General features: G+C 40.3%; 4 protein-coding genes and 1 long non-coding RNA gene across 6 annotated transcripts; 4 read left to right on the top strand and 1 right to left on the bottom strand.

The window, feature by feature from the left end:
- The first annotated feature begins 2,701 nt into the window (after positions 1–2,701).
- LOC147327402 (uncharacterized) lies at positions 2,702–6,178 on the top strand. Its single transcript, XM_086297535.1, has 4 exons — positions 2,702–3,098; positions 3,222–3,322; positions 5,351–5,534; positions 5,799–6,178. Exons 1-4 carry the CDS (start codon positions 2,721–2,723, stop codon positions 6,111–6,113), a joined length of 978 nt encoding a protein of 325 aa, XP_086153661.1. The 5' UTR covers positions 2,702–2,720; the 3' UTR covers positions 6,114–6,178.
- An 11,438-nt stretch (positions 6,179–17,616) lies between these two features.
- On the top strand, positions 17,617–31,170 carry pdgfaa (platelet-derived growth factor alpha polypeptide a). Its single transcript, XM_086294995.1, has 6 exons — positions 17,617–18,356; positions 18,692–18,788; positions 22,494–22,601; positions 22,779–22,972; positions 29,863–29,989; positions 30,568–31,170. The coding sequence occupies exons 1-6, from the start codon at positions 18,294–18,296 to the stop codon at positions 30,576–30,578; spliced, it is 600 nt and encodes a 199-aa protein (XP_086151121.1). The 5' UTR covers positions 17,617–18,293; the 3' UTR covers positions 30,579–31,170.
- Positions 31,171–56,999: 25,829 nt separating this feature from the next.
- LOC147327404 (lymphocyte antigen 75-like) lies at positions 57,000–59,011 on the top strand. The gene is made up of 5 exons (XM_086297536.1): positions 57,000–57,048; positions 57,130–57,489; positions 57,592–57,960; positions 58,056–58,135; positions 58,770–59,011. Exons 1-5 carry the CDS (start codon positions 57,009–57,011, stop codon positions 58,896–58,898), a joined length of 978 nt encoding a protein of 325 aa, XP_086153662.1. The 5' UTR covers positions 57,000–57,008; the 3' UTR covers positions 58,899–59,011.
- Positions 59,012–62,078: 3,067 nt separating this feature from the next.
- Positions 62,079–67,880, top strand: LOC147327405 (dnaJ homolog subfamily A member 3, mitochondrial-like). 2 transcript variants are annotated; one of them, XM_086294996.1, is made up of 12 exons: positions 62,079–62,304; positions 63,512–63,648; positions 63,761–63,844; positions 63,967–64,176; positions 64,316–64,468; positions 64,552–64,699; positions 64,851–64,915; positions 65,007–65,135; positions 65,820–65,935; positions 66,232–66,326; positions 66,451–66,589; positions 66,708–67,880. In XM_086294996.1, the coding sequence occupies exons 1-11, from the start codon at positions 62,100–62,102 to the stop codon at positions 66,579–66,581; spliced, it is 1,473 nt and encodes a 490-aa protein (XP_086151122.1). In that variant the 5' UTR covers positions 62,079–62,099; the 3' UTR covers positions 66,582–66,589; positions 66,708–67,880. The 2 variants fall into 2 exon arrangements, with proteins under 2 accessions (XP_086151122.1, XP_086151123.1); XM_086294997.1 differs by lacking the exon at positions 66,708–67,880 and having other exon boundaries at positions 66,451–66,591.
- Positions 67,881–98,765: 30,885 nt separating this feature from the next.
- On the bottom strand, positions 98,766–101,546 carry LOC147327406 (uncharacterized). The gene is made up of 4 exons (XR_015129843.1): positions 101,377–101,546; positions 101,159–101,271; positions 99,414–99,508; positions 98,766–99,305 (listed from the first exon to the last, which is right to left on the bottom strand). It is a non-coding gene; the product is annotated as an uncharacterized LOC147327406 (long non-coding RNA).
- Between the last annotated feature and the right edge of the window lie 42,633 nt (positions 101,547–144,179).

The raw sequence follows: 144,179 nt of genomic DNA on the forward strand, positions 1-144,179 counted from the left end.
TAGCTTCACATGTCTTTCATCTCCATAAGAATGATGTTTTAATGGATGATAAAAACTCTGATAAAGTCTTAAACTAAAATAATGTTAAATATTTGATGATAACTGTAAATTTGCTTTAGTTATTAAGAGTCCATATAATGTGGTACAAAAAAGTCAGAATTAATAAAACAAATTGCTCACCCTTTCTGTCCATGCAGATTTTTATTTTATTTTAATATACATGGGATTTGTTGGTATCATTGGGATCATTGTCCTATTTCGTGGTCGTAGGTCAAACGTTTAATGAGATGGTCTCACATAAATATTTTGGTACACAAAGTTCATGGTTGACTCAATAACTACAAGGTGCCGCAGTTCTGCGGTTACAGGGCAAACCCAAATCATGATCTTTCCTTCACTGTGCATGACACTTGGTATGAGGTGTATGTGCTGAGATCCTGTGTATGGTTTCGGCCATGGTGCATCAGAAGAACATCTGAAGTTAAAACAGCATTAAATAGTATTATTTTACTATTGTTTTAACATTTGTCTCTTCCTTCATCTAGGGTGTGATGAAGCGTCGTGAATGTGTTGAATCTTTCCGGTCAATGGTTTCGCCAAAAGAAAGATCACATGAAGCACCCTGACATCTGCTGGTCAATCGATGTACACCAGGAGTGCTGTGATATTACATGTGGGCTACACGCCAGTGGATATGTATGGTTTATGTACCATATGATGTTCTGTAGAATATATATATATATATTAGGGGTGCAACGATACACAAAATTCACGGTTCGGTTCGATACTTTGGTGTCACGGTTCGATATTTTTTCGATACAAAAAAAATGTTCAAGCATTTTTAATTTGTCATTTATTAAAATTATAAATATATATTTTAACTCAAAAGTACAGTTTTTAAATTTAACCCTAACCCTTGTGCGTGTTTTTTATTTTGACAGCGAATGCACACCTGCGGACCACTTATGTGCAGCCCTGGTTATTTAGCTCGTCATATTGCAGCCACAGAAATTATTTTGTCCATGAAACCATAAAGCTGCACTTTCTTTTTGCCTTATAGTCTGATTTGTCATAACTTCTCCGTTTTGTGATAAGCTTTTCTTTGGCTGTCACTTCTTCACCCTGACCTGTCTTATTTGGCTCAGCAGAACTGAAATGCTTTTACACACGCACTCACATAAGCTCAGCGATTCTCTGCGCGATCAACCTCTCACATGTTTAAGCTGCGGGAGATTTCACTTGTCATGTTTCCATAGTAAGCTAACGATTAATAAGACGATGTCAGAGGAATTGGTGCACAAATTATCATCACTCACAGATCAGTGCTGTCGCTCTCTATACACAGTTCGCACGATTGCAAAGTGAAAGCAAAAAAACAAGCGCAAATTCAAACGCGACTTCAATATGTCACATATTGACAGTGGCTCACCGATGCCAATGACATAATTACCCAGCTACATTTCTGAAAGAATGCAAAAGCATTGACATATATTTTTCCTACAATAGCCCGACGGGCAGGGAAGAGATAGAATTTTGGTAGCCCGTCTGAAAAAAATCGCTAGCTCCGGGACGTCGGGCTAGCGATTTTGCGAGCCCTGTATCTGATTGAGGAATCACTCATCTTTGGAAAAGAGAGTTTATACAGAGAAATGGCTCTTTCCAAAATAAAAGCTATACTATCCGCTTCTTCTGGGCTATATTCTCAGCAGCATAAGGAGAATCATGTGCTAACAGCTGTCTAAATGACTCGGCTAAAGTTAGTAGCATGCTTGCTTTTTTTTGTCTGCTTCCACTTGTCTTTGCACTAGGATGATGTCGGAGTAAATGTGCAGTCATATTCGTTGTGTTACCACTAGTGCTTTCAGGTTAATCTCGTTGAAATGACCTTAACGCCACAACACGGCAAATCTCCGTTAACGAGCTACCGCCGATCGCCCCGTGCATGGGGCTAGACGGCCAACACGTTAACGAGCTAACTGCGCTAACACACTAGTTCACACCAATGTAATTGAGCATTGCATGGCACATCCAACATACTGTTTTACTTTAGTCCATGACTCGCTTACCTTCAGGGTCATACGTCACATGAAAACCAAAATAATTCCAAACGCCAGATCTGAATGAGAGTGGGGGAGGTCCATGTTAAAAGGAGAGCTTAACTTCTGTCTCGCTAGCTTGCCCTGCGCTCTTCCTTCTGACGATGCTGTCTGTGTTGAGCGCTCAGTGGATCTGCGCTGGACAGTGCAGCCTAGGCGGAGTAGTCGAACACAGATTCACTGAGCGCTCAACACAGACAGCATCGTCAGAAGGAAAATTGATAAAATAAATTACAAATGTTGTATTGTTCGATACATATGCGTACCGAACCGAAGCACTGTATCGAACGGTTCAATATCGATACGAATATCGTTGCACCCCTAATATATATATATATATATATATATATATATATATATATATATATATATATATATATATATATATATATAAAATGCTCCCTAACTGCTGATAATTTTTGATGGCACCATCATGTGCTTACAATCTCCTTGCAAGCTCATGATGATTCTCAGAATCAGCTCAGATCCAGTTCTGTCATGGTCCGGGTGTGTGCCAGTGTGTCTCCCTCCGAGCCGGCGTCTCCACCCCTGGGAGGGGCCTCAGTGTTTTTGCTGATCGCTTACATCTGTGGGTAATAGTTGGGTTGCGGTCACGTGGTTCTGATGACGTGCGGAGGCAGCGCGATTTTTGAGTGGAGGGCGGAAGTAAACATGGAGGACACTGTGGAGAGTCAGGAGAGCAGCTATTGTGCAACTTTAGACCCCGTTTCTCGGGAGAGATATAAACAGATAGTTAAAAAATATATCGGACGTGATCCGTATTCTTTGAAAATGTCCGAATACACCACAGAAGTAAAGGATTTGCCTACTATCGAGGCTGTGGATATCACCAACTACTTGGTCCTCCAGACTTCTTACTACACTAGGCAGCAAATGAAAGCTTTCAAGAGTCTGGAGGCGTACAATTTTTTTGTCAGCGGGTGGGTCCACAACCTTGGAACAAAACGTCTCCGTGATGGATACAGTTTGGTGTTTGCAAGGGTGAGTGTTTGTTCTTATATTGCTTTATCTTAAACACGCTAACAGTTAGCGGTAGCGGCTTTAACGTCAACAAACATGCCACATCCTTAGGACTTCGTTAGAGTGACAGTTGTTTGTTTCAAGGTAAACCATTCTCAGCGGTCTAACGAGACACCTCTGAAGACTTGGGTAATTGCAAAGGAGGATGGAGAAGTGATTGCAGCTCATTGCAATTGTATGGCAGGGTTAGTAGCCTAATTAAGTAGGATGTTATTGCAATGAGAACACACACATACACACACACACACACACACACATATACGCATAGGGCACTGCTAGCATTTTGCAGGTGTACTTCAGTAGTAGTGGGGAGAGAGTGTTTTCTTTTAGCTAAGAATTCATCAGCTAAGAATTTGTGTGATTGCCTTAGATCCCTCATGACACTCAGATGCATTTTTCAGATAGAGGGTAGAACTATTCAGTCATGTCATCACCTAGATAATGATTTCTCTATAGGCTGTTGAGAAAGAGTTAATGAATAAACATGTTACTTCAAATAAAGTGCCATTGCACATTAGTATTAGTAAGCTATGCATCATCAAAATGTACTGTAAATATTGCATTTCATGTTAAAAAGATTATGTGCTCTATTTCCAGACTATCAGAATCATGCTCGCACGTTGGAGCTGTTCTTTTTGCAGTTGAAGCTGGGGTGAAAATGAGAGCGACATGCACATCAGAGCAGTGCAAGTGGCTGATGCCATCTCATGTTAAAAAGGTAAGCCAAAAAGCAAAATGTAGGATAAAGAATGTTATATTGGGACTTCATGTGACAGTAGGATAAAATATCTTCCCCTATACTGCTACCTTGTCGTGGTGGGGAAGCTTGAGTGCCTCAATGACCCTGTAGGCTATACCGGCGGGGGCTTCAAGCTCCTGGTAGATCTAATCAAGCCGGGCAGGTTGCAGGTGAGGGGTCAGACAAAAGGCAGTACTTTAATAAATGAAGAGTTCTATTCCAAAACGCTATAACAGCATTTAAAAGCCATTTCCTTTTTCATGACTAACATAACCATGACTGCAGAACCGTATACTGTATATCACACCCTTCTCATGCATGCCTCAACACCCTAGCACTTGTTTTCTGCGCACACACACACCTGACTGCAGCACTTAATATATTCACATTTCTCATGCATTCCTCAATACTCACAACTCCTCACACCACATTTTCATCAACATGGAACTGCTTACTTTCCACTCCTTTTATACCCAGCACATGGCACCTCCATCCCCACCCAACATACACACACACACACTTCACTGCCAACCAACCACTATACCCAGCCTAAAACACACATACTCACTCCACTGCCATCACTGTTCAATTTCGAATATTTTTGGAAACGAATATATAGCGTTTTGGAAAAGAGCTTTTTAAATTTTAATGATCTTCTTTGGCTTAATTTTTCCAGATTCCTGCTTGCCCAGTAACTCTGATTGACTTCTCTTCAGCAAAGTCAAAAAAACGAAAGCTTGAGTGTTCCATTGATGGCTGCACAAGTACACAAAAGGTTGGGAAATCACTTCCATGCCCAAGAGTGCAGAGAGATTCAGAGACATACTGTAGGTTTTTTGAGAGTTTAAGCAAAAACTGTCCAAGGAGTGCAGCACTGATGTCTAGGGAACCTTACCACAAAGAATTTGTCCCCCAGTCTAGCATGCTTCCTAAAACTGTGCCTGAGTACAGAACACCAGAGACACTGCAGCTCCCCCCCCAAAGACCTTGAAGAGCTATGCCTGGACTTCCAGCTTGAAGAGCTCACCCTGTCCCAAGTCCAGGCTGTAGAGAGGGCGACTCGAAGTCAGAGTGCAAGCAGTATTTGGTTTAGGCAAAGAGCTGGACGCGTAACTGCCTCTAAGCTGAAACAAGTTCTTAAGACCAACCCCCAGCAACCATCAAAGAGCTTGATCAAGGCCATATGCTATCCAGAGGCATATAGGTTCACCACAGCTGCTACAAGGTATTTAGGGTTTGATGTAGGGTAAGGCAGAGTTAAGATTTGGGGTATGAAACTGTCCATAACTGTAACTAAAAAAGTGTTATGAAGATGGAGGTTAGTTATAGGCTTATACGGCTAGGGTTATACAGGGTAAGAACTAAGTATAGTTTAGGGTAATGGCATATTGTATAATACATCACTTTACTGTTTTACACATCCAATACTAAGTAATAATTTCCTTTTCATGTTTGGCATGTGTACTGTTTATAGTTATGGATGCAAACATGAAGCACAAGCCAGAGGAGCATATGAGAAGCTTATGAGCCAGGAGCATGCAGGCTTCTCATGTATGGACAGCGGTCTCTGGCTGAACCCCAAGTGGCCATACATGGGGTCCTCCCCTGATGGGATAGTCACTTGTGACTGTCATGGAACTGGCATCTGCGAGATTAAGGTATTGACTCTGTTGTAGTCAAGGCCATAGGTGTGACATCTTTCCATAAGAATCAGTGAACTGAGTAAAAATGCAGGAAATACCTTTTCTAATTTCTAATCTATTGTTCAATTAAGATAAGATGAGGCTTTATTGTCTGTGTCAAATAGACATTTGTTTTGGGCAATGAGAGATTATGATAACACAGACCACACCCATCATCTTTGCTTCTTCACTGTTTCATCAGATAAATCTTGATTGTTGTTCTCATCACTGTGATTTTAGTGCCCACACTCTCAGAAAGATGCGGTCAACCTGCGCATGCGTGCTGGGGAGAAGGGCTTCTGCCTCATCAGTGACGGGGATAATGTCACACTGGACCCAACTCATGACTACTATTACCAAATTCAGGCACAGCTTCACATTGCAAATGCAGAGTACTGTGACTTTGTTGTGTGGAACCGCAATGACATATTTGTTGAAAGGATTTTGCCTGACCTTGAGTTTTGGGATGATGCGATTCCTAAAGTTGAGTGTTTTTTTAGAAACAGTATACTCCCAGAAATACTGGGACAGCAAGTTACAAACATACATGTGTAATGTGATAAAAGGACGACAACATAATGACATTTTGAATATTGTTATGACCTGATGGTAGTCATTATGAGTTCTGGCTATTGTATTTGCTCTGACGTAGCATTAGAGCACAAATTGTCATTTAATTTTATTGTACATTTAATTGCTATTTTTGGTACCCTAAAATACCGTTTATCAGTTTCTCTGGTCGACCTACTGGAGCATCCGTAAACACAACAGGACATAGGCATTTTGCGTACTGTCTGTCTGTGATTTTGCGCTTATCTTTTTCACTTCCGACCGCCAGTCAAATTTCGCGCTTTACGTCGACGTCACGTCTACGTCAAATGAAACCTAGCTATTAGCCGGGGACTCATAAGGCCAGCGTTCTCAATCTCTCTTCGCCAGATTCTCTGCTAACATCAGTCAGTGCAGGCCACCACCATAATTCCCTACGTGTTTTTGTGAATCACCTTGCCTCACTATATGTTTGTTTTTTGTGCGCCTCTTCTTAGCTACACCTAACTGTCAACCCCTGTCGAAGAGCTTCTACTTGGATGCTGGACCTTCTGGCAGTCCCTCAGGCTATTACCAAAATTACCTACCTGCCTCTCTGCCTCCACGCCAGGAGTTTTTTGGATTTACACACCCGGACTACTCACCCCTCTATGTCATCTCCGACCTCCGTTGGCAAGTACGCAGTACGAAGGAGGATTCTGAGCCAACAATATATTCATATGCCTCCTTATCTGTGTTTTGAACATTTGCATTCTGTTACAGTGACCCCGACCTTTTCCTGGACCCTATGTGACTTGCTTTCCAGTCCAATCCCTGGAATAGCTGTCCTCTCTGACCCGGACCAGATCGTTACTTAGTTTAACGTCTACTCTCACCTTTTGTTTATGAATATTTTGTGTAAACATTAAACATTATTCTTAAAATATACTTACGAGCTGTTCGGCGTTTTGCGTTTGAGTCCTGTCACTCGTCTGAAACGGTCTCGGCCGTAACAAGTTCACACAAATAAATAATTCCCGTGTGTTTTTGAAAGCTTGAATCATGAATCATAACGAGGCAGTCACATCATTTCAGAGGAGCCTCTTTTGTCTTTCGTCATGTGATATTCTGAAGAACTATATGGACCTCAACATGGGCTTCATTTGGACACGCCCCCTTAAGTGTAACTAACCGGTACAATGATAACAGCAGGAGGAGAATGCAAACTTGATTTGTTTTTTGCAGATAAAATCAAAAAGTCAGTCTATTGATCCGCTATTCTGTAGTCGATCAGGAGGTACTTTATAGGTACAGAAATGTCCAATAATATCCATAACAAAATTATCATACAGTCCGAAATTCTGCTCTCCAGTCAGCTATGAAGTGCTTGTTAAGCAATGCATTGTAACCATTGCAGTGTTTGTGTAGGGGCATGCATGTAGATCTACAAATAATGCAATTACAATCATAATAATTAAAGATAGTCAGCCTACTTTTATTTAAATTTTATTGTCATGTTAGATGAGAAAATGTTGAAAATCTGAATAGATTGTAAACTCTGCAGTCCTGGCAATGAAATTCTTTACATAATTTCAGCGTGCAGGAAATTTTTGGATGGGCCAGTAATCAAATCATGATGATGCACTGCAGCCAAACTGCTTTCTGCACTAACACAATAACATTATAAAAGTCAGAGCAGTCAAAACAAGAAACCTACTGCCCATGCTGAAAATCCTCCCCACAACATGCACAGAGTCAGAAGGCTACAGAAGGGTATCCTGTATGTGTCTTTTTTTAAGAACCTAAAGAAACCTGATGTGTCACTCTGACACCTCAGCAGCTTTGATAAAAAAAAAAAAAGTTATTTGACACCACAGGGAAGGAAATGTTACAGCTGCTTTGAGAAGCTTATTTTTTCATAATTTTGACCAACTTTTTACTCCTTAAATCATTTTCCCTTTATTTGTTTTCCAACAACACTCACACAGGAAAACCCTTCTGTTCCCAGTCTGTTCCCAGTCTGTTCCCACTATGTCTATTCTTGCTGCTTATTGCAAAGCGTCTGTGTCCACGTCCTGATTCGGAGTTAATTCGATGTTTCCTCCTTCATCTGGAACCTAGTTTGACCTTCGGAGTGATGCCATGATGTCACCTTAATTTGAGTGTGTGTATCACATGTGAGCACAAAAGCACACACACACCGCAAAAAACACCAGCTCTGCTACTTCCCTCCAAAACCCCTTCTTTACACAGCGTAGCATTGTTTCCGAGCCAAAATTACCACATCAGCAGCACTCCAAATACACCCCACATCCTTCGCTCCCAACCTGGCGACAATGAGAGAGAAATCCTTCTTTTGGAAGAGGAGAGACGGGGATTTCTTCTCTCCCCAGTTCCCAGCGTGGTAATAGCTGCTGTGAGAGCTTTACTAATTGGTTTCTTAATCTTTTGAAATGGGTAAAATAAAGTATCAGAGAGGGTGAGAGAGGCTGAAAATGAGAATGATAAAAAAGAGAGAGGCTCATGTGCTCGTGTCTTTTTTAAATGTGTGTTGTTTGCAGTTTGTCTTACTCTGGAACGGTGTATGTGAACACACAAAGTGCAAGTGTACAGTATGTGTGTGGTCTGTGTGTGTGCATGAATGCCGGCCTGACCGTGTATGTTTGTGTGTGTGTGTGTGTGTGTGTGTGTGTGTGTGCGCGCACGGGGGGGAGGGGGGGGCAATACTTCCTGATGATTCATCAGTGGAAAACACAATTAACTCCCTCACTGCCTCCCAATTATTTCCGTAGAGGAGATTAAAGCCTCCCAACTGAGACGATGAACAATCGAGGACACACAATCATCTGAATCAAATGTTCCACTGGTCAGACCGTCCAGCGGAGTCTGTTTTCACATTGTGGACTCATAGCTTCCCTACCAGCTGTCAGCTGGGATAAGCCTGTCAATCCAAATGAACCGCTTCTTGTTTTCTTTTTCTTTCTTTTTTTGGTCACTCTAAACCAGCTGTGCCAATTACAGTTATGTTGATCATCACCTTACATACATAAATCAATTGGCCGACATTATTATGGGAGGTGATAGAATTGGAGGAAGAGGAAAAGGGAAGAGGTGTGAACCCTCTGCAGCTGGCTGGATGTGGCAGATAGTCTGTATCAGGACACATTAGGGAAAAAAGTTCTAAATGGGTTGAATTATAACATATGTTAAAAGTAATCATTAGTTTTGTCCCTTATTTCTCTTTCAGATTGTTTGTCCTCTTTATCCTTAAAGGGTACACATGTCACGATTGTTGTAATTGTTATTATTCTGAGTGATTTGCCATCTTTATTGTTTGATTTAAAATCAACAGTAGTGATGTACAGAGGCAAGAATTTATATGTAATGCTAACAGAATAAATACTGTGTACAGTGTGTTCTGAAAAGATGACACATGCTCTATGTTATCACGTTATCACTAATATATGAGGTGTGATTAAAATCCGAGACTCAAAAGAGCCTTTTAATTTAACTTTACCTGATCTTTAACTGGACCAGTTCATGTCTAAGGTAATCTTCTTCAATTCAATTTCAATTCAATTTTATTTATATAGCGCCAAATCACAACAAAAGTCACCTCAAGGCGCTTCATACGCCCATGCAATCTTTAGCATCTGAGTTATTTTTTTGGTCTCTCAGTGAAAGTCCCACTCACTACTTTGCGCTTGTGCCTCTGCAGTATACAATAGATCTTATTTTCTTATTAATAGATCCTAATTTAAATTTTGTGGGGTGGCCAGTGGACCCTAGGCCCCCCATTTGTGGTTCCCCTGCCCTCACCTTGTCAAAATCCCAACTTGATATTCATTTTTAGGTAGCAGAAGAACTCACAGTGGCTGAGCAGATGAGCTGTGGCAGCAAAACAGTTCAAGAGGACGTCATACCACCACAAAGTGGTACTGACAATCTGAGCTGATGTGGCCTTGGACAAATTGAAAAGTGTTGAAAACGGCAGGATCATCGATAGGAGCCCAGCTCTTCTTACAATGAGGGCGACGATTCCTTACCTGGACTCTCCTTTGAAATTCATTTTGGAAATCATAACTTCCACAGCCCCCGTCCTCCTACAGACTAAAGATCAGAGTCATCAGATAACAGTTACATTGTTATCATCGCACATCTCAAAAGCCAGCACCTGTGACGCTACAGAAGTGCACTGGCACACGTGGCATGACGCACAGTGTAATTCCCTCTAAAAAAAAAAAATAATGAAAACAGTTTATGAATTTGATATGTTCACTTTGGACTATTTTTTAAAATTTACATGATTTTCAAATCACTGCATTATGTTTATATTCAAAATCTCCTATGGCTACAGTACTTATGAAATCCTGAGCTCATCTCAAGGAGTTTATCCTGTTATGCATTTTTCCCTTTGTACCCTTTAAACTGTCATCATGATGCTTTCTGATAGTTTTGTAACATTTCATCTCACTATCTCTAAACATTTAGCCAGCACAAAAACTGATTTGATGCAACACATAAATATTGGCCACCATCGATCACATTTTGCATTAACCAGGTCAGTCAACAAGGCCGACACACTAATAGCAACAATTGGTCAATACATCAGTGAACCAGTATATTTTGCACAGGATCTTTTTTGGAACATTTTGCAGGAATGGCAATGTAATAATCGAAGAGAAATTGATAAAGTGATGCAAAGATAATTGTGAAATTATGTGAAATTAAAATTTGCCTTGAGTCTAATATCCACCACAGGAGGGTGAGGGTCAGAAGGCTCAGACAGAGCATCATAAAATCTTCGCTGATCCTCTGAGTCATGCAGAATTTGCATGCTCACACAATAATCACTGAAGAAACAGCTGAACTGTTTTTTTTTTTTCAGTTTTCTTTAAGCAAAACACAAGAAGTGTAGCAATAAGATCATAAATAGACTATTTTGATTGTACATGTAACTCAGAATTCAATACATGCTAATCCTAGAGTGCAATATAATACTTGCGTGTGAAATCCCACCTGCACATACGAGGTATTCTTTGGTATCAGTGCCTCGCTGTACGAGCTCCTACAATATTTTCAGCAAACATGCATCCTGTTGGGACTGCATTTTTTCCCCCCTTTTTCCCTTCACTGATTTTTCTTGTTTTGGAAGCCAAATTTGGTTTGGAGGAGAATGAGTTCCTTCACAACAGCTGCATGTTGGAAAATAATAAATTGGGATTACCAGACGCCCTCTCACTAATGTGAATGAGCAGCATCATAGCTTTGACAAAAACCTTACATAACAGTACATACATACAAACTTTACATACCATTTAAGTAACCCACAGCACTGACTACACACTGAGAGACATAAATGGGGTTTATCACTACTACATGTCTTTCCATGTGTTTGCTGCTGATTGTGCTAAAAGCTTCTGTGGTTGCAGTTCTTCTTTGGCTGGTTGTTTCTCCAACCAAACTCCCTGCATGCACCATTTTCATAAAAAGTGCCACTCGTGTTTAGACCATTAATTAGCTTTTGTGAGCTGATTGTAGAGTGAATTACCATTTGGCAGTGAAGCCAAATGCAATTACGGTCATAAGCTCCAAACCTCAAGATGTGCCCCACCTTTGTGAGCAGTGCCAGATCTTTTGTTTCTTACTTTTCCTTACCTTTGTCTGAGTCGTGGAAAACATTTCCATTACTTCTATGTGTGAGTGCCTGAAGTTAAGAGAAAGGCACTTTTTAACAAAGTAACAAAGTAAATCCTGTACATGCTGGGGATCATCGCTATAGCATCTCCTAGCTGTGTTTTTGCCTCATTGCTTTGATTTCCTTATCTGAACAAGCAGCTTTTTTTTGTCTTTATCATCTGAACATGCAGACAGAGAATACAGATTGTAACAACAGTACAAGAGGTACTCGCTCAGAATCAGCGGTGTTTTGTCCCAGGGCTCTGATAAGAAAGTTGCAACATGTCTGTCCTGTAGTAGAAATGTTCCTCAGTTATATCAAAGGAAGACATATCCAGTTACATTGTCCAGTTACAAAACGTCCCATATATTTTAAGGAACAACAATGTTTGCAGCATTTTTCGTGGTGTGCACTCTGAGTGCTTTCAGCTTCAGTCAGTACGTCTGTTTCTGATGGGTGGGAGGTCCAGCACTTACTGTATACCCCTTCCAGTTAAGCTGGCTTTCTGTCTTCATGACTCTGACTTCACACAGCACAAGGGCCCTGTGTTTTCAGTTTCCCAAATAGGCCTAAATAAAGCATTCTGTCAGAGCCTTGTGGCCTGAGATCAACAGGCGAGTGGAAAGGGTGGTGGTGGTAATGAGGTGACGTTACATATAGGTGAATGCCTGCATGTATGAGATTGTAATCCTGGATAAGTCTCTCTAGCTGGCTTGGGACCAAATATTCCTGCATAACACAATAGGTTTTGGCACATATCCAAAAGTGGACTTGCTCTGGGTTTAACAGCGCAATCCATTCTGACCTTTTTTATTTTTCTTTTCTTTTGAAAGAGCTCATAATAACTAATGTCGCCTGGCCTGAAGAGAGATTGGAAGGGAAAATGTGCGTAAAGGGTTTTTTTTTCCACCATGTGTTTGGTTTTGTGAATAAAGTTGGGGATAACCCTTAAACCCGCCCTGCTCATAAAACTTTTTATCCCCTGCTGGATTAACTGTAACGGTCTCTGTGTCTCTTAAACACTTTTTTTTTGGCTTGCTGCTCATTATCTCCAACATTTAATTCTTCTGTTTTCATTTTACTCTGGTCCCACTGGTGGCATTCCCATATTCTAGAAAACAACAGTTTGGGCGGTGGAGCTGAGTAAAGCAAACCTTGCTGAAGTGCCATTGAACGCAGACACTAAACATGGTGACATGTCTGGGAACTGTAAAAAATGAAAAGGAAAAGGAAAATGAAAAGAAGAAAAAAAAACATGATACAACTAACTTTTCCCCTGGGTTCGTATAAATAAACTTTATATCTTGGAAAGTTATGTGGGAGAAAGACAGAACAGATTTATGTGGGAGAAAAAGAAGGAGAGGAGGAAAGAAGAAGGAGAAGAGACTGTAAAGAAAAAAATCTCCTAGTTAGAATACAATATATAACAATTAACAAAAATAGATATAATCAAAAAAGAGTCAAGATTATAAAGCAACACACTGGAGTTCATAAAGGAGACATTTTCACACCAGCCAATGACATTTAATTTGTGATTTCACCAAGATTCACTTTTTTTCTCATCTCACAATGCTGATTCTCATATGCCATATATAGTTGTGGAAATTGTTGCTGCCCTCAGAAATTCCCAAAATTGAACAAACATGATAAGTGGCATGTTATTTGTCCTGTGTTTAACTCTTTGCCCATTCAAAGCCTTTCCTGGACTGAGATGTTGTCATGTTTTAGGCCTGCTCATTGAACAAAATGACTGGGTGTGCATCAGCTGCCTATTTAGCTACCCTTGGAAAACCCGACGAACTACTCTGATAGTCTTTATTGATATACTGAGATGTCATGATTGATCATTAAGGGTTCAGGGGAGGTTGTCAAATGTTGTCTTTATGGAGGAAAGACTTTAAGATGCAGAAATTAAGGATCATCACACACAGACCTTGAGACCAGTTAGCCAATCCAGTATCACGGCTTCCCCTGCTGGTACTGCAACTTCTGCATACGTGTCCATGTCATGCTTTGAAAAGGCAAAGTGTGAACTGGACACAGTGGACTGGTATGTCTATTACATGCTTTGCCATGAAATTGGGTTACAATCAGTCAGCAATTCCTTGGTGCTAGGGAAAATCTGTATTACCCTACTGGCTGGTGAATAGGTCTTAGAGGTTGTTGGCAGTTGTTGGGTGTAAGTGGTTTCAAAAATGGTGCTTCACCAAAAACCTCTTTGTGTGCAAACACAAACGCTAACTCTCTACAGAGTAGTACTGACCCTTATTACTAAAGTGCAATATTAGAACAGAAACAGGGAAGGTTCTCATCTGAAATAAAATCTGTGCCTTACTGTTGAAATCAACAAACTAAGAAACAACTTTTAGGCGAGCAGCTACTGTTTCCCCTTTGCATTGTACTCTTCGCAGTATCACTACTGCTTTGCGAGTAATTGGTGAGTGTTTTCAAATGAGTCATCGTCTTCCTTACAATTAATGGCAAGTAAATTTCTCTAAATTCACCTAGCAACAGCAAGCAATCCCTTGCCAACCAGTCATATTTTTGATGTCCACCCAGCTTTTCACCTTCTTTTACCGTTGTCTGACAGCCCTGAACATTACTGTATGTTATGTGTCTGTACAACAACTTGGAGACCAGTGTATATAATGTACACCGAATAATGATGACAGTGGACTTGTACATGACAAAAATTTACTGATGTACTGGTCAATGAAATAAATGCTGTTTGATACTATACATAGATCCGTCTCATCATATTAGCCGGAGATGTTGTATTTTAAGAATGATATGATTTTACCAAGGAAAATATTAAAAAGCAAGATATGTTCATCCAGCTGCACATAGTTTGAAGACAGTTAGCTCTGCTGATAAAGAAATTTTAACATTGCCAGCTAACCAGATCAACCCTGGAACAAAACAAGATAGACTTGAATTTGAATGCGTGAACATTGTCTAACATTAGCCAAAAGAAGGGCAGCTCAGTTTTTTGGTTTTTGCAAACAAGCCTCTATGAACTTAATGCACTGCTGATGTTGACTGCCTTGAAATAGAAGTCATCTGCTTTGGACTACTTTGCATAGTTTAACTTTGAGCTTCTCTGCAGAAAAATTCCACTTACTGCTGACTATAAAGTGATTTAATATGAGTCAGTGGATCCAATTGAAGGGATGAGCTAAATCCCCACAATTATATGTTAAGTAATAGCAAGCTGTCTTAAGTGTTCTAATCTTGCTCTCTGGATCAGTGCTTTTGAAGTGCAGAAATTTGTCAGCTTTGTGCACCAGTTCATTTAACCCTAATCTGTTGGAGTATTGACTGCTCCACACAAAAGGAATGTTTTGTAGGCAGTAAAATGGCAGGAGTCTGCTTTATATTGTCCCGACTAAGCAATCAAGCTTGCTTAGCAAACCAGTTCCCCCTTCAGCAGTTCTTTTTATTGGATTAAATGATGTGCAATAAAGGCAAAACACCAGGGGGAGTACAGAGAAAAACTAACCCTCTGAGAGTTGTTGTGAATGATACAGACTAACCTATTTGATGCCGTCTCTTTGTCATCAAATGTGTAAAATCAGACATGCAGATTAATATCATTGGGCATTTTGTTTTTCTTTTTAATGTTCTGGGCCTTCAAGAAAGCTCTCATGTTCCAAGAAAATGTGACCAGTACGTTTTCAAAGAGTCTTTGATGGCACAGAGTGCTGCTGGCACAAAGACAGACAACATTGGATAAGATGGAGGGAAGAAAAAAAGAGCAAGTGGGATGCATCAGGGAGTTCAGAGAAGAAGCTGTATGCCAGGAGGAAGTGACAGTGTCATGGTACCAGTGAGGCCATTCAAGATCAGAATCGGTTCTGACCCATTTCCCCTCCATCATTCCGGTTCTTTGTCTTCATTTGTCTGCCTGTTGGTTACACTAAACCCTTTCACAGAAGATGCAAGGAACGAGGTGGATTTTTTTGTGTTAGGGTATTAGCCTCTGTCAGCCTAAATAGGCTTTAATTGGGGGGAAGTTTGGTCCAACACAGGCTGGATTTTCTAGACATACACACACACACACACAGGTGCCAACTGACCCTGCTTTGACTTCTTTCATCCAAATAAGCTTCATCTTGATATCACCACCATATCTGTGCTTTCTTCCCTTTTCTTTTGAAGACTTTTAATCTCTTCTCCTTGTTTCTTCCCTTGTCCTGTCCTGTCTTTCCTCTGTTTTGCTCTCTGTTCTTTGCCTCACAGGAACATAGTTACTTTCTTTCAGCCTTCTAACTTTAAATGTTATGTGTAAGGATCATAAATGTGTATGTGCATGTTGGAATGCTTAAGGCTGGATTTCCAGATTCCAGCACTGCTTCATGAAGCTTTAGCTCTAGGGGGAAAATGTATTTTTTTTACATTCCCTCAAAAACTTCTGTCACTGACCCACAAAAATGCTTGCTGTGTTTTTACTGCCTCCCTTTTCACTGAATGTCATTTAGTGTTCATTTGCTAAATCACAGAAAACGTGTTAACATTACAACCAACTAAACCAACCACAGGATAGTGTACATTTTGGAGACTGACCTTTAAGGCAGCCTTTGACAGATGGCTTTAAAGTTTGCTTTATATTGTTAATCACATTGAACTTTTTGTAGGTTCCATTTTATTTGTAGATCAGACTTTCTGTTGTGTCAACTATTCTTTAAAAATGTAGAAGGGCAGTAGAGCCTTTAGCTTTCAGGTTCCTCTCTTGTGGAACCAGATTCTGGTTATGATTCGAGAGGTAAGAACCCTCTCTTGTCCTTTTTTACATGTATCGCACAGCAGGAAGTAGTCCACTTCCGAAACCTTCTGACCACTGGAAATACAGTAAAGGTGCTGCCTGGAGAAAGCATGCAGCAGACAGCACACACAACATGCTCTTGCTAAAAGTTCAGTTCTGTGCTCTTTGAACATCAGTGCTGTCTGAAATGACATTCACCTTGTGTTAGGGATCTGGTAGGTTAACGGGGTGTCAGACATTTGCATTACGTAGCTAACATAAAAATTAATTTGTGCATTTGTAAAAACTTGGATCAGGTCACCCTCTGCCAGCATTATGCTGCTACAGGCTCAGGCTGCTGGGGTGAGAACCTCTCTCACCCAACCTACTGCATGTTATTAACTTTAATGTTTTCTGTCTCCTGTGATTTGTGCTTTTTTCCTGTTTCTCCGCTCTCCCTACTTCCTGCCCACTGTTGCTGAGTGTTTGCTCATAGAGGGAAAGATTGGATCATCTGGTTTGTATCTATAAAGTTTCTTTGAGGTCACTATTGCTGTGAACTTTTGTTACATGAACAAAGCACTAATAAAAATCTTACAGTTTTAGGGCACAATGTCACCGTCACCTGGGGGGGGGGGGGGGGGGGGGGGGGGGGGGGGGGTCCACTTGGTATTCCTTTAGGCAGTCTAGGAATTAATCTCCATGAAAACAGGTATTGACCAATGGGCTGCTCGGTTCTTGGTGATGTGGATGACTTTAACATATATCAGTTTCTCATTTTCTGTCCTTATTATTCTGGCATGTCAGTGTAAAATAGTCCAAACAGGACCTTTAACTTTATCTTGAGGGAACCTCTAATGCATTGGTCTGAATATGTGATGATCATAAATCATCAAATTCAAACTAAAGGTCAGGTATTGTAACAATAGTTCCCGAGTTCTTTTTAGCAAAGTGTCCAATACAAGCGTAATCAACTTAAGCAGCTCAGACTGAGGCTGTTCCGTGATGTCGTTTATTGCTGCTGCTGCTGCAGTGCTCGGTAGCCTTTTATGCAAAGCGCGGTCGCAGTCGCGCGGGCGCGCACAGCTATATCCTGTGACTGAAAGCATCCCAGCTTCATTCACCCCAGAGATCACAGGACCGCTGGGAGCTGCCATCAAACTCCTCAGAGCGGAGATAAAGGCTTTTGGTTCTTTTGCGTTTTCCAGACAGACCTGCCCTCGGTTTGTGAGTTTTGACAATTTACCAACCTGAAGTGCCAACACGCTCAAACGCTGCAGAGGGCACAAATGGGTGATTTTTGAAAGGCTCATACTGAGGACAAAATGATGGATATTCCTGGATATGTGAATGCAAAAAATGCCTAATGCTTCCATCGGCACCTGTTCTGTCTAGACCAAAATGAAAAGCAACTGGACATACACTTGATGTCAAGTCTGATTGTGTGATTTCCTTTAAACTTCGGACCTGTGGACGAATATCGGTGGGATCCTAAGATTTGTACTTTTTTATTTTGTTTTATCTTTTTAAAACTTGGACTCTCATTTTTCGCGGTCACTTAAAAAATAATCCCTTAAATCTCTTTGGCAGTGACTTACACCGCGTGCAGAACAAGCAGAAGTTTGCTTCAATCCTTTTTATTTCATTCGGGATTTCGCAGCTTTTTCATTAAAACTGAGGAGGTATTCTGTCCTCCCGAGGGATGATGAGAGCAGGGAGCGACAGCCCGGCTCCTTCGGTGGATTTTCGACCTATTCTGGTGCCTATGCAGTGGATCTGAGAGGAGATGAGAGCCGCAGTCTACCACATCCTTGCCGGCTACCTCTGCGTGTTACGCACCGTTGCTCAGGTGAGCTGAATCAAAACACTCTGTGTTTAATCTTTTCTGCTGCGTGTTGTGATATTTTTACTCGCAGCTATTTAGCTTGTAAACAAGTAATAGAACTCACAGAGACTCAGTCCTGAAGGTTAACGTACTGAATACAACAGATGAAATCTAGTTTATTTGCGTAATTACACACGAGCATTAATCTTACGCACAGTTACCTGTTTGATACATTTTGAAAACCCGCCACCGAGTCAGCTTGAAAGCCAGCTGCAGATAAGTAACGTTTGCGTGATCGTGATTTACGCACCAACTATGTGTTCCCACCCCCAATAAACCCACCCCCTTCATTCCCACAGGAGTCTCCTCTCCCTCAGGAGCTTCTGGAGCGGCTCTCTCGCAGCGAGATCCGCAGCATCAGCGACCTCCAGCGGCTGCTAGAGATAGACTCCGTAGGTAAAGCACTTCATTATAATACAAGTCTCCCACAGCCACAAGCTGGATTAATGATCCTTACAGAAAAATGGGGTTATTCATAGAAAAATCTGTTCATGTGATGCCTGTGACAGATTTTTAATAAAATATATGAAGAAATAAATAAACATGGTGCAGATAAGATCAGACGTGTTTTTTAAAGTGATGTGAAACATAATGCCAAGTATGCAATTTTAATCTCTTCAGGGAAGTAATTTTTAACTCTAAGAGCACTGCACAAGGCTACATCACGTTTGTGCTTGTGATCAGTGTCAGGGTTTCATGCACCAAGTGGCAGCAGACATAACTTGGGGCCAAACCTCTGTAGCATTTAAAGCTAAATAGTAGGCTACAATTTTTTTAATGAAATTTGAAAAGTCACAGGAAGTTACTGTAGAAACTCATATTTCTTTGCACCAGATCAACACTTGTGATTTTTTTAATCTATCTTTAATCTACTTCTGAAATTAGGAGCAATGCACATGTTTGTCTTATTTTAGCATGTCATTGAAAAATGATGTACCTTTAGTCATACAAAGATCCAAGCAGGCCTTAACTTGACTGAGTAACAGATAAACATCAGGCACAGGGAGCTTAAATGTGATAGTCACGGCTGCTTCCCTCCCTGTCAGTGCCTTGAAAGACTCTGACTTGAGGAATTAGTTGCATCTGGTTCAAGATTCTTTGTCTTCTCATCTCACCACTGGATGTTTCTCAGAAAGACCAGAAGCAACTTTTGTTTTTCTTAAAAAAATCATCTGTATCTTTTCTGCTCTGCTAGCAGCTGACTGTGTAGCTGAGATCACAAAAAAGAAGGCTTTGTGTGCAGTTCCATCATAAACAGTCTCCAACTTTTGAAGAAAAAAAAAAAGCACCGGCGTTTGCCTTCAATAAACACTGATGTCTGTGTTTATTATGCAGGTAATAAATCTGAGCAGATTGAATCAGTGAGGTGAGACAGGAGGAAATAACTGTGGCATAAAACACACTTTATTGCATCCACTCATCCACATTTCAGCCAAATAAACTTTTTTTTTTTTTGCTGCGTGAACTTTTTTTTAATTTTTTTCTGTCTGCAGTGCTGAGTGGTGCCACCATTAATCCTGGCATCATTGAGATGCAAATGTCGAGGGTGACGGCTCCCCGGCTCGGTGGGGGTCAAGTGGCTCACTTCATTATACTGTTGTCATGCTGCCCATTATTGGTTTGAGAGGAGGGCTCGCTGGAAGGCTGCTGTGTTGCTATGTATAATTCATGCTCAAATTCCTGCATGTCAGGGCGAGAGAGGGAGACACACAGGCTCAGAAAGAGAGAGAATGAGAAAGATAGAGAGAGAGAGAGAGAGAGAGAGAGGGAAATGTCGAAGGTGGACTTTGTTGTGTTTTAGAAGCACATTGTGTATGTAGGCAGGCGTGTGTGTGTGTGTGTGTGTGACTGTTTGCATGCACATATGGCCTCAAGAATGAGGAGCGCACGCAGACATCTACACGGTGACCAAAAGAAGCATCAGGCTTGGTATTCAGGATCAAATTAAAAGAGTCCTGCCTAGACATCATTTACTCTGATTTCCTGGAACCTTGCTCCCTTTTTCCACCCACACAGACACACAAATCTACACAAATCCACACTGCACACACAATCTTTGCTCAGAATTTATTGGCTTTAAACATGTCTGTGGGTATCCTGTGGTTTGGAAGTACTGAATGGCTTGAAGAATCTGCGAAAACTGTGGATACATCTCTAGAAGGCACACACACACAAAGCTAAGATTTAAAACTAAGCCTTGAGGGCAAGATTGGCTAATATAAATCTTTATGCCATAAATCATCAGTTATTAACTAAAGAATATTATCCACTTTAGGAAAGTTTCCGTAAACTGGATGTTTGTCTAATCTCAGGTGTAGTATTGTCACAACCTGCCAAAACCTTGCACAGAAAAATAAATAAATAAAAGATTAAACTAAGCTCACTACCACACATTACTACCACCAAACCAAACTGAACTGACAAATACAATTTATGGCCAAGTGTCAATGAGTGGCAGAGTTTCCAAGATTAATTGTAGATAGAAGATGTTTCTGTGTTTGTAGGAATAACTCTGGGTCCCTCCTCTTCATGAAACCATTCGTGACTGGTGCTTGGTAACTCAAGGTTTCAGCTTCCTCCACAGATTTCCTATTGATCTGAGGTCTGGAGACTGGCTAGGGCCCAGGGGTGTTGAACTCCAGGCCTCGAGAGCCGGTGTCCTGCAGGTTTTAGATATCACCCTGGGTCAACACACCTGAATCAAATGATTAGCTCTTTGCCAGGCCTCTGGAGAACTTCAAGACATGTTGAGGAGGTCATTTAGCCTTTTAAATCAGCTGTGTTGGATCGAGGATACATCTAAAACCTGCAGGACACCGGCCCTTGAGACCTGGAGTTCGACACCTGTGGGCTAGGCCATTCCACACATTAATGTGTTTCTTCTTTATCCACTCCTTTCTTGCCTCTGTGGTATATTTTGGGTCATTGTCATGCCAGAAGACCCATCGATGACCCATCTTCAGTGTTCTGGCTGATGGAAGAAGGTTGTAGTCCAAGATTTTTCCTGTCTTTTGGCCTCTCAATGCGTTGCCCAAAACATAACATTTCCACCTTTGTGCTTGATGTGGGGATGGTGTTCTTTGGCTCATACAAAGCATTTCTGTTCATCCAATCAGATTCTGGTTACATCTTTCATCAACGCCTCAGTTTATAAGTTTAATGTAATTATTTTTCTGGATTTTTAGTTGATATTCTGTCTACTATCAAATTTCTTTGTAAGTGAGCAAACATAAAAATTCAGCAGGGAATCAAATAATTGCTTTCTCCACTGTACATCTAACCAGTAATAGAAGCAAAAAAAGTGCATTAAAGTCACATAACAGCAAATAAATCTCAAAATTCACAAAGAAGCTACTTAGAAAGTTCAAGTTTGCTTGCAATGTGATGTCATTTCCAACTTAACAAAATCTTTGCTGTGTGTCTGTGTGTGTGGATTACATTCAAATGTACCTGGAATAGGCACTGAAACAGTTTCATTTGGGGCTCGTGTACATGCAGAGAACTCAGTAGCTCACTGACATCATAACTCAGAATAACCTGGTTAAACTGCTTCTCTGATCAGGAGACACTTGATAAAGATATCTGTAATGAGCAGCTTGCTGTAGCATGTAAACATGCCACCACTTTTCCTTCTTTTGTATTTTGGTCAGTCAGCTGTCAAGTTATCTTGATAAGGAGATTCATGGTCCCATGAGGATAAATTACAAATATTTTCTATTTTGGCTCGGCCAACAATGTGGTGCGTAAGATTTCATGAAACTTAAGGGACAACTTCTGATGTCCAAAGAGCCAGGATCAACTGAAGTGATGCATCATGGCCCAAGATTACAATAAATAGGTATTATTTTTAATTCTGAATCATGCAACGTTAGTCCAGTAGTGTCCAAGGATGGAAATGTGGAGCTGGAAATGAGCAAAATAAAAAATATCCAATATCACCCAAGAGAACATTTGTGCTTCTCAGAAAATGAACTTTATGCATGCATGTTATCCACAATAGTGCGTTAGTATGTGTCTGTGTTTTTGACACAAGGATCTTTGTTGTTAACATTTAGAGTGTGTATTGTCTCAGTATGCTTGTGTTATTTTGTCTCTGTTCAGAGAACGAGGTGATCGAGGAGACCAAACACAGCTACCACAAGGACTTCTCTCACAGCTTCCCCGACCTAAAGAGAGCACACACACATACCAGACACAGGAGGAGCACTGGTGAGAAACACACACACACATGTAGTCAGCTTGAGCCTCAGGTCCACTGGTTATCTAACTATTCTTTTGTAGTTTCCAAAAATTCTATATTGTATAACGTTAATAGGAAATACTAGTATTTGTATAAAAAGTGAACCATTGATGCAGGTTTGATCAGCCATGTTTGTTCACCTGCAGTGGTAGAAGAGGCCTTGCCAGCAGTGTGCAAAGTTCGGACAGCAATTTATGAAATTCCCAGGAGCCAGGTGGATCCCACATCGGCCAACTTCATCATCTGGCCTCCCTGTGTCGAGGTGAAACGCTGCACCGGCTGCTGCAACACCAGCAACATGAGGTGCCAGGCGGCTCGCAAACACTACCGCACTGTTAAGGTAGCTTTCTGTTGCTTCTCTCTATACATGTGACCACATGTGTGTCTGTTTCAGACTCTTTTGTGTTCAAAAGAAGCTTTGTTTTCACATCACATTTGGAAGAGGTAAAGATTTGCATATAGGGAGTCTTGGGGGTTACCAGGTAGCACAGGTCGACACTACACTGCACTGATGAGCACAGCTAGACCCCGGCATGCAGGGTTAGCTTTGTAATTGTTTCTTTCTGCTTCAAACATTCCTTCCAACAGAAACCTGTTAGGTAATGAAAACACATGCATACATTCACATATAAAACAAATATAACTAATAACTTTGTGCTGTCAAAGACATAATTCGGTCAAAGGAAAGAATAAGACTTTATATCAACACTGTACGTGCACACTTGCACTGCTTCAATTTTTGATATCCATCATTAATTCATTAATAAATTAATTTCATTTTAATCTTTACTCATTGCCATCACTTTAAACTTTTTCTTAAGAATCAAAGAAAATGAATATAATTGCCATAAACCAAAACTGTGTGTAACCATAGTGTTATTTAACATTTTCTGAACTGTAGATATGTTTATGGAGCTGGAGCCAGGCCAGGCTGGAGCCGGGTACACCCCGGAGTGGAAGAGCCATTACCAAATACCACAAATTTTGTATTTCCAAGTTTGTCATAAACCATTTCCTATTGAAGCCAGGCAACTGAGAGACTTCCCATAAGATGTGAAACTGACGAGTTAAAGTTAGGAAGAAGCATCCGGAAAAGGCTTTGTTGTATTTAGTAGAAACAGTCTTTTTATCATGTCTAAGTAATCTGCCATTTATCTGTTGTTTTTCTTTGTTTAAATTAGAGTCCCTTAATAGAGACTAACTGCATATGAAGTGCAAAATTGTGGCCAAGAGCTTTGGCACTCGCACAAAGTTTGTTTTTCATGCACTTTGGCACAATTTTTATTTCATTTCTTTCACAAGGATGTCATGAATTTCAAAAACCTATTATTACATTTCTCTAGTGCACTTGTCTGTCTCAGTGCATGCTGTATCTTCTTATATGTCACCTTCAACTTTCATTATGAGGAAGAGGACAAAGTCACAGAGGACTAAGACTGTTCTTTGGGGCGATTGTGGCTCAAGAGTTGGGTGTTTGTCTTGTAATCGGAAGGTTGCCGGTTTGAGCCCCGGCTCGGACAGGCTCAGACAGTCTCGGCCGTTGTGTCCTTGGGCAAGACACTTCACCTACTGCCTACTGGTATTGGCCAGAGGGGCTGATGGCGCAATATGGCAGCCTCGCCTCTGTCAGTCTGCCCCAGGGCAGCTGTGGCTACAACTGTAGCTTGACTTAACCAGTGTGTGAGAGTGAATGAATAGTGGTATTGTAAAGCGCTTTGAGGGTCCCGAAAAGCGCTATATAAATGCAATCCATTATTGTTTGGTGTCTGACACATACAGTAGCCAGAGACAAGAGTTTTCTTCCACAGGGATATCCTGTGACAATAGAAGTGGTTCAAATTAGTTTAAGGGATATATTCTGTGTAAACATTTAGCAAAAGGCTTCTGTTCCTTGTCTTTTACTGGCACTGACCCGGAAAGTGTAGAAAACGAATAATGGCACAGAATGTGTAAATACGCAGCCACTTACTGGAGGTATACACTCTACACCTGCCAAAAACAATTACTCTCCCCAGCTTAACCATTGTGTGTGTGTGTGTGTGTGTGTGCGTGTGTGTGCGTTCGTGTGTGTGCCAGTGACTGAAAATCTGGCAGTGAGGTAGCACATGAACATAATAGCTTCCCTTTGATCTCATCCAGAGCTGGAAATAAGACTCAGTAAACCCCAAATGGTTCACAGTCACAAGAGTCCAAGTGGGAGCTGACCCAAGGAGTGTGTGTCTGTGTGTGTGTTTGGCACACAGGAAGTGCATTTATTGTACTTTTAAACTGTGCTGATGATGTTGATGTTAATAGTTACTTTAATAATATGAACATGAAATATTAATTTCACAGGTTGATTGGTTGATGTTTGACTGATAATCTGGGGTGAGAGGGAAAGACGTGTAAGAGTGTGCTGCCAGAGGTCAAGAGGGAAAACGTGAATAAAACAGGAGGGGAGGGCGGTTTGATACTCTGTGCTTTGGCCTGCTGAAACCCAATCTGAGATGAAAGGGCTCATCCTTTGTCTGCTCACAGAGGAAATCAAAAATAAAGTCACTCGCATGTGCTGAGATTCAGTGCTTAGAGGGTAAACGGTCACGACTACAACTGCACTCACTTAAAGCTAAAGGGAAGATGGCAGGGTGAAGGTTTAGGGGGTGTGTCCATATGTGAGAAAACAAAGAAAGAGCCTCAGTACTGATATATATATATATGAAGACTACAGCAGGCTGGAAGTCAATCTGTAATGCCCTTTTAAAAGCTGCTGTCTTGAAATGATGTTTACTTGTTTTTTGAGAATAGACTGTATATAAAAGATGGATATCATCATTGTGAGATCACTCACTGCCATGTAAAGTTTCCACTTGAAGCCTCTGCTTTGTCACCTAGCTAACGTTCACAGGTTTGGAAGAACTACATCAGTAGACTGACTGAATGCATAACAACTGCCAAGTTGCCTACAAAAAACATCGATTTTTCTTACTAGAACTACAGCAGCAACTGTAGTGTAAGTCTGCAGGAAAGAACTATTAATTTAATAGTTGATCTAATCTAATCTAACTACTCATATATATAACAATTATAGCAGACCTCGACTATTTGAAGTGATGGCTCACCCCTTCTAGCATATTGTCAAGGTCTAGTCAATGTCATATGTGCTGTTTAGCTGCACAGCTGCTCACCTCAGCTGAACCTTCTTGTGGGTTTTTGTTTTTTCAAAGTCTTAGCTCTGCTATTTCAGAGTCTGTTAAGACTTGAAGCAAAGATGGTTGTGCAATTGGACCTGCCAAAGTGCAGACTTGGCTTGCTAACAAGGATGTTAGCATTACGCATTTACTGTGCTTCTGTGGTTCTTTTATTGTTTATGTAAGATAAAAGTATGTTGGGTGTGTATTTGTTCATGAACTAGAAAGACCCATTGCTACATGAGTAGCTAGGCTCGGGGCGCTAGTGTTGATGTCAAATGTGACACAAAACAGCATATGCCTCACTTAGTGTAAGTGAAATCAAACCTCCTATCAGTGTTCCATTCATTCTTCCAAACGAGATTACACACACCTGTGTGCTTGCACAAGTACAAGAAAGCATTTTATCTGTAGCACCTGTATCATACATAACCTGTCTCATTCTAACTTAAATAGCACTATCGTTAGGTAGTTTTTGGGATCAACAAACCTATATTGTTGCAAACATAAATTTAATCATGATTCGATTTTGCAGAAGTTTAGTACATGATGAAATTTACAATAGCTTCAAATAATAGAGTCTACATCAATTTAATGAACAAAATTATGTTAGATTGTTGAGGTAAAGAGGACAGAAAGTGGAGGAAACAGGAGATAAGTTTACAATAAAAAGTGAAATTTTAATGATGGTGGTCTAGTCAAACATTTACCAAAAAGGAGATACAAACATAACATCCACACTTGTCCAAAATAGTGATGCGCGAATCATGTTCACGTTCAATACTCGAGAATCACTTTACTGACTCATGAATCATGATTCACAAGCCCAATTGACTCACTAACTCATCCCTATTGCTGTTAGCAAACTAATTTCCTTAGTAGAAATATATGTAGCTTATAATTAAAATCGTGGGGGAAAAAAACAACAGCCAGTTTCTTAACAAAAACATTTCTGCTCTGAACTGGAAGAAAAAACCCTGAGTAGAAGCTCACATCAAGACAATAGCTCCTTGGTTCACAGTAGCATCGCTCTGCTAACATGCTAACAGCACATTTTAGCTACTCACCCCCTCCCTTCCTGCGCTGAATTGTAGCGTAAGCGAATCACTCAGGACTCACTCACCCCCTCCCTTCCTGTAATGAATCATAGAACGAACGAATCACTCACTAGTCATGTCCAAATTCATGGGCTGGTCATGTCCAAATTCATGGGCCGGCCTTCGCGGTCTACGCGGGCCAGGGGCCTGTTCTTCGTACCGCGCTAAGTGAGTTAGCTGGATGAGATTGTTGACGATTTCGCGTGATCCTGGATCGTTCGGTTCCCCGAAGCCCATCCGGGACTTGCTGTCATAGCAACAGAGCCGTAAGCGTAAACCTGCTGGGGAGCAGGTTTACTTTATGTAAACAGGATTAGATCGCGGCCACGCAGGTATGTCCGCGTCATTCATACGAAAGCAACAGCGATATTCCACCACTGTTTCACCATAAATAAATAACATCAATGTAACTAAAGATAATGCAGCACTTGATCCTTTTATTGATTTCACACAGATACATACAGGTCATTCCCTAAAAAAGGGAAATGTACTATTAACATTCTATTACATGTATGTGATTATTACAGATGTAATTCATATTTCAGAGTAGTAATTGTAAATTACTTCGTGTAATCAAGATGAGAGACCACGGCTATAAAAGCGAAGGTGGATTTGGGAAGTCTGTCGCAGTCATATCCTGTCCGTTTACGCGAGCCACCCATTGCGGAAGGTCCAAGATTGATAAGGAGAGTCCTCAGAATTCAGCGTATATTGCGGGACAGACAGGATCCTTTAGCTCAGCGCGACAGTGTGCTCATAGAGAGATATCGATTTTCCCGTGAGGGTATTATTTACTTAACCAACTTGTTGACGAGGGGGTGCAGGACCACCACCTGTCTTTTTTTCCTCTGCCCTTTTCTTGGTTGCTGTTATGAACAAACAAACAGAGTATTCCAGGGTCTCTTTCCAAGAGACGACAAGCAATATAAGTGATAAATATTACCATTCTGTAGAATATTCTTATATTTCACTTTTACTTGTTCCCATGTTCTAGTGGGTCCTGTTGTGGCTCTAATGTGAAAGGGGATATAATATAACATATTATAATATAATATAATGTAATATAATATTGGATAATATGGTGTGATATGATAAATCTACCCTACCGCCTACTGGTGTTGGCCAGAGGGGCCGATGGCGCAATATGGCAGCCTCACCTCTGTCAGTCTGCCCCAGGGCAGCTGTGGCTACAACCGTAGCTGCCTCCACCAGTGTGTGAATGTGAGAGTGAATGAATAGTGGCATTGTAAAGCGCTTTGGGTGCCTTGAAAAGCGCTATATAAATCCACTCCATTATTATTGTTATTATTGAATTACTTACGAGTTTGATTTGTCAGCAACTTTCTGCCAGCCCTCTCTCCTTGCTTTTGCAGCCTTTGCAGTGTTCCCTTGCGTTTTAATTAAACTCTGAAACTCCTGAAATCCCTCACTCAAGAGTTCTTGCTCTGCTGCCGAAAAATACCGAGCGCGCTCCTTCGACATTTTCGCCGACCAATCAAAGGGTTGCCGATCAATGTTGCTACTATCGATGCGTAGCCCCTGTTGGGCCACCCAGTGATCTCACATTACTTCATCCAGCTATACTAATCGTCAACAACAGGTGTGTTCGGGGAACCGGAATAGCGAGCTCAGAGTTAGCGCGATGATTTGGTCTTGGATGTTTCATTTGATCTTGGATGTAGTAAGCGACGTACGAAGCACAGGGCCCAGGTCCTCAGAAGTGCGTGTAGGCCGGAAGTAAACGGCTGGGGAAATTGGACGGTCTAGCCTTCTGATTAGCGTCACCGCTGTCTCGTTGGAGTTTAATAAACTCAGCCGTCTTCTCCTTGCTATCTAAAATATAACAGGACACTGGCGTAAATTCTCGACCGTGTCATACTCCTGTTTAATCAGTTTTCTGTTTGACGTTTAGTCAAAACCAAGGAGGAACCCACCAGGGGGATTAAAAAAGTTTTATTTTATCTAATCTAATAACTTTAATCTCAGCCAAACCGATTTACTCACAAACAAACAAAACACTGAAAAAAGCCCAACAATAACATTTTTAGGTTGTCTAAGTGACTTATATATTACGTTTAACCTGAGTAGCAAAAATCCGCGGTGATCTGAAAATGATGTGCCGGGAGTTGTGCCGTTCTCGGCGGCTTCAGTGAACCTCGAGCTCCCAGCTAGCTATCGAGCTGGTGACTAGCAGACGTCTCCGAAAACGTCGAAGCACTTTTGCAAATATGCGATATCTTTATAAACCGAGCAGATATTTGATGTTTACACAGCTACATTAAAAAAAAACCAACTTGAGGCCCATACACTGGGAGATTCTCAGCTGTAGCTAATGACCACCTCCATTAGCTGTTTGAGAAACTCTTTGTCATGTTTTCTATTGAATATTTCTGGCAGACTAGTTTTAAACAAAAACCTTATAAATGTGATCTTAAAAATCCACTGGATGGCAATAGCTATGCTAATTTACAAAAGAACTGAGACTAAACTTTGATGTCAGATATGTTCTCCAGTAGTCAGTTCATTGTGTTTCCTATTCTTTAAAAACTTAATCTACTCAGCTTATAAATTTGATTAAGTTAGTACCTAGCACTAGTACTAGACAGCTAGTTTGGCTAGCAAGGTGCATCTGGTGCAAGGTGCAAGTTAGCATTTCTGATGCTAACTTTGACTAGAAAAACTCGTTCTAACCCAACACACTCAACAGAAAAGCAGAACATGCCTTAGAATGTGTTTTAGTGCAAGGGAACTTTGGGTAAAGGCACACAACTACCACTCAAGATAGCTACACAGAACTTATGTAATTTCTGTATTCCTTTTATTTTTCAAAGCTGGCAGTTTGACTGTACGAATTCATGCAGTGAGCTAGTTAGCGGGGGCTTGCCTATGCTAAAGAGTATTAACAAACATGCTTTAATTCACTTCTCAATAAAGTTTTCTCTCTGTCTCACTTTCTCTCCCCTCAGGTGGCGAAGGTGGAGTACGTGCGAAGGCGGCCAAGGCTGAGGGAGGTGCAGGTGAGGGTGGAGGATCACTTAGAGTGCACGTGCACCAATAAACGCCATATCAGCCCAAACTCAGACACAGACAATGGTGAGCATATAGCTGCGTATCTTTGTGTGCGTGCATGTGTTTGTGCATGGGCGTGGGCATGGGGGTTTAGGCTGGCTCACTTCACATGTTACGGCTCCTCTCAGAACTGATAACATCTGAGGCATTTACAGTGTTTTTCCTGCCTGAGTTAATTCTCCCTCAGGGCAGCATTTCCCTTCACACACACTAACCCATCCACTCACACACACACACATACATGTGTGCACACACACAAACATATGTTTCAAAGACCCCCATTCTATATTATTAAAATCTTTCCTACTCGACGTAAACAGGGGTTAAAAAAAAACATTGTTGTAGTGCACATAGGTTCTTGGAGTTTAACCATCCTGTCATCATGTGTGACTTCTGTTGAACTTGCTGACTTCCTGCAGGTCGTGCTTACATCAGCTGAACTTAAAGCAAAAAAATTGCAATTTAGATGTCCAGCGGTGGTGCAGAAAACAGTCCTTTGTGTGTGTGCGTGTGTGTGTGTGTGTGTTGTTATTCAGTCGAAGATAAAGCTAATGCTTTATGCTAATAAAAGAAGCTATCTTCATGTTCCTTTCTTGCAACAGGCATCAGGTGAAGAGCAGCAGACAGATGTAGGAGTGGAGGACACCTTGAGGATAATGATGTAATGGAAAGCAAGGACAAGCACCTTCTGCCTGTGACTCCTTTAACACCTGCCATCAAAGTAACAGTGAAAAGGTCTAACGGAGCATATTTTGTCCACGACCTTTTGGAGTTTTGATGGAGGATTACTGACTCACCATTTTCCAAAAAAAAGCAAAGCATCAAACTTCCACAAGTGAACTCCAATTTTTTTTTGATGGAGACGAGAAATGATGAGACGATGACAAAGCGAACTGACATTCTGGTTCTAGGATGTTGAAGGGCATATTGCCTGTATCCTGCTCCTTCTCCAGAGTATAAAACGCTCAGTGACTCGGATTATAAACTGGGGCAAAATCCTTTCTAGAAACAGTGACTGGGATTAGTTTTTGTACTCCAAGATTTACTCTTCCTCAGAAAAGCACTCACACACATGCACGTATATCCTCTTATTTTTATAACGTCTCGTTTTCTATTTCTATTGCTTATCAGTTCTTTTTCTGATATGTTACCCAAATAAAGAATGGATGGGAAATAATCCTTCCGACATGTTACTGATACTAATAAAATATTTATATGAAAACAAATTGGGTGTGGTGGTCAGAAAACAGCTTGCAGCAAACAGGTTTGTCAGAGAGTGACTGAAGGGACAGTAACACACACACACACACACACACACACACACACGCACACACACACACACACACACACACTGAACCTTGGCAAAAGTGAGACTAGAAAACAGAAAAGCATGAAAATGCTGATTATGGAGCGGAATAGCCAACAGCTAACAAGTGATCTTTTTGTGCTGTTTAAAGAGTTGTGTTATTTCAAACATGTCAAAGAAATGACAGTAATAGTGGCGTAGGGGAAGGCAAATGTTTTCATTGGTGACCTCATCTCCTGACTCACTAAACCAGAAGGAGGAGAAGGTGACTTCATATCAAACCACTTTCTTCATATTCGCTTTCATTACTGCTGACAAGGAGCTCTGTTTCATTTAGATATGCACCTAAAGGAAATGCAATACATGGGGAAACCTTATATAATTTTAACAGAATGGGTGCCATGTTTTAACCAAGGACTGTCCTCAAGTCACTCAAATTGTGCATATTTCACATCTACTGTAATTTAAAATGTATCTTGTGGGACAATGAAGGTAGACTATAAACATATTCAGGCCACAAATGTATAAATTTTGTTATCCTCAAAGGAAGAAAGAAAGAGCCAAACTCGATTTCAGTGGGATTAATTACAAATATTATATATAATTATGATTATAAAATTATATTTAGTACTTTATTAGTATGTAGAGTACTAGCATTTGGTATTTACAAGGTATATCAAAAGGAATCAACTGATTTTAAATTGCTTTCAGTGGCTGCAGTGACTCCAGACATGCTCACAAAACTATATGGGCATATGCTGTGTTTCTGGAAGATGTCACATTGAGTGCAGTAAATTTGCACATTGTGGATTTCTTAGCTACCTTGCTTCATGATAATATGACCTTTGTCTGCAGATGATCATTAGGGGGTTAATGCTGTACAGTAAATGTTTAATCAGCAGTCAAAACTAGCTTGAGTGTCTTTAACTTGGACACATATGTGTGATATCGTTGAGAATAAAGGTTCACATGTAATCTTTTTTCTCTGGAGCTTGTAGCTGCAGCTCACAGTCTTCTGCAGCACATGAAACGTCTACAGTCTCCATCATCGCTTTGGCTAAAGCTATCACATATTAACAGGAACCACAGCTGCCTTATGTCACAACTAAACAGCAAAAAATAGAGACTGGAGTGTGTTATGCCGTGTGGTGAAGACTTGGTGTTTTTCCTTTCTTGAACCTGCAGCACAGAGCCGAACTGTGTGCTCGCGGGGCCGTTCCAGCTCCTGCTGGCACCCCGCAAACCACACAGCCTGCATCCACCTCAAACAGCTCTTTGTGTTTCAGACATGAAACACTTATTATGACATGCTTCATCAGCTACATTTACATTTCAAACATGCAAAACAAATGTTTGCCGGCTGAGGTGGGGAAAAGGCAGAAGAAGCAGACAGACGAGTGACTTCATGCAAGCTTGGGGTCACTTTGTGTAACTCACTTTGCTGGTATATTGCTCTTGGAGAAGCTGGCGTAAACCATGTGTAGACATTGGCCAATAGTGTAACCAGAGTGGGCCGCTGTTATAAATACGTAAATTTCATAATTGAGTGGTTCTGTGCGAGCTGCACAAAGACGACGCTGTTTGAAAACGTAAAAAAGGAAGAAAAAAAAGGTTGGTTTTTAGCTTCAATCTTTCAAATCTGCAGCAGGAGAATCACACGCATGCTGCAGTTTCATCTGCTGTGTTCTCAGGACCCGAACTCCATATCCAAGACGTTAATGCATAAAACAGAAAGTATCGTGTGCACATGAAGCACAGTTGTTTGTGTGAGAGAGAACAAAGAAAGAGAGAGGAAACAGATGGGTTAAGACTGTGTAACAAGGTTTGAAAGGTGAGAGGGCGGAAATGAAAACAGGATGGAATACAGGGATCGTGTGTGTGTGTGTGTGTGTGTGTGTGTGTGTGTGTGTGTGTGTGTGTGTGTGTGTGTGTGTGTGTGTGTGTGAGAAAGAGAGAGTAAAACAGAGTAAGTGCACCTTTGCGTGTGAGATGGGATAAAACTGGGTTTGTGTGTGTGAAACAGAGAGAGAAACTCCATCTCTCTAAAGCTCAGTTAAGCAGATTAACAACAGGCTAGCTAAAATGCTGAACTCTCTGTAGTTCAAGTACAACCTGATATAAGCTCGTGGAAGTCCAGCTCCCCCTGTCCTACTACAGATCCCAGATCAGATTACCAAACCTCCGTATTCCTATACGTTGGCATTAAGATGCTAGAAGTATACCTGATTAAGGTCAGCAGGTTTAGGTAAAACACCTCCAGGGCCTTTACTTTTGCTGTCCTCTGGTCTCTTTTATTTAAAAACAAGTTAAATAATTAGTTTAACATTTTGGGGAATACACATTCTCTAATCCTACTAATATCGGGGCAATATCTATGCTCTCGGACTGATCTAGAGTAGCTTTGCTTGATTCACAGTTTGAAATAATCCCTTTTTATCTCATCGTGGTCTTTGGTACAGTCTTTCGCTTCCTCTTCTGTCTAAAACAAGTTGTTTTAGCTAATCTTCCTTTCAGTCTCCCCTCCCTTTAACTCAACTTTCTTTGGATTCAGTGGCCACAGAAGCCCACAGCTAGAAATATGAAAGATCTAGGAACAAAAAAAACAAAAAACAAACTGTGAAACTGAGTGTTTGCCCTGCAGGGATTACTCAGACACTTGCAGACCTCACTATTTGAAATTTGTGTCCCTTTTAATATGAGCATTCACCATTACAACATTGTGCATACAGTACTGTGCAAGTCTTGAAAAATTCCTTTGTTTTGTTAGAGAAATAAATGCAGTGATTTAATTAAAATGTGCACACTTACAGCATTTTAAAATAGAGTTTGTTCAATACTAAATTGCTTGGGAGTCTGGCTACTTTCAATCTCCAACCCAGCTTGAACTCTCATGTCTTTAAAAAGTCTTCAGGAATACTTCAGACTTCTTAAAGGATGATCGTCATCTTTTGTTCTGTTCTGTTCTGTTAAGATGATCCGTATCCAGGTTTTACTGTGTTTGGGATCATTGCCATAGTGAACAATGATTGCCTGTCAGGTGCTTTCCAGAGGAGATTGTGTGGTGGATCAGCAGCTGAAGGTACTCGTCTGTTTTCATAATACCATCAGTTTTGACAAGATCCCCAACACCACTGACTGAAATGCAGCTCCAAACTGTGACAGAGCCTCCAGCCTCAACTTTTTTAAGGACACACTGAACACCATGGTAGGATATACAAAGATTTTAGCTAAATGTTCACTGGGAATCCCCTTGTTGGTACAAAAATACTGTTGAATGCCTGTTGATATGTTTCCTCTGTAGCATAGATAATAAAAATAGCAACAGACTGAACTAAAATAATACAATATATTACATATTGTATAAACTTATATTAATAGAAGAAATTAGCTCTCTAAACGTAAAGAGCTCAACTGTAAATATGGAGAATATTACAGAGATTAAATATATATGATTGACATTTTACAATAAACTGTAGAACCTGGTAACAAATTATGTGTTTTTGCAACATGCTGCTTGTAAAAAATGTCTAAAGATACAATTTCGAATTGGTTCTTTGCTACATTGTCTGTGATGTGTAGACACAATGCTTGAGTTAAGTGCCTTTTTTATGCTTGAATGATTCTCTGAAAATGGTCAGGTAGAAGCATTGGAATTAAAATAATTGAGAAAGCAGACAGTGTTTAAAGAAACCTTGGAAAACTTTTTAGTAAGCCTGAAGAACTACTGTTCAAAGGATGGCTGCTTGAAATCAAAATAGGCAGACGTGTGGTGGCTCGAGACTTTTGCACAGTACTATGTACAGTATGTCACAAAAAACAACATAAAAACATAAGTTTCCCTTTCTTTAAAAATGTGCATTTTTTTAATCTCTTCTCTTCCTTCATCTCCTCCTTTCCTTTCCGTGTGTCACAAAGAGCTGCTTTACCAGATAAATACGTCCACCTCCCACCATCAGGCTTGTTCCCACCGCAGGATCCAGCAGGGATGGGAGAACTGGAGCTGAGGTTTGGCATCATACAGTTGGATTAAGATTTACTGCTGGTGTGGTCAAGGCTGATGTTTTGGTGCTGGATCCTGTAGAGAGGTTTTATTTCCACTGAATATGTGCGAATGATATCTGTCCAAAATATTAAAAACAAAAACCTCGAGACTCAAAGAAAGAGGCAGAAAAAAGAAGGTAACAGACGCGGCAAATTTTTACATTCTTGGTTTTCTATTACCTGCTTCTTGATTGTGTACATTTTTATCCATCTGTGTTCCACATGTTAAAAATTGAAGAGGAGTTCTCCCAGATTTACTTTGCTTTGAAAGAATATTGTCACCCCCAAGGTTTAAGCTGTGTTGGCATAATGTATACAGCAGGATCGGATAGTTCAGTCATCTTTTTCTTGTTTCAACAGGGCATAACAAATCCATTTCTACATGTAGGTCTTCCTATTTCCTTTGTTTGCATTTTTCCTCCTTCCCGTTTTTCTCATTTAGGCCCTACAGGTAAACCAGCTGCCATCAGTGCCAGGCTCTTCCCAGAATACAGGCACACATATGAAACCCTGCAGAAGGCAGGCATACACAAAGGTCCCTACACTGACCTTTATTATTACTGTATTTTCTGTGCTGCAAAAGCTGTATCCAGACAAAGCAGTTAGATATAATTTGACAGGTAAATTGCATTAATGAAGACTAGCTTAGTATGATCATGTGATGCTTTCCAGACACTTGTAATGTATACCATGCAGTTTTTTTCTTTGAAGAAGAGTGAACTGTACTTGAACTAGGTTCATGCTAACCCCCTATCAAAAGCTCCACCCACATTTTCTGACAAGATCCTAACCTCTGTGTAGACATGCCCACTGCAGAAACTTTGGAGTACACGCGTCAGCGGTCATGTGTTGCTCTCAGCTCACACAACAACAATGTCATCTTAATTAAATCATACTGGTTTTTAAGAATTTGGATATTCTGGTTCCATTCTCAATATTGCTTATGGATTGATTGTTATCAATTTTCATTGGGTGCTCTTTGGCTTTGGAAGTTATCACCATCGCTAAGCAGGATATTAAAGACATTACTGCAAATTAACTGGATGCTTTTTTTCATCTAATGTTTGAGCATGTTGGAACTATTTCCCCTTTTTGTTGTGATCAGTGTTGGGGTGGTAATATGTATTATAAGTATTACACCAACCACTTCTTTTAAAAGCAATGCAGTACATTACTTAATTATTCCCAGGAGGAAGTAATTCTTTAAACTACTCCTTACATTACTGTCAAGTTTCTCCCTAAAATGACTTGAAACACATCGTCTCATCACAATTTGACAATATAAACCTGAAAACGTGTAAGCTACAGTGCCACACACCGACACAAATTCCTATCCTAATGAACCCAGACATACAATTAACAAATTGATTTTGCATTGATGAATATGTTAACCTATCAGGGTGCTTCAAATTTTTGCTGTAGTTTAACCTTGAGCGTGACTCTCAAATGCTGTCAGATGTTAAAACACTTCACACAGAAGCGTGTGAATGTGTGTGTGTGAATGGGTGGATGACTGAATGTAGTGTAAAGCGCATTGGGGTACATAGTGACTGAGTAAAGCTCTTTACAAATACAGGCCGTTTACCATTTATGCAGAAGCATTTGAGTGAGATTAATATTTTCTAACATTTTAAGTTACTGAATGATCTCCATCAGAATGTCTCTGCTGCTCATTCCTGTACCACATCTCTCTAATATTTTGCTCTTTACTATTTTTCTAGTTATTTTTTAAATTATTTTATCTTATTATATTTTATTATATTTTATTATATTTTCTTCTACTGTACCATGCTGCTGAGTGACTGCTGCTCGGATAGGACAACCTTAAACTAAAACACATTTGCTTCAGCTGGAATTCCATGATTTTGACCTTGGGTTTGTTCCCACATGAAGTATGAACCCGGTGCTGGCTGCTGCAGGTCTTTGTGTCGCCTCAGGGGGAAAAACTGCAGCCTGATCACTATCGAGATAGTCCCTCAAATTCACCTCTTGGCCACAGACCTCCTGCTCTGCTATTCACTGTTTGACTTCAGCTCAGCTTTCTCAACAACATAAGCCTCTTTCACATGCACAAACACATCAAAAACGCCGTCCTGCTGTCAACCACTCCAAGTCACTCAGCAAAATAAACCCCCTCCTCTTCTCATCCCCCCCCCATTCATCATCGTCTCCATTCCCTGTAGCTATGCCATTGTTTTTGGTCGGGCCAAGCAAAAGGCCTGCTGCTGCCGCTGAGCAACACAAAGAGGAAAGCAGCCGTGTGGCTGAAAGGGAAAATTTAAATAGAGAAGGGGAATGAGCATCCCAGGGGTTAAGTGCTTTCTGATGGAGTTGCTGGAGGGTAGGAGTTGGATTGTTAAGAGATAAAGGTGAGCGTGCAGGCACCCCAACCCTGTGTCCAGCTCAGCTGATATCATGTCACACAGTACTATTACACAACATTAAACCGCATGGCATTAAATATCGACCCCCTGTGCAGATCCAGCGAGCCATCCAGAACTCTGACATTCCTCTAAGCTATTTTGCGGGAGTGCACCAGAGTGCAGAGATTAAGCCTGATGTCACATGCGGCTGTAAGCAAAGTCGCTCTGGGTTTTTATGTCACTCTAGCATGTTCTCTCTCTCTCTTTAATCCCTCTGTGGTTGTGTTCTCATTTACCACAAAGCCATTAAGAGCCATTGTGATAGCAGAAGAGAGCAAGAGCATCTGTAAATAGATAACATTTAGGTCCTATGGAATACTTACTTTGCATATGTTAGGTTGTGAGTATTTTTGCTATTTTTAATGCTTTAGATATGTAATAAATTGATGAGTATATGTATGCATATCTATTATATACCGTGACAGCCTTACAAAAGCCAGAATTAGCAATTTAATCTACATGTTGAATCTCTTTGTTTCTTCCGCTCCGGTCTGTTGTGGTGTGCCTCAAGGATCAGTTTTAGGCCCTATTCTCTTCTCATTGTATTTGCTCCCTCTAGGTGCAATCTTTGAAAAATACAATATCGCCTTCCACTGTTATGCCGATGACATACAGATCTATTTTGAACTTACTGACGACCTTGCTGTGTCCCTGCACTACTTTCAAGAATGCATGCGGGAGGTCAAAGAATGGTTCCTGAGTAATTCCCTCGTTTTAAATGATAAGAAGACTGAGATTGTGGTGTTCAACAGTAAAATCCCTCGTGCCCAACTCTGTGCTGCCCTGGGTTCCTTTGCTAGTTTTTCTTGTGACTATGTCAGTAACTTGGGTGTACTGCTGGATAGCTCGCTCAAACTCGATAAGCAAGTGTCTGCTGTAGTGAGATCTAGCTTCCACCAACTGCGCCTTATCTCTAAGGCTAGGCATTATATTCCGCATGAGGACCTGGAGAAGCTTATTCACGCTTTTGTGACCTCCAGGTTGGATTATTGTAACTCCTTGTACTATGGTCTTCCCTCTTCTCTTCTTCTTAAACTGCAAACAGTCCAAAATGCAGCAGCCCGCCTTTTGACTGGTACCAGGAAATTTTGCCATATTACCCCTGTCCTAGCTAGCCTGCATTGGCTGCCCATAAAGTACCGTATTCAATTTAAAATATTACTCCTTACCTTCAAAACTATTAATAAATTAGCGCCAAGTTATCTTAGTGAACTTCTCAAACCACATACTCCTGCTAGAACACTCAGATCTGCCACTCAACTACTTCTGACCCAACCCAGATCTCGACTGAAGTCCCGGGGTGACCGTGCGTTTGCTCTGGCTGCCCCGGTACTGTGGAATACCCTTCCTCTCGACCTCCGCGCATCTGATTCCATTGCACTGTTCAAATCACGATTAAAAACCCACTTATTCAATCTTGCCTTTCCCTCTAGTTAATATTTCTTTTATGATTTTATATCATGCACTTTTATGCTCATTTAAATTCTTGTTTGCTCTGTACCTGTTGCTTTCCTATGTATTAGTGACAGTTATCTGCTTGCATATTTAGTACTTGCTTTGGTCCTATTTCTATTATCCTCCTCCTATACTCTATTTTACTTGTTAAGCACCTTGGCATACCCTTGGTTTTTAAGTGTGCTTTATAAATAAAGTTTATTATTATATTATTATTATACTGAAAAAATGTGTCAATTTGGTAACCAGGGAATCTCCTACTTAAAAACATTTACTATACACGCTTAAACAAAAGCTGGATCTATTTTCATTATAGGCGGAGCTATGAAATGCTACTGTTACAAGAGGATCAGCTAGAGTTTGCATGCAAGAACAGGGTCAGTAAAGGTCAGCAGATGATAATCTTGGAGATGATGGTGAGTGGGAGAGACAGATTTGACAGGAAGTTTAAAAAATGGAAGTTCAAAACGATAAAATGTCCTCAAGTTGCACTCAAGAAATATTACATGTCCCTCTCAAAGGAGCAAACACTGAACCCTTTTTAGCACAACTTACATTGCATTGCATTGTATAAAGTTGGGTACAGGTGGCATTGTTGATTGGCGAAACAGTTCCATTAGTCATTAAAGCAGATTCTTATTATGAAGATTATTTCAAGTCCAATTTTAACATTATTTAAATCCAGGTTTATTAATATTACACCAGATTTTTTTCTAAGTAAGTGAGAACAAGAGTGATCAGAAGTGCTGACAACTGTGATATCACTTTTGATGCACTACCTTTGGTGTCATTCACCTCTCAGTTTCTGAGGCCAGCTAGCATGGCCTAGTCGAAGATCAAGTTTTTACTGCCATTTTAATGATATGAGTCAACGGTTCCCAACCTTTCATGCGCCACAGATTGGTTTAATGACAATATTTTCACGGACCTACCTTTAAGATGCAGTGGATAAATACATCAAATTATAGAAACTGTAGAAATTATCCCCATATCTCACTTATCTTAACTGCACTACTGTATAGTTCTATGTAAATAATCATTCTGTCCATACGATCAATTTTAATCCTACAACTGTTTATAACTTGCATAGTTCACATTTCTGTATAACTGTATATCTCAGATTTCTGTATAGCTTTTTTATTTCATATTTATATCCTGTTCATAGCCTGTACATAGCTTGTACTCACTACAGCCTGTACATACTTATAGTTATTGAATATTCATAACATACTTCATACCGTGTACATTATAACATACCATAATAGACCCATTTCTGTAATATACTTACATATCTATATTATATATTGTAATATATCTATATCATGGCTAAAGCACTTCTGGATGGATGCAAACTGCATTTCATTGCCCTGTACCTGTGACATGTGCTATGGCAATAAAGTTGAATTCTATTCTATTCTAAAATAAAATGATATGACCAAGATTGAGAGTAACATCCTCCTCTCTGCCTCTTAATGCTCTCTGGTCGCTATGGTAATGCGTAAATATTTCTTTCAAAATAAGACACACAAGTACAACACAGGAAAAGACCCGGGGAAACCAACTTAATGATAAAAACCCTGAAAACCATAAATTTCACACCTGAGCCTCAACTCTCACAGCCCAGTACCAAACGACTCATGGAGTGGTACCGGTCCATGACCCGGGGGTTGGGAACCGCTGGTATAAGTGATACCAGTACAGGAGCTGAGAGATTGTCAGATTATGCAAAGGGAGATGTTGCAAGTGGTTGAAAAGCTGAAACTTTCTAAAGAAAAAACAATGACAGGTTGACTTTTAAAGAACAGGGAGCCCATGTATCCCTGTTACTTTCATTGTGGCCATAAAAACAATGGCTCAAACATTCCAGTTCCCCTTGTCCTCCAAAATACATGTTATGGTTAAAATAACTTACACAAAATAAATAAATAATTTTACTAACTTCTGTCAGCTTGATCTTGTATAAAATGTTTTAATATCAAATAATTCCTATAATAGAGGGAAGAAAAGAAAGACTAATATATGGAAAAGCCAAATTTATCACAGTTGGCTAATATTTTATAACATCACCACCATTTTTAATGTGTGTTTCAGTGTCAGTGTTGTAAGGCCATCCGGTAAAGGTTTTTCACTCTTCTTAACTGAGCTCAGTTGAATTATGGAGCTCTCTGAGCAGATACTAAAACTCCTGTCAACACAGAGAAAAGAGAGAAAGACATCAATGGGCTGAAAGAGGAAAAGAGAGAAAAAATGGTCTCACTGAGAGGTGGACATAGACAAAGCTGGATGGGGCCACCGGGCTGATAGTAAATCTGGTTTTATTATTGAATGAACAGGCACATGCTCAAGTGAATGGACCAGCAGATTTTCACAAGCAAGGACTTAGGACCATTCTGCAGTCTGACAGTTCGATGATTTTCCAAACCACTGACATGCAACTTAATCAAAATTTGTTCTTTGTTTAACCTGGTTACCTCTGCTAAGAACAAGAATATCCTCTTCAAAGGAAATTAAGGCATCAGTGTTTCAGCACTGTAAAGAAGTATTTAAAGCACCACAACAGGAAGAGCAGCATGTCCTGACATCACAGCCACTTGGGTTTTGTTGACTCTGGAAGACACAAAAGAAGGAAAAACTAAATAAATGACCATCACATGACAAAAGCTGGTAAATGTGTGTCATTCAAGCCTGTTGGAGAGGGAGAAAGCCACGCAGTGACCCATCGAAGACTGCAGTGACTTCCCTCTTTATGACCCATAAAACGCTCTTTTCAGTTCTCTGAATGTGAAGCAGAGGCGTTTCCAGGATCTTTTTCTTTTTTAATGGGGTGGCAAAGGGGTAACAGAACCAGTCAGAGGGAATCATGGGAACTCTGATCTAAAAATATATATGACAACAAATGAAATTTATTTTAAAAAAAATTTGGTCTGATTTTCATGCTTTTGTTATTTCACTTATTGCATTTTACACAGTGCCTTGTACAAGTTACTACTGCACAAAATTTGATTTGATTTTTTTTTTGCTGTTTGACATTAGTTTGACCTGCAGTTACATCATCTCCAACAGCTCCAGCCTCCAAATGCAGACTGTTTTGGTCTTTAAAGCTGGACACAGATCTGTAAGATGTGAGATGTGCACTGATGAAAAAATGTTTTCATGTTAACAAAGGAACAGGTTTAGGAACATGAATTAACAGAGTGAATACTGTAACACTGGCAATATTGTGGAAACAGACATTTGCAGATGCCAGACGACGCCTTATCAAAGAAAATTGTGCCCTGGGAGTGAAAACACTGCAGTGACACCTGATATGTGCATCGTTCACTAATAATCTGTAGATGTTTATTGGGAAAAAATGGGCTGTGAGATAACTATTATCTCACAGGTAAAAACTGTGCTGTATGCAGTTCAGTGAAGTTTTTTTGTGTGAATATTTAAAACCTGTGTGTTTATATGCCCATCTGCATTTAAACATCAGTTATTATTCATCTCTGGCTCTCTCCCACAGTATCTTTTGTCCTGTCTTCTTCACCTCACCACCCTCGACCAATTGAGGCAGATAGCTGCCCCTCTCTGAGCCTCCCTGAGCAGGAAGAGATTTATTCCTATTAAAAGGGAAATTTTCCTTTCCACTGTCACCAAGGGCTTGCTCAGTGGGGACTGATTGAATTGAATTGAGCTGAAAAAACTGTTCAGCTTTCAAGTAAATTAAGTGAAGCAGCTTACTCTAAGAAATAGGTTAGCACAAAATTCCCAAAGTACAGAGCATAAACTTTATATAAGAGATGAATACATACTCCAAGTCTGTAATTTGAAAAAAGAAATATGAAATTGTGCTAAATCTTGATTGTTTAAAATGAGCAGGAGGTTGTGAGAAATGTGGTTGCAAAAAACATGTCTGGTTGTATGAAAGTCTAAGAGGAAAGTGGTGACTTTATGGTTTTTGATCAACATGACACTGACTATAAAATTATGGTACCCATTGTGATCCAGAAGAAAAATAAAACAATGTACATGACATAGTTTTCTTGTGACCGTAGGAGCGCCCTGTACTTTCATAGTCAGATCCATGAAACCAAAGTGGCTAAAATTCTCCAAAGCCTGTTAAAAACGTAACTTGCAAAGGAGACCTGTGAAGAGCGAAATATGCAAACAAGCAATTTCTATGAAGTCATAGGCTGCTGCATAAATCTTTCACAGCTTTCCCCAAAAAGACAGAAGCAGCTGCTTGCCTCTCTCCCAAGCCAGTAGACAGTTAATAAGAAGTAGACAAAAATGATCTGAGGTAATTCACAAGTCACTTTCTTGCTTGCACATCAGGCCTTACTCCTGACCTTTGACTAAAAATCTCTTGACCTCGGCTTTGTCCATCCGTCAGGTGCCAGCTTGCCTTCTGCTGGGATCAGAATTCCTTCAACACGCTCTCTTTTGAGGGGGTATAGTATTTTCTCTCCTGGACAAAAAGAAAAATCACCCATCACTTTACATGCATGGTTTTCATCTTTTGTCTGTGCTTTTCCTTCTCCCATTAAATTTCACATTTCTCCCATGGCACAATGGGGCAATTTCTAGGAAATTTATGACATGCTTCTGACAAACATATCAAAACATTTGGAAGGAAATATGAAATCCTTCACCTCCCTTTTTCCCTTCTCATTGATTTGTTACATCTTCTGGGCGTCTTGTCAACAGCTCATAACTGAGATCAAAGCACCACCTCTCTCATGCAGAGATATCATGAATATTTTGCAGGGTTCATCGCAAGTCGTAGTTGCCCACTGGCTTTGATATGGCTGTCTACCTGAACAGGAATTCATATCAAAGTCTCCTCCCTCCCTCTGTTCTCCAGCTTTCTCTCAGCGCAATACATAATAACGGCATCAATGCTTCAGTCCAGGGATTGAAGCAAATCTTCCCTGACTTCAAAACCAAAAGATATCTATCTTGGCAATGGTGAGTTTATGTCTTGTTTTCATATTGGCAAAGCCACAGTGCACTTTGTTTCTCTTCTGCTTTGTTCTTTGTCCCCTCTGCCCTGCATCTATTTCTTTTCTCTGCCTTACACTCTCACTCGGCCGTACCCTTTTCTTCCCTGCCGACCAGAAGAACACAATATGTGGGATCAAACAGCGGGGAAGTAAAGAGCAAAGTGTCTCTCTGTCTCCGAAGCTTTGTGAGGATTAAGGCCAGAAGACTTCTGAGGAACAGTCATAAACTGTGTTCATGCCCACAGGGTGCAGAGAACGAGAGAGACAAAGATGCGGGAGAAAGGGACAATGAGGACACTGGTAAAGCAAAAGAGAAGGAATGTATCTGAAAGCAAGTCAGAAAAACTGCAGTTTCGATTCTGAGGTCTTATATTAGGATATTAAGGGTCTAATTTTTAAGTTGCATCAATCTCTGCTAAAACCAAATGTTCAAGATTGCTAAAAGCGTCATAGCCTTTTTAAATGTTAATATAATTTGCAATAACAGCAGTCCTTGTTCTATGCTATAATTTTTGTTATACTTTTATCTAAGTAAGTCCTAAAGTAGTACATATTTTGGAGGGTGTTATTGTTCAGCCTATTGTATATTTTTGGTATAATAAAAATTCTCACCTGTTTAATAAAATAGTATCAATCCTCATATTAATTGGACAATAGGTGTAAACCTCCACACAGAAAGGTCCCAGCCTGGATTCAAAACCAGGATCTTCGCGGATGGATGGATAGACAGATGGATGGACGGATGGACGGATGGATGGACGGATGGAGCCTTTAATAAAACAAACTAGTTTCTTATGTATGGCGATCTGCCTGCGTTCTCCCATTACTCAAAGAAAATCACTTAGATGTTAGGGCTATATTTCTAGCTGTAGATTGTTTTAGCTTTTCAGTAAACAGTTAAAACAATTTCTAACTATATAAGTCAGGTTTTACAATCAATAAAGTGCAATAACTTGTTTACCATGGTAAACAAGACCATTAAGTTACTAGAATGAGAACTTTTGTGTTAATATTTGTGATGATTTATCTAAGGCTTATAAGTTGAGCAGGTCACATGGGTGAAAAAAACTGCACAACACTGAATCATCCTGACTCTGTATAAACTGGAGGTACTTGCCAGATAGAAGCTAAGCAGTCTACTTGACTACTTATTCCTTTTTCTTCCAGATATCAAAAGGATTATCTCAGGGCTATAACCACAGTAGAGCCATAAGCAGAAGTAAATATATAAGTAAATAATCTTTATGATAATCTACCAAATGCTTTGTTCTGTTTTATGCAGATGACACAATCATCTAATGCTAATCCTCTTCAGTAGTAAAAACCCTTGAGTTCTTAGCTTTTTAACTCAAGCAAAGTTGATGTTAAATTCTGACAGCTCAAGTTGTAAATGATTTTAAAATACAATAGGTTTTTGACTAATCACGTGAAGATCTTTGCAAAGGGTGTTGAAGCTGAAAACTAACCACCTGCCTAATTGTATTACTGACCACAACTGTACATGAAAATCACACAATGAAAATCTGAACTGAATGTTTTGTTTTTAATAGGGATGCTTTATACTGCTCCATAATATATTGTTTGGCTGTAAATCCACTAGGCATGATGTTATCAGTTATATAAAGTGAAAAATAAACACACAGTCCTCCCCACCAAGAAGATGATGGTTGTGATATGAGTCGTTAATTATTACAGACTACTTGGGATAAATTTGGCAGTTGTTGGCAGTTATGTATATCTAACTGGATAATATATTGTTAAATTTTAGCTAATGTTCAAGCTGAAAAGCAGCCAGAGGTGATTTTATTCCCACAGCCTTTCAGTTCTCCAAATATTAATGTGTGAAATGACAATAGTTGACATCCAATTTATGGCCTCTTTTAAAAATAGATTTTTTTGTTGGAAGCTGTTCTCCTGAGTGGAAACACGTGTATTTTAGCTGAAGGAAATCTGAAGCACTACAGATAAATGAACAATGAGGGAGTTTAGCTAAGAAAAACAAAGACAGCAGAAGATAATTCTGCGAAGATGACAGGTTATTATATGAAGGGCTTTGCTGGGATTTCCAGCAGATTATGTGAGTGAAGTATGATTATGCTGGGTTATGACTTGCTGTGCATTCAGACGCTACCGTTTCTGGCAGAGTAAGTCCTGCACAGATGTGAACCTGGGATCAGAGCCATATGAGAGACTCCTTTCTGTGCTCTCCTCTCTGTTCCTTCTCTGCACATGAAGGTGGCAGGTTGGCCTGCAGGTGTAGAAATAAACCAATAAAAGGAGGGTAACACACAGGAAATTTTACTACAGCTATGAGCTGGAGAAGGGCTGTTCCAAGTGTCCTAAAGCATTTAACTGCAGGAGCCTGTGAAATTCACTGTTCTGATCACTGTAAAAGACAACACATGTTGGTAAGGCTTATTAAAAGTTTTCCTCTGGATAAGAACGAACACTTTTTATTTTGCCATTTACCAATTTAGCTCACGAAATCATCCTTTTTATAGTTTGTTTGACCAGTATAGGTTTGGCTTTGGTCAAAGTGGCAAAATCAGTATGTGCTCTTCTTTAGTTAAAGAAGAAAATCCTATTCTCATACACGTACAACTCAACAGTTTCCGAGACAGTGGTTACTGTCCTAGTCTCTATAGCTCAGTTATATTGTTATTGTCAGTTATCTACACCCTTCACATTCCTTCCTTCCTTCCTTCCAAAAGCGTTTTATCTCAACCATATATACCTGGTTGCTTTTAATCGCCATACATTAGTTTGTGTAAACAAACTAGACAAAGAAAATTGTGTGGTCTCAGCAACGAGTTGAGCGGGCTAGCTGCACTGAAAAGGAAGCTAACCATAATTTTGTAACTGCAAATATTTTATAAAAAACAGCAGTGCAGAGGAAAAGGTGTTTGATTCAGGTACACTGGTGGTTCGCAAGACTGACAAATGCAAGTCTCATGCTCCCCTCTCTGAATTTGTGTTTTCCTGCTCTATGGTTGGGTGTACAGACTTTGTCATCCAGTCTAATAGCAAAGACATAGCTGTGTGACGTAAGAAGAAGACTGATCAGCACAATCAGCTGCCAAAGCATGGAGAGGTACGACTAAAATGTCAAGAAATCCACACGACCTTATTAGCATTATTTTATGCAATATTAAGGTGCAATTTAACTCCAGGTATCCTGGGGATTGAGATTGCCCACTCTAGTATCTTTAATAGCATCCAGTTGCTACGTGGCTCTGTTTTAAAAGAAGTGGGTGTTGGGCAAATGAAAAGAGTCTCACTTACTCTTTTTCACAGTTGGTCAAACATTAGGAATTGTACAAGTTTGTTTGAAACCTGTCACAGAAACAATTCAAATTGACAGGGGAAAATGTTTTCACATCAACACACAATCGCGGGCCTCCTGACAGCCTCCTTTTCTTTTCTCTCTAAAGTTTCCGCTCCACACAGCGGCCGTGGAGCCGGGAGAGGGCTGTGACAAGAACAATACAGGTCAAGTGTGCAATTACATCTTCACCTGTTGACAAAACAGCTCAGAGAAAGTAACATCCTGCCAAGTCCTGTGTTTTCAACCATGTTTGCCCTCCAACCTTCCTCCCCTCTGCAAACATCTTTCATCCCTCTCCAGCTCCCACGTTTAATGGAGCCTCGCTTGACTCGGTATGAGGCTCAAGTGAACTTGTCAAAGTCAGACGTCGCTCCCAAAGATGAAAGGAGCTTTGGTGGTCCCTGCTGTGAGGTGTGGTGGGGGAGAAGAAAAGAGAGAAACGGAGACGACACTAATACCCAGATACAGTTGCATACCTCAGCTCTGCATACCTCATTGTTGCAATTTGTCTCTCTGTTTATTACTTTTTTCAAGGATCTTGTTCAGGGAAGATCATACATTTGGCATGACCTAAGGGAGGCCTTCCCCTGTCAGCAATGTTGTGGTCAGAGACATATAGCCAAAAGGCTCAGGTGGGTTTCTGCACTGCATGGTTCAATTGTCACCTGATGTGAAGGGAAGTGAGGAGCGAATGGCTTGACCACACCTCAGTCTTAAGAGCTTCAGGCAAACCTTTGGTGTGAACGACCAGCTCTTTGTTGGAAAGCTGACAGGGCAGATAGCAATTTCCTGCGAAATGGGTACAAGTTAGAAGCACAAGAGTGATCTCTCTGTGCGGCAATGACACACACACACACACACACACACACACACACACACACACACACACACTTACAAATCAGAGAGGGTGGTAGTAGGTGATCCTCACATAACACTAATGGCTCCAATGACTCAGAAGGAAATAGGTTAAGCTGACACTTGGGTTCTCATGCAGAAAAGTAGGTAAAACACTAATGCTTCTGTGTCAGTGCTATATCCCATATTAATGAGACCTTGGTATACAATGTAAAAAGCCATATAAACATCAAATTACAAATACTCTTCAAAAGAAAAATCAGGTAATGAAACTCTTCAAAAGGGGGTTTAAACTGGATTAGTTTGGAAATTGTTTAATTGTTTCTGTCTGATGCCATCAGAGTTGCAGAAACATGCCCAAGGTGTCATTTGCCACTGATATTTTGTTGTAATGTTCATGACAAACATTAGCAACATGTAGGCCTGTTTTTGAGGAAGGCCCAAGATCGCCATGCTCAGTTAGAGAGCAAAACCTTTTTGCACGTTTCCTTTCACTTGCGGCTTGATTAGATTTAGGCTAGAAACATCAGCACTAGCTTTAAGAACGGATTATTGTTTGAGTTAAAATATCCTGCTTCACATGAACCTGCACAGTGAGAAATTATGCTTGTATGGTGCATTTAAATACAACACCAACAGCTTCGATGGGATGGGTATCCTGTGATGGAAGTCAGCACTTTGTAGTACAGAGACAGAGAGACAGCAAAGCCTGGTTAGAAAGTCTTGCCGTGACTTGTCTAAAAGAGATGCATTCTCTAAGTTGCACTCCAATCAATCATAGCTTGCTATGGTTCATAAATTGCACGCAGTACAGGTATCTATACTGCCCTTAACTGTCATATGAGTTTAAATTCTTACTTTTAGCTTTAACAACTTTAACTCTTGTTTAAAGTTTTCAGTGGGAGGGGAATTTAATCTAAATTTCTTAGGCATCCCCAAATTGAATTTCTCCTACCCATACACCAATCATAATCATACAAGTATGATCGCCTGAAGGTGGGCTGTGGTATCTGCTTGAAGATGTTAGCAACAGATCCTTAAAGTCATTCAGTTGTGAGAAGGGGCCTTCATGGATTGGATTTGTTTGCCCAGCACATCTCACAGAACTGTGATTGGATTAAGATCTGGGAAATGGGAGTCAAGTCAACACCTGAAACGTCTTGTTGTGCTCCACAAACCTTTTGCTTTGTGGTACAGAGCATTATCTTGCTAAAAGAGGCCAAAGCCATAAGGGAATGCCATTTCAGTGAAAGGGTGTACAGCAGCGGTCCCCAACCTTTTTTGCGCCACGGACCGGTTTATGCCCGACAATATTTTCACGGACCGGCCTTTAAGGTGTCGCGGATAAAGACAACAAAATAAAACTAGTACCGGTACCGAAAAAAAAAGAAGATTTATTCATAACACACGTGAAAAGACCCAGGAAAACTGAGTTAACGATAAAAACAATAACAAAATAACGCTGAAAACCGATAAAAATCCTGAAAACCATACATTTCATACCTGAGCCTCAACTCTCGCGGCCCGGTACCAAACGACTCACGGACCGGTACTGGTCCGAGGCCCGGGGGTTGGGGACCGCTGGTGTACAGAGTCCGCAACAATGCATGGAGCAGCTGCTACGTGTCAAAGTAACATCCACATTATCATCACCTCCACCTGCAGGGCCCCTGCAGAGATGCTCTGTGTTTTCTGACCCAAGGTTTCCATTGCTCAAAGCATTACACAGCTTCTGCCAGCTTGCATGCTTCACATAGTGCATTCTGGTGCCAGGTGTTTCCCAGGTAAGAATGCACACGCACACATGATGTAAAAAAAAAACAAAACTGATTCATCAGACCAGCCACCTTCTTTTGTTGATCCATGGTCCAGTTCTAATGGTCACATGCCCATTTTTGACACTTTTGGCCCCATACACAGCAAACTGCAGACAGTGTTTTTGACACCTTATATTCAGAACCAGCATAAAATGACCACAGCGTTAACACCGGCCAACCTTCACTCCCCACACGCATCACTAAGCCTTGGCCTCCCATAAACCTGTTGGTGGTTCCTTCCTTGGACCACATTTGATAGATCGTTCTGACCCAGTTGTCTAGCAATCACAATTTGGCCCTTGTCAAACTCACTCAAATCATAATTCTTGCTCATTTTTCCTGCTTCTGGAACATCAACTTTGAGGACAGCATGTATATACTGTATTGTCAAAATGTCAAATGCTAATGAGTAGCCTTTGATTCTGCCTATGCCTATCTTTCACTTTCATGGAGTCCTGCTTCTTAGAGGCTGCTTTGTGTCCCATTCACACAAGGCTTACATTACATACTTAATGCAGTTTAAAGGACATGTATTGTGCAGTAAAGAGGGGGAAAGAACAGCAACTCTAGCAGAGCAGCTGCAGCTGCAGCTCCATGTTGAAAAATGCATGACTACAAAGCAATATGGGGCTAAAAATAAACAAGGTGCCAATGTGAGTTTTCTGTACTTAGTAAATTAAGTATTTAACGAAGTCAATAAGCCAGTGTTAGAACTTAAGAAAAACAACTTAAGAAAACATTTTAGTGCAGGTACACAGTGTTCCCAGGTCATGATGGAGCTGTCCAAATTGGCCCAGATACGTTTGGCCTGCTGTGTAAGAGTCCTGGGAACAACCCAGTCTACAGTTTGTGAGTGGGTGGCCTGATCCAGATCTGCATATAGTTTCATATACCATGCATCTCCTTTGTGCATTGATGTACTCTCTCACACACACAGAAGCTATACAAGAAAATCAAAATACAGTGTGTTCCACTTATTGAGAATTTCTATCAGTTAATATGAAAATGTTTTCCCTGTGGAAACCACCAGTTGGTCAACCGCAAAAATTCTCCTCTGAAAGAAAACCCAACTGGCAAACTCTTTGAACAATCAACCACAAGACGTCACAGTGGCGTTTAAAATGGTTTTAGGGTTTAGATTTAGAGAGGGATAAGGTTTAGTGGAGCGATATAGGGGTAAAAACGGAAACAAGGAAGAATGGAGCTGGGCTGGATATTTAACACACGTAAAAAATGAGTTTCCATAAAAACAGCACAAAGGGCTCATTCATTGTAGAGACAGTTATTGTAGTTTTGTTCTCTTTTTTAAATTAAGGAGAAATATATATGTGTGTGTGTTTAAAAAGCTGTTTAACTGTCAACAAAGCCCTTTATAGGAACTGGTCGTTACAAATATTTTAAAGCAGCAAAAATACAAACATTACCAAGATACCTTTGTATATGAAAAATGTACCAATACCACTCCCACCCCAACAATAGCAACAGCAAGAAAGCTCTAGAAACGACTGTATACTACTGACCCAGCTCTGAAAAGGCAGATAAAGTAAAATATGAACAAATGCAGTGGAGCATTTAGCAGCTAGAGTCGGGTACTTCCCACAGGTGTAACTGGAGAACCACACAGAAGAAAGTATGTATTGTTGGATACTCATGGACAGAAACATCACTCCAAATGTACGGACGTCACTACTATGACAAGTTACATCATGTCATAGATATCTCAAAGTTAAGGCAGTAAACTTAATTTCTCTGTGTATTTTGACCTTTGGTCATCATGTCTGCAGCATGCAGGTCACTGAAAACTTAACCATTTAAAAAACGTCAATGTCCAGAAACTTGTTTTTCTGCCTTTATGTGTGGATATAACACAGCAGAAAACTGAACCTATCATTCAAAAATAGATACAAATGCCAAAATTTATGTTTATTTATCTGGAGCCATTACTTTGAAAAAACTCCATTAGAAACCTGAATTTTTAAACATTTTCAAAAATGTGCCTTTATCTTCTTTTGTGACATCAGACTGTGTGTTGTAATGTTGCTTGTAGGCTTTTGATTGGCAAACACTTATGTACATTTAGAGCTATATTGCAGCCTTTTTTGCTTTTGTATACTCATGAAATCACTTCTTTTTTTTCTAAATGAAAGTGTAAAAAAATACCCCTATATGTGTGGATTTCTCCTAACTGTCTAATGTTAGCCTCTTCCTATTCTGAACCCAGTTGGTGTAGGCTGTAGCTCAGGGGATATAGCAGTTCATCTGCTACTCGAAGGTAAGATGCTGAACCCTGAGTTGCTCCTGATCTGTTTGTTGAAGTGTGAACGTGTGTGAATGTTAGAAGGAAGCACTTAAACGTTTTTTAAAAAAGTGAAGACGTTTGTTGAATAAAGTTCTTTGAGTGCTCAAAGAGTAGAAAAGCACGTTACAGGAAACAAATTACTCACTATTTATTATTAGTTTTTCACCTGACTAAGTCTTAATGCTCAAACTACCCTTTGAAGTTTTATCAGAAGGACTAAAACTCAAACTGGTCCTCACATAGATAGTTGTAGAAGTAAAAACAGACACACATGCACATGCACACCCGCTGGCTTGAGACTGGGAAGCAGAGAATTACAGGCAACCACAAAGACATTCATGAGCAGTCCCATGGCAGCCATCACCCAGAACAGGACTGCTGCCACAGAACTGCAGGGGCAGAGAAACCCTCCGTTTGTTGACTCCACAGATTAGTGGCTTAATATAACAACACAAAGACTGCCTTTCTCTTCAATCCACCCAGGGAATAAGCAGAAGACTAACCACAGCAGTTGCATAATTTATTTTCTTTCATTATCTGTCACCACAGCATGTTTTTTAAAACTTTAATCATGTTCATAAGTGAAACGTGTACCCTAAAAATGCAAACATTACCACTGATAGGATCTGAAAAAGCTTCTTCTCTTACATATTTCCCTCATGTTTGTAAGGTCCTGCTGGCTGGTCAGCTGACTTGTGAAATCTCGTAGACATTTTCCCAACCAAGGGTAATTAAGATTCCTCCAGCACAAGGCATAACACCATTGTTTACTGCTGATTCAAGCACGACTGCATAACTACTATCTTTCATAATGACAGATGACAAGGCATGAATCCCAAGGCATCTACATAAGTCTTGTTTTTTGTTTCAGAGCATGTTTGCTTCACTCACACACTTGTGTTGCTCTTGTCCTGTAATTTCATGTTATGATTCAGCACATGAAGTCATCAGTGGTTGATTAGCATTATATGCTGGGCTTAGGAAGCCAGATGCATATGACGTGATTAAGGAAAAGATAAAGGATTGGAACAGGAATGTGTAATCCAAGTACTCCCTGAAGGAAAAGGATTTATATCAGTGAACAACATATCTAATGAAGAAGCAGACCACATGCAGATGGGAAGATGGAATAGTTGTAATTGGATAACTATTCTACCCTAAAAAAATCTAACATTTAGGACAGCTGTCAGTTTTCAGAAAATGACTGATATTGGGACACTGAAGGAAGTGAAAAGGACAGATATGAAGTAATGAAAAAATGTGATAAGGCACCAAAAACACAATCATCTCTGGCACGACTGGACATAATCTGACCAACAAGACAGGGAAACAACACTGAGACGAGACTGACAACACAGCGAGGGGGAGAGCGAGAGAGACACACAGATGAGACCAAGACAACCAGGACACGAAGCACTGACAAATAAAACAAGTAACTAAGAATTAGAAATAAAGCAACAACATAAATCTTAAAGACAAAACAATCACACATCAACCTTCAAATCTCCAAAAATCAGAAAACAGAGAACAGACCCGGGGGTCCTCACACAGTCATGATATGTACGCTAAAGCAGCGGTCCCCAACCCCCGGGCCTCGGACTGGTACCGGTCCGTGAGTTGTTTGGTACCGGGCCACGAGAGTTGAGGCTCAGGTATGAAATGTGTGGTTTTCAGGGTTTTTATCGGTTTTCAGCGTTATTTTGTTATTGTTTTTATCGTTAACTCAGTTTTCCTGGGTTTTTTCACGTGTGTTATGAATAAATCTTTTTTCGGTACTGGTACTAGTTTTATTTTGTTGTCTTTATCCGCTACACCTTAAAGGCCGGTCCGTAAAAATATTGTCAGGCATAAATTGGTCCGTGGTGCAAAAAAGGTTGGAGACCGCTGTTCTAAAGTATCATGATTAATTCAAAAGTTTAAAGCAGCTGTTACGGTCTGTTGTATTATGGCATAGAATAAACATGTGGTCAGCAAGGCCAGAACTGGTCCACACAAAGTGTGCAGCAAGGCCAGCTGTGATTGTGAAAACTCCTCTGTTGCACCAACCATTTGCATGTCATCATTTACTTTATCCTTATATATGCTCCTACCAGCAGTCTAACCTTACCTTTCTAACTTCGTCTCCAAACTGCTCGATCACACCTTATTATAAGCAATAAGTGCAATATAATAATCAGTATATTCTTTAATATAGTGATGAGCCTATGATATTGTGTAGCTGCAACAGATGGACATTAGTTCCACATTACTATCAACTATCAATCTTCAGCAGCTGCTAAAGATCTGGGTCAGTCCGTTTGTTTTCCTGCATGAGTCTGTGTTTTGGCCCGAGGTGCCTGACAGCGCTGCTGATATATGGAACTCTATTGTCATCATTCATAACTCCAACACACTAATTACAACCACAGACTTGTAACGGGTGCTGCCGCCTTTAACCTTGCACTTTATGACAACAAAGATGGGTTTTGTGTGTGTAGGAGTGGAGGAGGAGCATACGCAGCTGAGTAAAGACTGACACCGCTGCCACACCTCTAACTGATTGGCTGCCTTGACCTTAGACCTGCCGCCTCCACAGAGATTAAAAAGCAAAAAATTATTAGATAATAAGCCACAGTGCCTAAAGCTATTCAAGTATTCAAACACCCTTAAAATGTGAACATAAACATAACTTTAATATTTTTATACTGCAAGATATTGAACACTTAGTTCATAATTAACTCTCCTAAGTTTCACCCATGGGATAAATGTGAAAAGAGCCAATTTTAATGAATCATGAATAAATCATACTACTAGATAAGTTACTTTCATTACGTATTTAGTAGAAGTACTTGATTTTCCAAAGGAGTATAAGATCAATGTCCTGTCACAGTTTTGAGAATGCTGAAGTCTACCTGCTGGGCTGTCAGAGCACTATGCAACCTGTCACTGGTTTATTTAATCTTTCATAATCGCCAATCCAAAAAAAAAAGAAAAAAGAAAAAAGAAAAAAAATCAATCTCTTAACTGGATGCAAATATTACAGAAAACTTCACAAAATGCATTTAGGACATTTTTAGCTCAGTGACGCCATCTACTGTGTCTAACTTGCAAATGTGAGACATCAGGGTAGTTGAATAACTGTATTTACATCAGAATCAGAATGATTAATTATAAATTTTAATTAAAACATCATAACCTCTATACTACTATACTAAAGGACCTCTGACCTTTGTTTAGGCGTCATTGCACTCTCAACATCTAAATATGCTACATTTTGTGTTTTTGTTACTAAATATCATGATGTTAGTTTTACACCTGTTGAGAGTCAGTATTATTGGAAAAAAATTACAGTGTAGCCATAATTCAGTGAACTCCCCCCAATGTATACTTTATAGTATACATTGGGAGTTTAAGTGTTAAAGTGTGCCAAGTGATGTACTATAGTATTATTAACTTTTAGCTGTTTAAGATGAATATTTTGCCACCTTCAAAATTTGCTGGCCCCCAGCGGCCCCCCTTGGCAGGACTGTCCTGTGTTGGTAATGATGCCATAAGATTGCTGGTGCCAATCCCAGGACAGATCCCTGATGCATCTCACACTCTTATATGATGTATTTGTGTTTCCTGAACAAGTTTGCACTTGAAGTTAACTCCATCCTGGGAGAGTCAGTCTTAAGATACTTCTACTCAGCTCTGCTGCAACCATTATAGCAATGGTTAGGACAGTTTCAAATAGATTTGAACAGTCGTGTATGTCCCAGACCCCCAGAGCCAGAATCCTGCCAAACGCTACTATTCATATCAGTAAATGTGACATTAACAACACTGGACAGTTTTCACTCTCCCCTGTCTCCAGTAGAGGAGCTGCCAAAATATAACATTAGAAGACCACATCAGAAAATAATATTAAAATACATGCTTACTACTATTATTATATTTATTTTAAGGGTCCTGTGCAGCTCCAAAAAAGGTAAAATTGCATATGGTTTAGAGAACAGTAAAGCTGGATGAATCTCCCAGGAACTGTGCTTTCCTGGGTTCATGCTGCTTCTGTCCTCATTTAGCATTGGTGGTCACCACAAAGAGACATTCAGTATCAGTGACCTTTTTTTTTATATTCATTTGTACTGGCACTTGAGTTGCACTGGTTTCATTGCAGGAAATAATAGATGCTGCAACTCATAAGAAAAAAAAGAAGAGAAGTCAACAGTCAGAGTTTTCTGTGCATGTCTCATACATGTGATATATGTACTATATAACTACAGCACGGTATGATATTACTCAAATTTACAGTTTAAAAAAACACCCAACCTGGAAACAATTTATTTTGTTTATTTTGATTAAACATAACTAGTCACAAATAATGCTATAACTTGTTGTCATGAATCCATGAATCATTTTTTCCTGAACAAGGTGTTATACACATATATTTCCATAAAATCAGTCACTGTAACATTTTTGCATGAAGAGGCCAACAGACCAATGGTATTTCTCAGGAACAAAAACTAAACCCCTTTTAGTCCCCTTCAGCTACTTTTGCAGTCCACGGAGCAGGATCATGATGGAGAAGATCCTGCTTGGTGTCTTGTATGTCTCAGGTCAGTAAATTTTATTTTCAACCTCTAGCAGTGCTTATTGTTATGATGTGTCCACCTCACATGGTCATAATTTTGTCACAGGCTGGCTCATCCTCTGTAAGTGCCGTCAGTACCACTTTGTCAGTCAACCTTTGACTTGGCATGAAGCTGCTCGTTACTGCAGAACTCAATACACAGAACTGGCTGTTACCGAAGACATGAATGAAATGACCCAACTTAAAAAGAAAGTTTCATCTGCTGGTTACAAGTCTGCAGTCTGGATTAATCTGTACACCCATATCCACTATAAAAATGACTACAGAGAGGACAACTTCATCAAGGAAGACCAGAAAATAGAAATGGCACCTTTCTTTGTTCGTTTTTTCTGTCGAAGCATTTCATTGAATGGAGTAAGGTGGAATAACAATTGCTCAGTGGAATATCCATTCATCTGTTATAATGGTGAGCACGCACAAAAAGAGTCATGTTATTGTCATAAAGTTATTTTGGTTTTAAATTCCATGTAACTAATCTTGAACCATTTGTCCACAATTCTCTCTGCAGGTACAAACCCTCTGGGTCCTGAATATGTTTTTGTGAATGAAAGCATGGACTTTTTCAGAGCTTTGAAGTATTGCAGAGAGAATTTCACCGAACTAACTCGGACATGGAACAAAGACGTGCAGTCATTGTTGCCCAATGGAACTCAAGCATGGGTTGACACGATTGGACTTGTGCACAATCACTGGAGTACTAGTTTTGGATACTGGGATGATTTTCTGCAGACATTTGATTCAGAATACAAGTTGTGTGGTGTTGCAGATTTGCAGAGATTAGGAAAATGGAGGTTACTTCCCTGTGAAACAAAGCTACCATTTGCTTGCTACAGTAACCTGCAAAGCAATGATGTAGAAAAGGAAGTTAAACAAAAAGGTACTTGTTTATATTTTCATGATCCTAAATCAATACATCTGCAGACCTTTAGGTCTTTAGATACTTTCTTTTTCATTAGCTCTTTTCTTTCTCAGTAATAAACCTGAAGTTGAAAATAGACGGTGCCTCCCTGAATGTGAATGACTCAGCTGTGAAAGCAGACCTTTTGAAAAAGGCAAGTCTCAAAAATCTAACCTTAGATTTCCATTTTATGACCTTTGGGGTTTTTTTAGGCTTAGTAGCAATGACTTTCCATTGTATACAATTTAAAGAAGTGTTACATTATTAGGCGGTTCAGTGTAAACCTGAACATTTCCCAAAACAGAATAGTTCTCAGCAATGTGTTCAATTTTTTTTTACAATTTTTACATTTACATTTTACAATTTCAGAATTAACTAATTTAACTATATTTTGGTCTTTTGGATCAGACATATTGACTATTTGTTCTCATGCAACATTTTAGTGGATCAGTTTTTATATTTTAAATGTGCCATTCGCTGCCCAGGCAGTGTTAGAAAACAGTTCTCAAGTAAAAGTCCTGCTGTGTACATCTGTGTATATGTGAATACTAGCGTGGACTGTGGACCGTGTCTATTAGGTCAAACACAAAACAGTAAGAACACGTTACAGTATGTTCTGAGGTGTATGTATGTCATTCCCATTAGTTTCATTTAAAGAACTGACTAAGTATGTACTACTCAGCTTGAATAGTCAGACGGCAAGAAAAACGTCTGAGTGTGATGCGAAAATTTGCTTCTTAAATAAAAAGAAATGCAGTTTTAAAGTATCTACTGTTTATATCTTCCAGCTGCAGGACAAACTGAATGAGACTGGAGTGAGTGGAGTCACTCTGAAGTGGAGAGAGCAGCCTGATGGAGAAGTCTTCCACAAAGAAGGGAGAAATTCACAGAAGGAAAAAAAAAAAACTGAACTGTGAAATTGAAAACCGATCTTTACATCTGCTTATCTTCAACACATAGTGGTTGTTTAGTGTTTCTGAAATGTATTTCTAAATTGTCATTTAGTACAGCTTTAGTGTTTGCAGTTATTAATGATACTCCCAGACATCTAAAACGTGTCATCTCTCAGTGACTTAAGTGACTTCATTTGCATGATTTCCACTTTGATATTTAATATTGTTATACAGAAATGAGTTTTAAGCTTTAAACTTCTTTGATTATTTTTTGTTTCATATGTTAAGCAACCTTTCACATATTGCTGTTTTCTGTCTTTTCTGGTAAAGACATGTTCTATCTATCTGAATTGTAAAAGAATCAAAAGGAAGAATTTGTGTATGTTTGTGTGCGGGTAGTTTGATGTTTAGTTTGAATGTGATGGTAAATCCCCTGCTTATTATGTTTAGTTCCTACTTCCTTTTGCAGTTAACCACCAAGAATAAATATAAAACCTGTACTGTATGTGTGATCTAGATCTCCTTTCAATAGCAAGGCAGCTATTTCCATAAATGAAAATTAAGTTACTTGAATGCTGTGATGCACATAAATGTCAGGAATCTCTTGAAAATGTTTCAAACTGAACAGACACAAAACAGAAACATTTGTTGTTGGTCTAAAAAGTCAAAACGTGTTTAGATTCATCATTGCTGGCCAGGATCCACTGATTTATCAGTTTGCAAATAAAAGGCTAGTTATAAACACATTATTTAAACTAGTAAATGACATTCACTTGCTCACCAAAGACATCGACTTCTTTAAACAGTCCCTGAGTACACTGATGGAATGCTCTAATTAGACTGTGTGTATTAGGGCTTGGAAAGTTTGGCAGGTCAGGCTCTGGTGTGGTCGCCATGAGATTTGTCACTCATCATCAGAAACCTCAGTATGGATGGATAACATTTGATTTTGTTTAATAAAGATTCTTATGCTGGTCTGAAACTATTTAAATATATTAACAGGCTTTGACTTTGGATTACAGACTGTGGTGGTAGGTTGAATAATAAGTTTAATGTGAGAGTGTTGGCCAACAGCCTGTAGGTCTGATAGCAATACTCTATGCAGCTTCTTCATGACAGCCATGGTAGGAAAAGAGGTGGGTGAAAACAGATCCAACAACATGGAGCTGAGTGAGCAGAAAATGTATGAGAGGAGTAATAGGGAGGGAAATTAATGGCAGCAGGCTGGCGAGTGGAGATTGGAAGGTTTGTGAAAAGAAGAGCAACAAGCAGAAGAAGGCAGGAAGTCTCAGAGAGTGAGGTCGGTAAGGTGCGGTGAGGTGAAGAAGTCTAAGTCTATTTCCTTCATGTGGTGGTGAAGTTTGAAGGTGAAGGTGAAGTAAAGAAAAAGGGATCTGCTAAAACTCACAAAGATAATAAGAGTAAGACATAAAGTATTCTGGGGTGTTAGGGGATGGCGACTTGAGGACTGGGTGTATCATGAGCTACCTCTGTTGATTTCCCTCCTCTACACTGACAGTATACTGCTTATACTAACTTCATACTAGACAGTGTAACGTTGTTATAGAGGTTGGATTTAGTGAATGAATCTAAGCACCATAAGTTTAAATGCAAATTCATCTACTAGACATCATAGGTTTCATCACAGACAACGATTAGACGGCCTACGGAGAGGAGGTAATGGTACTGTACAAGCAGTGCCTGGAAAATAACCTGTCTCTCAACGTCAGCAAGACAAGAGAAGATATAGAAATGATAGTCAACGGTCACATTTCTATTTATGATTTCTTTATCTATTTATAATAGTGTGTAAATATATATATTTTATATATACTTAGTCTCTTAACATTTTTTACAAAATGTTTAATTTCATAAATATTTTATTTTTTACTATATTTTTTACTGTACTATACTGCTGAGTGATTTGTCTTCAGCTCGTCAAGTACATTTCATTGCAATGTTGACCCTGTGCTAACTTACATATGACAAATAAAACTGAAACTGAAGCTGAACTGAACTTGATGGAACCCACCACTGACCATGAGCACCACAACCAACACAGTGCTTTACTATCAATCCATCACAGTACAACAACCGTACCTTTATCTGCTGCACAAAACTTCCCAGTATTTTCATGAAACATTTGAATAAAACAAAGTAGGTATACCTTAGTTTGTTTTGCAGCATGTTTCACAATATGAAAATACATAATGACGACCTTCCATGCAATCTTTAAATCTGCAGTTTATCAAGCATCACTGATAAGTCCGTACCTTTAAATGTTATCTCTCTTCTTCCTCTCTGCTTCTGTCTTTCTTATATCTTTCTCCATCTCTGAGTGCAGTTGTCACACTCTTTTCTCTCTCTGGGAAATACCTGCAAGGACTAGCAGACACAGTCAGCAACAGACTGAACACAAACAGATTGTGTGTTTGCTGGTGTTAGGTAGAAACATTGTATTTGAAGTTGCCTGCCTTAAAAAATCTTAGGAGTAAAAAAGTGTTACTCTCGTTATGCTTCCTCATCTTCAGTAGTGCTAGATAGAAGAGGAAGTACCACAACTTACAGATACCTGTATTCAGTGTGGATTATTTTAACCCCAGGTAAAAATGCTATAAATGATATAATTGAATAAGGAACATTTGAAACTTCAGTACAAGAGAGAGACGAATGATATTTAGCTTCTTTCAGTGACTGTCTGGCTAAAAATGATGGAAATTTCGTTCACAAATGACAGCAAGTCATCTGAGCCACAGACAACATCCCTGTCCTTTATTTATCCAGCTAAAAAGTCTCATTGACAATAAAAAAGTATTTTTTAAGGGATATGGCCAAGACACCATCAAAAACATCACCGTTCTATAAAGATATTTTAAGTGGCCGAAAAAATGATTCATTATCATGTAGGTACAAAAATGCAGACTTACAAAAACAGGTATATTCTTTATTTAATATATATCTAACCTATAAATCATCTTCACTGCACTCTATTCACCAATATAAGCAAAGTCATTACACAATAAAAATACGCAGAAACATAGGAGATTGATTTTTTTGGCAGACGATCGCTTTTTTGCACAGGACTTTTCTCCACAATGTGACTTCTTGGAAATTCTGCCAGGACTGGCCGCATGAAGGACGTGAAGGAGGCAGTAATACAACACAGATGGATGTGAGCTGCCGTTAAACACTAGAGAAGAAGAAGAAGCCGGTAGTGACGCGAAAATGGCGTCCTCCGCTGCCCGGCTGACTACACGCTGGTTAACAGCATCAGTTTCTTCTGGATATCGTAGCGGCCGTTTTCTCACTATTTCATCCGGGAATGGAGGAGTTTGTCCAGCGACCAAATCACAGACACACCGGGCAGGGACAGCGGTTAGCCTGAGCTCTTGGACACGCGGACATGCTGTGACATTGAGAGAACTGACAGGTGGGATAAGTTAGCTAAGTGTCGCAAAACCTGTTTTATATCAGCACGTATTCTAAATGCGATATCCAGCAGCCTGTCTGAAGGTCTAGTTAACAGAGCTTTGTGATGCTGAGAGAGTGAGCGACATTGAAATGCTGCCGTAGTTCTCCACAGTTCTTTAGCCTCCTGTGAGAACCAGTAGCAGTCAGTGCAGTGTGAATGCACCAGTGACACTCTGCACCCATACACACCTTCCTACGGATCAGACCGCCTGTATGGCAGCATCACTTAGTTCTCCATCCCCCTGTTTAGAATAAATGGTGACTGTTCATTTTTAAATGTGCTTCACCAGGACTAGATACTCCCAGGACAACGTTACTAATACCAGGTAGCAACTTCACTTTATCATTGGATGAACTCGACAAAAGTTTGAACTTCTCTCTTAGGGATTCCTCTGTGTTGACATAATGGCAGGATATTGTCTGTGTATTTATCAGCAGCACCTTCAGGCTGCAGATCCTGTGTTTAATGACATCTCTGAGCTGGTTCCAGATCTGCTGACCACTGATCTCACCGTGTTGTTAGACAAAGGCTTTGCTTTGTCACGTGGTATGCTGTCATGCTGGTTGCTCCTGTTAGAAGATGGTCGGATGCGCATGCTTAGCAGCAACACTTGCAGATATTCTTCTCATTTAACTTAACATCTTGTCTACGTTCTTTAATCTGGACATTAACTGATGACCTGTATTTGAACAGTTTTACACTTCACACATTTCATGAATAAACAGATGTTCCTACAAAGTGGTCAGTAAGTCAAGAAGGCTGTATCTAATTTGACAAACAAATATATAATGATAGCTGCAGTGACTACCAGATATACTCAGTCAAAGGAAACTAATGGTCAAAAGTTTCAGTAATTAAATTATTACTTAGCAACTTAACAACTTAGGACTACATGTACAAAAAAATAGTCAATTAGAAGTATTAATTTTAGCTTTAGCAAAATAAACTATACAGTTATACACTGTATTAGTTCTCCTCTTGGATGTAATCCTAAAATAAAAAAAAAAACAAATTACTGCGTTTATGTTCAGTTTTAAAGTCTGATTATACACACACACACATACCCACACACAGTGGTTCACACACATTTAGAAAACTCCTCAGAGATATTTGTAAAAAAAAATCTGCACCTCTAATGTCACCATGATATCCTCTTCCTCTGCAGGGGTGAGATGTCCCCATGGGATTAGCTGCTGCTCTTTCCACTCCAGCAGCAGACTAGCAAACAAGCAGGACTTGTATGAAGTCCTGGGCGTCTCCCGCACTGCCTCACAGAAGGAGATCAAGAAGGCTTACTACCAGGTCTCTTAACATGCTCTTGTTAGACTTCTTATATGTGTCATTCCAGTAAAATGAGTAAAACATGCAGTTTTCTTTTGCCTTAAATGCAAGCTTTTCCTTTTCATTTGTCCAGCTGGCAAAGAAGTACCACCCAGACACCAACCCAAATGACCCAGAGGCCAAAGAGAAGTTTGCAAAGCTAGCTGAAGCATATGAGGTAAAAAAAAAAAAAAAAAAACTCAAAGCAAAACAGTTATATAAATACAAACATCCAACGTAAGTTCATCCCAGAAGCACATTTAGCCTGATATTTATCTGCTTTCTTGCTTCTGTGTGCAGGTGCTGAGTGATGAGCTGAAAAGGAAGCAGTATGACACGTACGGTGCGTCGGGCTTTGACCCGAACCGTGCCGGTGCTGGTCAGCAGCAGTACTACAGGGCTGGGGGCGCCACTATAGATCCCGAGGAGCTCTTCAGGAAGATCTTTGGAGAGTTTACAGGAGGCATGGGCTTCGGAAACATCAACAGCATGTTTGAAGAAAGGCCAGAAGTAAGAGGACGCTGACAACACCATAGCATCGACCTTTTTAGATATGTGATGTTAATTTGATGTGTTTAGTTAAGATTCAGTTTAACATACAGATGTGAGAATTGAACACTGGTTTTTAAATGTTCCCGTCTTTTCCTAGTTTGTGATGGAGCTTACGTTTTCGGAGGCGGCAAAGGGCGTGAATAAGGAGCTGAATGTGAACATTGACGACACGTGCCAGAGGTGTGACGGGAGGGGCAACGAGCCGGGGACAAAGATGTCTCACTGTCACTACTGCAATGGCACAGGGATGGTGAGTTTCCGACCGACGCTCGGCAGCAGGCTCCTCTCAGCACCTGGCTGCACTCGTCAGCTTGTCTGTGTCGCCCCTTGCAGGAGTCGATCAGCACAGGACCCTTCATGATGCGCTCAACATGCCGGCGCTGTGGTGGGAAAGGATCCATCATAAACACGCCCTGCGCCCTGTGCAGAGGTTCAGGCCAGACTAAGAAGAGGCAGACGGTCACTGTGCCCGTACCTGCCGGTAGGTTTCCATCCTGGGTTCTCAAATCCATCAATGTTTTTAATGCGAGAGTTTACCTCTAGTGTTTGTAGCTACTGCTGCTTAAAACGAATAACCTCAAAAGTTTGCGTTTAATAGTCGGTTTTAAAATAGACGACTGCATATATTTCAGGAGTGGACAATGGTCAGACGGTACGAATGTCAGTAGGAACTAAAGAAATCCTCATTACATTCAGAGTAAGTTTTGGTCTCTCAAATTCACTTACTCCTTATTTTACTTGTGAGAGAGCAGTGCAGAGGTTTGATGCGTCGTGTTTGATCTGTGCAGGTTCAGAGGAGCCCGGTGTTCAGACGTAATGGAGTAGACATCCACTCTGATGCCTTCATCTCAATAGCGCAGGCCATCCTGGGAGGCACAGCCACCACACAGGGCCTCTATGAAACTATCAGTATTGTGGTGAGTGTGTGTCGACAGTAATATTCAGAAGGCCAGTCATTTTCAATTATCCTAGTGGGTCACCATGATACTGCAGTTGGGCCACAGGAATAACAGAAATTCAGTTTGAAATTCTTTACATACATGTACGGTTACATATGTGTAGAATTTTACTTGTTTGTAAACAAAGTGAGTAATAGGAGGTGTGTGATAATACTCTAAATTTACTGCTCTTGTATTGAGGTTTGTGTCCCACTTGTTACACGTTGGCCTAAACACTTAGCATATGATTGTGTAGCTTTAGCAGGTTACAGTCAACAGCCTGCAAATTTTAATGTTTTTGAATAAAGATTTCATGGAAAAGCTCAAGAAAATTTCTCTTCTGTTTGATTAGAGTGAAGATTTCAGATTGGGTGAGCCCCATGGGGCTTTCTGGTCTTTAAGGGGGGCACAGCACTCTTGACTTTGAGAATCTCTGCTTAAGCTAATAAAATGTGTTTTTAGGTAACCTCAATGCGCAAGTGTTTGATATTTATAGTTTGTCTATTGTGTTTTTTTTCTTTTTATTTCTGCAAATTATTAAAGAGTGTAAAGTTTTAATAAAGAGCGGTGCCTGCAGTATTTCTAACTGCCTCTCTCAGATGCCTCACAGGGAGTTTCACTGGAGGAAACCTCTATTTCAAAATGTGTTGGTCGTGTTTTCAGATTCCTGCCGGCTGCCAGGCTGATCAGATCATCAGGCTGCAGGGGAAAGGCATTCGGAGGATAAACAGCTACAGCTACGGAGATCATTATGTTCACATTAAGATCAAAGTGCCCAAGTAAGTTAGTCTGATTGTCCTACAACCAGACATTTTTTGGCAGAATTTTTATTTATTATTTAATTGTTATTACAGAAACATGATAATGTGAATTTTTTAAAAAGTGTAACTTTATTTAGACCCACAAAACTTTTAAATGATGCAGTATCAACAAATTTGTATAAAGGGGTTATAAGAGATTTATGTATATTTTTATTTATGCATGTTTTGTTGTTACATCTTATAAGATGCATTTTTTTGTTAATTTTCTGATATAAATTGGTACTAATCACATGATTCTCTTCACTTTCCTGCAGGAAGTTGACTCGGAGGCAGCGCTCTCTTCTGCTGAGTTATGCAGAGGAAGAGACGGCGGTTCAGGGGACTGTCAGCGGCGTCAGTCCTTCAGGAGGTCAGAACTAAAGCTCAGCTCCATCATAGAGTCAAAGCATGATTTCATAATAATGCGCACATCCATAGAGATAGGTAGTCCAGCCCTTCTGCACTCACCTGATGAAGTGCATGTTATTGTCCAGGAGGGGGCAGCAGCACTTCAGCCACCAGCACAAAGTCAACCGCCTCAGAGGAGGGACAGGACAAGCAGAAGGAGAAAGAGGAGGAGGGAGGCTTCTTCTCCAAACTAAAGAAAATGTTTAGCGGACACTGAGACTGCAGGTTGGAGCTTTAAGTATCTCCTACCATCCCTGATAGAGAGCTAAATGTTGAACACAACAGATATTTATTAACCAGTCTTAATCTGCAGTGTGGTAACCACTTTTTTTTAAATTTTCAGGTAAAAAAAAGAAGCAAGCAAAACAATAGTGTAAAGGAAGATGAAAGAATCTACACACCGGTCCTCCACGCCGTCTCCTCTTGCTTTAAAAATCCGGCCAGGAGTAGAAGGAAGAGAGAAGCACAGTGGCATTTGTGTTGACACAGTCACACATTGTTGAACTTGGAGTTGGAGAACGAGTCAGGGCCACCCACATGACGAAATGTAACCACAAGCACAGACAGGTGCTCGGCGGAAAATTTCTTGATGCGCTCACAAATAAACCAGAAAGTGATTTTTGCTTATTTTTCTGTTACCTCTCATCCCTCCTTATTGTCTTTGAAGCTACTCGATGAGGCAGCGCTCCACAGACAGTAGTTCTGTCAAATTGTGTAAGACAGCCAGACAACCTTTGAATGTAAATGTGTTACAAGTAAAAACATGTTAAAAGGATTGCAACTGGATAAAGATTGACATGGATTTTTCACATTGGAATTATGTCATGACCTACGTGATGCTATATCACAGCTAAAAGGTTCCCATCAACTTCCAATGTCCTTAAAAATGAAGCATGGCTGTAAATTCTTGGTAAAGCAAAGTCTGAAGTTTGACTCTAGTTACATTGAAATTTTAGGCAGTGTAATAAAAGGAAATGCAGCTATTGCAACTGCAGTAAGCCAGTGATCAGCAGATGATTGCAAGATTGGCTAAGGTAAAAACATTCACTTCAATCAGTGTTACACCCAGACTCCACTACATTTCCATATAATTTCCATACACTGATATAATCTGAGAACAGGTTTAAATTGATATACATTGACCTGTTAAAGAGATCTTCCTGCAACTTAACTTTTCATTTCTGATTTGTTCTATTAAATAAAAATAGGTTAACTTTTACAATTTGGTGATACTTAAAAAATATAATGTGTTTTATTTGTATTGTCTCAGAATTTAATCCCTATTTTTGTCTCATTTAATGTAAAAGTTTTTTGGGGGGGGTTGTTCATTTTGTATTTTCATGCTGTCACATTGACAAGATATTAAATATTCTTGAATCAAAATTCTAAGAATATTTTTCAGATGTTTAGCAAGAAACAAATGTGAACCAGGCCTAACCAAAGGCCTAATTAAGTTATGCTCTCTTCCTGGTCAATTGTGCCTGTGCGTGGCAACAACACTAATTTAAATAAAGATTCAATGTTGGAAAATGTTTTTCTTTCTTTTTGAAATTTAAATGTTGAGATTGTAATACCCTGAAACAGCAGCAGATGGCAGCGGCAATGGGTAAGTAAATGAAGAAATGCTCTCACAACAACGCTGAAAGGTCTGCTTTGACACAGGCGCGCTCAGCTTTGTTTGATGTGTTCAGCCACCCACTTCATAACCACGGGCAGTGTCTGAACAGAAGCTTTTGTGAGGGTCATCAGGGACGTTGGCTTCAGACAGGGGCTTTCCAGCTGTTTTCAGTCTCAGTGGTCAGTCCTCACAAACAGGACTGGTGGTGGTGGTGCCAGTTAAATGTATGATATAATATGAAGTCACAGATACATGCAGGACAAGCTGGTGAGTGTGTTCTGCATGCATCCATGTGATAGCATACTTTTGTGCGGGTAAATATCCAGCTTATGCATGGATTTAAATGCTTACCAAAGCAGGTTGCTATAATGATAAATGAACGTTTAAAAGATGGTACAAAGGACAAGGGTGAAAATAATTTTCAAAAATTATTCAGTTGCAAGACTTTTTTTTTCTTCTCAGTTTGTTCCAAAGTTAAAGGGCACTGATGTCAAAAGCAGATTTTCTTTTTAATCAAGAAGGGCTTCAATTGAGGTTCAAAGGCTGCGCGCTGACTTATGTGGTCAGACCCAGACGTGCTTTAAAAGAATCTTCAAATCTAATTTAAAACCAAAAGGCAGCTATAGGATTGCAGTGATGTTCTGTGTGCTAAAACCAATCAGGTGCTGCATCCTGAGCTTGTTGGAGTCAGTAGATCATATCATAAAGGGCAATTTGTTCTACAGAACATGTTACACAACTTCTCTTTTCACATACATTGATTGATTCAGTTTAACTATCAAACCTCATGTACTGAAGCAAGACTGTTGGATCCTACTGTTGCAACTGGTTGACAAAACTCTGAGATCTTTATTGATTCCCCAAAATCTGATTCCTTGTGTCTTAATGCCTTTTGGGAAATGCTTTTGGGGCTCTTTTCATAATATCTAGATACCTGCAAACCTACACACACCATCCCAAAAGGTTGATTCTGTTCATCTGAACAAAGCATTTTCAGTGGGAGAAACGTTTAATCGCTCATCCAAGTGACTTCTTCAGTCCAGATGAACAGAATCAGCCTTTTGGCATTTACTTACCCAGATGATTGAGCATGCATCAAGACATACAGTGTATACATCATGTATTCAGGGGCCTGGCTAGATTTTGTTGAAATAAAACTTGAGTTAATTGAGTTAATCTACCCAGTGCGTGTATGTATTGTGCATTGATAAGCCACAACATCAAAATCAAGTTTATAAATTTTTGAAAGTTGATTGTGGCCAGAGTGTCAAAAGCGTTAATATTTATGAAAAATCTTGAAGCCTTGAAACCATTTATAGTTTGATTTGAGGACAAGCCTTTAAAGAAAGCCATGAGCCTGGTAAAGAAAAAGGTAAGTGCATGCAACATTTGTGTAAGCATTGAGCTTCCTCCTTCCCTTTAAAGGGATTTTTAAGAGCTTGTAATTTACCACCGTTCCCAGTAATTATGATGTCATTACAACTGTAAATAAACTTTGGCTCACTCATTTGCAGCATGTTGCAATAAATCGGTTGCTCTATTCCGTCTTACTCATCTTACTTGAGGGAGAAAAAATCTCTTCCTCCTTTACCCTCTGCTGATTTTTCTTTCTTTTCTTCTGTCTACAGATTAGACATGAATATGAAATAAATACAAGCTAACCTATGTTTGTATAACCTAAAACTAACCTAAGATACAGAACACAATAAGCACTCAAACTATACAGAAAATGTTCATAAGTTTAAAAAATAGTTTGAAATTATGCCTATATTTCAAATATGTGTCATAGTGAGTTAAAGGAGGACTGTAGTGTTTTTACGTTCAGGTTTTGTTCTGCAACATAACTATTAATTATTTTTATTTTCACTGGCATCAGAAAACATTTTAAAAATGAAAGAAAACACTGACAGACAAATATAATATTACTTTGTACTAATATGTACTTAATATCTATAAAATAAATATGACATTAAGCTCTTTTAAACCGTTATACACATTTAATTGCTTATTTAATTGAATGGATGTTTTTTTCTTAAGAAATAAATAGCCTCTGACATTTTTCAGGCTTTCAAAACAAAGATTTGCACCAAGCTCCAAACAAGTTCCCAAAAGGCTGACAGTTAGTGGACACAAAGCTTTCACTCAGTCGCTTGGTATTCAGATCCACAGCTATATATTATGTTGAATGTTGAATAGCAACATGCAGACAAAAAAGCCCTTTACAACACAGTTAAGTGACAGATTTTGTCCCATACAGCCAGACCTCACAAAAGTCAGTAAAAGGTAATTAAATGTTGGACAGAGTTACCAAATTACAGACATTATTTGACCTTGTCTAGAGTCCATCGAAAAAAGCCAAAAGCTTTACAACCTTTCAGCTATACAAACAGATAAAAGCTCCAGTCTGCCAATCATGTATGACTGACATGTGGCTGCTGGGAGTAAATGAGAAAAGTAAAAATGCATCACAGGGAGTCTTAATTGACTTCTTCCCTCTAGCATTGCAGTAAAAAACACCTTCACATCTTCTCACGAGGCAATACAAAAAGGTCAAAAGCAGAGTGCGGTGGGTAATTGGAGTTTTAGGGTCCTCTTGTGCTGCTATTTGCAGGCTGATGGGTAATTATATTTACAACACAACAATGCTGACTGTGTGTGGGCATGAAGATGGTGACTGCGTGCACATTAATGCTGCCTATTTATAATAAGAAAACCCTGTCTGGATTAGACGGCATAAATGTATACGAGAGTTTACCTCCCAGCTGGTGACATTTTGTGAGATTTAGTGCGCGCCTTGCCTGGAAGCGACCCATCCTAACCCTGGTTTACCAGGATTATGGTGCTGCTGGTCTGTCCACTGGGAAGTGGGTTTTGTTTTATGTGGAGCGGATTAAGATGGGGATTTGTGTATTTTGTTGCTAGCTGGTTCACTCAAGCTTGAAGATGACCCTCCAGGTTATAGATGCATGGAGCCAGCTCCTTGTCGCTGGAAGAAAGTAAGGTATAGTGTATAACAGGTGGATGGTGCTTGCTGAATAGATAAACAGCATTACATCTTTTCTAACATGGGAGTAAGTTGGATTTTCCACATGTGTTTAGCATTTTTAACTAGCTTGTGACCCACTGAGTCTGGGTTTGTGTCTTCTCCTAGTTTTCAAAGCCTGTCACAAACCCCTAAATAGTGTTTGGACTGGTTCTTACTTACTGCTTTTCTACTTGATCACTCAAAGTCCTTTATACAACACGTCACAATAACTTTTTTGGGGTGTAGAGCTTTCTATTTAACATTCGCACTCCAATAAAAACAACTCTGGGTTCATTGCTTTGCCCAACAATACTTTGGATCGAACCATCAACCTTCCAAAGTGGAGATGGCCTGCGCTACCTCCTGAGCAAATAGCCATCCCTATAAACCATTTGACAACCACCAGTCACTTGGAAAAGTGTGAATTTCACAAATAGTTGCAAGTCATTCCTGGAGGTTGCTGTTTGTCACTAGTGTCCACAAAGAGACATGTAGTGCTGTATCAACAACCTCCTAGTGACAGCAGCTTTCTGTAGTGATAAAATATGCAAAGCAGTTCAGATGCAGTGGTGACCAAAGTTATGAGTTACTCACAAATGTCTGACTTATGAGGGATTTTAAGGCTTCAGAATGCCATGTGCTGTATTTTGTACATATCTTATGCTTTTTCACTATCTCGGCGCACAGGCCAACTGCAGAGCAACATGAGCAGCGCTGTAAGGCATCTCTGTAATGCACAAGGACGCTTCATTGCGATGGATGATTGTGTATTAAGGAACTTGAACCTGGTTATGCTCAGCACCAAAAGACCTCACTGCCATTCTTCTGCCATATTAAGGCCTGACCTCTCCCTCCTTGTTTGTTGTAATTCTCTGTATAAAAGTGGCAGCTCCTAAATTCTGCCAAAGTCCAGGATCTAGCTTATGACACGAGTCATCAGCATGCTTTTGGATTGCAAAAGCAGCAGTGAGAGTGAGTAATCCAAATCAGATTAGTCACTGATTCATAATAACCACCTCCAAACTCCAATTTTGTTGTTTTCAGACTGGGAGATATTGGCATTAAGGGACTGGAGTCCATAATCACCAGGGATGGGTCTACACCAAGTAGTGGGCCAACTCAAAGATATTTCATCACTGTTTCAGTAACAATCATTCTCTGGGAGTGCATATGTGTGTAAATATGCGCATGTGTGCAAGCGTGTGGAAGCTAAAGGGTAACTTTGGTTCCAGCCTGTTTCCCATTTCCCCCTCAATCAGAGGAACCTCTCATCCAATTTCACCCTCCCTTTCCTTCCACCCCCATACTCAGCTAATTAGGGTTCCAGATCACTACCACATGTGTGTGTGTCTACGCCTGCGCACGCATGTATATTTATGTCCATCTCAAGGGGTCAAGGAGATGTTCCTTATCTCTCCAACTACTAAAAGGGTGACTCCAGATTTAGTATCAGATTACCAGATTGCCAAATGTTTTCCATATGGTCTTTCCATATCAGTCCAAACCTGGCCCCTGTCCTCCCGCTCTCACCCAACTCCAGCAGCACGGTGACATATAGCACACAAATGGATGACCTCATGACTGGTAATGTTTTTCAGAGATTTGTCTCAGATTTGTAATGATGACTGAGCAGCCTGTTTGCTTTCAACCCAACTACCAATTTGCCTGAATGAAAAACAACACACTTTTTGAGGTTTTTGGTTGATTTACATTCTTGCTGTCAAAAGAGGGATATCGTGGAGAAATCCCAGGTTTCCCGTGGTTGGATGATTATTACAGAAAAACCATTGGCCCCTTTAAGTCAGACAGCCTCTGGGAGACGATGCGTTTAGCCAAAAACACAATGTGCTGAAATGATTTGGAACTGGATCGGAGCAGCTGTGTGTGTGTGTGTGTGTGTGTGTGTGTGTGGGTGTGTGTGTGTGTGTGTGTGTGTGCTCAGTCTACCCTATCACCACTACATACACACTTCTATACCTACAATTAACTCTACATACAAGAGTGATGCAACTGCTTTTTGTTACATAAATTGAAATATGAGTTTAGCTTTCAGCTCTACAAATTACAGTCCTCTCATATTTGATGGCTACTTTCAATATTAGACCCTACAGATTTACATGGGTTCATTTTAGTGTTAGGTATGGAGGATTTCCACAGAATTTGTAAATTGAAGAGAATTGAATGCAGTAGATTTCCTCCATGAATGTGTTGAGCACACATTAGAAAGGAAGAAACATCAAAGCATTTGAAGTGTGTTTAACTGCAGTGGTTTAAATGAAACTGCTTCTGCTTTGAAGTACAGAAGTTTCAAAAGTTTGCCTATTTTTTTCTATTTCATCCACTAAAATTCAAATTCATCTAATCAGTCTGAGCTAATAAACCTTACTTTTGTTTGTGTATCTTAGTGGCCACGATGTACCTGTCCTTACGTATGTACCACATCCCTGCATTTTATATGTACATGTCTATTATTTTACTAAATACACGCCAGCTAATTTTTGCAATCTTTAAATATACATATGAATTACTTGCAATACACAAAGAATGGCAGAAAACTAATGATCTTTTGTGCAAATTATAGCTGTCAAGGACTACAGATGAATGTCAGGAGTAAGGTGAATTTTTTAAGTGCATGCTTTTTTAAAATGCTTTCACATGTGCATAAATGGTTCTGCATGTATCTCTACATCTGCCAGGACCTAAATATCATCAGGCTTACAGTGCCTGAGAGAAGCTGACCAGATTTCGTTGCATCACACACACCAATCATTCTGTTAAGGAAAGTCTCCCCTGCCGTCTCTCCCACACACTTGCTCCTCCAGTCAGGCTCCTCTGGCGGGTTGTGTCTGCCTCATGGCAAACAACCCCAGCTATAAATCACACTGTTTTAGCAGTGTGGTCAGCAACCAGCACAGCATGAAGTACAATTACTAACTGCAGCCACTTATGTTAAATGTAGGAAGTGTGTCATTCGGGTGATTGTGTTTGGAAGTTTCCATGTGTGTTTGAAGAAACAGGGACAGAACAGAGGACAGGTTCATGTCACAAATACTCTCATATGCAGTCTTATCAAATATTTAAATGTTCTCAAAACGTTCATTTGGAAAGTAATGAGTTCTGCTCGAGAAATAAAAAGTGTCCAATAGAGACATATAATATTTATCCTTGTTAACAATCAGTCCATGACTTTTGAGTTTTAATTTAATGAAGTTTATACATATCCAATTTCCATTATTTTTTTTGCAGTACAATCTTAATGCTTTTTATTTACTCCATCATACTCACCTGCTCAATTTCAAATTTAGTTATGTCATATTTTTACCTTTTTTTTCTACTTTTCCCCATTCTTCATGGTAAGTAAAACTGGTGTGGGATTCCACTGAGAGCACCTGCGTGTTTGAATAAAATACAGACACAGGTGCCAGTACTTGGTTAACATATTACAAGAAGTAGTAGTTGTTATGGAACAGGAAGACTCACTTTGTTGTAAAAAGGAGATGCAGAAAGTCATTCACAGCCATTAGGCTTTTCAATTCTCACACAGAAAGCAGATGAGCCGTATCAGACTATATGAATTTAAATTTCCTTTGATTTTTACTCTACTTGGGGCTGACCCCACCAATGGTGCCACTGCCAAAACGTTTAACTACCTGTGAACTATTACACCATTGTACATCTGCTTACAGTGCTCTAAAAGTTTTTTGGGTTTTTTGGGCCCTCCAACAACATTTGCTCACTCTTCTTCTCCAGGTTGGCTCCTTATCCCCACCTAAAATTCAAGTTGAAAGGCCACCATTTTTAATTATCTCGGGGACTTCAGAATGGTAAACATTACTTCCACTGAGTCATCAAAAAGTAGCAGTGGAAAAAAAATTTGAACGAGATAACAGACAAATTACATTAGGTCAGGTTTTTGCTTTCTTTGGAGAACTATTTGGTTAAGGTTCATATTCCAGGATCTCAAGCCTAGTCATTTGAGGTGAAATTGCAACACATCCATTTTAAGTCAGCATACTGTGTGCATTACAAATGGATAAAAGACTCAGCAGAAGAGTGTGGAGGGCCACAAATGCCAAACTGACTTAACTAAATCCATCGTTACATACTTAAATAACTCCGTCATTAATGAATAAATAATTATAATAGAATAATAATTAATTAATTAAATATATAAATAATTTAACATCAATTGATTTCATGTAAAACATTTTCAAAAAGTATTTATTTCCGATTTTTAGTCATTAAAATCTTCTTTTGTTATTAGTAATTTGTTTTGGCATTTGTGGCCCTCCATAGCAACCAGCTGTCAGCAGAATATTTATTTGCGACTAATGCACACATCCTATCCAAGCAGATCTAGAAATTCCCCACGTCCACAGTTCAATGCTTACATGAAGTTCTGTTTATGCTCTGTGAAACTCTATAAGCGCTCAGAATGTTTTTTATGAGCATAAGTTTACTTTGTTTATTGCTCTGGCTACATACAATTCAAGCAGATAGACAAGCTCTAAATGTCTTTTGGCAGCTGCCTATGCCAGATACAAAAAAATAACAGACACCAATAAATGCTGTGACTTGGCAGGTGGGGTCTGTATGAGTTAGCCTCTCTGCAACGAGCCAGAACTGCTCTGTTGGGGTAGAAACACAGCCCCACCCAGTATAACTATCCCCATGCTGCAGGTGTGGTTCCATTAAAGTGTCAATGAACAGTGCGAGTAAATTGCCTTTATTAAACCAGGAAAGTTCATTAAAAAGACATTTTTTATAATAATAGTCTGGCAGGAAGCAACATATTTCCTGGAGTAGTGAGGACAAGGGAGAAAAAAAAAAAAAAAAAAGATAACAACAGTAACACCATTCAAACAAAAACACAACACAGGACTAAAAGTAATTTTTTCTTCTTTCTTTTTTTCAGATACAGATGCTTGTTTTTATTTATTTGCCAAAATGGAATGGACATTTTTTAAAAGGGTGGAAAAATAATGTAGTCTGCTTTGAGTTTATGTTTGCTGAAATGAGCAAATTTGATATCAGATTGTTGTGACAACTATGTCTCCAGCAGCAGTATTGTTGATGGTTTATGGGAAAATATTTCATTCAGAATTGTGACTGATTCCAGTTTCCACTTCTCATCTTTATAGCGGGAGAAGCAATCTAAGCAAAAATGCCCAGCTCTTCCAGGGGGACACTGGGGCATTCCCAAGTCAACTGATAAACATAATCTCTTCTGCATTATGTCATTATGCTATCTCTTCTCCTCACAGAAGGGCATGCCCAAAACACCTAGCCTTGGACGCATCCTGGCCAGAAGATCAAACCACCTCAACTCAGTGAACTCCATCATCTGTAAAAAGCAGAGATCCTCTGTCCACCATCCCTTGGCTACCCCTAGGAACTAATGTCCATACAATTTCTCCACAAAATCAGTGACAAAGCATAGCCCAGTTTAGTCAAACACCAACAGGAAACAAGACTGACTTCCTTACTTTGCAATGCAAATCAAGCTCTTATTATCGTTGTACAGAATAGACAGAATAGACCTCAACAAGGGGCCTGATACCCCATACTTTGTAAGCACTCCCCACTGGACACCTAAAGGGATATGGATGAATGCCTTCTCCAAATCTGTAAAACACATGTAGACTTATTGGGCAACCCAAATTCCCTCTCAAATATCCTAGAGTGGTTAGATACTGTAGCTGGTGTGTTTCACAAGCTGGACAAACACCACCGTGTTGTTCCTAACTTTGACTACATTTTCAGATTAAAAGTTAAATGTTACCTCATGAAAATTAAGCATTACTTCATTTTTTTTAAAATATTCGTCATCAGTGGTGAAGTGGAACACTCAACTCCAGCAGTGCAACATGAGACCAGGTAAACACAAGATTTTCATCTAATATTTACCTCCATGTAGATTTGTAACACTTGCTCTGGAATAGCCATCTAACCAAACACTATGCATTAGAGTAGCTGATTTTTTTTAATGTTATTTTATGTTTAGACTTTGATTAGTGAAGATATTGTAGTCTCCAGTGTTTATATGCCTGAGAATATGGCAAGCTATAGCTATAGAAAATGATTAGCATAAACAGATGCCATCTGTTACAGTTTTGAGTAAGACTCCAGCACGGATTTGGATATTACCTTAATATAGAGCCTGGGAGTTCTTAGAAACTGTGCAGAGCTCGAAAGAAAACACTCAAAAGCCATGTTTTTCAAAAAAAGAAAGCCATCTCTGTCTATTTCAGTAAAAACATCGCTCTGTTTTGGGTTTACTCCATTTCCTTGTGATAATTATTGGATTTAGAGTGAAGTAGTGTGCCAGTTTAACCAACACTTTGCTGCCTTGGTTTCAGAACGGGTGGGAATCTTTCTCAATTTGCCCTCACTTTGTTTTAATTACAGGAACACGCAAGCACAAAGAGACAAGTGGCCTATAATTACTTGGGACAGAAATAGAGTTACGCTGTGTTATTGTGAATCGATTACTTAAGACAAAGGTGTCAGAATGCCTAGTCAAAATACACTTCTCCTACTTTCTCATTTTGGTGTCTAAACTCTGTCATTTGGTGGTCAGGCATGTATGAATGTTTAAGTTGCTGACAGAGACGCAGACTCAGATTCAATTTGTCAGTTTGTCACAGTTTAGGGAAGGGTGCAGCTTTTAGCTCATACAGTAACCGTGATTTTGGCTAAATCTCTGTGTCTCAGTTCTTAAATTATCTCTCTTCTAAAGTGCAAAAATGACCACCGTTTTTCTATTTTATTGACTCTCAAATACGTTTCTTTCTTAATAAACATTTTATACCTTCAACACTTACAGCACTGCTTCTTTATATAAGAAAGTTGTGCCCACGTCTCCAATTTATTTGTACTCAACGTTCTCACATTTTGGATTAGATTTGGATAAAGTGCAGCGTTCATGGCCGTGGGAATTATACATGATGTAACAGGACAGTGTGGCCTGGGACAACCTTGGGACCCTTAAAATGACCTCTTACCTCTGACTTGTGGTGTCTTTAATAGTCATACATCATGGACTATAGTTAGTGGAAAAAAATCTAGGCTCACCAGCCCACATCAGTCACTTCCAGCGGCGACTGCAGTTTTATCATTGATGAATATGTACATGAACTCTAAGCAATATTTTAACTAAACACACACCCTTAAAATCACACACACAGGAGTGACATTAAAATCTGTGAAGCTGCTTTGTGTATTTAAGACTGCATAACAACCACTTGGTCTGTTAAGTGACAGTTGACACCAAAAGTACACCATTGATGTTCCAAGGTGCTTTATCTTGTAGGGTAAAGACCCTACAATAATACAAAGAAAACAGAAACCCCCGCGATCATATAACCCCCCCTATGAGCAAGTGCTTTGGTGACAGTGGGAAGGAAAAACTCCCTTTAAAACAGGAATAAACGTCCAGCAGAATCTGTCACGATTCGCTGTGCGGCAGGCAGGAGGAGTAGGACCCAAAATGCAGGACTCACAGGCACGAGGGAATGAACTCAAAACTCAGCTTTATTCGCTGGCAGAACAAACATATAAACTTGAACTAAACTAGGAAACCACAAACTAAGAACTCACAGAGAGACACACAGGGAGATCCACACAGCAAGAGGGGCGACGTCACCCTGAACAGAGGGAGACGCAGACAGAAATACACAGAGGGTTAACGAGGGGAGTGGGAACACACGGGGAACACAGGTGACACTGATAACCATAACGAGACAGGGCGGGGTGAACTGAACACTGACGGGAGAGGTGAAACAAGGAGCACAGAGGTTCAGACAGGAGGAGAGAGAGCACGAGTAGAACACCAACGTAACAGGCAGGGGAGACACGGAATAAACACGAAAGGGGACGAGGGCTCATAAATACATAGAGGGCACACAGGGGGAAGAGAGAGCACGGGGAGAACTTAGACATGATGGGCAGGGGAAGCATGGAATAAAACATAAGGAGAGACGAGGGCTCACAGATACACAGAGGGGCACACAGGGAGACATGAAGGGCAAGGGATCAAAACTAGAAGCCATGGAATAAATCACACACAAGTACAATAATACGAAAATCACAAAGAACTAAAAACGCTGGGTCAGGAGACCCAGGACCGTGACAGTACCCCCCCCTCAAGGGCTGGCTCCAGACAGCCCAAACACAGAAAAACAAAACCAAACAGAAAACAACCCAGGGCGGGCGGCGGGGGCCCAGGACGGAGGGCTCGGAACAGAAAACAAAGAGCACAGCAAACACCGGAGCCCAAGAAAATAACTCAAACACAGAGCAGTTCAGGAGGCCGGCCGTGCGCAAGGCAACGGCGGCGACGCGGAAACAGTTCAGGAGGCCGGCCGTGCGCAAGGCAACGGCGGCGACGCGGAAACAGTTCAGGAGGCCGGCCGTGCGCAAGGCAACGGCGGCGACGAAGGAGACGACGGAGCAGTTCAGGAGGCCGACCGCGCGGGAGGCGGCGGCGACGATGACAGCGCTGGTCCGGGGGCCGACCGTGCGGAAGGCGACGGCGGCCACCCAGGCGAAGGCGGTCCGGGGGCCGGCCGCGCGGAAGGCAGCGGCGGCGGCTCCCCAGTGTCAGGCGTACCGGCCGAGGCCCGGTGGGCACAGGACCAGTCGAGACGGGACCAGGCGAAGCACAGGCTGAGGCTGCAGCAGACGAAGACTCTGAGGAGGCTGCAGCAGACGAAGACTCTGAGGAGGCTGCAGCAGGGCCAGGCGAGGTTGCAGAGGCTGAGGCCGGGCCAGGCGAGGTTGCAGAGGCTGAGGCCGGGCCAGGCGAGGTTGCAGAGGCTGAGGCCGGGCCAGGCGAGGTTGCAGAGGCTGAGGCCGGGCCAGGCGAGGTTGCAGAGGCTGAGGCCGGGCCAGGCAATGACGAGGCGGTCGCAGATGGCGGCTGGACAGGCTCCTCGGGCCCTCCAGCTGATGCGGCGTGAGGCTGAACGGGCCCCTCGGGCCCTCCAGCTGATGCGGCGTGAGGCTGAACGGGCCCCTCGGGCCCTCCAGCTGATGCGGCGTGAGGCTGAACGGGCCCCTCGGACCCTCCAGCGGAGACAGGAGGCTGAACGGGCCCCTCGGACCCTCCAGCGGAGACAGGAGGCTGAACGGGCCCCTCGGACCCTCCAGCGGAGACGGGAGGCTGAACGGGCCCCTCGGACCCTCCAGCGGAGACCAAAACAACGCCAACAGGCATGAAGTCCTTCGGCCGACATGAGGACAACTGGCGCTGCACTGAGCACTGACTCTGCCCAGGCGATGCGAACATGGTGCAGTTCTTAGGGGGCTGCTTAAACTTCAGGGGTCCAGAATCAGCTGGTGACTGAGACCTAGCCTCTGGGGAAGCCCTGGAGTGGCAAACTGTGCCAACGGCGGCTAAACCATGGAAAGTACCCTGAGTAGAAATCCAGTTACCTCTCTGCATGGAGTGAATGAGCAAAACTGGCGACACAGGAGACTGAGCGGAGAGTGGCTGCTGGGCAGCTGACTGAGTTACTGGAGACACGGGTGAGAGCGGGACCTGAGCTGCTGGACACACGGGGACCTGAGCTGCTGGACACGGGGACCTGAGCTGCTGGACACACGGGGACCTGAGCTGCTGGACACACGGGGACCTGAGCTGCTGGACACACGGGGACCTGAGCTGCTGGACACACGGGGACCTGAGCTGCTGGACACACGGGGACCTGAGCTGCTAACGGTGGAGAAGTAAATGACTGCACAGGGGACTGAACTGATGTCTGTAGTAACGGTGGTGGTGAGAGTGGAGTAAGTGGTGAAGTAAATGACTGCACAGGGGACTGAACTGATGTCTGTAGTAACGGTGGTGGTGAGAGTGGAGTAAGTGGTGGAGTTAATGACTTCACAGGGGAATGAACTAGAGGTAGTGACGGTTGTGGTGCTGGTGCTAAAGGAGGCTGCACTGGGGACAGCAGGGCTGCACTGGGGACACTGGAGACTGCACTGGGGACACTGGAGACTGCACTGGGGACACTGGAGACTGCACTGGGGACACTGGAGACTGCACTGGGGAAAGCAGAGCTGCAGGTGACTGCGCTAGAGACCGCAGTGATGGTTGTAGTGGAGGTGTGACGGGTGGAGGAGTGGCTGAAGTGGCTGCGAGTCGGGCGGCTAGTGGCTCAGCTACAGAGCATATTAACGGCAGGGCTATGGGTTGAATGACTGACTGAGTAGCAGCCTGAGTGGCTGGGTGAAGCGACGGTTGTGGTGGAAGAGAAACAGGTGGTAGTGTGGATGATGGAGCTAAGGGCGACTGAGTGGCAGACCGAACTGATGACTGAAGCGATGGTAGAGGTGAAAATGGAGCTTGTGGTGGAGTTAATGGCTGAGCTAGCGGGGACACAGGAGACTGAACTGAGGGTGGCGGCGAGGGAGCTAACGGAGCTGCGGGTGGCGGCGAGGGAGCTAACGGAGCTGCGGGTGGCGGCGAGGGAGCTAACGGAGCTGCGGGTGGCGGCGAGGGAGCTAACGGAGCTGCGGGTGGCGGCGAGGGAGCTAACGGAGCTGCGGGTGGCGGCGAGGGAGCTAACGGAGCTGCGAAGGGCTGCGAGGGAGCTAACGGAGCTGCGAAGGGCTGCGAGGGAGCTAACTGAGCTGGAAGTAGCAGCGAGGGAGCCGACGGAGCTTCCGGCAGCACAGAAGGTGAATTAGAAGGCCGAATGTCCGGCTGTGGGGTGGCGCGTCGGCGGCGTGAATGCCGTTTCTTTTTTGATGATGGCTCTGACGGGCCGAGCGGCTCCACATCCGGCCCTTCAGGCAGGTGGGTAGTAGCAGCTGGGGGATGAAGGTGGAGCTCGTTGCGGATTAAATCCTGTTCGAGTGGGTGGAGCGCACTGAGTAGCCAGGGAAGACCAGAGAACAAGCGCTGTAGTCTGGTTTCCACAGCACGGCGAAATTCCTTCCCCTCATGTTCGAGCCACAGATGCAGGAGTCTTTCCACGGAGTAGATTATGTCCAGACGCAGTTCTTCTGGTGGGTTGAGTGCTGCTGGGTCCATATCTGGTGACGTCGCACTGTCACGATTCGCTGTGCGGCAGGCAGGAGTAGGACCCAAAATGCAGGACTCACAGGCACGAGGGAATGAACTCAAAACTCAGCTTTATTCGCTGGCAGAACAAACATATAAACTTGAACTAAACTAGGAAACCACAAACTAAGAACTCACAGAGAGACACACAGGGAGATCCACACAGCAAGAGGGGCGACGTCACCCTGAACAGAGGGAGACGCAGACAGAAATACACAGAGGGTTAACGAGGGGAGTGGGAACACACGGGGAACACAGGTGACACTGATAACCATAACGAGACAGGGCGGGGTGAACTGAACACTGACGGGAGAGGTGAAACAAGGAGCACAGAGGTTCAGACAGGAGGAGAGAGAGCACGAGTAGAACACCAACGTAACAGGCAGGGGAGACACGGAATAAACACGAAAGGGGACGAGGGCTCATAAATACATAGAGGGCACACAGGGGGAAGAGAGAGCACGGGGAGAACTTAGACATGATGGGCAGGGGAAGCATGGAATAAAACATAAGGAGAGACGAGGGCTCACAGATACACAGAGGGGCACACAGGGAGACATGAAGGGCAAGGGATCAAAACTAGAAGCCATGGAATAAATCACACACAAGTACAATAATACGAAAATCACAAAGAACTAAAAACGCTGGGTCAGGAGACCCAGGACCGTGACAGAATCATTATACATGTTTTTTATAATCATCAGCGTAACTTTGTGCTGAACATTGGGGATCTCTGTCTAAATAAATAAATAAATTGGGTAAATTCGCAGATGATTAAACATGCAACTTTTTTGCTGGTAATACCTGAAATGAGTAAAGAAAATCAACTGCCTATTTATGCAAGATAATTCATAATTTTATTGGTTATATTGGTTGGGTCTGATTATTGGGGGGTCATAACCCCCCTAACCCCCTTGGAAATTACGCCCCTGAGAACAAGGCTCAGGGCATCTGCCAAAACTGGTTTTGGTTAGAGGAGGAAGACAGGCTAAAAGACATGCTGTGGAAGACAGCCAGAGATGAATAATAACTAATAATTAAATGCAGAGAGGTGTATACACATATTGTGAGTGAAAAAGGTGACTGAAGAAGAGACGCTCAATGATTCATGGGAATCCCCAGCAGCCTTGACCTATTGCAGGATTGAACCCTAAATGAGCCTGTAGTATGAATGGGAAGTGCTCTAATAGGGCAATATGATAATATAAGGTCATTAAGATTAAGATGGGGACTGATTACTAACAACCTTGTATGTGAGGAATAGGATTTTAAATTAAATTCTCAATTTAACAGGGAGCCAATGATGAGAAGTCAATATAGGAGAAATATGCTCTCTCTTTGTAGACCCTGTCAGTACTCTTACTGCAGCATTTTGGATCAACTGAACACTTTTCAGGGAGTCTTTAGGACATCCTGATAATTACAAATTACAGTAAGCAAGCCTGGCTCAAGCAGGGAAAATGTATGCTATGCCCTGGGAAAGCATGTATAATGTAAATGGAATTGGTCCTAGCAGAACCCTGTGGAATGGTTTCATCACCCACCTACCACCCAACTGTGAAATGATCTCAGGAGTTATGATAAATATAAAAGTGTACTTTCATTTGGAGTGATGATTTCTTTTTTATTTCATTTTTATTTGTTGTGTTAAATACACCAAAGGCCTAAAAAACAGTTTCATGTGTTAGTTGTATGAGCAAATCTGTAGGCCCAAACTTTTCCATGGCCTGTTTTTTATACAGCTGTGAATTATTAATGTCAAATCACCAGCAACACTTGTAGTATAAAGAACAGCTTTATTACTTCAGCACATTTCAACATATGATCTTCATCGGGGACAGAGTAGGAAAAAAATTTGTTTATTGTCATGATACAATTAATTTCCTATTTTCTTCAATTCAATTTCATTTTATTTATGCAGCCCCAAATCACAGCTGCCTCAAGGTGCATAATATATTCATTTCTTAATATGTATAGTTCTAGTCTTATATATACACTGCATATGACATTAGTCACTGCCCAACTGGCCTTGCATGGTCAGTACATTTATCCACCAATGGAGAACCAGTGAGTCAGGGTTGGGCAACTCCAGGCCTCGAGGGCCAGTGTCCTGCAGGTTTTAGATATCACCCTGGGTCAACACACCTGAATCACGTGATTAGTTCGTTACCTGGAGAACTTCAGGATATGTTGAGGAGGTCATTTAGCCATTTGAATCAGCTGTGTTGGCTCAAACACATCTAAAACCTGCAGGACGCCGGCCCTCGAGGCCTGGAGTTGCCCAACCATGCCGTAAGTGCTTCATTGTGGATAAATCTACTGGATGCATATGATTGGTTGTTTATACTCTTATTGTATTTAAAGTACTGTCTGCAACATTTTGTTAAATCTGATGAAGCAACACTCCAAAATGTGTCGGTCAGGTAATAAAGGTGTTCTTTACATTACAAGGGTTGGTGGAGCTTTAGACTCATGCGCTTCTCCATGCACCTAGGAATTGGGTTAAGTTTTACCAGAAATCTCCACTTTGTTTTCCTGTACCAATTACTCAAGAAGAGTTCCTGTTTTATGTTATCTCACATACCACAAAACAGGGATGTTAATTATTTACTGGATCCTTCCATCTATTGACAATCAAAACTTAAAATCATTTCAATCTACTCACAAGTCTGTCTGTTCAAGGCTACAGGTTCAGCTTTTATAAACAATTTATTTATGCTTTATTCTCAGGACTGACCCGAAGCTCAATTTAAGTGTAACGGCAATTGTCTGTTGTGTGTTATCCATTCACAGGAAGGATATCATCAAGAAATAAAATCATAAAAAAACGTGTGACTCAAACCTTACTGTATCTCTACATTCCACTTTGGGATAAATAAATCAAACAGTAAATGCTAAAATGCCATGAGGCTAGTTTTTGGCATCTGCCTTCCATGACCGTACTGTTTAGACTGGTGTAACTGCTGGTGCATCATCGCCTCTTCAGTGACTGTGCCACAGAAAACACAAGCACTCGTGGCTTTGTTGTTTAAAATAGAGTGTGTGTGTATGTTTGTGTAGGCATGTGTGTGAGATTCTTACTTAAGTCCACTTAACATGTCAGTGGCTTAAATGGAGGGTGTGAGTGTTTCCAGGTTGTAGGCTTCCCACTGTTGACTTCAACAAAATGCGTTTCTGTCTGTGCAGTATGAGTTGAGGTCAAGAGGGTCCTGCTCTCCTTCTCCTCTCCTGTCAGCTTTACAGAGCTCTGCAGAGCGCTTGCACAGATTTTGTTTGGGTGATCCATACACAGATGTTGACACTGTGGTGTAAACACAGCTAAAACCGAGGATCAAGATCAGGTCCTGTGATGGAGACGAGCTGGTGAGCTGTGAGAGACTTTGTGTGCTTCAGTTAAAACTGAGTGTACAGACATGCTTCACATTTGTAGCTAAACCAATTCACACCTGGGAGCTACTATACTGTGGCCAAATGAGCCACTCCACTCCACAGTTTTTGAACTTTAAGTGCCTTGGTCAAGGGGAAATGGACCTTAGCTATTAAAAAAGTCAGAGGGCAACATACTGAGTCAGCAGATCCCCACCACGGGTTCTACAAGCTTCTATAAACTCATAGTTTGGTGTTGTAATAACAATTTTAGATAGTTGTTTTAGTGCTTGTGGTATTTTTGAGTTGTAGCTCCAAACTTAATTTTGTTGTCTTGTTGGTAGAGACACTGGGTTTTAGTTCTTCTGATGTTACTGAGTTTGGTGAGTCTAGTGGTGAGTTTTTATTCCATTTGTTGGGTTTTAGTTCCAGGTTTGAGTTTACCTTGAGCACGTCTCACTCTTGTCCTGCTTTGCCTTATTTTTGCATTAGTGCCTTAGGGTAAGTAATTGGTATTTGTAATATTTTAAAAAAAGATTCTTGCTGAAGCATAAACTGTCTGATAGAATACAGAGAGATCTATCAGAAAATTACACAACTGCTTACTTGTGCTATAACTGTAATAAAGACTTGCCTAATAATTGTATTCTGCAAATTGCAAGTATTACTGTCTTACTTACTAGGTCTTATGTTACTAGGTCTTATTTAATATACATGACATTGCTACTCTAAATATTGGCTCTATTTGGAGTAAAAGAGATGACTAGATATGCTTAAGAGTGAACCTACCTTGAAATTAAGTTTATAAGTTAGAGCCAGTCTTTGCTTGTGATGCAAGAAAAAAAATAAAATAAAAACACTAAATGCTTAGGCTTCATTCTCACAGGCCAAAAGACAGCAACCCTGTAACAACCTTCGTTCATCATAGAAAAAAGGATATTTCACAGTGGTTGCTGGAGGTTTTTCTGCAAACACTTGCTAAATAACCACCCAGCATTAGTGAAACTGTGAGAAGTTACTTCAAAGTAAAGGTTGTGCCTTACCCTGAAGCCAACAAAAGGCAAATTCAAAGAAGTTTTGATACACTACTGTTTACTTCTTTGTACTTGGTTTCACCTACAGCAGTTCCTACTGCCCCCAAAAATCAACCACTCACCAACCAAACAGGAATATATATTTTTCCATGACAGGGGATGGTTACCAGTCGGTCACTGACCTGTGTAACTGAGGCTTTAGCATTTTCACAGCAACGATCAGTAACCACTCATAAATATATACTCATTTTTCCTTGCTGTGCCTTCCAGTGGTTCCCAACTGTTTAGGCCTGTCTTGCTTAGGGTCTTCAAATTAGGTTTCAAAGGCTGTGTCATTTTAGCTTCTATTTTCAAACTTTCCCTTTGATATTTATAGTGGTTGTATGTACAAAACTTTCCTATGGATTAAGCCATTAAGGCTTGTGTGTGTTTCATGTTACTTCTAAACGCATTCTTTTATTTATATTATTTGAACATCTGATTGCTTTTGGTAGAAACCTAAGATCAGTCAATGACTCTTGAATCACAGTGGATAAAACCCCCAAATTGAGTAAGTACAATAAACTGGAATTTGAAAAAAAAAAGTCATTTGCTTCGAACTGTCTCAAAAAGATGTACTATTTGATTAGTGTATATATATCGTGACTAGCATGTACTAGCATGTTTGCAATGTTGTAGCTGTGATGTTCTAAAGACTTTAAAACTGAATTGTTGCACATTAACCTATAACAATAAAACTACAAACCCTATAAACCTAAATTTAATCAACAATTTCCTTCACAGTTTCTCATTAATGTCTCTGATGGATGGACGGGTAGTCGGGTTATTATGTAGGAGATTCTTAATTTTGAGTTATTCCCACAGGGCTCTGACTAACTGAAATTAATGTCTGAACAAATCTTTTTGAATCAGAGGTGTTTACCATTATTTGACTCATCATCATATTGCTTAGAACTAGGTCTTCGTATTTTTGTTTGCCTTGCCCTCTTGGTGATTTTGCACTGCCAACTGTCTGTCTCTCCTGAGACTGTAGTCAGTTCTGTGAAGTTCAAAGTTTGATCTTGTCTTTGTCAACATAGGTCAGGTGTGGGTTGTTTTCATCCATGATTTACAGAGTGCTGTATGGGTTTCAGCAGTTAGTCCATTTACACGTTTACATGGTTGGGTCTCTGCCTCTCAGTCCCTAGTTTGTGCTCACTCAACCCAAGGTGTGGCCACCTCATGGGCCCTTTCTGTAATTTGTGCAGATGTGACATGGTCATTTGTGTCCCCCTTTTCCAGACTCCACTCACTTAATACTGCAGTCAGCCTGTCTTTTGGAGAGCAGGTGCTGGTGCGTCTTGATGGAATCCAACTGGGCAATATCTTCAGTCTTTTCAGAGCAGTCATCCCATTCAGATTTTGTCCTGGCATCATGTAGGATCTTCACTGGCTCCAGCCTTGCATTTTTTAGGCTGACAACCCTTCAGCCCTACTGGGCTGCACCTAAGGTGTGCAACGCATACATATGGAATATTCGCGCCTATCCGAATACCGTATTCGGGTTCGCCTCCACCCCTAGTGCATATGTGCTTTATAAGTGATGGGGTGTGGCAGTCAAACTGCAGTGTCTTAAAGAAGTATCCACAGGCCATGGATATGTGACAGAGAGACAGTTTCTCATTCAGAGAAGCACTTTCACCTCTTTTTTCAAACAAGACTCATGAAGACAAGATAAAGATTGGAACCTTACAGGAATGACCACAGCCTGAGGAGAAAGAACAAAGACAATGAGAATAAGCAGCAGTGGTACATAAATGGTCCTCAACAATATGACACTGGGCCTCAAGAGGCGATAGGTTTTCACCAGAACTCTGCAGCTGACTTTCTGTTTCTAATTTCACCATCTCACTGTTTCATTTACAAGTGCTGCTATTGCGAAATGAGAATAGCAGACATTACCACACTTTCCTCAAACAAAAGAGACTGGTGAGCACTGACACTGCTTTATGGCATAAAAGTTATGATAGCGATCTCAGTCCAACAGTGCTTCCTCAAGAAGAGAAAAAAAGGGTTATTTTTGTCCTGTTTATGCTGTACATAAACTTTTATGTGTTTTTATTTGTATTGTTAACACATAAAATTATCACAGATGACCCTACACATGCATGCATGAAAGATCTGCTTAGCTGCAGTGTGAGAGTGTGCGTGTGTTCAAGCTATGCAGAGTCTGCTTGAAACACTCCTCATAGCTTTGATGCTTTGCTGGCAGGAGGGATAGAGCCTGTTCTTGGACAACAGAGGACGAGGGGAGGCAGGCGGCCAGAGAAAAAGTTCTGGAAATAGCCTGATGTTTCAAAATTTCCCCACCGCCTCTGCTGCTCTGCTTTAGGGATTGTTAAGTGAAAGAGGAGAACGTGGAGTAGGTGGGTAAGATAAGAAAAATGTGACAGCTCCTGAGTGACTGGCTGAGTAGGAGTGTGAGATTTGTGAAGAAAGAAAGAAAGAAAGAAAGAAAGAAAGAAAGAAAGAAAGAAAGAAAGAAAGAAAGAAAGAAAGAAAGAAAGAAAGAAAGAAAGAAAGAAAGAAAGAAAGGATAGTACTGTGTGGACAAAGGAAAGTGTGTTTCAACAGTCTTCATCGCCTTTATAGAACTTAAGAGTTCATACATGTTTACAGATTCTAGTATACCTGTTCTTTAGGCAAACTCGTGTAATTTGCAAAACCACTCAACTTACTTATAAATAATCAGACACGTAGGTTTGCGCTTGATTCTGAGATTGCACTAGGTTCCCAGATCACAGTCCACAAACAGAATCAATATGCTGTAATTTTAAACCATGATACAATGATACAACAATGATAATTTCAAATGTAAACATAATTGGACATTACCCAATAAGCAGCACCCAATAAACTCTTGCATCTGATTTTTGTACAGTCCGTTTCCTTTTCTCTTTCTCTGTGGATTTGTGCTTGTTGTTACCAGAGTGTTCACTTCAAGTATCTGAGTATCAACCTAATTTAATTCCGCTTACTCCTCTTCTCTAAGGGCACAGGGGTAGTATGTTCTTTACATCTCTTCTGCTTTTCCATGCTGTCAAACATAATTCTGTTATCATCACTCTTCCACAGTAATTTTCTTTCCTGAGCAAATCATCCTGTACTTCTGTACTTCTGTACTTCATACTGTATTCCATGCGCTTTCAATCTTAGGGTTACTCTATCATTCTGCTTTTCATCCCACCTCCATCCTATCTCCACCTTATCCTTATCAGTTAGAGGGGGAGTCCCCTCCTACTTTATGAAACTCTGCTTTGTTATGCACTTTCATAAATAATTAATTTTTTATTGTCTGCATTTATTGTCTGTATGGATTTATACTGTACTGACTTAGAAGTCACTTAGCTTAATTAGCACAAATAAAGAAATGGAGAAGAAAAAACAAACTAGCTTTGTACAAAGGTAGCAACGCCTTTTTGGATAAGTTTGTAGAGCTCAGTAATTGTTACATTGTGTTCCATTTAGTCAATCAATTCAAAATCAGAACCATGAAAGATACACATTGTGCAGAATTATGTGCCAAACTATTTCTTGGCTGACTAAGCTAAACAAATTAGTTATACAGACCCAGAATGTTCTCTGTGCACTTTAATTGCTCAGTTCATAATTAAAATTGAATTACTTGCATTTTAGATTTGACAGCAGTGGTAGGAGAATCATGGACAAGAAAAGTAATGATGATTGCGAATGTTGGAAAATGCATCATCCTCTGTACAAGCTTTTATCTGTGCAAATTTGAAAATATACAATATATATATATATATACACCTCACACACATATACATATATGTGTGTGAGGTACACAAAAAGAAAACAGCTATTCTAAATGTGCATAGAGATGTGGAAAAGACAGACAAATAGCAAATGAGAGAGGAGAAAAAATGTGCGGCATAGTAGAAACAGAGGGAGGTTTATTTCCCTTGTGTTGTTACAGCTGTGGTCAAGCAGAAAGCGAGTCATCACCACATATTAACATCTTGCTGCACCGGGCCTCTATATGCTAGAGGTTCTGATGAGCATGACAGCTCATGAGGAAAGAAACACACTGTTTACAGTTTGTTTATGCAGTGCACATTCCACTGTCCCTGCAGTGGAAGGCTTTGGCTTTGTAAATTGAGTGTGCAGAGGATACATGTTAATTACTCACTGTGATGACAGAAAGCAAGACGGAAAGCAAGCGATAATAACAGTAATAAGGGAAAGACAGAAGGAAGGAAAGTTTTAAGTCGGTATGAACCCCACCACCCCCACGACCTGTAAACCTGATGAAAAGCTGTTCTGTCCATTTACACTCAAATCAGTCTCAGCTCACACTGCAAGGACTGTTGCCAAATGCTGCTTTGGACTTGGATAAAGGTTTTGTGGTAATCAAGAGATGTGAATGTGAGATTTGTTTGGACGTTTGTCTCAGGTCAACTCTTTGGACATGTAGTACCTTTCCACTTTTGGAAAGCAACTGGAGATTTGGCACATGTTGCTATTTTTCTCAGATTTTTTTCCTTAGCATGCACAATGCTGACTCTTGTGTATTTTGTTTCTCGAAAAGGCCTGCTGCTTCACGCATCATTATACTTACAAGACTCAGTTGATCTTGTTTAAGAAACAGTTGTGCGTGATAAAGATTTCCAGATGAAATAGTAATCTTTTTTTTTCTTAAAGTGGAACTGCTAGACAGATTTCCACCGTATTTTCATTCTTGACTCTACATGAGTCCTTTTTTGAGGCTCAACATATTAGTATACTGAGCCTTGATGAAACCCCTCGGTTTATTCACTACCTAATAAAGACTATTTTAGTACTGTTTCTTTAAGGCCCCTTCTCTTAACTTTCATTCTGATTGGCCCTTGGCTTTGCAAACGTAACAATGGTTATGCTGGTGGCAACAATGGTTCAAATTCATTCATATATGTTTAAGTCCGCAGCATAGTGGCATGGTGGTTGGCGCTGTTGCCTCAAAGCAGGAAAGACCTGAGTTCAGTTCCACCATCAGGCTGGGGACTTTCCGTGTGGAGTTTGCATGTTCTCCCCGTGTTTGCGTGGGCTCGCTTTGGGTACTCTGACTTTCTCCCACAGTCCAAAGACATGCAGTTAATTAGGTTAGTTAATTGGAAACTCTAAATTGCCCATAGGTGTGATTGGTTGTCTCTGCCTGTGTATTAGTCCTGCGACAGACTGATGACCTGTCCAGTGTGTGCCCTTCCTCTCACCCTAAGACAGCTGGGATAGGCTCAAGCCCCTCTGCAACCCTCAAAGAGGATAAGTGGAAGCGAATGAATGATGACAGTAAGTAAAGGAAAAGCTTAAGGGATTCATTTTAACTATAGAAGATCATATAGAAAGATAGATAGGGTGAAACCTGTTTTTTCACAATTAATGAATATACAGTCTTCACAGAGATAGCTTAGCACACTGCCTGTTTCTGTAGTGACCAAACCAAACAGATTTACTGCCCACCTTTTTCTCCTGTTTGTGGGATAAATATTCCTCCTTCCTCTTTCCAGTAATCTGTAAACAGTGAGTGAAAACAGTTCTCACAGCTTTAAACCAGAGCCCAGTACGCTGAAGAGTTTATGACACCTCTCTTCTGTTTACCAAGCTATCCTCCTGTTTGCTGAAACCACTTAATCCAGGTTTCATTTGATGCCAGACCACACACAGGTGGGATTCATTTTATGATTCACTTCTTAGGATTTGCAGGTGTTTGCTCTGTGCACAATTTGGCATGCAGGTAAACAGGAGGAAGCTGGCTGGTTCATCAACATGTGGGACTGTCAAAGTTGGAAAGAGGAACTACTAAAAAGTGCTTTGTGTTTGAAATGAGCCTACAATAATACATTGTCCAACAATCACACAACCCCTTATGAACAACTACTTGGCAACATTGGGAAAAAAAATCCCAATTTTTTTAGGAACAAGCCTCTCCACTTGGCAGGGAGCACTGACAGAGCCGTACAAAACGACCTCCAGTGATGGTGGCGTGAAGGCCCGTCCTCCTTTAGTGGGAAGTGTGCTCACAGTTGACTGATATTTGCCAGAGAACACCTGACAACTGGCAGCACCAAAACTGGTGCTCTGTTCTCTTCACAGTTGAAAGGAGGCTCTCACAAAGCACATGTGACAGACATGAAACAGTCTGGAGGGGCAAACGTTATGCTTCCTGCAGCAACTGAAACCCTCTGGGCCATAAACATTACTCAGCCTCATTGTGACACAAGTTGGATCAGACTTTTAACTCGATTTTTAACTTCACTGGATTTTAACAAAGTCATTAACCATCAAAGGGATGGTGATTTTGTGATTCATGGATCATCTCAGCAAATTTCACAATGTATAATTTAACTGGAAAACCAGAAGGGATCAGAATGTGTCCTATGCCCTAAAACTATAAATACATTTCTTTAATATATGGCTTTTATTTCATTTTTTGTTCATGTGCATGTGTGTGCCTTCATGCCTTCCCACTCCAAAATGTGTGTAGACCTTAAAAAAGACCAAGCATTTCTCATAAGTTTCAACTAATTTAGAGGTTGGTTTCAGTATTTCCTGGAATATATATAAAAAGACATGACCTCGCTCTGCCTGTGAACTCCTGGTGAACTGCGATATCCTCTGGGACTGGCTATGAGCATACTGGACCACGTGGTGAATGACTTGTAATGACAACATTTCATTATTCATTATAATGGAGTGCAGATTAAACATTGAATATACGTTTTTTTCCCCTCAGTTAGTTAAATTTCCTGAAAATTAGAGGGAACAGAGACATTTGTTGTAATAAACGCACTTATGTGCATGTATGTGAAAGACCTTCTGTCGGCCCATTGGTTTTACTCTTAGAAACTAACTCCTGCCAGATGTGACCGTTGGCCTTCAGCACTGTTCATTTCGCTCTTTCTTTCGTTCTACCCATCTTTCTTCCCTTCTTTGACAAACCCTCTTTGACTTTCACTCTCTCATCACTTTTCCCCCCATATTAACCTTTCTTGCCAAGTTCAATCATCCTCAAAAGTTTCATGACAGACAGAAAGTGTGACATACAATATAGGGGCCAATACATACATTTACCCCATATAATAGTCTGTATGTCATAGCTCAGTCATAGATAGTGACAGAAATGTGTGTGTAAATCAGCTGTGTGTGTTTGTTTTTGTGTGCGGTGTTGGGGTGTTTACACTTGGCATTCTCATGGTAACATACATGTTGACTCACTCTCTATCAACTGGCAGGAACAGACACGCTGCTACTCACTTACAAGCAGTGTATTTGTACAAATCTATGTGTAAATCATGTATATGCACACTTGCCATAGGAACTAACTTGCCAGTTAGTTAAAAATAAGCATTAAATTTATATATTTTGGTTTTTTTCAACAATTTCAGAGCAAAATAAAAAGAGGATTCCTCTATTGTTAGGCATTGCTGGAATGCCAAAACACTATTGAAGCAACAGGCTGCACCCATGTGTGCATCAAGGCTTCATTTAGTATATGAACTGTAAAAATTACCACTCAATTAATGTTCAGTTTCTGTGACTGAGTTGCCAGATTCTCAACTTTGTGGCCAGGAAGTACCCACCACTTTTGGCCTCGAGATGCACAACCAAATGGGGAACTTCACGGGATGACTCCAATTCAGGCCAGCCAAGACTTACTTTAGTGCCTCTAACGATGAGTAGTTGAATATCAAATGACAAACTCAAATATTTATTAGGAAAAAAAGTCTTTCATTTTGTTCATTTAAGTTCTTTAAATCTTTAAAGCCTCTAATATATATAATAATATATTTTTTTTTTCTAAAGTAAATAACACACTTTAAAATGTACATTGTGCTTGTTGCTTCTGGAAAATCCAGATGAGAAGCTGGTTTTGGATAACTGATCAGACAGGATGCAGGCATGCAGATCAGTTTCCTGCTGCTTTGAGAAGCGGACTGCACGGCTTAAAATTCTTATGTTTTCATTTTCTTGCCAAGTTGTCTAGCTTCACCACTTTTTTGACTTCACCTGGAGGAACATGTGTTTCCAGAATGTTCTCGGGCAAATATTAGTAAATGAGGGCCTTTATATGTCTGTTTACACATTTGTTCTGTTTGTGTGTAAGGTTTATCAGAACACAGAATCTAAACACATCCATGTCATGAGAACTGCGTGGAGCTGCTGATGCAAAATGTTCAGTATTTGGTGAAGTGATGGTTTGTTTTGATTTTATTTGAAATGGGATTTTCAATGGATTACATTATTCTTTCAGGGCAAATAACAAAATAAAAGTGTTTCTAAACAATAGGAAATGCTCATTCAAATATGACAAAAGCCAGTCAAAGAAGGAAACCTCAGTTTATATACATCCAATATTCACTTTGTATATACAAAGTTTTGCAGCTGTTTGTGAGATTAAGAAGTTTCTGCATGAGTCAGGTTTTCTTTTGAAATACTAATCAGCTTCCAGCTACTCCATCCTTTGTGGAAGTTTTGCAGACTAACATTTTGCATATGATCCATCTTTCTTTGTTACGTGTGTGTGTGTGTGTGTGTGTGTGTGTGTGTGTGTGTGTGTGTGTGTGTGTGTGTGTGTGTGCATAATGGTTGACTGTGAATTTATTTTCTGAGAAACACCTTATGTTACTGTATGTAGGGAAAAAAAGCTTTCCAACAATTATTAAACCAAATGCTCCTCTACCTTCAATTATGTGCCTTTAACTGAACATATTGAGAATGAAAGCAAAGTTATGTCCATTCACTTTGATCATAATTTGCGGGTGAAAATAAGAAAACTTGTTAACATACAGTGGGGTAAAAAAGTATTTAGTCAGCTACAAGTTGTGTAAGTTCTCCCACTTAAAAAGATGAGAGAGGTATGGAAGAAATATAGTATCATCAGAATTCAAGTATTTTTAGACATTGAATTTATGACACTGAATTTTTATCCTCCAAATTTCCCTGCAAAAATATTCACCTGCAAAAATTCACCTGCAAAAAATTCACCTGAAAAAAATTCACCTGCAAAAAATTCACCTGAAAAAAATTCACCTGAAAAAAATTCACCTGCAAAAATTCAACTGCAAAAGTGATGAACTTTAATGACCCAAGCCAGAGCAATCAGCACCAGATCGAGTCGAGTGGCTCTCAGCCAATTAAATTACGCTGTTTGATCACATGACACCGTTAGCCAGCAGTGTGTCTCCTAAAAGAGAGCTGTTTATAGGTGAGTGATTAAGTTTTTCTCCTAAATAGAGATCATTACAGAACGCCTAGTCCTACTTAAAATCGCATTTATTATTATTTTTTTATCATCTACTCGAACTAAGGAAAACGTTTGACTAACTCAAAGACAATTTCCACGCCTCCCCTGCCTGACTGCAGAGGCAGTTTTGAATTTAGGAGCGCCAAGATGGCAGCGGCAAACCCTGGCGGCTCTCCGGTGAGTATATATATTTTTTTATCTTCAAGTTTGTCTTTTGAAACCTTAATTTTATTTAAATCCGTTGCTCACGTATAAAGTACACAGACGGGGTCTTTGCTCAACTCGTCTGAGGCGTGTCTCACTAAGCGCTACATGCTAGCATCCTGCTAACCGAGCTACCCTTTACATGCTGTGCTTTAGAAAATGGGATACTCGTTAAAAAAAATACTCCGCAGATATTGATAGATAGACGAACACTGCAAATATAATGTTGGAAACGAGAACGGCCTTTGGTGAAGGGGTAAAATACACCATGAATAAAGCCATAGAGTGAATGGCTGCCATGGTTGCAGAACAGCCTGATTTAATGACAAGAATGGGGAAGAGTGAGGTGAAGTGAACCACAGCCACAAAACACGGTCAGACAAGGCGGCAAAAGGGCAGTGATCTGTCCGTCAGTATGAAGTTGGTGTGTGCTTTGGTGAACAAAAACTCCAGACTGGTAGCAGGAAGATTGGAGACTCGTGTTTCACTGGAATAGTGGTGAATTAAAACATCCTTTGTTGGGGACATTTCGGTGTAAATGCATCCATACAGGCAAGACAGAGGCAGACTAGACAGTGAAGAAAACAAGGCAAACATTAGAAATATAAAAACGGAAATATAGGATGAGTCGGGGATGAGTTCCTGCCCCAAGTGGAGGAGTTCAAGTATCTCGGGGTCTTGTTCGCGAGTGATGGGAGAAGGGAGCCGGAGATCGACAGACGGATTGGGGCTGCAGCTGCAGTAATGCGGACGCTGCACCGGTCCGTCGTGGTGAAGAGGGAGCTGAGTGTAAAAGCGAAGCTCTCAATTTACCGGTCGATCTACGTCCCTACCCTCACCTATGGCCACGAGCTGTGGGTAGTGACCGAAAGAATGAGATCGCGGATACAAGCGGCAGAAATGAGCTTCCTCCGAAGGGTGGCTGGCCTCTCCCTTAGAGATAGGGTGAGAAGGTCGGCCATCCGGGAGGGGCTCAGAGTAGAGCAGCTGCTGCTCCACATCGAAAGGAGCCAGCTGAGGTGGTTCGGGCATCTGACAAGGATGCCCCCTGGGCGCCTCCTGGGTGAGGTGTTCCAGGCATGTCCCACCGGGAGGAGGCCCCGGGGCAGACCCAGGACACGCTGGAGAGATGATATCTCTCGACTGGCCTGGGAACGCCTTGGTATTCCCCCGGATAAGCTGGAGGAGGTGGCTGGGGAGAGGGAGGTCTGGGCCTCTTTGCTTAGGCTGCTGCCCCCGCGACCCGGCCTCGGATAAAGCGGATGAAGATGGATGGATGGAAATATAGGATTAATATAACATACAATTAGGGAAAATGTAAGGAACACAATGTAAATGATATTGTAAAGTCATTAAAACAGCATACTCTGATTAAAAGAAACACATAATTGGGTAGGATAATAACAATAATAATAATTAAAAAAAACTAAAAAAAAACATTTAGAAGATGGGTATGTATACTTGTAGCCAGAATTTAACAACTATAAAGTTGTAGCATGTCAGTACCTTACCCCATCCATTATATCCACACTTTCAGAAAAGGATATGGTCAATATCTTTACAAATACTATCTAAACTTAAACGGGATATTCCCTCTGCTTCTTCTGCTTCTCGTATACACCCTCAGGGTTTGTGATCAGCCAGCGGCTGATATGATCATTAATCCTGTAAAATAATATTCTTTCGGTTTATGAATCTGTTTGCATGGATTTCTTAATCCGTTTCCACTGTTAGCAGAAGTTGTGCATGCAGTTTTGGTGTGCTGCTCTCCAAGACTACAAGCTGCGTTAAAGTTGGAAGTAACTGGCCGATGTTCCACTGTTGAAGATCAGCTGTGCCCAATTGTTGCACATTGTGGGTATGGAGAAGTTGAGGCTCTTGCAGGCTACCCACAATTTCCCCAAACTGAGCGATTATACATCTTGCTTCCATATTTGTATCTTGTGTCACTAAAAATGCATTTTATTTTAATTTTATACATTGATTAATGACCTGCAGAATCTCCTTATCATATTAAGTGATTCATAATTGTCACTTTATGCTTTCTCCATCTTGAAAGTGATTACATCCTTTAGGTTCATTTTCTGCAGGCAGGTTTCTGACAGAACAGGCAGATTTAGAATATAACATGCAGCGTTCTATAGATGGACACATAAAGAAATGAAAAATTACATGTATGTGCTAACTTTCTAAACACTGTTACATTAATGATTAAGTAGATAAAACATTTATGTCAGCCTTGGCTCATAGTTCATTTAAAGACAAGAACTTTGTGTGTGTGTTTCAGGTACTGCACTCTCAAAGACTGAATGAACCAGCATTGCAGCCATGGGTCATTGTGAGCATCACAGGGAAGGTTGAAGCCGCCCACTCCAGCTGTAAGGCCGGAGTCACGGAGACCTGCACCCATGTCACTGCTCTTCTGTTTAATGTAGAAGCAACAGTGTTGATCTGTGGCACAAGGACTGTTACAGGTGAACCTGCATACTGGGTTTTGCTGGGTAATGTGACCAAGATACAGTCAGAGGTTGGCCATAAGATAGACTTCTCCTCTTCAGCTGCCCAAAAAAGGCTCTTGATCAAAAACATAAACAGACCATCTGTAGTGACAGGTAAAAGGAGCCGTCCTCAAAAAAGAAATCCCACCTGCTACTGTGGAGGAGTTGTCACTGCTATAATGCCATCATGTTTTATCTAGGGGTCTAGATTTATGCCTATAGTGCACTGCCATGTAAATAATTTGCATTTACTGAATGAGTATCACTGTTCAAAAATTGAATAAAGAAACAAACTAATTTTTGCCTTTTTTTTTATTAAAACCACTTTATAGAACATCACATCAGTTACAATGTAGAATCCATGTCACTGGAGAATTTTGATTCAATAAACAGTAAAAAGGTGAGCTGTGAAGACCAAGGACAAGTGCAGTTCACAGGTTTTCTATCCAAGGAATCCCAGAAGATTGCATGGTGTCATTGCCCAGCAGTTGTTCGCAGGACATATGGACTCAACCTCAACAATCCCTCACACTGAGCAGCATGAAGTGACAGTGCAGAGGAAAAACTCCCCTTTAACAAGAAGAAACCTCCAGCAGAACCAGAACCCGGTTCAGTACCAGCAGCCATCTGGGTTTGGAGGAGAGAGACAGACACAGAACTACCAAAAGTATATTTTTTTTATGTGATTGACTGTTGTTGTAATTCAAGCCCTGAGTGTAGAGCAGGTAAGATATAAAGTTGCATCCTAAATTCCATGCTCATGCAGTGTTTAGTTTATGACTTTTTCACCTGGTCATTGAACAGATGGTCTTTTAGGGTTGACCAAGCTGGTACCTTGACTCTGTTCTCTGCAAGATGTTGCAAAAAACAAAATCATATGGAGACAATATTGGACACAAAATATATAACAATTTAGTTAAATGTAGCATTAACTCATAAGTCTTGCTAAAGTAAACCTTGTATTCTGATTCATCACAGCAGCAGTTCAGTTGGATGATGTCAGCAACTGCAGCAAGTGTCTTGCTGACTGAATAATTTCATCTTGCATAATCTGAAACAAACACATAAAGACAAACAATTTATAAATTAACATTCGATAAAATCTAAGAATTAATCATTTATTAGATACCAATATGAATATGTCTACCATAAAACTTGTGTGGAGCGAAGTTACATTCAATCAAGATGGTCTGGCATGCTATAACTTTATAGTATTCTGGCTACAAGTATGCATACCCATCTTGTACATGTTTTTTAACATTATTATTGTTATTATCCTACCCAATTATGTGTTTCTTTTAATCAGAGTATGCCGTTTTAATGACTTTACAATATCATTTACATTGTGTTCCTTACATTTTCCCTAATTGTATGTTATATTAATCCTATATTTCCATCCATCCATCTTCATCCGCTTTATCCGAGGCCGGGTCGCGGGGGCAGCAGCCTAAGCAAAGAGGCCCAGACCTCCCTCTCCCCAGCCACCTCCTCCAGTTTATCCGGGGGAATACCAAGGCGTTCCCAGGCCAGTCGAGAGATATAATCTCTCCAGCGTGTCCTGGGTCTGCCCCGGGGCCTCCTCCCGGTGGGACATGCCTGGAACACCTCACCCAGGAGGCGCCCAGGGGGCATCCTTGTCAGATGCCCGAACCACCTCAGCTGGCTCCTTTCGATGTGGAGCAGCAGCTGCTCTACTCTGAGCCCCTCCCGGATGGCCGACCTTCTCACCCTATCTCTAAGGGAGAGGCCAGCCACCCTTCGGAGGAAGCTCATTTCTGCCGCTTGTATCCGCGATCTCATTCTTTCGGTCACTACCCACAGCTCGTGGCCATAGGTGAGGGTAGGGACGTAGATCGACCGGTAAATTGAGAGCTTCGCTTTTACACTCAGCTCCCTCTTCACCACGACGGACCGGTGCAGCGTCCGCATTACTGCAGCTGCAGCCCCAATCCGTCTGTCGATCTCCGGCTCCCTTCTCCCATCACTCGCGAACAAGACCCCGAGATACTTGAACTCCTCCACTTGGGGCAGGAACTCATCCCCGACTCATCCTATATTTCCGTTTTTATATTTCTAATGTTTGCCTTGTTTTCTTCACTGTCTAGTCTGCCTCTGTCTTGCCTGTATGGATGCATTTACACCGAAATGTCCCCAACAAAGGATGTTTTAATTCACCACTATTCCAGTGAAACACGAGTCTCCAATCTTCCTGCTACCAGTCTGGAGTTTTTGTTCACCAAAGCACACACCAACTTCATACTGACGGACAGATCACTGCCCTTTTGCCGCCTTGTCTGACCGTGTTTTGTGGCTGTGGTTCACTTCACCTCACTCTTCCCCATTCTTGTCATTAAATCAGGCTGTTCTGCAACCATGGCAGCCATTCACTCTATGGCTTTATTCATGGTGTATTTTACCCCTTCACCAAAGGCCGTTCTCGTTTCCAACATTATATTTGCAGTGTTCGTCTATCTATCAATATCTGCGGAGTATTTTTTTTAACGAGTATCCCATTTTCTAAAGCACAGCATGTAAAGGGTAGCTCGGTTAGCAGGATGCTAGCATGTAGCGCTTAGTGAGACACGCCTCAGACGAGTTGAGCAAAGACCCCGTCTGTGTACTTTATACGTGAGCAACGGATTTAAATAAAATTAAGGTTTCAAAAGACAAACTTGAAGATAAAAAAAATATATATACTCACCGGAGAGCCGCCAGGGTTTGCCGCTGCCATCTTGGCGCTCCTAAATTCAAAACTGCCTCTGCAGTCAGGCAGGGGAGGCGTGGAAATTGTCTTTGAGTTAGTCAAACGTTTTCCTTAGTTCGAGTAGATGATAAAAAAAAATAATAATAAATGCGATTTTAAGTAGGACTAGGCGTTCTGTAATGATCTCTATTTAGGAGAAAAACTTAATCACTCACCTTTAAACAGCTCTCTTTTAGGAGACACACTGCTGGCTAACGGTGTCATGTGATCAAACAGCGTAATTTAATTGGCTGAGAGCCACTCGACTCGATCTGGTGCTGATTGCTCTGGCTTGGGTCATTAAAGTTCATCACTTTTGCAGTTGAATTTTTGCAGGTGAATTTTTTTCAGGTGAATTTTTGCAGGTGAATTTTTTTCAGGTGAATTTTTTGCAGGTGAATTTTTTGCAGGTGAATTTTTTTCAGGTGAATTTTTGCAGGTGAATTTTTTGCAGGTGAATTTTTGCAGGTGAATTTTTGCAGGTGAATATTTTTGCAGGGAAATTTGGAGGATAAAAATTCAGTGTCATAAATTCAATGTCTAAAAATACTTGAATTCTGATGATACTATATTTCTTCCATAGAGAGAGGTGTTTGGAGTGTTGGAGTGTGACTGTTTGAGTTTGTGAACAGGTATCTTTTATACTAATAACAAGTTCAAACAGGTGCCATTAACACAGGTAACGAGTGGAGGAGAGAGGAGCCACACAGGTTTGTGTGAGCCAGAAATATAGCTTTTCCATAATTTAGAAATAAATTCTTTAAAATCAGACAGTGTGATTTTCTGGATTTTTTTTCTCATTTTGTATCTTATAGTTGAGGTATAACTATGAGAAACACTACAGGCCTCTCTCATCTTTTTAAGGAGAACTTGCACACTTGGTGGCTGACTAAATACTTTTTTGCCCCACTGTAGAAACAAAACCTTGCTGTTACAGCAGCCATGAAATAGACAAACTGGTGCTTAGCTTTGATTAGCTTCCTTCTCGCTATGTTAGCTCTGTTGCTAGATACTGCTACTATCAAGTGGCAAAGCAAACACCGAAAAATCTAGGAGTGAAGAAAATGAATTGGTTGGTGTACTGGTTGATTGTCATCAATATCTGATCTAGTTGGATCAGCCGTGGACCAATGTCCGATCCAAACATTGGATCAGTGCATCCTGATTTGCAATAACAATAGCACCAAATCACAACAACAGATGTTTTTAAGGACTGGGCAAATAGTCCTGTAAAACAGGAATAGGGTTTCGGGGGAGTCACATCAAAGTCTAGCTCATGCCTGTACAGTTGAAGCAGTGAACTGTGTAACCTTATTTGACAGAAATTCCTGCATTGTGGTGTTATTTCTGACCTTGTTTGATGAACAAAAAAGTGTATTATACACTTATTATACAAAGCCCAAGGTTTGTTTGGGGAAAGATATGTTATATAGGTTATTGTGTAGCTGTGGTTTCTGTGCTGTAGAGTTCCCGAGAATGTAATTGTATAACTAAACAGATGAAGAAATGCACTGGCTATTTTCCTGGGAAAGTCTGTATCTCCTCTAAAAATACACACCATCTGCTTCAAGAATTAAGACAAAATCAGCCGAGCTAGCATGCCATCACACCAATACCAACAGATCAGCAAGTTTTTTGGTACCATAGTTATGTAATATACTGTAGGCCAAAGTCCCCAGTGTCAGTCAGTGGTCTCCTTTGCAAAGAGCTGAAAGACCTCTAATGACTTTAATTCATTTAATTTCCATTTGGATCTTGTTGAGGTTTTGTTTGCTGGAATCAAACGTGAGAACGCCCTTTCTTTCTCTTCAACTTCTATTATTTGACTCTCTTCTGTGCTTTTCCTCCTCCCTGCCTTTAGTGGGTTTCCTCTTAATTTTAAATAGTTTGCTTGGCTATTGTTTTTCTCATGGTGCTTGGGAAGTAGAAAATGTAATGAAGTGTAACATTTTTAATTACCAAGGAGCTCAAAATTATAAATTTGTATGTCTGGCATAATCACTGCCCTACTTCTTAATTTACACTGAAAGTCAAGTTCATAAGCTTGAAAAAATAAGCACAGTATGTTTGTGTTATTTGAGTTGTCATTTTGTTTCTTTTTTTTTTTTTTGGTTGTGGCTTTTGTGCATGAGTCCTGGATCGACCTCTGCCTGGGGCTTTCATTGCCCTCATTTGAAAACCTCCAACTGTTGAAAGCTCTGAATTGCAGAAACCAGTTGTTGCCCTACGAGACAGGGTTTGAACTTAACACAGACCCCCAAGTCTTGGCCTTCTTCACATTTGGATAACCTTGTGTTCCCTACCACCTCTGTGTAGTGATGCATTTTAAACTGAAATGTGCACTGGAACCTGTGTAATTCAGTTCAGTTGATTTTATTTATATAGCAAAAACAGAAAAATCCAAAACAATCAGATGCCCCCCCCACCCCACCCCACCCCCCCCACCCCCCACCACCACCACCACCCCTATGAGCAAGCACTTTGGCAACAGTGGGAAGGAAAAACTCATTTAACAGGAAGAGCTCCTTGTATGTGACAAGAAGGATTTTAAAACAATGAAGAGAAGCCAGTAGAAACATGCTCTCTCTTTTAACTCTCCTTTAAGTATTTTTCCTGAAGCATTTTGGATTAGCTGTAGGCTATCCATCTTACTACGCTTATCCATGGTAACCACTTAGAACCTTAGCAGGGTTCAATAACTTCTTTCCAACTACGCAGCTCTCACCCCAACTGCAAAAGGGTGAGGATTTTATTCATAGTCATTATAGGTACTGTATGGGTGGAAGTGGAAATTCTTGGCCTAACATTCTCTGCCATTTATGGTTTTAGCAAGTTTTTGTCCAGCCTTTTGGAACTCTCTGATCATGTATAATACATGGGCAGAAGGTTTGAGGTCACCCCAGTCACACAACCTAGAGACCAGTCAGCGACCCCCTGGCAACCACAAGTCACTAGGAAAAAAATGTATTTCCCAACTGGTTTGCGAGTGGTTGCTTGAGGTTGATGGCTGTTGCTAGGTGAAACTGGCTGCAAAGAAGATACTGCTCAGAGAGTAATTGGCAAGTGTTTGCAGTTATTCATTGTATTGTGACCAAAGCAATTACAGAGAGGTTTTGTTACAACACCGTATACTTCTTTGAAGCCAATTTCCCAGCAACTGCCATCAGGTTGAGGAATAGACCTGAATTCGTCTGGTCAGTGGTTGCCATGGGGTTGCCAGTGAGTATAAGTAAGGCTTTAAGGGTATCTTCAAACTGCTGTAAGTAGATAAAATTGCTTGTGAATTTTATTTTAATGATTGCCACTGGGGATTTTAAGAGCTATAAAACAAAATGCTTCTTAAAAAATTGGCATCCTTAGCTCTAAGATGTAAAATGAATGAATCTCTTCCAAGGTCTTCATCATTAATAACTTGCATTTATTCTATATTTGTAAAACATTCCTGATGTTCAGATGTTCTTGTTGATATTGCTGCTCACTTCCATGCCACAATACAGGTAATCTATAACTTACTCATCTTTGTGATGACCAGATAGCTTATCTTCTACTTTAAGACCAGCTTTGTTTCTCCCACCACTTTCTCCGTAAACATCAGCAATTAAATTTAAGACATCTAGCAGTACTACAGTGATTTAGCAGTTTGAGACCAGTGGTCTATTTGGGGCTCTGTGCCAACAGCTGAAAGACAACACTGGTGAGAAAGCAGCTCTGGCACAGCCACTGTATCAGCAGAGGAGACCACCGGGCTCAGCCAGACCGCCCACTCTCATACGAACAGGTATTTTTAGCAGCTTAGGGAGAAGTACAGCTTACCTCAGCATGCTTGATTGCTCAGTGTTGTTCCCTGGCCGTCCCCGATCTCTTTATGCACACACTGAATCCAAGCACTAACTTTGAACCTGTGTAACTTGCCTATCTTGATTTATTAATCAAAAACACATTTGTAAGATTCCAGCAACATTAAACTGAAGCGTCTTGCTGGTGGTAAAATTCATGATCGATATTTGTATTGGCTACTAGTATATCAGAGATTCATTGGAGACATAGATTTTGAATTCTTCCAAAACCACATTTTTCTTCTTCTGACACAACAGATTACGCTTAATTAGATAAAGGAAAGGCCAGATGTTACTAGGGATACATGTCCTGTTTTTGCTAGGTGCAAATACAGTTCAAATATACCACAAAAATCTCCCTGAATGTTTTTATAGCTTTACATCTACTGTAAAGTCCCAAGACTGGTATCAATCTTCTCGTCAAAAGGTGGTTTCTATTTAATGAAATGCCAAACACTCTGTGATGCCACATTGCCAGTATTTAGTTTTCAGTTGTACTTGTACCAACAGATGTCTGGGGAAAGTAGATCCCAAGTAGATCCATGAGACATAATGTTATTCATATGCATCACCACACACATATAAACTCTGCAACTCATTTTCCTCCCAATCTTTTCCAATGAAAACAAGGCCAGGCTTTGGCTCACTCCTTCCTGCCTGCTCCTCTCTCACTTCATCTCCACCTTATGGGACTTTCCCTCATCCTCTTCTTTACTCCTGAATGTTGTCCAGGTTTATGATAAATCTCCTCTCTGGATTTGGGAGCCCCTTCCACCCACCCACGCAATCCTCTCCACCCAGTTTTCCCATACTTTCCGCTGTTTTTCCCTCACTGATCTATGAACAATGCCAACAGATGAATTACTCAGTGTGACACAAGTTTATTTAAAAGTGATGCGAGTGTTACCAAGTTTTGGTTGTAGTATATCACACAGATTTTATTTTTTAATGGCGAGAGTTTGTGTATTTAACTCTGGCTAACATTCAGCTCACTAATGGTAACAAGTCTTTGCATGTGGCCCAGCCCAATATGTGTTTGAAAGGTTTTAATTCGCATTTTGAAAAAAGAATGAAGGCACAAATAAATAAAATGCCACTGACTGACTTCTTAAGAGATCAACAGCTTGATTCTGATTTGAACTGCACAACAGTCAGCTCACTTCTTTTCCTGCTGCTCAGCTGGCAACATGGGTTTCATGTTCCAAAAGCAATAAAGGTTTTGGAGAAATTTAGGCACTTTCCAGTGGTTTGCGTCTTGGCCCTTTAGACGATCCCACTTTTAGCTACTGGACTGAGAGAAGCACTTAACCTGTCTGGCTCAGTAAATATCCAAGTGTTTCCTCCATGGACCGTGTCATATCAATAGGAAGCCGAAGGTCACCCTGAGGTCTCCTGCAAGACAAATAAACTGTGTTTAGACTTTATTATTCAGAAAAATTGCTTGGTACCTCAAAGATGCCTAACATGTTACTGTATTAGTCATTTGAACTACTGTACTCCATGTTGGCATGAAATTAGGCAGTGTATGTAAACACAATGAGAAGATCTTTTTAAAAAAATATGTATATAATTTTTAGGGGGTTGGGCAATAAGGAAAGAAATCTGATCAAGCTTGCACACAACAATCACCTAATGGGTCTTAACCTGAAGTGTCTTTAATTGTCATTTGTATCATCACTGATGCTGTGGCTAACGAATGAAAATACTAGATAAAGACTAATGTCCTCTTGGCCTGACCTTTTTTTTTTTTGAGGGATCATTACTCTTTCTTACTAGTGTCACACAGCTGAAGTCTTATCAGTCATAATGTGAATGGGGTGATGAGTTGGAGCCAGTTGAAACTTGGCTCAGAGATGAATGTGGCTTACTGTCAGTATCATGGGGATTTACAAGTGTGCAAAGTGTGCGGTTGTATTAGCCATGGGGACCTAAATCTGTTTATACAGTCAAATTGTAAGAACACTGAAAGTCCTGATTATGTAGATAACTAAAGTTTAGAGTGGATATGTGGTTTAAGGTTAGAGTAGGGTTGGGCTTAGGATAAATATCCAGGAAGTGTTAAGTGACTAAGTCAATTTCATGTCCTAGTAACTGATGGGAATGTTGCTATCTGTCTGTGTGTGGTATTAGGGTTAAAGGGAGACAACGATTAGCGACACTTGTCCTTCTCTTGCCTCCCCTCTGGCTGCCGAGGATCTCCCTATTTCTGGCTCCATCCCAGCCAGATCGTGGGAAGATACCCCTGACTGAAAAGAAAGATAAACAGATAAATAAAACAAGATAAGATAGTAGAGTAAACCAATTCAAACACAGCAAAATGCAGCAAACCATCCAATCACAACCAACTCCACATTTAGATCCAGATAAAGAAGGGTCAGATGGAGGGGCCTTATAGTAGGAATACGAGGAAAAAGTCAATAGTGAGATTTATATCAACTGTCAAAGACTTTTTTGAAGGCCTTGCTTGTTTTCTTTTAAATGAATAGCAGTATGGATTCTTTAACAAGCATCCCGCTTCCCTTGCCCACACACACACGCACTATAGGGAATAATGCATTCAGCTGAGAGTCAAGAGGAAATGCAGGAAGAAGTTTCTCTAGTACTTGGTTTCCCAGCTTCCTCCAGGATGGTCATCAAAAGATCATCATCCAGCTCAGCGTGCAGCACTGTTCTCTGTAGTATTTTGGAGGTCAAGTACTGACTCCACAGAGGTTTAATGACTAAGTTCATTCCAAATGAGGCTTCTCTGGCGTCCATGACAGCAACACATCATCCTGCTGCAATGTCCTCAAGTAAGATGCTCGGCATCGCATTGCATCAGCCCAGAGGTTAAAGCTCCAGTGTGAGAAATGTGAGAGAGAAAGATTAATTTCTCTTTGTGAAGGACTTGTCAAAAAGTAAGTCACGATTCTTTGCTTCAAGGCTTTTTCAGCAGGAAACTTTAGTGGGGGCGTAGTTAAAAGTGAGAGAAAGAGAGATATGGAAATAATGAGGACAGAAATGAGGGGGCGGGGGGATGCGAGGAAGTGTGGAGTGCTGTTTCCAATTAAAAGGCCCTGAGAAGGAAATGAATGAGTGACGTCCACGTTGCGCATATAGATTTCTATCTGTATACAGTGCAGTTTCCAAGTAGCTGAACGGAATCCAAAACACGCTTCACTTTTCACTGGCAGAAAAATGCTGTTGGCCCTCTCCTGAATAATAAAATACCAGGTGTTTATTCATTTTGGATTGAAAATGTTTTAACTATTTAAAGCCATTGGTAAGAAAGTGGAAGGATATGCTACAGCTGTAAATTATTTTTCCAATAATGGAAGTATCTCTGACTGCCAGTGGGAAAAAATCGATAAAACTGTCCTGCAATTATTCAAAAAAAGCACTTCTTCTAATATTAGCTCTTGCTTTATCATCAGATTGCACTGCAAGCACACTTATTGGCTTGGAACAGTTTGCAAAATGCTGATGTAAATGGTTTTTTCAGAGGTTTTTTATCCAGTTAAAAAATGAGTTTTTCTTCACTACTGTCAGCAAGTACTTATTCGTGTTGAAATTATTCGAAGTGAAGACTTTATAAGAGTGGGAAACCCATGGCCTAATCAAAATGCAAGACTAATCCAAACCATGATCTTTCTCTAACTTTGATCAAGTAATTTTTGTGTCAAAACCTACCCTACCAGCCCGTTGAAAAGCCTCTCACACAAACTTTATGTTTGCTGATGTATTCTCAATGATGTCACAGTTACATTATAGTTTGTCTAGCCTTTAAATATGAAACTAGCGCTGAATATGAAATTGAAGAAAATCATAAAAATGAGGCAGTTGGAAGTAGATGTGCTGGGAGGTGCTGCAGCCATCCCTGTCACAAAAGCTGAATATCATAAAAATCCCTGCCAAATGCAAAATAAGAGAATTACACCAAATAACAACATTTTAATTATTATATATATGTATAAACATTTTTAATATTTTTAATCAGTTGAATACTGCCAGTGTATAAAAAGAGGACAGGAGGAGACCCGCACAATAAGGAGATTCATCCCACTTCATGACATGTTCCCCATGTTGGCCTCATCCAAGCAATCATTCTCCAACTTGTGATTAAAATTGTGGTTGAGCACAAAAAAGACTCACAGACATGTCCCTGATAAATGCTCTCAGAGACATTTTGAACTCTTTGCACAATACCCGTCATGAAAGTCCACCCTGATTCGTAAATCAGGGTGGAAAATAAGTATTCGGTCAATAACAAAAATACAACTCAATACTTTGTAACATAACCTTTGTTGGCAATAACAGAGGTCAAACGTTTACTATAGGTCTTTACCAGGTTTGCACACACAGTAGCTGGTATTTTGGCCCATTCCTCCATGCAGATCTTCTCGAGAGCAGTGATGTTTTGGGGCTGTCGCCGAGCAACACGGACTTTCAACTCCCGCCACAGATTTTCTATGGGGTTGAGGTCTGGAGACTGGCTAGGCCACTCCAGGACTTTCAAATGCTTCTTACGGAGCCACTCCTTTGTTGCCCGGGCGGTGTGTTTTGGATCATTGTCATGTTGGAAGACCCAGCCTCGTTTCATCTTCAAAGTTCTCACTGATGGAAGGAGGTTTTGGCTCAAAATCTCACGATACATGGCCCCATTCATTCTGTCCTTAACACGGATCAGTCGTCCTGTCCCCTTGGCAGAAAAACAGCCCCATAGCATGATGTTTCCACCCCCATGCTTCACAGTAGGTATGGTGTTCTTGGGATGCAACTCAGTATTCTTCTTCCTCCAAACACGACGAATTGAGTTTATACCAAAAAGTTCTACTTTGGTTTCATCTGACCACATGACATTCTCCCAATCCTCTGCTGTATCATCCATGTGCTCTCTGGCAAACTTCAGACGGGCCTGAACATGCACTGGCTTCAGCAGCGGAACACGTCTGGCACTGCGGGATTTGATTCCCTGCCGTTGTAGTGTGTTACTGATGGTGACCTTTGTTACTTTGGTCCCAGCTCTCTGCAGGTCATTCACCAGGTCCCCCCGTGTGGTTCTGGGATCTTTGCTCACCGTTCTCATGATCATTTTGACCCCACGGGATGAGATCTTGCGTGGAGCCCCAGATCGAGGGAGATTATCAGTGGTCTTGTATGTCTTCCATTTTCTGATGATTGCTCCCACAGTTGATTTTTTCACACCAAGCTGCTTGCCTATTGTAGATTCACTCTTCCCAGTCTGGTGCAGGTCTACAATACTTTTCCTGGTGTCCTTTGAAAGCTCTTTGGTCTTGGCCATGGCGGAGTTTGGAGTCTGACTGTTTGAGGCTGTGGACAGGTGTCTTTTATACAGATGATGAGTTCAAACAGGTGCCATTCATACAGGTAACGAGTGGGGGACAGAAAACCTTCTTACAGAAGACGTTACAGGTCTGTGAGAGCCAGAGAATTTCCTTGTTTGAGGTGACCAAATACTTATTTTCCACCCTAATTTATGAATAAATTCTTTACAAATCCTACCATGTGGATTCATGGATTTTTTTTTCACATTCTGTCTCTCACAGTTGAAGTGTACCTCTGGTGCAAATTACTGACCTCTGTCATCATTTTAAGTGGGGGAACTTGCACAATCGGTGGCTGACTAAATACTTTTTTGCCCCACTGTATATATTTGACTGTGCAATAATCACTGTGCAATATACTCACTCAAATGAGCAATCCTATTTATCCATATTGTATATTCTGTATCTATATATGTGTATATATGGTGTATTTATGCTTATATCCTTACTCTCATTCCCCTTAATGCATCTGTAACATGCAACTTCTTTCAGTGCTTTGCTACTGGAAACTGAATTTCCCGGAGGAACCCACCCGAGTGATTAATAAAGTTTCATACATCTATCTATCTATCTATCTATCTATCTATCTATCTATCTATCTATCTATCTATCTATCTATCTATCTATCTATCTATCTATCTATCTATCTATCTATCTATCTATCTATCTATCTATCTATCTATCTATCTATCTATCTATCTATCTATCTATATATATATATATATGACTGGGCGGGAATGGACCCACACACACTAGCACCCCCAAACTTCATGGCCCTTTCCACAGCTTTGCTTAAAAAGAACTCTAACCTTAAAGTCTGTGACAGCATTTTGGACGGTTCGAGGAAGACGGAGTGCCCGCATAGAACCGATGCAGATATGGGGAGAACATGCAAACTCCACACAGAAAGGCCTTTTGAACCCAAGACATTCTTGTTGTGAGGCAACAGTGCTAACTACCATGGCACCGCGCTGAATAACAAAGGAGCAATAAGCAAGGGTTCACTGTAGCAGCTTGTAAATTTTCCCACTTTATTTAAGAATTTCACATTTTTCACACTGATGGCTTTTCAGACAAGGCTCGCCTCACAAAAGAACAACATTTTCCATTACCACCCACAGTGTTTGATTGACAAGCATTTGACTAATTAGAGAGATTGGCAAGAAAAATTGGGCATTAAATGGCAAAACTAGCCTATTGTGTATTACCACTTTAAAAGCTAATTTGAATTTGAAAGGCCACATCCTGTAGAACCTCTTAGTTTAGTTGTACTTTGTCACTGTTAACCACTTATCTGAGGCTCCGAATCACACAGAGAGAGGTGTTTGACTAAAAGCTGCAGAAAAGCCAAAAACGCAACACTAACTAGAAGCAAATGGTACTTGTTATGAGTATGTGTGAGAGCGTGTGTGGAGTTTCTTATGTGAACAAGCAGTGGGGAAAGTGTGGGCGTTGGAGCTCGAGGGGAGCAGGAAGGCTTTCCAGGGGAGTGCAGCAAAGTTTAGAAAACGAGGGCAAAAGTGTGAGAGAGAGATGGAGAGGGGGCATTAAAGCAGGAGGTAATAACAAAAAAGGAGGGGGAAAACTGGCTCTGTAGATCCAAGTGTAAATATTGAGCCAGTGCACGAACGTGTGCGGGGGCACCAGGGTGAATTCGACAATGATAAGAATTTAAGGGAAGGAAGGAAAAGGAAAGTTAGCAGTGTTTCTTTTATAAACAGGCCTTGTCCTTAGTTTCTCTGCCCACTCCCCTCTCTCGCTCTAGCTCACACACACACACACAGACACACTGGTTTTCATATCTTAGTGAGGACAAAAACTGACATAATGCATTGCCTAGCTTATTACCTTAATCCTAGCCATCAGAAAAGAATGCCTAGCTCCAACCCTTACCCTGAACCTAACCATAACCTAACTGTAACCCTAATCTTTAAACCACATTTTGAGCCTAAAAAATGACTTTATTTTTGTGACGACGTCATTTGGTCCCCACAGGTATAGTGGCATGCCAACTTTTGATCCTCACAAAGATGTATAAACAAGTACACACAGACACAGGAAGGCTAAAGAAGATAACAGTTTTGAAAGTTACCACAAACTGGCTTTCTGTTCTTTAGGTCCCTCTTTCTCTCCACTTAACACATGCCACACGCCTCCTCCAAGCAGGCCACACACAACCACATGCTGGGCCCACATGTGCTGCAAGAATCCAGGATTCAAACCATCCACCTACACACAAACATAACAGCACACGGACACACAAAACAGCACCTAAATACACACACCAGCAGCCAAACTCCACAGGCACAACCAGCCATTCTATCTCCGTCCCTTACACACACACACACACACACACACACACACACACACCACCCCACATAGTGAATGCTTATGTATGCACACTCTTCAAGGCTCTGGATTGAGGATGCGGGGATTTCCAGCCTGATGCTGCACAGCTGTGGGACAGCACCCAACTCACCGCCAACCTGACGCAGAGTGATGATCTCACCAAAGGGGAGTAACTGAAAAAACAAACTGCACACATTCAGATAAAGAACTTTTCCTCTATGCTATGAGGACCAAACACAAGATACATATTAAGGTTTTTCTTTCTGAAGTCCTGTGATGAAGAACAGAGAGTTTTTTAAATGTCTAGCCGTGACACTTAGAAGTTTTCATCTTTGCACATCTTAAGTTCCTAAATTCCTAAATTTTGTGGCATAAATGTCATGGTCTGTGTGGAGGGAGGCATGAAAGGACCCGAAAGACTCAAACGCAAAGGCCAAGCTGAAACTCAAAATGGTAGCTTTATTGCTGAATACTGGAGAAAATAAACTAAATTTGGCGATACAAAATAAACTTGGCAGGCTTGGCAAACAAAACACACAGACATATATGAGGGATGACACGACACTGAACACAGCAAGACTGAGGACTTAAATACACACGAGGTGATCAGGAGAAGTGGCAACACATGGGGGAAGTGTAAAACTAAAGTGTAAAACTAAACACAATGAAAACAGGAACACTGGACATCTTTCAAAATAAAACAGGAAACACAATGAATTGCAGACATGACAACATGAACTTAAAAGACATGCAGACATGAAACACATAAGGACAAGGGAGTCTTAACACAGGAAACACAAGGGGAAAGTAATAAACAAATGAACTTAGAAAACCCAATGAGCTAAAACATAAAACATGAACATCCATAAACTAAAACTCAAAACGCTGGGTCAAAAGACCCAGGATCGTGACAATAAATTTACTATGAAAAGATGGTAAAGCAGAAAGTATTTAGCTGATGAAACATTTATTACCTCAGGAGGTGCCAGGTGCTTATCATCTGCCTAAGTGATGCTGTGAGGATACTATACACACTTCTTTAAGCTTGGTGTTTTTGACATGAACCAGTTTAAAAAATGGGGGCAATCAGCTAATGCTAGTGCTTAATAGTGAGCTCAGTTAGCTTATTTCACTGTGACATTGTAAGGATGCTAACTGTGGCTATCAAAAAATATTGGTGTAAATCAAAATGTGCCTACCATTAAACCAATGGTACATTCATGCCACATTCATAGACACCAATGTTGTCTTTGAATGTGACCAAACACTGAAGAAGGATGATGACTCATGATGAAAAAAAAAGTTATTTTGCCAAATCTGTGGCACATTAACATTGAGGTAAATTCATGTGTAGTTTCTCTGATAGTTTAATATACCCTGAAACCACTGCTGATTACATTACAATTAGTATCTTTTTCTGCTCAGTGGGTAAAAAGAGAAATACTGCAGTTACACAAGGGAAAACAGTGGTTAGAGACCGTGGCACAACTGAAAGAAACATAACCAGAACACAACCATCTGACTCAAGTCCCCAACTTAGACTGTCCCAAGTCAGCCCACTATTGTTTGAAGCAGTGAGGCCCACTACACGTTGCCTTGCGTCATGCAACATGTGCAGTTAAGCGTATTGATGGTGTTACAAGCTTAATGTGTGGGCATCTGATTGGTTGCTCCAAATTAGGTAAAATAACTGAGCAACCACCAGTCTGTCGGAGACACAAGGAGGTTGTTGTCCTGTTTACTCTAGTGTGACTGAGCCATGAAGTGCACAGTAGATGGATATTCATTGGACATATTTATGAGCCTGTGTCCAAGACTTTAGATCTCTCCCTCCTTTTGGACAGAACTGGATTCCAGCATACCTACCCTGAAAGCTTTCCCAGGTCAACAAAAAAATATATTGTGTTGTGAAATGGGAAGAACTATAAGTGAAATGGGATAGTGGGAATAACATTTTGCCTCCCCTGTTCACTTCAAGTATTGACTGCTGAGTTTTCTCATGGAGGTTGTGTTGATGATTTTTAGCATCCATGTCAACAGTAGAGTCCTCAACAGCCAGATAAACCACTAGCTGCATAATATTTCATCCTTATTCATGTGCAAGTCCTGTAACTAAATTTTAAATGGGACTTTCTTTGCAATTAATGGTGAATGGTGAACAAATGGCAGAAAATGCAGCGATTAATGAGTTTGAAGTCTATGGAGACAGATGCAGAGGTGGCGATAACTTACTTACTAAATATTAAAAATCAGAGAGTAGATAAGACAGACTGGGTGTAGCCTCTTTGAACTGGACTCAAGAGATGAACAAAAGGGAAAGGGTTTACCAGGAAAAGAACGATCACCCTGACCTCCCTGCTTTGCTGATCCCTGAAAACCTAGTTCAGATTTCAGCCAACTCAAGTGTAAATGCATTCAAAAGAGAACAAAGCTCATTGTTTGGTATGCACTTTGACCAATGAGTCATCTTTTGATTTCTCAACTTTTACAACACAGTGCTTCTTGGGCTTATTCAGCATGTTTTCATTTCTTCCATTCGCTCCACTGCTGTTATGTTTTCAGACGCCAAACTCAAAGAGCTGCCAGAAACAATTTAAGTACTCACACATGTCCAGTGCAGGCTCAATATATCCACCTCATTAAGGTTTGCTTAACAGTTTCACAATGTGTGCAGTTCAAACTTGATCACCATCTGTCTATGTTACTTTTCTTTGACTAATTCAACAAGTAAATGCTCAAGGTTTCAGTTCAGATTAAAGGTTACGGCACTGCTAGAGATTGCCACTCACTAATACACTATAATTCAGGCAGGTCACTCAGTATTTGATTTCCTTGTCACCAAAACATTCTAGAAGTTAGAAATTATAAACATGGAAAACAAACTTAAATATATCTCATGTCATGTTATATATGAGTTAATTGTTGCAGTTACAGACCCATATATCAGAATTGCACACTTTTCCAGGCCTGATATTGCAGTAGTTAAAAGTTTTTCAACTTTTTAGACATGAAGCATAAAGCACTTTCACTTCACAGCATTGACTGGAGGAATCAACCATTTTTTGTTCTCTTTCTAGAAAACCAATCTGACAAAAGCACTCAGTAGTGAAGGTGAATTCTTCTCAGGTTTACCTCAGAATGAGATGCAAAAACAAGACATCTGGTCTGAATGCAACTCTTATTTCCTCTCCATAGGTAATCAACATCTAATTTCAATGAGTTTACATGTGTTCCAAAGTTTAATGGAAGAGAGAGAAAGCGGGGGACTGGAAAGTGGGTGCACCAAAAAAGGTCCTCTCTAAAATTTCCACAAGTAGCTGTTAAAATCAATGATATATGAGAATCCCCAGCAGTCAAATATTCCCTTTAACCTTCATTTTTTTCCCCCAATAAAGCCCATTCAGTGGACAAGACTGCGGATGCACAGGGGAGTTTTCAAGCGCAAAACATTCTAACCATCTGAGGCAGTATGGTCTGAATATTGCCAACAAAAATTCTACCACAAACGCTTTGGTCGTGTCCAAATTCATGGGCTGCATCCTCCTGAGGACCCGGCCCACGTAGACCGCGAAGGCCGGGTCCTCAGAAGGTCGGGTAGGCCAGAAGTAAATGGCTGGGGAAATTGGACGGTCTAGCCTTGTGATTAGCGTCACCGCTGTCTCGGTGGAGTTTAATAAACTCAGCCGTCTGCTCCTTGCTATCTAAAATATAACAGGACACTGGTGTAAATTCTCGACCGTCTCATACTTCTGTTTAATCAGTTTTCTGTTTGACGTTTATTCAGGTGTGTGAAAATCCCAGAGGAACCCACCAGGGGGATTAATAAAGTTTTATTTTATCTAATCTAATCTAATAACTTTAATCTCAGCCAAACCGATTGACTCACGAACAATTAAAACACTGAAAAAAGCCCAACAATAACATTTTTAGAGTGTATATATTATATTATATTACGTTTAACCTGAGTAGCGAAAGTCTGCAGAGATCTGAAAATCCTTCAAATTCGGGGAAAATGAGGACGCATTTGTCGGCTGCATTCGGAGGAGTCTACGAATTTGGACAGCCTTCGGCACGTCGCTGTGATGTAATCGGTCTACAAATGCGGCCTCAGGAGGATGCAGCCCATGAATTTGGACACGACCTTTGTGTTTCAAATGAACTCAAAATGTCGGCTTGATCCCAAACTTTCTCCACATCACACCATTTAGCAGTTATTAGCAACGGCCATGGTATTGATTAAAGTGGTTTTTGGGGAAACTTGAAGAACCCATTGTTGTCTTTGGCCAGCAGCTTCACAGAACATTGGAAATGATGCTCAGTCTGGAGAGGCCATTGCTACTCAACATCAATAACCTCAGGAGACAGAGTGCAAAAGAGCTGGGTAGAATAGCTGAGTCAGAAGAACATATCACGACTGTTCACAGTAGCTGCTTAAATAGACTGAGGAAATTAAATGGTAAATGGCCTGTATTTGTATAGCACTTTACTAGTCCCTAAGGACCTCAAAGCACTTTACACATTCAGTCATCCACCCATTCACACACACATTGGTGATGGCAAGCTACATTGTAGCCACAGCTGCCCTGGGGTGCACTGACAGAGGCGAGGCTGCCGGAAACTGGAAGAAGTGAAAGAACAATCTGTAAAATACTTTTGCTTTTAACTAAAAGAACAGCTAAAGTTTTTGACAATATTTATTTCTAAATTTAGAACAATACCAGTTTCTAGATAAAATGAACAGAATTTTCCTTTGCTCTTAAAAAACACAAAGATTATGGTTAGCATGACTTAGCATAAAGGCTAAAAATAAGAAATGACTAGCAAGTCATGTTCAAATGTTATGAGCATAATTTGTTCTTTCTTCACTGTACCTTATACCCTGCAAGTTTCCTATTGCCAGTACTACAAAGCAGGATTCAAGCTTATCAAGGCAACTTAAGGTTAAACCTGGGTTTTAGTTTTAAGAATTTTTATATCAGAGTGGTAACCTATGTTGCAGATCAAATTTGTTGGGTACAAAATTGCCACCTACCGTCAAATCATTTCTCATGAAAATGTACTTTATCCCAATAGCTTGTGTTAGTGAAGCCAGATAATGAAAGATATCCTGGGTACATACAGTCATTTCTTTTTTTTTGGCACTTCATGTTTTATCCAGATGAAGAAAAATTTCTAAGCTTATATGCAGATTTTGTTACATGTTTGGGGACACAGTCTTACTCTTATTCAGTGCTTTGAGCCTTAAAATTTAATTTCGCTAATGGGCTTTTGTACAAGAAAGCTATTTCCCAACTGTTTTATGCACTTAGTCTTGGCTCCTATAGTACCTTTTGTTTGCACCTCTGGTTTTACAGTTATGACAGACCTTTCTGACGTGCAAGTATAGTTTATAATGTCTGTCATGTGTCTGCCTCATGTTGCTTAGTATGTGATAATATAAATAGTTGAGGCTGGCTTTACTGGGTGAATAGGCAGATTGTTTTTGGTTCTATATTCACAATTACTTTTCCCATGTTCGAGAAGACCCGTGTTGACTGAACAAAAAAAAAAAAAACAGGAAATGGGATTACCTGATTATTTTTAATTAGCATTGCTCTATATATGAATGCATGTATGCTTACGTGTTGCAGGAAACATTTTGTGAACCCTTTGGAATTTCTGCACAAGAATTTCTGTATTCACTACTCCATTCACTATTCACTACTTCCATCTAAATCAAAGTGAAAGACAGATGTCAGTCCATCAGTTTGTACAGCCATGTATTTCCTCATCTGCTTATCCAGTTCAGGCTTGCAGACTGTCTGGAGCTTCCACCAGCTAAAAATGGGAAAGAGGTAGGAAACAGCGCAGACAGACTGCCAGAGTATCACAGTGGTAACACACAGAAAGACAATTATTCATGTTCATATTCAATTTGAAATCACTAATTAATCTAAGGCATTTTTTTCTGGGACTTTGAAAGAAAATTAAAGCGCCCAAAGTGAGAGCTATGATAGCACAGGGAGAATAACAAAAACTGAACTAAACTTTTTTCTGAATAAAGTTAGTGAATAAAGAATCCTGATCTTAAACCCAACTTAGATGCCATTGGAAGACCTGAAAACAACGGTTCATTTAAGACATCCCAGAAACATTGATGAATTAAAACAGTTTTATAGCACATCTGGGTATAGAAATATATTATGGAGGCTACTGCTGCTAAAGGCAATTATACACAATTCTATAATCAAGAGTGTATTTACTTTCCAGAGTTATAATATACTGAATTCAATAAAGTTTTCGAAATTTGAACTGTTTGTGGGTAACAGTGTAACACCTACAAGGAGGCAACATGCAGAATAATAATTTAACCAGTATTCCAATGTTATTTTAGTCATTATTTAGTGAGAGCCAAACAGTCACAGTTTGATGTGTATTTATGATAACTGATGTGACTTTTCAGAGTCAATTTGTGGACTGTACAAATCACTGTTATTAAAAACAAAAACAAAACAAAATCTGCATGTCACCCGAACCATAGTTTTCTCTCAAAGACAGATGTAACAGAGAAAACATCTTTTCAATAAATTGGAATCTGTGGGATTTGCTTGTATTGTTCTGCTGAAGCTGTGCACTTTTGCAGCTTGTGAAACAAAACTGCGCAGAAATCCGCAGGATTTTTACTGGAAAAACAAACACGGATGGATCCATGTGCATGTTGTGGCCTATTTCACTGACAGGAATTCAAGTCAAACAACATTGGTGGTCTCTATGTGGTGTCGTATGTGGGGTAAAAGCATGCTTGTTTCATTCCAGTGATGAGATAAAAGAAACTTGACCTACTGTCATGCCCCAAGGCTGCAATTTATTTACATGTCTCTGTTTGTTAAGGAAAAAAAACTGCAGGAGATGGTGAAGCACGTTTCACCTGCGCTTCACAAAGGAAACTACTGCAGTACCAAGAGGGAAGCTGTTGTTACTTGCATCAAAGCCTCAGATACTCTTACTCAGAAATCACCCTGTGATGGTAAAATTATTTATACAATCTTACTATTTTCTACCTGCTTTCAACCTTCCTCTCCCCTTCAGTAAGCCATGTCATTGTTATGAATGAGTCATGCCTCACTCATAACACTGTTAAATGTGACCTTACAGAGTAGCTTAATAATAGTCGTGGAGGAGACATGCAGAGGCCCACCAGCTTTTAGGTTTTGTTTCATGTTTGCTAGTTACTTCAGTTCTCCTAATGCATTTTGACAGTTCCCAAGGAATGGGAGAGAACTGAAGTCAGCTGTGGTTAATATCAATAATCTACTGTGGAAATAAGTTAGCACAGTGCCTTCTGTTAAGGTCAAGAATGAAGATATGAGAGAAAAAAACAAAGACAGTTATCTTTGTCTCTTTTCTGATCATTCCACACTGGATAATGTCTTAATTTTTAATTTAATGGCTTCATACCAGTTTCTTCTTGATCTCGTAGATGTAGAATTTGAAAAATTTTCATTTTTCCATTTGCTTCACATTTAGTATACATCACCTACACTTCAATTTATGGTCTCCAAAATCTGTTTCTATGGCAGACTTCGGGTCACCACTAAATAGCACAGCAGACCTGTGTCGTCAATACGAGGGCCCGGTGGCGCCAGTGTCCGGCAGCCTCGCCACTGTCAGTGCGCTCCAGGGTGGCTGTGGCTTCAATGTAGCTTGCCATCACCAGTGTGTGAATGTGTGTGTGAATGGGTGGATGACTGGTTGTGTAAAGCGCTTTGGGGTTCTTAGGGACTAGTAAAGCGCTATACAAATACAGGCCATATACCATTTACCAATACATCCAGATAGCTCATTTTAGTTCAACTTATCTTAACAGTGTATGATAAACAATATAAAACAATTAAAATCACATTTAGAGCTCTGAAGGACAGTATTTCTACAGAAATAATGGCCATGTTGGATGGCACAATGGTCAGCACTGTCTCCTCACAGACAGAATGACAGTTTCCATTAAACAAAAACCTGCACTGTATTATTTTGGTTAGCATACTACTCACAGCATCATCAGGTCCTCTTGTGCCTCGTCTGCTAATGTGCACTTCTTTTTAGTAATTATGTTTGACAATTATCAGTTGCAGCTAAATGCTAATTTGGCCAATGGGGTAAATCTAGAGTTCCTACTGGCACTCTGGTTCGCTTCTGCAGACCAAAGATGAGCATGTTAGGTTTGTCGACGATTCCTCATTGGACAAGAATGTGAGGTACACTTGCATTATTTTTTTTTGCATCTATGGTAAAAATCTTACTTGTAGTCTGAAGTGTTTTGAGTGACACCTATTTCACCTATTTCCACTGTTTTTTATCACCAGAAAGTGCACACAGCACCAGTGACGTTAGCATGATGTTCATTCCAAATCTTATGTTTCTCCTAGTCAAGACTTATAAAGTCTTGCTCTTTGCTCTTAAAAACATGACTCTTTAAAATCCAAGCCATGTTTTTATCTCCAGTTTCCTGTGTGACATAAATAATCAGTCCAGTTGTTTCTACGTAATTACAGCCTCAACTATTTCTTCAGAGTTTTAGAGGCTTTGTTGTACCATAATGTTGCCAAGTTATGCCCCTCATTGTATTCATATTGTTTTTAGCAACAGTGCAGCAGATGAGATCAGATGGAGGTTAGAGAGTATGACATGTTTGTCAGATTGATGAATGTATTCCCAGGAAAACCGCTCTGCCATCCGGAGTGTAATGCCTCTACTGTTTATTTTCCAAGATAAAAATAGAGGAATGTTGTTTCTTCCTGCTCATTCCAAGTGCTCAACTCGGTTTTTTTTTTTAGAACACACCATAAAAACTAGACAGTTCACCCAGCAGGTGGCATGGCCATGACCTCTTAGCTGTCAGCATCACTAGAAAATGTTTTTGGAGCTATGGTTTATTGGTTGATGTTCTACAAGATTTAGATCTTTAGTTGTACTGTAATACAGAGACCGAATACCTGGAAGCAGGCCATCAAACTGATGGCACCATCATAATTAACAACGAAGAGTTGAAGTAGACAGAAGAGTTCCACTACTTGGGCTCAGTCATCAGCTACGATGGAAATATCACCTCCGATGTCCGAGCATGAATAAATGCAGCCTGGTTAAAATGGCGACAGGTCACTGGTGTCCTTTGCGATACAAGAATGCCAGATCGACTCAAGGGAAAAATCTACAAAACAGTGGTCCGCCCAGTAGCCCTGTATGGCTCCGCATGTGAACACACATGAACAGGCCCTAAACACCATGGAGATGTGCATGCTCTGATGGAGCTTGGGAATTACAAGACGGGACCATGTTACGAACAAAGACATACGGAAGCGACTAGGCGTAGCTGCAATTAAGGAAAAGATGCTCGAGTCCCACCTGAGGTGGTATGGACATGTGATTCGAAGCGATGAGAACTCTGTAGCAAAAACGGCTATGATGATCGACCCAGAAGGATGCCGGCCTCGAGGCAGACCGAAGAAACAGTGGATGGACAAAATTAAGGAGGACATTAAGACCGTCAACGCATCACCTGAGGACGCCTTGGACAGAACCAAATGGAGAAACCTTTGCCGAAGAGCGGACCCTGCACCAGCGGGAACACCGCCAGGATGAAGAAGTTGTACTGTAATACAGACCCTGTTTACTTTGCAGTTTACAAATGAAACATAAACACATGTTTTTTTTAAATAAGAGGTTCTGCAATTTTATCATAGAATCTGGAACAAGTGATTTACATTTTTTTGGTTTGGAAGGCATGATAAAAAGAAATTTGCTTCTTTTAATTAACTTATGAAAATGATTTTAACATGTGGCTTCATGAACAGAAAAAGTATTTTGTTCAATATTCAAAGGTTATTTGAATGACATATATATTTACATAAAATCTTCGAGCTTCGAGCAGACGGCTCCCTGTTATAGTGTTTCCTCACTTGGCTCATGTGGACCCAGCCCAATTTTTACTCTTTAAGTGTGCGTGTGTGTGTGTGTGTGTGGGGGGGGGGGGGGGGGGGGGGGGGGATATGTGTGTATTCACATCATTTATGTTAATGAGAGTGTGGGGAGTGAGTTGGAGGGTGGGGTGGGCTGCTTTTAACTATGTGAAGCACTTTGTGCTACATTTTTTGTATGAAAAGTTCTTTATAAATAAAGACTGATTGGTTGATTGATTGATTGATTTTGGCTAAATTAGCATGTTGTTTAACCATATAAAGTATGAACTGTGAAATAATTCTAACATTTGTTTTTAATCAATTAAATATCAGTGTGCATATATGTATTTTCATTTTTATCATTTTGCAAAACCTGTCATCTCACATTTTGTTTTTTCTTAACAGAAACATGTAATAGGGTTTGAATTAAAAATAAAACCACACATTTAGCGTTGCACTGTTAGGAATCTTGGAGTTGTTTTTGACCAGGATATGTCCTTCAGTATGCATAATAAACAAATATGTCGGACTGCTTACCTGCATTTCTCAATATCTCTAAAAAAATATCTCTAAAATTAGAAACATCCTGTCTCAGACCCATATAGCAAAATTGGTATGGCCTGGATCTGGCCCACACAATGTGCTTACACATGGCTCACATACCGCAAAGCATGACGGCCCTTTGGTGGCCCAGATCTGGTTTGCCAGAGGTGGCCCACACATGGGCCAGCACAAGGCCAGTTGCAGACACACTGCTTGCCCAGAACAGTTTCAGCTCTGGTCCCAGATATCAGCCTAATGTGTGCCTTAATCAAACCATGTAATAACAACATGCGCTGGAACATAATAGTGCAAAAGTAACATGATGAAACTCTGTTCAGACAGTGAATGGACTGATTCTTAGGTGACCTTCTCTACCTCCTGAGCTACAGCCACCCAGTGATAAACATGAGTAGGTGACTAGGTTTAGGATAAAGTGTACACTCACAAACCTGCCAAACCTACATTTGAAACGTTGGCTACCATAGCAGTATAGTATTGCAACACGGCATTTGGGTCTACTAACTAAAATAGGAAAATAGGAACATAAGTAGTGCCATCATTGCCAGACCTGGCCCACATACAGGGAGTGCAGAATTATTAGGCAAGTTGTATTTTTAAAGGAATAATGTTATTATTGAACAACAACCATGTTCTCAATGAACCCAAAAAACTCATTAATGTCAGTGTTTTGATCTGTTCACCATCAACATTGCGTGCAGCAGCAACCACAGCCTCCCAGACACTGTTCAGAGAGGTGTACTGTTTTCCCTCCTTGTAAATCTTACATTTGATGATGGACCACAGGTTCTCAATGGGGTTCAGATCAGGTGAACAAGGTGGCCATGTCATTAGTTTTTCTTCTTTTATACCCTTTCTTGCCAGCCACGCTGTGGAGTACTTGGACGCGTGTGATGGAGCATTGTCCTGCATGAAAATCATGTTTTTCTTGAAGGATGCAGACTTCTTCCTGTACCACTGCTTGAAGAAGGTGTCTTCCAGAAACTGGCAGTAGGACTGGGAGTTGAGCTTGACTCCATCCTCAACCCGAAAAGGCCCCACAAGCTCATCTTCGATGATACCAGCCCAAACCAGTACTCCACCTCCACCTTGCTGGCGTCTGAGTCGGACTGGAGCTCTCTGCCCTTTACCAATCCAGCCACGGGCCCATCCATCTGGCCCATCAAGACTCACTCTCATTTCATCAGTCCATAAAACCTTAGAAAAACCAGTCTTGAGATATTTCTTGGCCCAGTCTTGACGTTTCAGCTTCTGTGTCTTGTTCAGTGGTGGTCGTCTTTCAGCCTTTCTTACCTTGGCCATGTCTCTGAGTATTGCACACCTTGTGCTTTTGGGCACTCCAGTGATGTTGCAGCTCTGAAATATGGCCAAACTGGTGGCAAGTGGCATCTTGGCAGCTGCATGCTTGACTTTTCTCAGTTCATGGGCAGTTATTTTGCTCCTTGGTTTTTCCACACGCTTCATGCGACCCTGTTGACTATTTTGAATGAAACGCTTGATTGTTCGATGATCACGCTTCAGAAGCTTTGCAATTTTGAGACTGCTGCATCCCTCTGCAAGATATCTCACTATTTTTGACTTTTCTGAGCCCGTCAAGTCCTTCTTTTGACCCATTTTGCCAAAGCAAAGGACATTGCCTAATAATTATGCACACCTGATATAGGGTGTTGATGTCATTAGACCACACCCCTTCTCATTACAGAGATGCACATCACCTAATATTGTTAATTGGTAGTAGGCTTTCGAGCCTATACAGCTTGGAGTAAGACAACATGCATGGAGAGGATGATGTGGACAAAATACTCATTTGCCTAATAATTCTGCACTCCCTGTATGGTTGACATACACTCTGCCATGACACCAGTCATTCAGAAGTGCCAGCTTGATGGCAGATCTGGGCCAGATCTGTTTTCTATGACCCTGGGCCACATAACCCAAACCACAATCGAGCCATATATGGCATGCCATTACATAGACAGTGCCATCTATGCCAGGCCTGGCCCATATCTGAATGACATATGCCTTATCATGCCAGAAGTCAACCAGCAGTGCCGGCTTGATACCAGATCCAGGCCAGACCTGCTTGCTATGTGGGGAGTGATGCTGAAAAACTAGTTTGTGCATTTATTGCATGGAATAATGTAATGAGTTATTATTAGGCTATCTTAAAGACTCTGAAAAGCCTTGAGCTGATCCAAAATGCTGCAGCAATAGTACTGACAGGGACTAGAAGGAGAGGATATTTCTTCCATACTTGCTTCTCTCAGTTGCTCCCTGTGAAAATCTGAATCCAATTTAAAATCTTGTTCCTCACATCCAAAGTCTTGAATAATCAGGCTCCATCTCATCTGAAAGCTGTCCTACTTACTGTATCACACCAATAGAGCACTTTACTTTCAAAATGGGAAACAGAGCCTTCAGCTTTTGAGCCTGTTCCTGCAGAACCAGCTCCCAGTTTGGATTTGGGAGACAGACACCCTCTGTACTTTTAAGATTAGGATTTTTGACAAAACATGTAGTTATTGCTGGATCAGGTGACTATCCCTTAGTAATGCTGCAATAGGCTTGGACTGATGGGGGATTCCCATGATGCACTCAGTGTTATTCATCATATACCTCTTTTCACTCATTATGTGATTATATACTCTGCATTTAATCATGAGTTATTATTAATAGCTGGTTCTTTCCGCAGCATGCCTTTGGCCTGTGTCCCTCACACTCATCCCCAACCGGTCAAACGAGACAGCTTCCCCTCCCTGGACCCGTTAAAAGGAAGTTTTCACCTTCCCACTATCAGCATAGGATATCATCTGCAGTTACCTTTGCACCAATATCAATAACTTTGGTTGGCAAATTTCATACTGCCATTTTTTCAACAGAAGAAAAACAATTTTTTTAAGTCCCTTTTCAGGATAGCATATTAACTTTGCAAGCAATAAATACTGTTACCTTGCAAAAAGCATAACATTTTGTTAAAGGAGAGCCTGAGTTTTATTTTGAACACTAACAGTTTAATAAAAGCGTGCACGACCAAAGTGCATTAAAAAAAAAAGAAGAAAAATGTTTGTTTTTCCATTGCTGCAGCACACAGTGTAGGAGACTGCACTACTTACTGTAGAAGTGATCTTGTTTTAGTTAAGATAAAAGAAAAATGAATAAGAGATGCCTGAAGAGATCTACAAAAAAAAAAAAGAAAGAATAATTTATTAGTTTTCATGGAACACATGAACTCACAAGAATTTCCTCTCCTCTATCAATCTCGTCCAATGAGTTTGCACAAACACACAAATGCACAGCAGTGTCAGACGTGAGTCAATACAAGAGAACTCTCAACATGGAGTTTCAGTTACAGCCGGGTGGAGCTGAACACTGGATGAAGTCAAACAAATATAATTACCTCATAAGATCACACAGTCGACTTGGTGATTGGCCAAATAGTGAACGGCATTTCACTCCTCATATGTCATTTACTCCTTAGATTTGCAATAATTTTAGTTCATACAGTTATTTTGTGCTCTGGCAGGTACAACTACATGCTAACAGGAAGTCTTGTTTTTTTGGTGGGGGGGGGTCATGCCAAAACAGCTGTTACTCAGCACCACCGCATGTGACTCTCTGCCACTTTATGCTCTTTACCAAACTGAGAATTCAGTTAAAGGGTCACTGAAACACACTGGAGGATATCCAACACACATCTCAGACCCAGTGCAAGTGGTCAGGCTTCCAGGAAGCTATCTAAAAATAGCAGCTGCAGGGGAAATATCGTGTTAACCCAAGAAACAAATAAAGAAGCATGAGCTGATAATGTTGTGATAATGAAGTGGTGGATGTGATTTAGGCATATCTGGCATATCTGGATTTCACATGAGAAAAAATCAGATTCACAATAAACCAAATTTCTAGCCTCTTCTCGTGGACTCCTCCAACCTTAACACTATTCTTAGTCACATCAGTAACATCACTGTTTTTGACTATAAATGTTCAGTGTACATTTTCCAGTGCTAGCTATTCAGTATTTCTCAGGCATATGCAAACAGTAGGAAAGTGAAGTCAGTGAAGCGGCTACATTTTCATTTTCAGGAAACCCCATCCCTAATGACATGGGTTAGATCCATGCCATGTGATCTAAACATAAGTGAACTTGATCTTGTGACACCCATGAAAATTCAAATTCATGCTGTTAATTTGTTATTTAAGAAAGTATTGCAGACAACTTGAGGCTGAAATGCTGTGGTGAAATATCCTGCTGCCCATTAACTTGCATGATGTTGATAAGATAGATAGATAGATAGATAGATAGATAGATAGATAGATAGATAGATAGATAGATAGATAGATAGATAGATAGATAGATAGATAGATAGATAGATAGATAGATAGATAGATAGATAGATAGATAGATAGATAGATAGATAGATCTAGACTTTGCTTTGTTTCTACCCCTTATTTCAAATTCCAAATCAATATGCAGAATTCAAAATTATATAATCCCACAGTATACATGTTCAACTATACACAAATCTACACTCATATACAATACACACTTAGAACAAAGCTCCCAGACCAAAACAACAAGCTACATTTTTTACATTAGCTAAATACCCAAGTCTCAGGGCCTCTCTAGCTTGAGGAGGAATTAATTTTACAAAAAAATGTGAGATAACTTGTTCAGTTTTCACTAGAATAACCGCTCTTATGTCTCATCTTTGAAAGCTGTTAATCAAATCACAGTGTGGTTTAGTTGTGTCTTCTTAGTCCTGCAAGTATGATTTCATTTCAACCAGCAGCATAGTTGAAAAGTGTCCGTTTTGAACTCTTGAACTTGTTGCAGAAGATGTTTTGTTGAAAGGTGTGGCTCTTTCTGCGTCAGTGTAACAAGATCGTTTGGCAGGACGCTGATATTTAAATAGTAAGTGCAATTAACCATGCAAGACACAAAAAAACATGAGTGATGAAACTGGTGATGTAAGTGGCTTTGGGTTGTGTTTAAGAGAGAGAAAGATCTATAACTTTCAGTGTGTGGGAAGGGGAGCGTGCGAGAGTGTCAGTGCAGTAAAAATAACATTCGGGGTTGCAGATGATGCGTGAAAGGACTGACAGCAGTGGGAGTCTTTGTTATTAACAGCAACTAATAAAATATTAACTTATTTTCAACCCTACCCCTGCAGGCTTTGCACTCACATGTTCACATACCTATATATCATATACTCAATGACTGAGACCATTAGTCCATCAGTTGCTGTGCTGTGAGTGGATAAATATACCAAACACAGAAGCAGATGGGGTGACCGAAGGTCCTGACATGAGGAGGGATAGGTACTCCCTAGGTGCTATAGAAAGCTTTGCAGACCTACATCTATGTTTTATAGCGGTCTATGCTCACATAGGGGCATTGTCATGAATATATGGAATTACTGGTAATGTGGGCTGTTTATGCTCATGTGTGTGCTGTTGTTGGTCAAGACTTTTTTTCCCACTTTCTTCTCTGTAGGTGAAATTTTTACTTGTCAGCTAATAAATATTCAGCCTATGAGAAGCAAAAGCTGTTGGCTGTGTTTGTTGAATTTTCACAGCTCTTTGCAAATAGCACCATAAATCTCTAACAGTTTGATTAGTGTTAAAGTGAGGGGCTTGGGTTGAGTCACCTAAGGTTTTGGAGCCAAGTGTTGCTTTAAGCCCGGTGGCCCTGTGTGGAGGTCCTGGCAGAAACAGAATAGAGGTGAGAGCCGGCCCGTCTGTCAGGCTGCTTGTCTGATTAAAGTTGTCAGGGTCATGAATTGCCTTGACCTGACTGTTTACCTTGACAGGGTCTACTGGGGCTTGGTCCTTTCTCTCAGATTGAAATTGACCCATACTTTTGTAATGACTGTCTGGTAAACAAGCACAAATATCTCTACACACACACAGATAGACACAGTTAAATGTGTTATGGCCTTTTTGGCTTTCCATTTTAGAATTCAATTTAAAATCTTATTGTTTGCTTTTAAAATTTTACACAGCCTGGCAAATGGGAAACTTTATGGGATGTACACAAATTATCCCACAAAGATCTCTCAGATCAGGTGAACACCACTCCTCGTGGTGCCCATGTGGAGACTGAAACACCGAGGGAAGCGAATTTTGGCTTTTGTGGTCCACAAATTATGGAGTGAGTTGCCCCTTCATGTTAGGCTCTCCATCAGGTTTTTAAATCACATTTAAAAACACACATTTTCTCCATGGCATTTTAGGAGTAGTGAGTTAGCTGTCTCTAATCAGTTTTTGTCCATTTTTATCACTTTTAATAAAAAAAATGTATTATTAGTTTTATTTACTGTACATTTTATTGTCTATTTAATTTGTGGTTTTCTAGTTTTAAGCTTTGCTGTTATTTTATTTTTATTTTTACAGTTTTATTAATGTTAAGTTTAATAAATATTTCTTATATTTTATTGCAATATTATAACTAGAATGTATTTTGGTAAACTATGCTGTTATTTAAGGTATTCTTTATATAAAGTTTTCATTTTTCCATTCACAAAGTAATAATTTACAGAGAAAGTTAAATGAATGAGAAAGAGCACATGTGATAAGTCAGGCCTCAGTGCACTGATAGGGCACTCTAAAGTTTTTGTTTTCCAGTGGAGAGCATCACTAAAAAATATGCATTCTTAAAGTGCAAGGTCTTTCCCAACTTTTCCTTAATATCAGTCTATCTCCTGCCAATCCCTGTTTGTGACTGATCAGAGTCTATTGACACCACCCTTTTCATGTGAACACAACCAGCTTTGTGTGACTACTTAGCCTGATTGCCACTGTTAGGCTAACTAAAGTCAGACAGCAAAAAGCTGTCCTTAGTATTTCAAACTCCCTCCATAATACAAGGTCACCAAGGCCAAATAACAAACAAAAAAGGTGCTATTTCTAAAAAGACGAAAGATGAAGTCCTTCCTCACACGGGGTTTGAGGTCTGATTGTTGGGGTTGAATCTCTATTATTGTTGACTGTTGCTGTGATTTGGTGCTACTGAAATAAAATTGAAGTGAACTGAACTGAATTACCTAAGCAACAGTTAAAGACTCTGTACTCCCTGGCTATCCAAAACACAGTGGGAAGGGTAATTCAGAATGACATATCAGAAACTCCCTAATGAGCATCCTTTATGTTGCAGGCAGATTTAAACAAATACAAAAGAAAAACAGGAGCACATGGATCGCAAGCAGCATTCATTTTGATTGATGTAAAAATTGTCAAATAAGTTTTTGAAAAGTTTTTTTTGAAAAGTTTTGGGGTTTTTATTTATATTATTGACAGTTTGTAAAGCTTTTACTTTACAGATATTGGAATACAATTAGTCATATACATCATATTTTCAGACTTTATGACCTTTCTCCAACTGTGAGACCTGAATGGACTCTTAATGTAGAATGCATTAAGATCCACTTGTTTTACCAAACTAAAGAGAAAAGAAAAGTGATGTTTTTGAATTAATTTAAATATTATACTAGTACTAATACTATACTAATTTAAAGACTATATAGTCACTGAATATAATTATAACTTAATTATAACTTCTTTGTACATGTGCTGAGATTTGACAAAGCATATTAACATGTAATTCTGACTCACCACCCCATAATCAGGCAACAGATTACATCATTTAATGCAAGAAATGAGAGTTTACGTATCAGTCTTAACTTGTACTAGTATATGTTTAGTTTTTCAGGAAACCAGAAATACATGTTTCACCGAGTGTTTGCGTGCAGAAAATATACTCATATACTACGATAAAACAACGGAAAGAAAAATGTTACAAGCCTTGAAAAGCTAAAAACTGTACAGCTGTACATTGTAGAAACTGTATATCATTTCAAACGATCCACACCAAAGAATCCAGTGTGTGTCCACGTGAGAATGATTGAATGGTAAACAAGACTGCAGCGAGGCAGAAACTGTAGCTTTTACTGCTACTGTTGAGCAGTAAAAGTTATGTGATCACATGCAATAAATAATGAGCAATAATTCCATATTCCAAGTAACTTTGCCCACAGGATTGTGGAATTTTTGCAGCTGACCCATAAATAACCATGAAAAGGGGACAACTGTGTATTCAGTAATTTAGCCTTCTTGTTTTCTCTGCAGCTTTTTTTCTCCTCAGTTTTGTTCTTGTGACTTCCCTCCCTTCTCGCCCACTTTAAATTACAGACAGATGATGTCTCTCCCCTCGGGCTCTAACAGTGGTGAGCCTTGAAGAGAGCTGTTTATGTTTATTTATACAGCAAAACTGCAGAGACGCACATGCACACTCATATTCAGAGCTCATTTTAACCTCTTTCTTTAAGCTCTTTTAATATGCTTAACATGATTTACTGGAAGCTCTCTAGTCTTGAACGGCTGCAGAGGTTTAGGAGGGAAAAATTCAGAGGAAATTTCTACAGGGGGAAAACGCCCAACCCAGAGAAGGCATAAAAGACTTTTGGACTTGAAGAACATAGAAATGTGAGTTTTGGGTTATGGACTATAAATTGAAGAGGAACATGTGTCAGATCCAGGAATTGTTTCGTCATCTCTGTGCAAAATCTTCCTTGAGATGAAATAAATTTTGCCAAGAGCTGTGGATCACCGTGCTGGGCTACTGTAAATTACACCTTAGATTTACAGCAGGAACACTCAGTGGAAAACCATTTCATCGACAGCAATTTTCAGTGCACTCCTTCTTTCCAGATTATTAAGCCAAGTAAGGTTTTCCTTCATGCTTAAACAGCCTTTGTGCTTTCACTCTTGAGTCACTGTGGTGTTGCGCAGCAGCAGTTCTTTAAACACAGCTTATTTAAGAAAAAAATTGAATACACTAAATGCACAGATAAAACTCAACTATAATTTCCATATCTATCATTTCAAGTGGTTTAGTGTCAGTTGAAAGAAACATCGTTGTAATGGGAAAAAATTCGCGGCTGGTCAGTGATTGAATTTTTAGTTCACAGTTGCAGTGACCAGCTGGTCTTCCCGAGGTTGAACTTGCGACACCCTCAACATCTGGGTCAACTGGTGGGAGGCAAACTGTCTCCCAACTGTCATAGTCCAACTCACTAGGGTCACTCTCAGACATACAGAGCCATCTAATGTTTAAATGCATCAGTGAGTGGATCTCTAAACCAACTAGTTGCCAACTGTTACATTCTGGTTATACTCTTACATAAAAGCAAGGTTACTAAGCAGTTATACCTGCTTTAGTTAGCCCTCCTATCAACTGAGATCTGTGCAGGCCACAGAGGTATATGTTTTTGTCATATCTCAGAGTTTAACGCAGCTGTGAGACATGACAACATTCATCATAATCAATTATTTAGTTTACGGCTATGTCGGCCAGTTTGTTCCTAATGCTACAACATCATTGTGTCACGGTCTGCGGAGACAGGCCGTGCGGTGGTGTGTGTGATGGACCCAGGTGCGTACACAAGTGAGTAGACGGGAGTGAACTTAACAGAAAGCGAGCCTTTATTATGGCCGAAGACAAAGTGTACAAACAAAGCAGGGATAGCGTGACTAAACTAGAATATAACTAAAGTGGGAAAACGAATACTGTGACAAACTAAGAAGACTCAGAGACTATGATGATCACTGCAAAGACTGACCGTGAAAACATGGAGGTGAGAACACAGACGACACGACACTGAACACAGCAAGACTGAGGACTAAATACACACATGAGGTGATCAGGGGAAGTGGAGACACATGAGGACACAGCTGACTAGAATGAAACATAATTACAGCCAGTGTTGGTCAAGTTACTTGAAAAAAGTAATCAGTAACTAATTACTGATTACTTCCCCCAAAAAGTAATCCCGTTACTTTACTGATTACTTATTTTCAAAAGTAATTAATTACTTAGTTACTAAGTTACTTAGTTACTTTTTAAAAACACGATTTACAACCTGAAGAGGTGATAAAGTGATAGATCTTTCAGCCCAATTCTACTTTTTCTACATAATCCATCATACAAAATGTAATCAAATGGAAAAGTCTCTTTTTTTAACTTGTTTTATCAGTTTTAATCTTTTAACTTTATGCATCAAGCAAAAATTTAATTATATGCAACATTCTCTGACTTGAATAAATTAGTTTAACATTGAAACCTATTTTCTACACATTCCAGCACATAAAATAAAATATTTTTTGTGTTTACACTCACTCTTTCAAATAGATGCAAGTAAAACACAGCAGAAAATAAATAAAGTCAAAGACTTAGCGGTCCTGTTGCTCTATTTTCACCTGTAAAGCAGTACTAGGGTAGGCGGAGGTTTACTCTGGTGTAGGTGTGCCGCGGTCAGTTGAAGAATCCGCGAGTTTCTCTGTGAATTTCCCATTACGTCGTTGCGCACTCGGTGCTTGCTCGGAAGTTTAAGGGTTTTTTTCGCTGTAAAAAGAAGTTTTCTTCCCACGCACGATGGACGCTAACGTTTTTGTCACTTTTTATGGAATCAAACTCAAAGTAAGGTCAGTACTTCCACGCTTTAAACGCTGCACGCTCATACTCTCTCCCGCACTCGATATATGATCCATTGTTGATCTGCACACAGCTGTTGTCACTAACGGCGCACTCGCTTACGTCACTGTCGTGAGACATTCTCTCAAAAAATCACGGTTTTAGTAACGCAGTAACGCAGCGTTCCTAGTAACGGTAATCTAATTACCGTTTTTGCAATAGTAATCCCTTACTTTACTCGTTACTTGAAAAAAGTAATCAGATTACAGTAACGCGTTACTGCCCATCTCTGATTACAGCACAGGGGAGAGTAAACCTAAATGCAGTGAACAAAGAACACCAGACTCTTTCAAAATAAAACAGGAAACCCAGAGACATGAAGATAAATCATGACATGAACTTAACATAACCACACAGACATGAAACATGACAGGTAGACGCACGAATCAGGGAGACTGAGTACAGGGGGAGATGACAGAAACGACTAAGAAATAAAGGACTAAATAGCCACCTAGAAATTAACTAAAAAATGGATACAAAAATACACAAAACTCAAACACTGGGTCACACGACCCAGCCCATGACACATTGTTTTCTATTGCTGCTTTGATTAGTGCTTTATAAAAATACAAATGTTTTGGAGTCAAAAGCACCCAAGTCTGCCTCTGCAGTTTTAAAAAAGAATTGGTATTTCTACATTTAATGTTTGCCATAATGCACTAAGTTAAAGTAACACAAGGGGGGAAAGGGATATTCTGTCAGTCATCATAAAGAAGAAAGACTCAGATGCTATCACTGCCTTCATCATTTGGATGGGGAACTTCCCATTTTGGCAGTTATCGGAACATTAGAGACGCCTACCTGAGGCAGGTGGGGCATTCCCTGTATGCCACACATGAAGAGGAGAGCTGATACAGCTATATCTGAGCAATGAACCTCCTGGGAGTGAAAACTCCATCTGCTGACGTGACCATCCGATACCCAACTGGAAGATCTACTTGAGAAGGTGCTACCTTTGCTTCTGAAACACAGACACACAGAAAAAAGCATCTGTTTGTTCCTCCTGTCACATACCAGAGTGCTCTGAGAATTACATTGGCTAGTTGTGTGCAATAACTGCATGCAGTATATTTCATTTTAGTTGATTTTAGTTGTTTTGTGTGTCTCTACAACCATAGACAGAGCTAGATCTACATTACGTCAGAATGCTGGGTGCTGCTCAGTACCAGGGCTGCACTTTTTCACCTATTCTCTTTATATTGTTCACAGACAGAGGCCACAGCAGGGGGTTGGAGAGTGTCTGGTTTGTTGGTTTCAGAATCTCATCTCTGCTTTTTGTAAATGATGTGGTTTTCTTGACTTCATTAATTCCTGACCTCCAGCTCACACTGAAGCAGCTGGGAGAGAGGAGAGGAAATTGACATATGAATTTGTGCAGCATTTGCATTAAGAAGGACACTGTGGCAGTCTGGTGTGATGACGAGACTTGAGTGTGGAAGTGAAGCTGAAGGTTTACAGGTCCTACCCTTAGCCATGGTCACAAGCTGTGGGTAGTGAGAGAAAGAATAAGATTGCAGATACAAGCAGTGGGAATGAGCTTCTTCTTAAGAGTGTCTGAGTGATAAAGATCTCTGTCATTTGGGAGGAACTCAAAGTAGAGCTGCTTCTCCTTTGCATCAAATAGAGCCACTTAAGGTCATTCAGGATGGAGGTATTTTGGTCATGACCTACTGCGGCCCCGGGGCAGACAGGATGGGCTGGAGAGATTACATTTCTGGGCTGACTGGTTACATGTTTCTTTCAGTGGTTTTATATTAGGATTAAAATGACACAACCATTCTCTTAATGAAGCAACCATTTCAAAGGTTTATTGTATGTTTATTGTAGATGGTGACAAACATTTTGCTCATGCCAACAACTGTTTTCCCAAGCATGTCTGTAGCATAACGCTATATAAGAAATACTTGAGTCTCTGAGTCCGGTGTCTCTACGTATTCCTGCCTCCCTTATGTTCCCTTGTCTGGTCAGGTGAAATGGTTGGTTCTTTGTTTTGTCTTGTATGCCTTCGTGTTGCATTCGTTGTAATTCTTCGGTGTTTAATCCCCTTGTTATCCCTTTCTCTCTGTGTTCAGTGCTTTCAGTTTTTGGCCTTCTTAGTTTTACTTTTACTGAGGTTCTGTTGTCAGTTAAAGTTTGCTCTATTCTATCCACCATATTGTGCTTCCTCTGTGTTTGTCACGTTTTTGTCTGTGATGCCATGTTTAGTTACGTCCAGTTTTAATTTGTTAGCCCTTTGTCTTGCATGCTCTGTGTTTAGTTTTTTTCCCCCCTAATTAGTGTCCACCGTGTTCCCAACTGTTTCCATTCTCCTGGTTGACTTCTGAGTATTTATTGTCTGTGACACCCTCTGTTCATTGTCAAGTCCTCTGTCATTGCTGTGTGTTTCCTTGCTCCATGTGCTCCCTTGCTCTGTGGTTTTCCCTAGATTCCCCCAGATCCCTAGTGTTTGTATTCCTGGCTCCTACGCTTTCTTTATTTTGTATCTTGTGATTTTGAAAAGTCTTATACATCAAAGCAGTTTTTGTTTTCACGTCTTGCCTCTCGAGTCCCACATACTGGGTCTTCAAAACATGCCTGCTGCACAGTGTTACATGATAGATGCGTTACAATAGCCTAGCTTTCCTATCTTCTCAGAGAAATATTTAAAGCAATAAAACATCCAGTTCATAATCACTGACTTGCTGACTGCTGCTTGCTGTCTTCGGTCAGAGGTTTAGGCCATTAGTACCGTTTCTTAATCACAGGGTGGTTATAAACGATGGGCCACCGTGATGTCATCCATTGGTTTTTAGCAATGTTCTCTAAATCGTCAGCTAGTCTAGCAAGTCACATCTATAAACTGTGATTTTCTAACACAGAGACACACACATCTAATGAACAAAATACACAAGTTTCGCCCACCAGCTTTGGTGAGTGAAATTCACCAATTTTTGGTGGGTGGAAAGCCAAATCATTTGCAAGGCAAATCAGAGTAAAACCCAAAAATTAAGCCTAAAAAAACAGACAGGTGACATATTTAAAATATTCACCCTCATGTTTTGACTTTATTTCCTAACTGCCATGGAGACGAAAGAAGGAACTTCACGGGTCAGAGTTGAGTGTCTTTTTGGGTCTCACCATTCTGAACCATGTTTCGGTTACAGGGTGCTTTCTTACCTTTAGACTATTATTAGGTCACACAGAGTTTAAACTTAGGTTTGTTTTGTCCAGAATTCTTTTTTTTTTTTTCATTTTCAGTTACATATATACTGTACTTTCATATGACCTGGAAACAATTAGGAACAGATAATCATGTGTCACCTAATAAGAATGCATCATCCATCTGGCTGAACAGTACCTGTTCCAACTTCCTTTGTTTTTTCTGGCAAAAAGCTGCATAGCTCCAGCTTTCTCCCATGAAAGCCTGCATGCATTAATTAAGACCTGCAAAGGCTTCTGACGCCCACACAATGATTGCTGATCCCCTCCTGGATAGTGGGAACGCTGGACTGATTTGACAAGCTTAGAAGGAATACAGAGAAAGTGAAGGTAAGAGAGAAGGGGAACTATAATGTAATTTTCAAAAGGGAGTTTGATTTTATCCTGCAGGTATTTGGAAGGGACCAAGAGGCAGTCTCCAGGGATAAAGGCTCTCCTTTGTGCATACTTTCCGCTGTATGAAAAAAAGATTGACAAAGGGGAGGGAGAACTACTTTAATTTGTGTTTGAGAAGGAGTCGGGGCAAAGTCGGGGGCAAAAGCTGGGCATGGTTTTCATTAAATGTTATGAGGTATTGTAGGGAGAGCTGCCAGAGTGTTTGCACATTGGTAATTCTGGATGTCAGTCAGCACTCAGTCGAGTCGTACCTCAGAGAGGGAAAGACATTAAATGAGAAAAGCAGATTGGAGCTTTAGCTAAGGAAACATGATGCATGCAATGAATTCATTGGTGAATTTTAAGCAACACTGGTGGAACTGTTGAGCAACTGTTGAGCTTATATGTAACTTTTTAGATTATCCAATGCTAAAAAAACAAACAAAAAGAAAAACAAAGAAACACTCCAAAATGTGCTGGATACCTATACTGATATAGATTGGGTAACTGGAATGACAGGATGTTGCATTATTTGACTGAAGAGAGAGTTATCAACCCACAGAGGGCTGATAGATAGATGCTAAGTTATTATACTTCAAATGGACAAGATACAGAAATAATTCACACTGTATACATTAACTATATATAAAAGAAGAGGAATAAGCTATAAAGGCCTATTTTTTGTTTCTGTTATGAAGTTGGATGTTTTATAAAGGGTGTCTGCAGGGATTTATTCACTTTTGCAATCGGCCTCATTAAAGGAGCCACAGTTTTGCTGCTTCTGCATTGGCTGCATTTAAAAAAAAACCCTCATCATCATTAGATTTTTGTTTTCTTTCCTTAACGTGGAGGACTAGTTTCCAAAGGATTTGATAAGATTTGTTGACATAGACCAGCAGTCTCTTCAGCTGTTTCCATCCAAAACACCACTTTGGTGACAGTCAGTGTGTCGACAATGAAAAATGGCAAGTTGAGGAACAATGGCCACTTTTTAATGTTTTTGGATAAAGAATAGTGATTCAACATTGCATGGAGGTGGACGAGAATGAGTCACCAAATTAAATCCGCTCCTGTTGAAGGGATTAGTTTAGAGATTATGGTTTGGAGCTTCACTCCTCTGAAGAAAGTAACAGTCAGTATACAGTATCCAAAATCTGAATTGACCCAGTGAGAGGCCGAGGAAGAAAGAAAGGAACTTTATTCAAGACTGAAAGCAGGACAGAGAGTGTAAGACGAGAGCACAGGCAAGACAAATGAGTCAGCTGGGGTTTTGTTTTATGTTCACTGATATTCAAACGAGCTCTCGGCCGCATGAGATTGCGTCATGGCATTTGGGAGTTGGACCAGGGGTTTTATGAGCGTGTGTTGTGCAACACCAGCTCATGTTTTTCTGTAATCCATCTATTCATAATGTCATTTAAACTATATTAAATGTTGCATAATGCACCTTTTATAATAAATACTGGCCAAGTGTGGAATAAAAAAAAGGTAATTGTCACATTTGTCATTCGCTAAGACTGTGAAATCAGAAAGTTCCACTAAGAAGACTGGGAGAATATTCGCAGCAACAAAGTCTCCTTATCCCTTTCCTTTTAAGAAAAGGGAAATAGAATTTTGTTATTTAATAATTACTGGACAAAAAGCCAACATATCCCAGCTGTCTTAAACCTGTTTTTTAATTTGAATATATGATCATTATTACATGAAGCATGGACTTTCTCACAACGCCATCATAAAGCCAAAATATGTTGGATTTATATTTTTAATGTACATTTTTCTGTGGTTTATCATTTAAGTTTGAAATCTGTGATCACAAGTCTGAACGGGTTTCTGGATTCACAAAAAAGAAAATCATTCACAGAGTTTTAAAATCAGATTACAAAAAGCAGCAATTGCGTTACAACAAATCAAATAAGCCCCATGAGTCATTCCAATAACATCTCCCTGCACCAGTATTTTGAACACTGAATTCAACCAGAGACCCATTTGCAAAGAAAACACCAAAACGTAATTTTCATTTATATATTTTTGACAGTATCAAACCCAGATTTAAACATTTAAAGGAAAATAAACAGATCACACTGTGAAAAAAATGTTTTAGCATTTAATTTAGAGACTCTGTGGCACCAGGACGAGTAAGGAACTGCTTTACAGGAGCTGTCTTGGACTCAAAAAATCACAAACTCATGCGTGCGCGTTGCATGCAGCTTCATGATTGTGCAGAAGTGGTCGGACAGGCTGACTTTCAAAGAAGAAGCGGGAGCTTTGTCAAAAGCCTGAAGATTAAGTTGTCATCGCAGGTCTAGTTTTAGCCTCTGCTGGAACTTACTTGTGTTTTTCCTGTTTGACTGCTGCAGCTTCTTCCACTGTCTGTCACAGCTAATGCACACATGTCTGACATTTTGAATGACAGGCTTATGAACAGTGGAAATTTTTCCTCAGAGACACTTAACTGTGTTTATATGAGTCTCAGCAAGTTGGGGCTTTAAAAGGGGTGCTCAAGATTAAACAAATACAAACCCCTGTATGAGGTTAAACTATAATTATTAAATAGATTATTGAAAATGCAGACATTTAATCTACTGTCAGTTTTTAAGGAATGATGACAGCTAAATTATAAAGGAAGGATAATTACTCACATATTAAAAAAGACTTATAGACGTGTTTGTTTTGAACAAACATGTTCAGTAAATTCTGTCTGTGATGCACTCATAATGCAGTGTCTACTCTCTCAAACACCTCTGCTCCATGTCCTGTTTTTGTTGCTGGTCACCTCCAGGGATCCTATCAACACGCTGCGGTAATTTCTCAGTGTTTCCTTCTCTCATATCTCCTCTCAACGGGCTCCATATGACCTGCAGCTGAGTTTTAATATTCGATCTCCCGCCAGCGAGCTTTTCAGTGATCACACAGCTCACTGCTGGTCTCACACAATCATAATCTCCCTGTAAGATAGAACAAGGAGGACAACAGTGTGTGTGTCTGTGTGCGTGTGTGTTTGTATTATGTTTGGCACAGCAGTTGCAGTGCGGGGAGTTCCAACTGTTTTTATGAAGTTAAAATTAAAATAACAGAAGCGCTTTTAAGCGTGTGTGTGTGTGTGTGTGTGTGTGTGTGTGTGTGTGTGTGTGTGTGTGTGTGTGTGTGTGTGTGTGTCCTTTCTATGTGGAGCTTGCATGCTCTCTCTGTGTCTGCTTGGGTTTTCTCCAGGTATTCTGGTTTCCTTACACTGTGGTTCAGATAACTGGTGGTGGAAAGGTGTGAATGGACGCTCTCTGTGTTAGCCTGGTGACCCGTCCAAGGTATACCCTGCCTCTCACCTTATGGCAGCTGAGATAGCTGTTCTAAAGTGTTTGATGAAAAGTTTCTAAAACATTTTTGGCATGAGATTAATTATGTAAGGGTAGCACTATCAGTTCAACAGATTGCTGAAGTTCTAACACTGGATTTTAGCTAAACTCCCAAAAATGATTCGATAATTTGTAAATTCTATATAAGTGTGCTGCTCTTACAGAGAAACAACGTGTTACCCTGTGCGAGTAGACATTTGAATATGTGCAGCAAAATTCAGGAGACATGAAAAAATATTGTGATTCTTTGTCTCTAACATAAAAATAACATAACTTTCCAGTGAATGTGTTTCAGGCATTTACTGGTGTGTGAAATGTATGAAATGATGTATGATGAAATCACAAGGATAGCCCCTCAGATTTGAACCACAACTTGTAAAGCATAACCTACATTGATATACATAACCAAGGAGAAAAAGCAATTGTTATGGTTGGCACCTTATATTTTGTCGTAAAAATATTTCTATTTGCATTTAATTTCTAACATTTACCAGATGACCTCCTCTACCTCTAGAGCAATAGCCACACTGCTGTCTTCCAGGTTGCCTCTAAATGCCAACTTGAAGGCACGTAAACATACTATAGTCAGAAGATTTACTTTCCAAGTTTTAAAACAGATCCATCCATGAGGCATGAGTGCACAGAGGCTTACACAGTGTACTTGTTGGTTTTCATAAAGAAAATAATATAAGTTATTAATTTACCCTCCATGTTTTGTTTTTGCTTTTGTTTTTTACTTTTTGTCATTATTTCTGTCTGACTGATTACATTTTTCTTTTCTTTTTTTCTGTGACAAATTGAGCCTTGCTCTAAAATTGAGTTAATCCTCACAAACCAAATGAAAATCAATGAATATGCGTACAGCCTGGTACAAACAACAGTTAGGCATTTACAGCTAGTTTTACTCTGATTTTTCATCCAGCCCAACAGATGAAATAGTTTTAATGCTTAATTTTGTGTATTATTAGTGGTGTCCATCTTTTATCTACAGTTTATCACTTTTAACATTGCAACTGTATTTTCAGATGGAAGTTAGTAATTACTTTCCAGAATCACAATAAGCCTCATCCAGCCACTCGTCAGCTTGACCAACTTTGGATGTGTGGCATTAATCCTAACAAAGATCGCTTATTAACATCTGAATGGTTTGACGTGTTACATGATTTTATGAGCGTTGCTTGACAGCCTTTGGGAACATGCAGTCTAGCCTGTGTCCATGGGTTTCTCTCAGAATGGGTGCATAGCTGACCTTGTCTGTCTGGTCTCCGAGGTGAAGACATTGTGTCTTCTCTCTGCTGCACCTGCTGATCAAGTCCGTTCTACACGCAGAGTGTAACAAGATTAAAGATTTCATCACACTCACAGTTATTTGAGTCGAAGGAGACACAATAATGTCTTTTGTTGGCGGAGCAAAACCTCATATCTGAGAGTGGAGGTCAGTCTTTTGTTTAGAGACTCTTGGGGACTTATCTGTGTGAAAGGAAATGAACTGGTGTTTGTCAGTCAACAAGCTCCAGGCAGCCAAATATGAAATACAAAAGCTACAAAAAATGTATATAAAACTCAAAGAGTCTGTTATATCAACACTGTGGATAGCTTAGACACGCAGCATTTGGCTGCAGTTCATCTAACATGGAAGGATTCCTTATAGGAGAGAACAGATTTATCTCTGCTGACAACTGAAAAACTATTTCAAATCTAATGAAGAGAAGTAAAAGGGCTTAATATGCTTATAAAAGTGCAGAAACAATATGGGTTTTATGAAATATTGGAGACTTGAGACAGACTACACCCTATATGAAGCCTAATGTTTCCTGCTCTTGCTAACTGTAAAGTTGCAAACAGTCTGCTCACAGTTCATATTGCTGACCTATGATTCATACTCCACAGAATTTAGAAAAATGTCACTCATTTGGTTTCCTTTTTCTTCCTCACCTTCATAAACCGTCACTCACCAGAGTCACAAAAACAGGCTTAACCACTTTTGGTAGGAAACAGTGAATGTGAATGCAGAGAGGGCATGCTCAGAGGCGGGCTGCCAAAACCGCAATGGAAAAAAACCAACATAATTCTCCTTGAGTTAAAAACATATAAAGGTTATGATGACTGCCCATCTCAACAAGCGTTCATAAGCTCCTTTTTTCATTTATCTGCTGCTGTTGAAAGAACTTGAAAAAAAGGTCTACATATGTTTGCACTGAAATCCAAAAAGTGCCTCCAAATCGTACCAACACATTCATTATATCTTGATTATAATTTCTCGTATTTAACTGGTAAAATATGGAAAGCTGTGGTTTCACAGAGAACTTTGTGCTTGACTATTTGGCTGAGAGCAGAGACTTCCAGGAGTCTCTGTTGATTACCTGTAACTGTATCCGTCCAAGAAATAATCCACCTTAATAAATGTACCACATATTGTCATATTTCATGCTTCTGTTTTTGTGCAGATTAAATCAGAGCTACAACATGTACTTACCGGCCGCTTTTTTAGGTATTATATCTTGAACGGATTGTTAACACAGAGTTGTTCTGCTAGGATGTTCTCATACAACTATCTCTAAGGTTTATGGAGAATTGCTAGAAAAGGTGAAAATATCCATTCAGCAGCAGTTCTCTGGTTAAAATGCATTGTTGATGCCAGATGGCCAGCCTTCTTCCAAAAGAAACTTCAATAACCACTTATTACAATCGAGGTATGCAGAAGAGCACCTTTGCATGCACAACAGCTTGAACCTTGAAGCAGCAGAAGACCACACCAGGTGCCACTCCTGTCAGCTAAGACCAGGAAACCGAGGCTACACTTCACGCAGGCTCATGAAGATTAGACAATAGAAGATGAGAAAAACATTGAGTGGTGTGATGAGTCTCAGTTTCTGCTGCAAAATTTAAGATGATAATGTTGTTGCTAACCATGTCCATCCCTTTACAGCCATCTTCTGATGGCTCTTTCTACCATCATAGCACTCCAGGTTACAAATCTACAAATACAAAATTAGGGAAAACGTGACTACTTTGTGTTCTTTTATCAATTAATGGCATTTTTAGTTTCAGTGTTAATGACTGGAAACAGTAAAAGAAGAAAAATGTTTCATATCTGGTCTTAACTGGCAGAGGGAGAAATGAGGGACCTACTGTATGAGCCTCTAACAGGGAAATATAAAAAATGCAAAGTTTCCGTGAATACTTAACTGGCTTGTATGTTTCTTTTTTTTCTTTCTCTTCTCTCCCATTTGTCCTCCAGAAAGTCTGATGGGAGTTGGAATTTGAGAGTTAAGGCCACTAACATGTAAAAAATGGCTTTATATGTATTTTCAACTACAAGGTTACAATTTTGTTAGAGCAGAGCTACAATTATCTGATTCTTGCTGCTGCATCCCACTTTCCAAAAACATCTAATCACCATGGTTCCATTGTGGAACTCTTACAAATGTACTGTATTTATTAAAACGAATAAATGCCATGTCACGAGGCATTAACATGTCCAAATTTGTCGGCATATATTCTCTTCTCCTACCTCCAGTTCACTGCT

This window comes from Aulonocara sp. 'chitande type north' Nkhata Bay, linkage group LG6 (genome assembly GCF_057382095.1).
Source record: "Aulonocara sp. 'chitande type north' Nkhata Bay isolate Kocher_YH1m ecotype deep benthic linkage group LG6, A_spYH_male_GT1.1, whole genome shotgun sequence".
In the NCBI taxonomy this organism is placed as follows: Eukaryota; Metazoa; Chordata; class Actinopteri; order Cichliformes; family Cichlidae; genus Aulonocara; species Aulonocara sp. 'chitande type north' Nkhata Bay.

Coding starts and splice junctions, on each gene's coding strand:
- LOC147327402 (XM_086297535.1), top strand. CDS start 2,721: ATGACGTGCGGAGGCAGCGCGATTTTTGAGTGGAGGGCGGAAGTAAAC. Junction 3,099..3,221: donor ACAGTTTGGTGTTTGCAAGG/GTGAGTGTTTGT, acceptor GTTTGTTTCAAG/GTAAACCATTCTCAGCGGTC. Junction 5,535..5,798: donor CTGGCATCTGCGAGATTAAG/GTATTGACTCTG, acceptor CTGTGATTTTAG/TGCCCACACTCTCAGAAAGA.
- pdgfaa (XM_086294995.1), top strand. CDS start 18,294: ATGAGAGCCGCAGTCTACCACATCCTTGCCGGCTACCTCTGCGTGTTA. Junction 18,789..22,493: donor GCTAGAGATAGACTCCGTAG/GTAAAGCACTTC, acceptor GTCTCTGTTCAG/AGAACGAGGTGATCGAGGAG. Junction 22,973..29,862: donor AACACTACCGCACTGTTAAG/GTAGCTTTCTGT, acceptor CTCTCCCCTCAG/GTGGCGAAGGTGGAGTACGT.
- LOC147327404 (XM_086297536.1), top strand. CDS start 57,009: ATGATGGAGAAGATCCTGCTTGGTGTCTTGTATGTCTCAG. Junction 57,490..57,591: donor TCCATTCATCTGTTATAATG/GTGAGCACGCAC, acceptor TTCTCTCTGCAG/GTACAAACCCTCTGGGTCCT. Junction 58,136..58,769: donor AAGCAGACCTTTTGAAAAAG/GCAAGTCTCAAA, acceptor TATATCTTCCAG/CTGCAGGACAAACTGAATGA.
- LOC147327405 (XM_086294996.1), top strand. CDS start 62,100: ATGGCGTCCTCCGCTGCCCGGCTGACTACACGCTGGTTAACAGCATCA. Junction 64,700..64,850: donor CACTGTGCCCGTACCTGCCG/GTAGGTTTCCAT, acceptor CATATATTTCAG/GAGTGGACAATGGTCAGACG. Junction 66,327..66,450: donor CGGCGTCAGTCCTTCAGGAG/GTCAGAACTAAA, acceptor GTTATTGTCCAG/GAGGGGGCAGCAGCACTTCA.